Source organism: Rattus norvegicus, chromosome 14 (genome assembly GCF_036323735.1).
Source record: "Rattus norvegicus strain BN/NHsdMcwi chromosome 14, GRCr8, whole genome shotgun sequence".
NCBI lineage: Eukaryota > Metazoa > Chordata > Mammalia > Rodentia > Muridae > Rattus > Rattus norvegicus.
Window position 1 is genome coordinate 107,078,149 of NC_086032.1, and position 144,179 is coordinate 107,222,327.

Consider the following 144,179-nt stretch of genomic DNA (forward strand, 5'->3'; position numbering starts at 1 on the left):
TGTTCTAAGACTGTCTTTTAAACAGTGATCACACACACACACACACACACACACACACACACACACACATACACGGCCGGAGGGGCGATATTACTTAAAGGGCTTTCTTTAAATCTATAAAATCTATACAATTTAAGGGAGTATTTATTTTTCACTGATAAGAGCAGGAAAAAGCTGACTGAAAAACGCATTCTGGTGGTTTGACCCTCTCGCGTCTACGTAGGAAGCCTGCTAGGATTGCTTTCCCGGCAGTTTTCAGGTTCCACGGAAACGAAACCGCGTCCGGCTCCGCCCACCTGCGGGCTGGCCAATGAGGCACCGCCCGGGCGGTCCGCGCTCTGGGTGTCATGGCGGCTTGCAGGCCGTGCTGCTTGTGCCTGTGTCTCCGACCGCTGAGCTGCGGTCCCCTCGGCCGGCCAAGGCGGCATCGTGCACTCAGCTATTTGCAGGTGCGAGCGCTGTGGAGCGGCACCCGGTCCAGAGCAGTGACTGTGGACTTGGGACACAGGTGAGGAACCGTGTGAGCTCCCGGACTTTTCACGCAGTGTCCTGTTCAGGAAGCCCTGGTAGCCAAAAGTCCCCCGGGTAGGAATCCAGCAGCCTAAGTCTCTTTTAACCTCTCTTCTCCAAACCTAAGGTCGAGATTTCCTTTTCCAGATTTAAAGTCTATCTCCCTGGGCCCTCTCCCTTCCCACGCTAGCCGCTGCCCTTTGCCTCGTATCTTCCTCCTGGCCCTGCAGTGAACTTCCTGAGTCCTATTCTGCCTGTGCCCCTGACGTCCTTTCTCTGTATCTTCCGAGACCTCGAGCTCAGTTGTAAGAAACGTACCACGACCACCTCTAGGTAATGCGCTGTCAGTCCGCGACCCAGCTCCACTGATGGACAGAACCGAGACCAGTGTGAGCCGGAGTTGACCCTGTCTTTTTGTTGAATGCCATTTATAAGATGCACATAGTCCTGTTAAACCTGTAGTGTAGATACAGTTACCGTCCAACAAAAGGTCAAAAACGTAAATTTTTCAGTTATCAAAACAGGGGGTGGGAGATGAATATTTAAATAATTTTTTTAAAAAAATAAAAAGCTTTTCCCTGAAGCTCTACTTTGTGTGGCAGGCAGGCTGCTGCCTGTGTCCTTCCTTGGCATCTCTTTACTCTTACCATCACTGTTCTGCTTGCTCATTGTATCAGTCTTCTTATTTATGTTCATGGAGTATTTAGTTAGGTAGGCATTCACTCACATGGTTTGGCATATGGGAACTTCAAAACTCTTCCACTTATTTCCAAGTGCCCACTCCAAACCAGAGGCTACTATGCAGAATGGGTCATCTATGTATTTGGAGATATTTTATACATATAATGTTGAAAAGTAAATTGTTATAAGGCAAAGTGAACAGCAAAAAGAAAACTCATAAATATAATAGCTTCCTTGGAATAATCAAAATTACATGCTCCCCCCCCCACCCCAGACAAATCTGTCTGCCTTTTTGCATGCATTATCAGAATTCATTGGATAACAATAGATTCACACACTAACAATGTAATTTGCCAGGTAGTTCCATCACTAGTGGTGTTGCTAGATGTCTTTCTATGGGGTCCGGGTGAGGGTGTCATTCTCATTGCTTGGCTGTGTTTGAGGAGTTCTTCTACCCTTTTCATATATCCACGTGTTCACATTATGTTCCCAATATATTTGATAAGTTTAGAGGTCATACCTTTTTACTTTTAGAATTTAGGTATTTATATATCCGTGCCTTGTGGGTGGTTCTAGACAGGAGCTGGTGTACACTTGCAGAACACACATCTTGCCTCTGTATTTGGCCTTTACATGTCATAGCTAAAAAGACATTGTCTAGTCTGAGTTTATGAAGATTTACTTCTCTTTCCCCCCCCCCCCAAGAGTTTTATTTTATTTTATTGCTCTAAAAGGAATAGTATCTATTTTGAGTTTTTTTGTGTGGAGTATGTGACCATCTCAACATCTTTGACTGAAAAAGACTGGTTTTTCCACCATTAAATTGTCATGACAGCACTGTTGAGCATGAAAGTCTTTATTGTTGTTATTAAGTTTTTAAGCTTCAAAATGTTATTCATCAGAAGATGGTCTTTATTAATTTTAACAATTGTTTTAACAGGGAAGAAGAGAAGAGTTTGTGTATTAGGTTTATACAGATGCATTACCTTGGTTCCAATCATCTTTAAGCTCTTAAATATCTATGCTTTTGATGATCACAACTCCAACTTACTTTTTTTTCCTGATTATTGGGACCCTTTCATTCTGGTGTTTTGTTGTTCTTTTGTTTTGTTTTGTTTTCCCCTAGATTCTCCAGTTACTTTTACTAAGCAAAGCCTTGTACTGGTGTCATTTTATATTTTAAAAATTCTTTTTAAACAGAAAATTAGAAATATCCTCTGGAAAACTGGCAAGATTTGCTGATGGCTGTGCTGTGGTACAGGTAGGAAACCAGTCTTTGCTTTATTCATGGTGACTGGGTATCTTTGTAGCATCATAAGTCATCATTGTGGTACTGGGCGCTAGTTCAGACACTACTAAGAATATTTCTAGTGTCAGAACCATGCTAGGCCATCAAAGTCAGTGTTGTGTATATTAAATGACACTTAAATTCTCTTCCAAATTCTGTGGGCTATATTGTAGTCTGTTAAAATCCATTATGCTTTTTCTAGAAAAAGTGTTCTCACTATTATTTTAATTCTTAAAAATTTTTCTTTATAGTCTAAATTTCTTCTTAAAGAGTGAAAAATATGATTCAGTTTGTTGATGTGACTAAGCTGTTAGCCATTTCTTCATGTGAAAACATCAGTGAATATTCTAATACTGACCTTGGTCAGATAGAAAGGATCAAGACTGGACTAGTTGTGGTCACATGAAATGAGAGATCTTTCGTTGAGCCTGGCTTAGTAGTATAAGCATTTAAACCCAGTGCCCTGGACCTCTGTGGGTAGAAGTAGATATCTGTGAGTTTGAGGTCAGCATAGTGAATTTCAGGCCAACCAGGGCTACATAATGAGACATTATTGAGAGACAGACAGAGAAATATCTTCCATTGAGTTTATTTGGTGTGGGGATTCATTCAATTACTGTTTATACTTTAATGTCTGATTTCAAAGAAATTTACTGGTATTTTTGTATATGTTCAATCAAGTCAGGTGATACTGCAGTAATGGTCACAGCGGTCAGCAAAACAAAACCTTCACCTTCCCAATTCATGCCATTGGTGGTAAGTATTTGCTTGTTTATATGAGCCTCTAGAATGGTATATGTGTAGAATGTATAGTACCCTGTTCAAGTGTCTGAAGTTAAAATTAAACTGTACAAGAAGGGAATGCCCTTAGATGTTTGAGAGAGACTGCATGTCAGTTAAGAGACTGGAGTGATTGCTGTGAGTGAGCTTACTTGAGAACATCCAGCTTGATGAGGTCGGAGGGAGTCAGGAATACTGCACTGTGGTGTTAGGGAAGCAGTTCATTCACTGTTTTTGTAGGGCTTCTTCCAGTTTGGGTCTGCAACTGTAATTCACTCTGATTTTTGTGTCTTTCTAATATGATAAGCAGAAGGCAATTAAGTCTCACAGTCTAAACCAGAGGAAGGGGCACTATTTGACTTGGTTAAGGTAAGCTACTGCAGAAAGTAGTGAGGTTAGGCAGTCATCTGACTGTTACATGAAAGAAAGGCCTTTTTTCATGAGTTGAAGTACTCTGTATATTTTTCTTCCTGTGAGGGTTTTAAGAGAATACTAAAAGCAAATAAAATATTATGTACATGCAGTCTAGAATATGTTGTTAGTAACCTCAGGAAAATTAATACTTACATAGCTGTTCTTGGGATATACTTAAAAAGGGAATTGTGTTAACCTTAATTCTTCTTTGCTACTTCAGGTAGACTACAGACAGAAGGCTGCTGCAGCAGGTAGAATCCCCACAAACTACCTTAGAAGAGAGATTGGCTCTTCTGACAAAGAGATTCTTACAAGTCGAGTAATAGGTAAGCTCTTAGCAGAGGTGCTCACCTCACTTCTCTCTGTTCTACAGTCTGCTCAGCTATCTTGCATTGTATGACTTTTACCAGATATTACTTACTATCAGTTCCCTCACTCAGATGTATGCTTCATTAGAGGGAAAAACTTGTTTTGTCACTGCCAAATCCCAATTCCTAGTATAGCTTGGTGCAGAGGCAGTCAGTGAACACTGGCTTATGCAGTGAATCTGCAGTGTGTGAATCCATGCTCATGCCTGTTCCTGTTTAATCTTTTGTTGTTAGGTTTTGTTTTTCTGTTTTCATTTTTATGTTCAACTTAGTAACTCCTAAAAATTGTATTTCTCAGCTATTACAGTATATCTATCATCTCCTAAGGAGAAGCAGGATGAGGAGGAGGGGGAGGGAGAGGTGGTGGTGGTGAAACCCAGAGCTATTCACATGATCGGCAAACAGTGTTCTACTAGGTTATATCACCAGCCAATCTTCCAAATCTTTGACATCTGCAAATGTTGTGGGATCGTTTGTAGTTTATAGCTTTTTCTATGCAGTAATTGCTAGCTTGTATATATTTATTTGTATTCCTCAGTCACAGTAAACCAAAGAAATATGTTCTTTTCATCTGCTGTTAGTCTTGAGTCTCTTCCTTGATTTTATTTTAGGTAATGGTCTATATTAATGAAGGTACTGATGTTTATCAATGCTTTTCTTAACACTTGGTCTTTTTGTTTGTGTCTGTGACATATTCAAGAGCTATTTTATTATTTCAATAGATTTTTGTTCTAAAGTGGCTCTGCCAGGACCATTTAATATCTTTGTCTTCTTTTGACAGATCGTTCAATTCGACCTCTCTTTCCTGCTGGCTATTTTTATGATACTCAGGTAAAATCTGCTTTGTTTCTTACCAGATATTATATTTTTACAATTCTTCCTAGAGAAAGCTGTATAAAGAATTCTGAAGGTCTTATGCATTCCTTTTAAGTCATTTTAAAAGGCAGTACTTTGCAAAAGCATGTACTTGGATGCATTTTGACCTGACACCTGAATTATGAATAGGAGTAAGTGATGGGTGGGAACTCTCTAGGAAGTCTGATGAGAATCTAAACAGAAGTATGTTAAGAAATAAATGACAGTACTCAACTAGTGTGATAGTCGTGTATAGCCAGATTAGGTGTCTGGGCTTTGTAGGTCAAGTTTATAACAGCCCACTAAGACAATTAACATAACTAATAGTTTTGATTCGGTAAACAAGATCTAAATCTCTATAGCTCTGGCTGGCTTTGAATTCTGTGCCTACCCTAGGCTAGCCTCAAACTCATGGCAGTCTGTCTGCCTTTGCCTTTCAAGTGCTGAGATTACAGCAGTGAGCCATCATGACCAGCTTGTCACACTAATTTCTATACCATGTTTATTTCTAGCCCTTCTAACTTCTATGGCAATCATATGCTTTAGTTAGGCATACTTAGGTAACCATTTTACTTAACTGCACTAAGTCATCAATATACCTTTGAGAGGATATCAGAGCCTCAAGAAAATTGTTCTTTAAGAATTTTAAAAAGAAAGAAATTTAGCATAGGTACATCTTTGTGATGTAAACTGATAATACAAATACATAGCTGACATTTACAGGATTTGTATAGCATACTGCGTTTTAGTTCTCACATTACCCCTTAGGAAAATGCTGTATTTTTTTCTCTCTAAAGGTCTTCACAGAACTGGGGCTGTAGCTTGGTAGTAAAAGCCCTGGGTTCAACAATGCCTGGTAGCCACACATACCATATACCCTTTAAAAAAAAAAGGAGGAAACTCAAGTTTTAAATGCCTAGTGTCAAAGATTTAGTAAAATGATAGCCAACTCTAAGGGATTTGGATATTGAGCATATGGGTATTATATTTTAAGCTAAGTTTCAATTTAAATTATAATCTTGCAACATCAGGGGCCTTTTGTTGTTGTTGTTGTCTATATGTCTAGTTTGTCTCCTTTATTACTAGGTTCTCTGTAATCTGCTAGCAGTAGATGGCATCAATGAACCTGATATCTTAGCAATTAATGGCGGTAAGTACACCACCAACTAAAATGATCGCTGCTGATTTTTTTAAAGCAATAAAATATTGTAATTTCAGCTTTTTATTTTTCTCCTTTTTAAAGCTTCTGCAGCTCTCTCCTTATCAGATATCCCTTGGAATGGACCTGTTGGTAAGTTACAGTTTGAAATTATGAACCACTGTTCTTTCAGGAACAATGAAGATGTCATTGGTGCTGATTTATTACTTCTAAGATTTCTTGCAGGTCTTTCAGGCATTTTCATCCTTGAATTGGGTTTGTTACCAGTAATCCTATTACAATGTTAACTGATTTTATAGTTCTACATTTCTTGCTCCATTTCTGTCTTTCATTCTTTACAGTGGAGAATTACCAGAGTATATACTCTTTCAATATAAAACCAGCACGTTTGTAACTTATAAATCTTGTAAGTTGCAGCCATATAGTCTGCAAATGATTAGTATTTGTAATTAGGAAGTGTCCTTAGTGCTAGCAGTTGGGTTAAGCACAATGGGAAAAGGCTATCTGAGTACTAGCAATAGAAAGATTAGAGAGGCTCTTGCTAAAGCATGAATAAGGGAAAAAGACTAGTACTTATTTACAAACAGTAATACTGTAATGACATAGACAAGGAACTTAGAAAATGATACAGAAGGGCAGGTTGTCAAGTAGGGCTTCTCAGAGTAGTCAGTGTGTAAGTGGAACATTAGTGGGAGGGGTGTAAGCATTTGCTTCCGACAGAATAGTCTGGATATAGGGCAGAGCAAGAGCATAATCAAACATGTGTGCAAGTGGTTGACTTGCATATTCAGGGCATGCCATTACGCCCACAAAGTAGGGTGGGATAGGTTGTCTGCTGGATCTTAACCGTGGGAGAAGGAGAAATTTCATTTGTTTGTCAGAAAGACAATGGTTTGAAGCCAGTATTAGAATAATACTGTGAATGCTGCAAGTTTTAATTAAACAGTTGCCAACATATGTTTTAGGGGCAGTACGAATAGGAATGATCGATGGAGAATGTGTCGTTAACCCAACAAGGAAAGAAATGTCTTCTAGCACCTTAAATTTAGTAGTTGCTGGAGCACCTAAAAGCCAAATTGGTAAGTAATTTAAATATATTAATTCTGGATTTACCTTGCAAGTTCTACTTTCTTCTTCTGTTATTTGTGTCTTTGATTTTCATTTTTAAAATATTATATTGGTGAAAGATTCTAAAATAATAACCTTTTCCTTTCTCTAACTAGTTATGTTGGAAGCCTCTGCAGAAAACATTTTACAGCAGGACTTTTGCCATGCTATCAAAGTCGGGGTGAAGTATACGCAGCAGATAATTCAGAGCATCCAGCAGTTGGTAAAAGAAATCGGTGTTGCCAAGAGGACACCCCAGAAGATATTTACTCCTTCTGCAGAGATTGTGAAATACACGCATACGTAAGCACACCTGTGCACACGGGTGTAGTCACTGGGCTCCAGTTCCTCTAAGAAAATGCACCTGGTATTGCTTCACATGCAGCGCTTTCCTGCTTTAAGTCATTACCATAAATATCTATCTGATGCATATAGGAGAGCACAGGTCAGTTACAGCATAAACCTGGTCCAAGATAAAAGTTTAAATCTTAAATGAAGAGACATTTGTTGTTTAAAAATCAGATCCTTCATTTCTCCATATCTAGAGAAAAAAGAATAAAACATGGTATTTGAGTATCTCAGAAACTGTTGGATTTCTCAAAAAGAAATAGGTTTGAACCAACCTTACACCCAGTGCTTAGATGGTCACTAGCATTGCTTAGAACAAACAGAGGCACTGAGCAAATATGAGTGAATCTAAGTTAGAACTAAATGAGCAATGAAGAGGAAGGGGAGCACAGTGTCATGTGACTGATTTGCCAGGAAGGTGGAAAGAAAGCTGTTCTGTGTAATATTAAGCACATTAGCAGTGACATGCAACAACATTTGATCTTTGTGTAGTGCTTATTTAATTTGTAGTTCATTGCTATTTAATAATGTTTCAGTTATAAAAACTTCATAATTCAAATATTATTTTGTTAACATTTATTTTATACTTAATAGAATCGCCATGGAGAAACTCTATGCAGTTTTTACAGATTATGAACATGATAAAGTAGGTATACCTTAGGTTTTAAGATTACTTTTGTTGAACTCATAAAATTTTGCTTGTGCTATTAGTCCTATGGGGGTGGGTGGGTAGGTTGGGGGAGGAGGGATGGGGTTGGGGGAATGGAGTGGAAAACTTGGGAAGCGGGGAAAGGAAAGGGGAACAACTTTTGGAATGTAAATAAAATAATTTCATAAAGATTTAAAAAATAAAGATAAATATCACTATGAAAAACCAACAAGCAAATCTCTCTGGCCATGCCTGAGGATCTTGGTCAGCAGTAGATCAGTTGTCCAGCATTCATGAAGCCCTTTGGTAGATTGGCAGCACTGCAGTAAATAAATAAATCTCTAACAAAATGCTAAATAAGGCAGTTCTCTTTTAAGAGCTCACACCCATATTCCCATATGCATCTTGCCTTCTTTCTGATGCCTTTCTTCTTGTTAACCGTAATCTCTTACCTCCAACTGTACTTTTCTTTAGAAAGCTAAGTCAATGCCTACTTGTTTGCTATTTTTTTTGTTTATACACATTTTAAGGAAATGTGCAAATACTTATTTGAACTAGTTAAATCAGGTTTTAATCTTTCAGGAATGTTGTTTTTTATTCTTACAGTGTATTATCATGTACATACAAAACAGAAATGTGAATGTCATGTTTATACTCTAATGTCAATGCTGTTTTAGGTTTCCAGGGATGAAGCTGTTAACAAGATAAGATTAGATACAGAGGAACATCTAAAGGGTAAATCCTATTTTCATTTTTAAAGATATTAAAGATTTGTTTTTTAAATACAGATTTATTTTCAAATTTCAGTGGTAAGATCTTGAAAAACTCAGTTATTCTCATAGTTCCTCAGCTTTATCTTAAATTTATAATGCTAGATCATGAGGTGATGGTCACATTATCTTCTAGAAGTATAGTTAACACTTTGCTTGAGTAGGCACCTAGGAAAGAATTAATGTACAATGTTCCTCTCTCATTTGCATCAGAATCTTAAGGTGCTAGTCCTATAGCCTGTCATTTGAAAATCTAAAAATACTCTTTAAAATTCCTGAGTCAAAAAATGAAGCAGCAGCCAGGCCTTGTGGCACACATATTTTTAATCCCAACACCCAGGAGACAAAGGCAGGAGGTTCTCTGATTCTTCCATGTTGGCTTGGTCTACATTCCAGAATAATCAGGGTTCTGTAAGAAGACATTCCAGTGGTTGAGGGTATAGTTCAGTGGTAGAGTGTTTGCACACCATGCATGAGGTCTATGTGCAATCTCTAGTACTAGAAACAAAAAACATTTACAACAAATTCTTGAGTCTATTATCTTGATATTATAATACCAGTAATACCTGGCTCACGGAGATAAGATGAGTTAAGTCATTTAATCTGTGCCTCACACAGTCATCATTCAGGTGATGCTACTGTTGTTATTAACATTGTCTGGAAGCACTAGGGGTAGATTGTTAGAGTAACTCCACATAATCACTAAGCAGAGTATCTTACTTCATAATGTCATTCTTGTAACAACTTGAGTATGAGGAAAGCTTCTTGTTAATCTTTCCAACAGTAAAGTGCCCTCCTGTGGGAAGGTTTATCAGATTTTAAAATAAAAATCCTTGTGCTGCATTTAATGCCATCACCTGTAATTGCCTCTAAAATAGTTTAGGCTTTGTCTATCCCTCTTACTAAGAGCTTGTTGAACAAGCTTGGAATCCTGAGTTTGATATATTTAAAAACAAATAAAAACAGCAAGCCAAATTCCTACAACTGGTTTAAGAGCATTTGATTAAAATGCTTTGTTTGAGGACTAAATGTTTGACTGTCTCCATTGACAGCTGGAGTTAAATGTTGGAGAACTTATTGTCCAAAAAGATAAAGCCTTTGTTTTGATTTGCCTCTTTTCTATAGAAAAATTTCCAGAGGTTGACCAACTTGAAATAATAGAATCCTTCAACGTTGTTGCAAAGGAGGTTTTCAGAAGTATTATTTTGAATGAATACAAAAGGTAAATATATCTTCCTGTGGTCAAATTGAAGCATCTGCAAGATGCCTTGAAAGTAGCAACTTGCTTCAAGGAAGGAACTGCCTTCAGTTGAAAAGTAAGAGATAATAATTTTATAAATGAGCATCCATTGGTAAATATATGGACATGTGGCATGGCTATCTCTCATGATGTATAAATTACACACCTCCAGACATAGATTCAGTGGAACGTAGAGTAGAAACCAACTATTTATATTAGTGTTTAGGATTCTAACAAGTTACTGTAGACAGCTGGTGTTTAGGAATCAGTGGTAGAGATAACGAGATCTAATTTTTCTGTCTTCACATATGGCTTTATTGCTTTATTCCAGGTGTGATGGACGAGATCTGACTTCACTTAGGAATATAAGTTGCGAGGTAGATATGTTTAAAACACTTCATGGATCAGCATTATTTCAGAGAGGACAAACACAGGTAGTAAATGTTAGAAAGCTATTTATTTAATCATTTCTGCTATATAGATGCTGTAAATTTTTGTGTATGTTCCTGTATTTGAAATCAAGGGATCTCGTTGTTTATAGCTATATTTGCTAGTAAAGCTGGTCTGTAAGTTTCTGGTGATTCTGTTGTGCCTGCCCCCTGTCTCTCCATAGGTGCACCAGACGTATAGATGCATACCACTGTGCCCAACTTTTTTTTTTTAAAGACAGGATATCACTGATGTGTTGTATTGTGGTGGTATCATTGTGTAACCCGAGCTCTTCTGGAACTGATAAGCTGTCTGCCTTTGAGTTCTGAATGCCCAGAGTACCAGCATGCAGCACTGCAAAGCGATATTGCATTTATTAATATAATTTAAATACTGTTAAGGCATAATTTAATGCAGTAAAGTATATACTTTAACATGTATGGAATTTTTGTATGTAGTTTGTGTTGTTTTGGTTTTGGAGTTCCACTATGTAGTTCAGGCTGGCTTGGAGCTCTCTGTAGCACAGGCTGGACTCATACTTGTTCTCCTCCTCCTACCTCACTGGCTTGAATGTACTGCTTAACCTGATGCCTAAAATATATGATTTGATGTATATAAATTTGTATACCTAGAAAACATTTGCCATAATTAAAAGAAGATCATCTTGGTACAGGCCCATAGCTCAGTGCTAGGGACTTACCTAGCATATTCAGAAGCCCTGGGTTCAAGCCCCAGTACCACAGAAAGCAAACTCACAAGCATGAAAATAAGCTCCCAGTCAGTTCTGAAAGTATCCTGTGTCTTTGTAGCTCCTTCTTCCTGATCTCTCTCCAGGAAACAGCTTTTGTTTCTATAAGTTCATTTCATTTTCCAGGACTGCTGGGTATTTTAGTTTTTATTTTAATATTAAAAGCACCAAGTTAAGTTACTTATTCTCCTTGTTTTGGGGTGTATTGTCATTGTTTATCCATTCATGATCCTTGTTTGTTTTCTGCACTTACTGCAAACCTGTCATATTCCTTTTCTTTATGTAGATACATGTTCTGTGGTACAGTATCCATTTGCTCATTTATCTCTATGTATACCCACTGTTTTGTACAGGATAATGCTTTATGCCTCTTTTTCTTACATTAATCACTACTTAATTTTTCTAACCCACTAAGTACCAAGTTGTATTCTGTTGCTTTAGCTTGTATTTCCCTGCTTCCTAGTAAGAATCTTCTTATGTAATAACCAGTGACTGGGATCATTGTGTGAACTACATCTAGAAAGGGCTGTACACCCTTATTTTCATGTAGGTCATTTCACCTAGAGTTGTGTGACTTGAGGGACTACTTCAAGATAAATTTTGTCTTTCTGTCCAGTTTTCTTGATTAGCATTTGTGTTTATTTTTTCTATTCTTAACATTCCTTACTGTACTATACCTGCTATTGCAATAATTTCTTAGAAATTTTAAATATTAATCCTTTTCAGTAACAAACCCCAGTTTGTACACATGACTTCATTTTTATCTGCATTTGAACTTTATTATATTATCCTCTGAAATCTTGAGTTCTGATGTTAGTCCATCTCCACTTTATTTTTTATTGAGCATCTCTCCTTATACCAGAGCCAGAAAGTAGGCACTTATTATTTTCCTTCTATTTCTTGCTTCCTAGGATTAACTGTTAAATTTATATTATCTTAGAACATATTCCTGTATATGATGGTAGTAAAACTAATTAATCATTTTCCCACTAATTTTTGATAAATTTTGATAACAACTTATATTTATAGTTTATAGATACATGTTTACTTTTTTTTGGAGGACTATAGCACATTTTATTAATTAGTTCTTATTTAACATTAGTTCCCCACATATTTGTACTTTTTTTTTTTATTAACTTGAGTGTTTCTTATTTACATTTCGAGTGCTATTCCCTATAAATACATGTTTAAACTATACTCTCTTTAATCGTTTTGTGGATTTTTTTCTGGACCAGTATCATTTTCATTATTAAGCCCTCAGAGTCCACCATATTGCCTATAAAGTACATACATCTTCACTGTATATACACAACTATTTTAGCTTTTCATGATACATTGGTTTCTTCATTTGAATGTTAGAAGTATGTCAGTTCTTTATTGGAATTTCACCAAATTAAACATATTCATTTAAGACAGAAATGGTATTTTTACAATTTGAATTAATGTTTACAGTGAATATAATGTTTCTCACCATTGACTTAGTTCCTCTTGTGCCTTTCAGTGAAGCATTAAACATATGTCTTTAGATGTTCAGGATATTTTGTCACCTCTCCTCTCAGACTTTACCTTTCAACTGGAGTGCATGGCCAATTAATGCTTAATTTAATGACTAAATGGTGTATGTTGAAGGGGCAGTTGGTTTGGGTTTTTGTTGTTGTTTGTATGTTTGTTTTGGAGCATTTAAAGATGATGTGGTGTTTCTTTTTATTTTTTATCTACTCTAATCATTCAAGTCATTCCCTATATATTGCTTTTATGTCAGATGTTTTCGGATTTCAGCATACAATTGTGAAAACAGTGATTTTCTTGGAATATATCATACTTAGAATTTCAAACTTGAATCACAAATGTGTCTTTTCATTAAACCTGAGAATTTTCAGCCATTAGTTTTTCAACTTTTCCTCATTCTTCTTTCCTGGAATTATAAGTGTATATTCCAGCCTCTGTCATATTCTCTTATAGGACCACATGAATATGTTCCCTTCAGAGTGAGTGACTCCATTTTCCTTTTCTTTTTAAATTCCTCTTCCCTTAGTCCCATGCTTAAGATTAAGTCCAGACCATACTAGTTAAGTGCTCTGCCAATGAGCCTCTAATCTCTGGATAATTTATATTTCTGTCATTTCCTGACATGTTATTATTCAGTGTCCTCAGTTATAAATCTGTAGCTGTAAGAACTCTTTGGCTGTTAGTCTAGACTTCTGCTAAGGATCATTCTCTTCCATTCCTTGCCTTTTCTCTTGAGAATGTTGCCTAGGTTGCTGCTAATGCTAACTTTATGAATGATGCATTGTTAAATCTCTAGGCTGTGTTTTAAATCCAAAAAGATTAACTTTCTTTTAAACAGGAAAGTTTTGTTTTGTTTTGTTTTCTGAACCTGTGTAGAAGCTGCTTTTATGGAATTAGCATTGTTAACCTTCCTCCCTCCCCGCTCAGCACCACTAGTGAGATGTCCTGAGGGGCCTTTGGATTGTTGAGATTTACAGACAGCTTTATTATTTCAGAGTGAATGTGTATTTACTGTAATAACTGCCATGGCTAGCACTGTGTCGAATGTATTTATAGATTACACACCTTTTTTTAAAAAATAAATTTATCAGGTATTTTTAGTTTGGGCTGTGAGTATATCTCTGTAGTAAAGCACGTGCTTAGTATTCAAGGCCCCTTGGTTCAATCTCCAACATACACACACCAAAACAAAATTATTAAACAACAATGAAAAAAAACAATTACCAAGTGAACAGACCAACAAACTACATATGCATGTATAATATGTGTGTGTATATATATATGTATATTATATGAATATATATATTCATACATATTTTATATATTTCCTTTTGTTTTTAATCTTTATTGTTAGTATTTTAAAGCTTAAAGAATAATTTTTTCTTTTTTTTTAAAGGTACTCTGTACTGTTACATTTGATTCATTAGAATCCAGTATTAAATCAGATCAAATTATAACAGCTATAAAGTAAGTTATATTTTTATGTTTTGTTCTTTCTCTAAATAGTCTTTGTGTGTGTGTGTGTGTGTGTGTGTGTGTGTGTGTGTGTGTGTGTGTGTATCCTGGAAGTTTATTCTAGTCTCATCAGTAGCAAACTCTTAAAGGACATTGCTATTCTGTTTGTTTGTTCTTTTGAGATAAGGCCTCTCTGTGTAGCCTAGGCTAGCCTTACTTAGGTTTACAGAATGCTGGAATAACCAACTTCATTATTACTTTTACAGCCTATATAGCACACTTCATTTTTCTGTTTACACATTTAGGATTGCATAGTAAGCCATATTTTCTTCTGAATTGTTAGTTTGGAACACATTTAGAAGAAAAACATTTGTTCTATACTGTGATTACATTTAGTTTATGTTCCTAGAAACATTCTCCAGGACTAACTAAGGTAATCTTGAATAAATTGTGTATTACAAAAGGGAGAACAAATATATGAATGATGTCTAGGTGCTACAAGTAAGCCAGAGACTATTAATGAAAAACTCGTATGTCTAGTCTCAAATGATATTGTAATTTTGTGCTCAGAAACACTTGGTTTTCTCCCTCTTCCTAAAAACTCAGCAGTAAAATTCTGTTTATCTGTTTAAGATAAAGTTTTCTCTAGCCTTACTGCCTAACTGATGGTAGTAACTCCTGATGTTTCCAGGATTGCTGCCTACCCCTGGCCCCATTTTTTTATGTACATAATAAATTAACAGTTCAGGGTCTAGGATGTATGTAGCTCAGTGGATAGTGTTTGCCTAACATATAAAAGATCCTGGCTTCAGTCTCCATCACCACCCAAATCCGTCTTAGTCACCTGAAGTTAGCACTGAGGAAGTACAGGCAGGAAGATCAGTAGCCTAAGCTATCCTTAAGTACATAGCGAATTGGAGGGCATCCTAGATATAGGAAATCCTGTCTCTAAAAAGCAACAACAAAAGGCCTTTTGGGGGGCAGGGGGATTGTTTTCCTTAATCAATCTAGAATTCAATTGTAAGTCCAAGCTGTTGGAAGATATCTCTCAGCTTCTCATGGGGCTGAAGCAGGAGCATTACCTAAGTGAGGGGTTTGAGACCAACCTGGACAGTATGAAGAGACTATCTCAAAAAAAAAGGTTCCCATTCATCCTGTCTTCAAGTTTTGTATTTCCAACCAACTTATTAATACTCAATTACTTTTCTAAAATCATAGTAAGTCATTTTTAGTGTTTTATAGAAGTATGTTTATGTCCTTTTAATTATTCCTTTTTTCTTATAGTGGGGTAAAAGATAAAAATTTCATGTTGCACTATGAGGTAAGAAAAACTTTCTCCCCAACATTTTTATTGTAAAAATGTTCTAACACAGCAAAATTAAAAGAACTTGATAATGGATCTCCATGTGTCTACTCCCTCAGTCCTCCCGTTAACATTTCACTATGTATCTGTGATATATTAGCCCTAACTCCAGATCCAACACCTTCTGACTTCCATAGACACCAGCCACACATTTACATAGACATACATGCAGACAAAACACTTAGACAAATAAAAATAAATATATCTTTAAGTAAGTTTCCATAACCTTTCCTACCCTCTAATCTACTTACATAATACAAATAGCTAATTTTACTAATATGATATATACTTTGGATTTTTTCAGTCACCTACCAAATAAATACATATGTAGATAGAGTATAAACAGACGGGCAGACAGACAATTAATATACTCTTTAGAACAAAAGCAGAGTTCTATTGCACTGTAATTTGTTTTATTGTTTTGCTAATATATCTGAGGCCTTTCCATGTCACTAATGTGTGTGAATGTTTGTTTTCAAGTTTCCTCCTTATGCAACCAATGAAACTGGCAAAGTTACTGGTGTAAATAGAAGAGAACTTGGACATGGTGAGTATAGTTCTAAGCTTGTGTTGTGTCCTAGAGAAACTTAAACTTAGTGCTTTTTGCTTACTGTTTCCTATTCTGATTCAGGTGCTCTTGCTGAGAAAGCTTTGTGTCCTGTTATTCCCAAAGATTTTCCTTTTACCATAAGAGTTACATCTGAAGTTCTCGAGTCAAACGGTATGATACTGCAATATTTCTTTCCTTGTAGAAAAGACTAGATTCCCTGATTCAGTCTTAACTTTTCTAAGGTTATGTTATGTCATGTTTACTACCACAGAGTGTCAAAGCCTGCTGCAGGAAAAAATGTTAAGTTGATCTGGTCTTACCTACTAAGTTATTTTGAAAGCACTCTAAAGCAAGCATTTCTCTTTTTGCATGTCTTATAATATATCAAATTTGGGTTAGTATTTATTTTTTTCAAACAAGCAACAGAGCAAGTTAAGCTTGGAGAGAGTAGCCGCCAAAACAGATGGATGCATAATCCTCGTATCAGAGATAAATAATAAGTGGACACCAAGAGAGACACGGAGCTAATAGAGCAATGTTAAATAAAATAAATTAGTTCATGAGTCAAGACTAGGTTTTATCACTGAGGCAGAATGGGCACAGAGTTCTTCGGTGTCTAGCAGTCTTATCACATGGTCACAAATTTCAAAGCAATAGACTAAAGTTAGCTCAGAATCTAAACTGAAGACTTTTCTGTTCTCCACTAATTAGGACTGGACTTCTGGTCCAATGAGAGCTAGGACTCCTGTATTTGTACCTTCTAATTAAGGCAACAGAAATATTGCTAGGCCTTCTAGGGGTTTCTTGGGTTCAGAATCTCTGCAGCAAAACTGCACAATAAAATTATTTGTAGTAATGGGAATCCTGTACATTACTCAGTGGAGAAAACAAACTTACTTCAGAGAAAATAAACTTCTTTCATTCATTTAAGTAACCATTTGTTGGCTAGTGGTTACCATATTGTTCTCTGTAGCCTTGTTCCTTTGTAACTTGAGAAATGACTTAATGCTTTCATATCTTTATCTATTTGTTTACAAATTGGTATAGGTGTGAGTGCTGGGGTTGCAAGTGACAGACACTTGTGTGTATAGACACACAGAAGGCAGAGGAGAAATTTGTTCTACTCTATCAGTCTCTACCTTGTCCTTTGATACAAGGTCTCTCACTGACCCTGGCAGTCAGCAAGCCCCAGTGAGTCTCCTACCTCTACATCTTGTGACACTTGGGGGTCCATGGACATTTGGCCACACACCCAGCTTTTTTTTTTTTTTTAAATGGGTGCTAGCTCAAGTTCTCATACTTGTACAGCATGTACTCTTACCCACTTACACATCTCCCAGCCCATCAAGTGAGTTTACACAGAAGAAGAAAAGACTATTGACTATTTCTATTCAAGTATAATATTTATAAGGAAATAAGCAACACTAGCTTTAAAAAATTAATATATTGCAACACAAATAGTTCTTTTTTTACTTTTCCTTTCCCAATAGGGTCATCTTCTATGGCATCTGCATGTGGTGGAAGTTTGGCATTAATGGATGCAGGTAAAGAATTATGTCTCAAAACTGTTAGTACTTTACACATATATATTTCATTAGTACAGAATATAAGATTTGTCTAGATTGGCTTTAATAAAAGTCAAAATCATAGGCCAGAAACAATATAATTACATCAAAAAATATCAGCTGAAGTTGTTATTTTTAGCTAAAAGACTAGAAATTTATAATACACTGTAAATTATAAATACTTGCCTCGGTGACCCAATACACTTCCTCACCTTCCAAAAGTGGAGACTGCCAGAATCAGTGTAGGTATCTTCACGTAAATGGTGCAGAAATTTATACTAAACAATAGATAGATTATCTATGACTGGTTGAAGGATAAGCAAAGAGGGCTGTTAATATATAGGAGAGAGAGAGATCCCACAGGAGAGAGGTAGCAGGTAGAATACTTAAAGGATGCTTCATCATCAGCCCCTTCCCTTCCCATAACAACAGTGACCTCCCAGGATAAAGGGTATTGGTAAAAGGAATAGGGGAAGCTGTAATCCCAGTGGGCACTGGTGGCAAAATAGCAAACTTGGAACCAGCCAGAGCCCCACAGCAAGACTCTGTCTCAAAAAGAAAAGAATGGAAAAGGAATGGTAACTAATGTGTTAAATGGTAAAATCTATTCATTTTTGACAGGGTCTCAGAAATGTCCTACAACTTGCTATGGATCAAGCTGGCCTTGAGCTCTAGAGTCCTGGGATTAAAAGAGAATACCGCCACACTCACTAAAGTTTATTTCTCTTTAAAAAAGATGAACAAATATAAACACATGTAAAAATATTTGATTAGAATTAATATCAAGTACTGTAGAAAGGGCCAAGAGAAAGTATGCAGTTTAGTTCAAAGAGATTAGTGCTTCTAAGCCCTAAGCCAGGCCTGTACACTAGTGACACAAATGGAATCTATTTTTAAAGAAGCTTAAAGGTACAAAAATGAACATAAAATGCCAATGAATAAATTGATAAGTATGTGTATTGCACAGTAGAAAATAATAAATTAAGGATAACTGAGTTAGAGGCCATGATATTTTCCTAGTTCAAAGGTTGAATAGTTAGGTTAGGACCAAACATATTGAAAACATGGCTTAGAACTCACATGGACCGAATAGCCTGTGTAAAATGATGAAATTATAAAATAGCATGGCTATGTTTCTGAATGCATTCAAAAGAACCACTGAAGTAATAAATGAACCAGACTTGGAAGGCCACTTAAGCAGGGTAAAACAGGTTTGTTTGTATTGTTTTACTTCCTCTTTTTTTAAAGGATTTATTAATTTTTATTTGTGTGAGTACCTGTATGTATATATACTAACATAGCACGCCTGCCTGATACCCTCAAAAGTCAAAAGAAATAGTCGGATCTCCTGGAAATATATTTTCAGATAGTTATTAGCTGCCTGATGTAGATGCTGAGAACCAAACACAGATCCAGCAAAATGCTCTTAACAACTGAGCCATTTCTTCAACCCTTTGTTTATTCATTTATTTATTTGGGAAGGGTGGTTGTTTTGTTTTGTATTTTGAGACAGGGTTCCATGTAGATCAGGCTGGCCTGAAATTGAGGATATATAGCTGAGGATGACTTTAAACTCCTGATTCTCTTGTCTTCACCTCCCAAGTGCTGGGATTACAAGCATGAACCATCATGTCCACCTTAAGCAAATGTCTTTAATATGAGTTGAGTAGACTCATTATGAGCACCAAATCTCTAGGAACAGAATGTATACTGTCTATATTAGTTATTTTTCTGTTGCTGTGACAAAACACCATGACCAAAACAACTTGTGCAAACTAGAGAGTTCCCTTTTAGCCTATGATTCCAGAGAGATAAAAGAAAGACCATCATGGCAGGTAGAAGTGTGGCTGCAGGAATAGGAAGCTGAGTGATCACACATTCAATGGTAGAAGCAAAGCAGAAAGAACAAACAGGAAGTGGGGTCAGTCTGTAAACTCTAAAAGCCTGCCTCCATTGATATACTTTATCCAGCATAGTCTTATCAGCTCTCTAAACAGCAACACAAATTGAGGATGAGATATTCAAATACTGAGCATATGAGAGACATTTCTCAGTCTAACCACCTCAATGTCCAAAACATTTTAGGACCTCCAGCTTGGAGCTAGAACCTAATTTTGGTTTCAAGCACCCACTTCTGCAAATAATTTCAGCTCTGAAGGATTTGATGCCCTCTTCTGGTCCTCCAGCATAGCACACTCACACATAAAATTTAAAAATCTTTTAAAATAACCAATCTCTAGTTTGAGGGTATAGTAGTGATACAGTGCTTGCTTAGCATGCAGGATGCTCTAAGCATCCCATCACCACTACAAACACAAGTATAAAGGCAAGTTATGGAGAACATAAGGGGTTTTATATTTTATTTTTATTTACTTAACTTGATTCTGTTCTGATAAAGAACTCCAGGAAAGTTTGTCTAAGCAAATCTAGACCTTGGCCAAGAGATTCAAGTGGGAGGACTAGGCAGTCAAGATACCATTGTAGGAACTGGTGAGATAGCTCACTGGTGCTCATTCAGAGGACCTGGATTTGGTCCCAGTACCCAGATGGGATTATTACATGGGATTAGTGTGCTGTAGGTTTATTACGAATTAGAAGGGCAAGATATCAGATAATACACATAATATTTCTCACAAGTAAGAATTTAAAGATTTTTATGATTACATTTATACTTATATACAAAAATTTCCTAGAAGGCTATATTAATAGTTCTGCTATGGGGAGGTGAAAAGTTCAGGCTTATAAAATTTAACAAATACATGGCTAGAAGGAGGACCCAAAAGCAAAATAGTAGAGCATAGATAAGAATTTACTCTACTGGGTTTCAGCCAAGTATAGATAATATCTTTTGATTTACAGGTATTATGTTTTTATTTACATTATTAAAGGATCAAAATGAACTGAGATAGGACCTTTTCAACTCAATTTATGATTTTGAGAACACCATCTTATATTAAAATAATCTCAACAGAATTTCAGTGTGTTTTATACATTATATACAAACCTTTTTTTTGTTCTTGTTTTTAATTATAGGGGTCCCAATTTCATCTGCTGTTGCAGGTGTAGCAGTGGGATTGGTTACCAAAAGCAATCCAGAGAAAGGTGAAATAGAAGACTATCGTTTGCTAACAGATATTCTGGCAAGTATATTCCCAGTTTGAAATATTTAAAAGTATATCTGAAAGTACATGCTTAGACCAGGCACAGTAGCACACACCTTCATATCTGAGGTTCATAGACTGAGGCAGAAAAATGACAGTCCTAGTCTAACTTAGATTACATGGCAAATTCCAGGCACCTGGGTCATGTGGCAAGACCCTTGTTTCAAGATACATATATATGTTAATAATAATAATAAAGACATACAGAAACCTCAGCCTAGAACAGTGGTTCTCAATCTGTATGTCGCAACCCCTTTTGGGGGTTAAATATCCCTTTTATAGAGAGTCACCTAAGAAAACAGATATTTACATTATGATTCATAATAGTAGCAAAATTACAGTTATAAAGTAGCAATGAAGATAATTTTATTGTTGGGGATCCCCACAACATGAGGAACTGTATTAAAGGGTCATAGCATTTAGAAAGTTGAGAACCACTGCATTTCAGGAATAGAGCAGTGTTTATTTCCTCTTTTGCTTTGGATTTTAAAGGATATGTATTACTATATACTTATCTAGAATGGCTCCCTTAGGGATAATTCTCAGTTAATTTTTATGTATTTTAGAAACAGGCATGAGCTAAGCATAAGATGGTGTTTACAATGAGCTCTGTGAGCTCTGTGTGGTGGGGCAGCAGTCAAGCAGCAGAGGTGGCTCCTGCAGTTAATGTTAGAGGACCCAGCTTACTTCCAGAGCTAGGATTTGAAATTCTTCTACCGTGACTATGGGTGAATTTTGTTTTGTTTAAAACTTTACTATCATTTCTTAAATCATTGAAGGGAATTGAAGATTACAATGGTGACATGGATTTCAAAATAGCTGGTACAAATAAAGGAATAACTGCATTACAGGTATTTTTGAAAACCATCTTGTTTCATTTTTAAAATATTTAAATAATGGCATGGGCCAGTATTTATTTTTCGCTGTTCTATATTAGGCTGATATTAAGTTACCTGGAGTACCAGTTAAAATTATAATGGAAGCCATCCAACAAGCAACAGGTAAGCCTTGTTCCTCTCTTGTTTCTGTCTAGTCTATTAATGCCACCTACAATTCCCAGTAAGCTATTCAATATTGCTTTCAAAATTCAGTGTAGCTGACTGGCAGAATGTTTAGCTATGATATATAAGGAAGTGGATTAGCTACCCAGCACCATTAAAACTTGAAGAGTTGTGGCAATGTAACTTAACATGATCAAGTGTTAATTACTGATCACATTGACTACTCAAATGAAAGAACAGTGAATTTTAATTTTTATAAAGTGAGCAACTTTCTGGGTTAGTTTGGAGAAGTGAATGAGGAATAGAAGTGACTTTTTAAGGTAACTGGAATATGAAGAGATTTCATTAGTGAGTCTGCTCTACACCAGAGAACATATTTCAAATCGTACTTACTTGATGGAGTTACAATTTTTATTGTGTTGCTTTTTCTTCTAGTGGCAAAGAGGGAAATATTGCAGACAATGAGCAAAACGATTTCAAAACCTCGAGCATCTAGGAAAGAAAATGGACCAGTTGTAGGTAAGACATTAAAATTATTACTGATAGCTTGATATTTAAATATTTACTACTATTTTAAAGCATTTAAAAGTATTTAATTACATTATTGCTAAATATTTTCAAAGAAAAAGTTCTTTTACAATTTTTCACTTATTTGTGTATATGTGTAGGTGGAGCATGCATGTGCCACACTGTATGTGTCTGGCAGTTAGAGTCCAACTTGTGGGAATTGATTATCATCTTCCACCATATGAGTTCTGGAAATTGACTTAAGTTATTAGGCTTGGCAGCACATGCCTTTTCTGAGTCAGCTATCTTATCAGCCCTAGAAAAAAGATTTTAGATATTCTTTCCATAAAAAATGGAAAGTGAGAATAGATATATTTATACTATATATACATGTATCAAAAGTCATAATACATAAAATTTCTGTGTTCTTATATTATTTTAATATTAAATGTGTTTATATTGAAATAAAACCAAACTTAAATTTGAGAACATACTCTTGTACATTTTTCAGTAATATTAGTCAAACAAATTTCTCCTATTTCATAATGAGAGATTCATATATATGTTTAGGATCGTATATCTTGGCCTCCTTTACATATTTGTCTGCGTTGCATTTCAGAAACAGTAAAGGTTCCATTATCAAAACGAGCAAAATTCATTGGGCCTGGTGGATATCACTTAAAAAAACTCCAGGCTGAGACAGGTAAGAGTTATCTCTAGTCTGAGGGTATTATTAAGTCCAAACCATGTAAGTATGCTATTTTATCTCTACTGTATTACTCTAGGAATAGAATTTGAGAGATAAAAGAAAAACCAGAAGAAAAGTATAATGTATTTACTATGAGTTTTCTGTGGGACTGTTCTATAGCTCCTTAAGTTTTTATCCTCAACTGTATTCAAGAAGGACAAAGCAGCATGTGTTGGGATATTTGATGGCAGCATAAAGGATAAACATAGCAAGACCCTGCTTCAGATAAAAGAGAAGATAACAAAACTTCATCAGACTCCTTTCACATTTAAAATTGGAAATTCCCAAATAATTTTTAGTTTTTCACTTGACAGGGTTATTACACATTCTTATTTCTACTGCTCTGACTTAGTTTCATTCAGGATCTTTGGTTTAAAGACTTTATCTATACAGAGGTCAGGTGTGGTGGTGCACACCTTTAAACCTAGCATTCAGGAGCAGAGGTGGTGGATTTCTATGAGTTCAAGACTAGCCTGAGTTCAAAGACAGACAGCCAAGGCTATATTTATTGGAGATTTTGACTCAAAAACAAAAACAAAATACAAAACACCAACAACAAAAAAGAATGTATCCAGAAAGTTATGTTTTGTTTCTTCTAGAAGCAATGTTTAGATGGCCTAATACTTATTTTGGTCTTATAAAGGACAATAATTAGAGTTGTTTTAACCAGTGCTAAAAGTGAGAAACTGATATTCTAAAAGATGGAAATAATAAAACAGGATAATTAAAGTATTCTGGTATAATTTCTAGTCATAATTAAAGAGCAAAACGAAAGACCTAAAAATTAGTCCTGCTATGCTAGGACATGGGACATAGGACTGTTAAATCCACAGAGCCTAGTAAAATGGCAGGCACCTGGCAGCAGAGTATGCTTCATGAGTGATTCCCTTCACTAAGGAACAATCATTAAACATACAAGGAACCCTACCCAGCCCCTTTGAGGTCCCTCCCCCTATTCTCATATTTGCTTTTTAGATTAGTTACCTCTGGTAATAAGATTGTTATTTTTAATGTATTAAGTTATCTCTTTTTTGTCCCTCCCACTGCTCACCATGATGCTGGGTTTATTCTAAAGGTGTAACAATTAGTCAGGTTGATGAAGAAACATTCTCCATATTTGCACCAACACCTACTGCAATGCATGAGGCAAGAGACTTCATTACAGAAATTTGCAGAGATGATGTAAGTATACGTCTTACGTTAGTTTTTCCCTGTTTATTTTTCCTGTTATCTTTATTAGTCTTAATGGTTTGTTTTACACTTTACAGCAAGAGCAACAATTGGAATTTGGAGCAGTTTATACCGCTACAATAACTGAAATCAGGTAATTACAAGTAAACAGTGGGTTCACTTTTAAAAGACTTGTACTGCAAGCCCAGACTCACTTCATATTTAGATATATGCCAAGAGCTGTGTGTGTGTGTGTGTGTGTGTGTATGTATGTATGTATGTGTAACAGAGAGAATATAAATTTGGGTATATGACAAGTTCTCTAGCCCAGACTGTATTAATAAAGTCAGTATGTAGCTGAGAATGACTGCTTTTTTCTCTTTATTCTTGTGTGCGTGGATGTTTTGCCTGCATGTATGTTTACGCACCATGCAGTGCCTGAAGAGGGAAGAAGGTGTTGAATTCCCTGGGACTGGAGTTAGGTGGTTGTGAGCCACCAGGCAGATGCTAAGAATTTAAATATGAGTTCCCTGGAAGATGAGGAAGTGCACTTAACTACTGAACTGTGCCTGTAGCCCCACCACCTTTTTGTGTTTTGTTGTTATTATATTATTTAATATATATATACATACATATGTGTGTATATATATATAGCAAATAATATACTAAACAAATAATATACTATATATAATATACTATATATGTATAGTATATATATATAGTGTGTGTGTATATATATACATATATATATACACATATATGTGTGTGTATATATAGGTGTTTTGCTTACATGTATTTCTTGTACTCTGTGTGTGTGTGTGTGTGTTTGTGGTGTTACTTACAGAGGCCTGAAGAGGGCTTCAGAGTCCTTTGAACTAGAGTTACAGACTAATGTGAACAGCCATGTGGGTGCTGAGACTCAAACCCAGGTCCTCTAGAAAAGCAGCAATACTCTTAATTGCTGAGCCATCTCTCCAACTGACTCTGAACTTGTGATCCTTCAGCTTCTACCACTGTGACTTGTTTATGTAGTGCTGGGAATCAAACTCTTGAGTATATGAGTACTATATCAATTGAAGCTACATCCCCAGCCTCATGCAATCCTTTTTTTAAAAGCTAATTTTATTTTCTATACCACTATGTAGGTTTTCAGTAACATGGTTCTATGATAATAGATTCCTCTGCCAGAATTTTTTCATAAACCAAAGTATCTACCATATTTTATTTTCAAACCACATATTCTACCAATTTAATTTTTTCCACAAACAGACTAAAACATAGATAGTATTGCCTTTTCATCGTTATTGCTTCTACAGATAGTTTGATACTTAATTAACATGTCTTTTCAAGCCTGTTTCTACCTCAAAATATTTTTACCAGGTGAAATTACCTCAAAATACTATTTGGGGGTGGTGGGGGTAGGAAATGAGACAATTACAGGTAGAAAATAAGCAATATAGTTGGTTGTTTTTGGACTAGAGAGAACAGGAAGAGAACTTTTCCCAGCCATCTATATATAACTCCAGTTCCAGGAGATCTAATGCTTTCTTCTGACCTCTACAGGTATAGGCACACATGTGGTACACAGACATACACATACATATATATACATTTACATATATATATATGTAAAACATTCACACGTATAAAATAAATCTAAAGTAATAAAATTTCATAAATTCTGAAGAGAAATGCAGGTTTCTCTTTTTCTCTTTCTTGGTTATTTGATTCACAAATATGATTTGTAAATGTAGGGCATAATTTTCTTTTGAAAAAAAAAATAATTGGGCCTGCTATATCTTACGTTTGAGGTCTTGGGTTCAATCCCAAACACTATGAAGACAGGAAAAAGGAGGGAAAGAGACTAAAAGACAGAGGGAGAGAGGAATGAGAGAAATATATTTTTTTGCATAGTCATAGTTTTATAATCATGAGAATATATCCTAGAAGCCAGGCATGGTTGCACATGCTTTTAGTCCTAGCACTTAATGAGGCAGAGGCAGGTGGATTTGAGTTTGAGGCCAGCCTGGTGTAGAGTGATTTCAAGAACTATAGAGTGACCCTGTCACCAAAAAAAAAAAAAAAGAATTATGGTCTGGGATTAGTTTCATGCTCTTCTTCTGTTAAGACCATAGTTTCTATTTGTTAGTATACATACTTTTTGTTTTAACCAAGCTAATATCTTTTTGTAGAGACACAGGAGTAATGGTAAAACTGTATCCAAACATGACTGCAGTGCTACTTCATAATTCACAACTTGACCAACGAAAGGTAAAAGGAAAACCGTATTTGTGTATGTGGTGGATATGCACTCTGTCAGTACCTGCATGTGTGCATGGAGGTCAGAGGAAGGTATCAAGTGTCCTCCTCTGGGACTCCCTATGTTTTTTCTTCCCTTGAAACTTGGTCTCTCACAACCTGCAGTTTGCCTTTTCTTATCTAGGCTGGTGGCTAGCAAGCTCCAAAGATCTCATTTCTCCTCATTCTCCACAGCACTGGTGTCACGGGCACATGCTCAACTATCCCTAGCTTTTTATAAATGCTGGGAAAGCTGAGGTCCTCATTTTTGTGCAACAAGTGTTCTCATCTTCTCAGCTCTCTCAGCCCTGATCTGAGTATTTCTAATTGTGAAAAACAATTAATATTGAAGTCAACCTAATTATTGAAAATTGTATATTTTGCCTAATAGTTTCAGTATACAGAATACACATGTGCTTTCACTTACATTCACCAACCACTAACATTTGCATTTAGTGAATGAAAAGTGAACAGCTCTCTTCATAGGACTATAGTTGCAATATTTACTACTTTCACTTATTCATTAAAGTTGAATGAGCTGCTTCCCTAGTCCACATTTATCAATGCACACTAGGTAGACATTTGAAGGGCTAGACCCTGAAGCAGTAACAATAGTTATCTACAAAGAGTTTTGTAAGTAATTTTTGATTTTGCAAGAAAAACAAATATAGCTGTTCACTTGGGAAAAGATGGTTACTTCTGTGGTTATTAATTATGTGTAACTAACATTTTAAATTTTTTTTCAGATTAAACATCCCACTGCCCTGGGATTAGAAGTTGGCCAGGAAATTCAGGTAGCGGTATTCAATGTATAATCTTTTTTTTTTTTTTGTATTGGATATTTTTTTATTTATATATCAAATGTTATTCCCTTTCCTGGTTTCCTGAACATAAGCCCCCATCCTAACCCCCTCCCCTTCTTCTATAAGGTTGCCCCCAACCCCGACATTACCCTACACTGGTGGGAGTCCAGCCTTGGCAGGACCAAGGGCTTCTCCTTCCTTTGGTGCAGCTGGAGCCATGGGTCAGACCATGTATGGTCTTTGGGTAGTGGCTTAGTCCCTGGGAGCTCTGGTTGATTGGTATTGTTGTTCTCATGGGGTTGAAAGCCCCTTCAGCTTTTTCAATCCTTTATCTAATTCCTCCAGCTGGGATCCCGTTCTTAGTTCAATAGTCTGCTGCTAGCATTGGCCTCTGTATTTGACATGCTCTGGCTGTGCCTCTCAGGAGACAGCTATATCCGGTTCCTGTCAGCATGCACTGACATCAATCTTATCTAATTTTGGTGACTCTATATATATGAGCTGTGTACCCATGAGGGGCAGGTTCTGAATGGCCATTCTTTCAGTCTCTGCTCCAAACTTTGTCTCCATATCTCCTCCTATGAATATTTTTTGACCCCTTTTTTTTTTTTTTTATTAACTTGAGTATTTCTTATATACATTTCGAGTGTTAGTCCCTTTCCCAGTTTCCAGGCAAACATCCCCCTCCCCCCTCCCCCCTCCCCTTCTTTATGGGCGTTCCCCTCCCCATCCTCCCCCCATTGCCGCCCTCCCCCCAACAATCATGTTCACTGGGGGTTCAGTCTTAGCAGGACCCAGGGCTTCCCCTTCCACTGGTGCTCTTACTAGGATATTCACGGCTACCTATAAGGTCAGAGTCCAGGGTCAGTCCATGTATAGTCTTTAGGTAGTGGCTTAGTCCCTGGAAGCTCTGGTTGCTTGGCATTGTTGTACTTTTGGGGTCTCGAGCCCCTTCAAGCTCTTCCAGTCCTTTCTCTGATTCCTTCAACAGGGGTCCTATTCTCAGTTCAGTGGTTTGCTGCTGGCATTCGCCTCTGTGTTTGCTGTATTCTAGCTGTGTCTCTCAGGAGCGATCTACATCCGGCTCCTGTCGGCCTACACTTCTTTGCTTCATCCATCTTGTCTAATTGGGTGGCTGTATATGTATGGGCCACATGTGGGGCAGGCTCTGAATGGGTGTTCCTTCAGTCTCTGTTTTAACCTTTGCCTCTCTCTTCCCTGCCAAGGGTATTCTTGTTCCCCTTTTAAAGAAGGAGTGAAGCATTCACATTTTGATCATCTGTCTTGAGTTTCATTTGTTCTAGGCATCTAGGGTAATTCAAGCATTTGGGCTAATAGCCACTTATTAATGAGTGCATACAATGTGTGTTTTTCTGTGATGAACATAGTGTGGAGCGTTTGTCTTTCTTAAATGTTGGAGCATCTTTTGGGTATATGCCCAGGAAAGGCATAGCTGGGTCCTCAGCTAGTAGAATGTCCAATTTTCTGAGGAACCTCCACACTGATTTCCAGAGTGGTTGTACCAGTTTGCAATTCTACCAACAGTGGAGGAGTGTTTCTCTTTCTCCACATCCTCGCCAGAATCTGCTGTCACAGAGTTTTTATTATCTTAGCCAATCTGACTGGTATGAGGTGGAATCTCAGGGTTGTTCTGATTTGCATTTCCCTGATGATTAAGGATGTTGAACATTTCTTTAGGTGCTTCTCAGCCATGCGATATTCCTCAGCTGAGAATTCTTTGTTTAGCTATATACCCCATTTTAACAGGGTTATTTGGTTCTCTGGAGTCTAACATCTTGAGTTTTTGGATATTAGACCTCTATCAGATGTAGGATTGGTAAAGATCTTTTTCCAATCTGTTGCTTGCCGTTTTGTCCTAAGGACAGTGTCCTGTGTCTTACAGAAGCTTTGCAGTTTTATAAGGTCCCATTTGTCGATTCTTGATCTTAGAGCGTAAAGCCACTGATGTTTTCTTCAGGAAATTTTTCCCAGTGCCCATGTGATCAAGACTCTCCCACACTTTTTCTTCTATTAGTTTGAGTGTATCTGGTTTGATGTGGAGGTCCTTGATCCACTTGACCTCAATGTTTAATCTTTAAAGGTGTAAATTGTGCTTCAAATTCTAATTAGTCTTTTTGAAAGCGTAGAATAAACACTTTTAACTTGTATCTCTGCGTAGTGCTTTTATAACTTAGTGAGGCTTAACCAGACTTGCTAAGTAAGAATTTAAAATAAGACCCCCCTCAAGGAGATTTAAAAAAAAAACCTTTAGAACTGTGCAGACTATCATTTGGTGATAGACTTGATAACATGGTTGAAAGCTTTGTCATGTTTGAGTGGTTGACATGTTTTTGAACTTACTAAGGGACTAGAATTCTGATAATAAAACCAACCTTGTCTTGTAGTCCTCTATCAGTGAATAGAAGTTGTTCATAATCTTTAGTCTTACAGTAGCGGGACCTAGAGAGCATTAAAAGGACAGTTAACCAGAACACTCTAAATTTTTGCTGGTTAGTTGGTTGGTTTTGGGTTTTCTTTAAATAAGATCTTACTATACCCCAGTGGGCCTGAGTAGCTCAGGCTATCCTCAAATTTTAAGCAAGGTTCCTGCCTCCCAAGAACTGGGATTACAAGCATAAGAAAATATGCATGGATTCTTTTTATTTTTTTGTAAGTTACTTAACCAGACAATTACTCCCTTAATTGGACAACATAAATTTAAATATCTTTGAAATTACATGTCAACTTTAATCTGTTTCTTTAACATAGGTCAAATACTTTGGCCGTGATCCAGCTGATGGAAGAATGAGGCTTTCCCGTAAAGTACTTCAGTCTCCAGCTACAACTGTTCTCAAAACTCTAAATGATAGGAGCAGCATTGTAATGGGAGAGCCTATTTCACAGTCATCATCTAACTCTTCCCCTTGACTCCTTTTTAAAATGGTATTCAATGGTGAGATTCTGCAGAGCAAAATTTAATAGTCCCATTTATTGTGTAGATTTATATATAATTTAAATATAATTATTTGTATTAAAATGCTTATTTCATGTGCCTTTTTTATTTCAGGAGTAGCCTATATTTGCTTATTCTTATTTGGGTTATAAATCAATAAATATTTATTAAAAGCTATTTTTAATATCTTAGGAAAGATTACCTTTCTGTTCCTGTAATTATGAACTAATGAAAAATAGATCATTTATGCCTTCTTAAGAACTTTTTTTTTAATACCTTCCTTCTCTTCATATATATAGTAATGGCCAGTCCCCTTAGTTCATCTCTGCCTAACAACTGTGCTCACTTACACACTAGAATTGACATTTTGAAAGCCAGAACCCATTTCTTCAAAGCAATTACACATTTAATAGGTATTGAGGAACTAATTTGATTCAGTTTCTAATGATTAGTTGTTCAAATTGATCACAAGACCAAAAATACAGTGAAATGAATCCTATAAATGGAATTCTTGCTAGAGTAATTTAGTTTTTTTAATTACCTATGTCATATAAAGACTATGCACTCATCAGATAGAACTAGGTAATTCTTCATATGTATATAATTGGCAGTGTTTGGATATTCTTGGTGTAAGAGTAGGAGGAATCAATCAATATAAAGATTATTGATGTAATATCTAGCAATAACTGATAACTGTCAAATCCATTGGGTTTTTTTTGTTTGTTTGTTTTTTTGTTTTGTTTTTATTTAAGACAGGGTTGGTAGAACCCATTAGACCAGGTAGGCCTGGAACTGAAATCCACCTGTCTGACACATCAATCCAAGGAGTAAGCCACCATACCCAGCTCATTGCTGTAATTTAAAACATGCTAATAGTCCACAAAAAGTAAATACTACATAATTTAGACTATGTTCCTTTTATAAGTCTTACAAAAATGTGGATTTTTTTATTGGGGCTGATATAAGATATTAAATATGAACTTACACAAGCTAAAGATCTTAAAGGTATGTTTGTACTTAAATCAATAAACATTACTCTGTGTAAAACAGCATATTACATATACTAATACATTTTAATTATTTCTATAATTAATATACTGTTATTTAGTAGTAGTGACCACCATAATCCTTAATTTAAGGGAAAATAACCTTTATTGGAAGGATTTCTAAGTTTTAATTCAGTTTTCTTAAATTTGCTCTTATTTTTCAAAGGTATGCTGTTAACAATCTAGAAAAAGCAAAGCCAGTTCTTGGAACTCCAGGGGAGTGCCATAGAATTGAAAAGATCGCTCACAACACCAACAATAGAAGCACCCTCATTTCTGCTGAAGTCAGGAGCCTACCAAACATGCCAGAGCATCTGCTTATCTTTATTTAAATCGTGGTAGTTTTTCATAATTTCTAAGTTTAATCTGACACTATCATTTATAGTACTTACAAGTTGTTCCTTTATGACCTTTATTTTGACATATGTAAATTAGTGTTCCAATTTTTTTAATTTATTTATTTTGTGCACTTACAAACTTCTGTGCATGGGTAGGAATCAGGACAATTTATAGGAGTTGGTTTTCTCTTACACTATGTGGGTTCCAAAAAACAAATTCAGATCATCTAACTTACAATAAGAACCTTTACCTGTCAAGCCCTCTTCCTGGCTCAAACTATGGGTTTTATGTGACTGTTTTCCTTCCCTTCTTAAGCATCTTAAAATTTCTGGATCTAAGAAGCACGAACATCAGCAGCTATCTTGTTCAACTTAGCCAAACACTGAATTCATTCATTCAGCATGTACTATGGACTAAGCACTATGACATGTGCAGTGATGTCAGCAAACAGAGGTAAAGTTATAACACGCTTAGTAAACAAGTATGTAACATCATGTAGTGGCAGATGCTTTAAATTAGAAAGCATTTACATAAGGGGTAGGAATGATCTGTCCTAATTAGGTTTCTATGCTTAGATATAGTCCATAATGAACAAAATCACCTTTGGAAGGAAAGGATTTTCTTATAACATCCAGGATCACCTGTCCAGGGGCAGTACTAGTATTACTTCCGGTGAGCCCTTGTATATCAAGCATTAATCAATAAAATGTCCCCAAAGACTTACCTATAGGCTAATCAGATGGAAGCACTTTCTCATTTAATGATTACATAAGTTGACAAAAACAAAAAACAAACAACAAAAAAAACCCACCAGGATATATATGATAAGTTGTTTCAAATGAAATGATTCAGAGCCACTTCAATGAATAGATATTTCAAAAGAAACCTGAATGAATTAGAAGGAGCAAATGAAAAGATATTTTGAGAAATAGAATTTCAGATAGAGGTCTTCGTTTTCATTTGATATTCTATGTCCAGAAGCAAAATTAAATCATTTTAGAAACCAATTTTACATAGCTTAGTCTTTTGCTTTGATCAATATAACAAGTGGAGATAGCAGGTAACAGTTTCAAAACATTTAATCAAGCAAGCATATTCTTAGTTATTTCCACGGAAAGAGAATCATGAACAGTTTAACAGGCTTTGACAAATGCTTTCTCATGAAAATTGACAATAAGATGGCAGGCAGTAGAAATGGGAAAGAAAATATAAAAGACTCATTGTCAAGGGATAAAAAGTATAATAGTTACAGTGAAAATATATCACAGCCATGAGTTTGTTTCACAGCCAAATCCCATTCCCTATATTTAACTGACAGCAAGGCTTAGTAGTCAACAAAAAATAAAACAGTTCTTATTATCACATAGAATATAAAGTTGAAAGAGGAAACAATTACACTGTAACTTTAGCCTGAGGCTTGTAAAGATAATAGATCTGATATCAGAAAACTAGCTAAAAAAAAAAAGTGAAAGTATCAATCAACATATAGAAAGCAGTTGGAGACTTTTGCATGACTTCTTGGATCTATCCACCCCAGAGAGAGGGTATCATGAACCAAAGTATTCAATCCAGGTCAAGTTCATCAAGTGAATTTATTGGGTAGACATTAAGATACTCCAAAAGAAATTCCCACCCCAATGTGAATCTTCTGACTCTCCTTTTCAATTGGAAAATGTTAACAGGTCCTAAATTCAGACCCTGGCAAAACACAACACACACATACACACCAAACAAAAACTATAAAAAAAAAAAAGAAAACGCCTTTTATAAGCATAGTGCTATAGTATGTTATACTGTTTACTTTGGAAACTTAGTTTTATATAGTTACTAATTAAGTTGATAGGCACTCTAGCAAAGGATTCTTGTGACCATAACTTCCCTGGAGTTTACTATAAAACAGGCTAACCTAACCTTGAACCTCTGCCTCTACCTCCCAAATGCTGGAGTTGCTCATATGCATCATGACTCTGATGATTTTTAAAGCCATAGTAGGAGCTAATAAGATGGCTCAGCAGATACAAATACTTGCCACCAAGTCAAGACAGTCTTTTAAGTTCAATCCCTAGGCCTATGTAATGGAAGGAAAGAACTGATTCCCCCAAATTGTCCTCTGACCTCATACAAGTATGTATGTATGTCAAGAGAGTGCAAACCTGCTCAATAAATGTAAAAAGAAATTTAAAAATGTTCTGCCAGCAAGATGCTTCTATAGATACTATAGGTACTTTCGTCAAGACTTGAGTTTGAACCAAGAGACCCACACAGTACAAGTAGAATACTGACTCACAAAAGTCCTGACCGCCACATGTCATGACACATACATATGCATAAACACATACTAAATGAATAAACATGTATTTTTGTTATGGGTGTAATAGAATTCAATCCCCAGAACACACATTAAAAAATCCAAACATAGGGCTGGAGAGATGGCTCAGTGGTTGAGAGCACTAACTGCTCTTGTAGCGGTCCTGAATTCAAATCCAAACAATCAAATGGTGGCTCATAGCCATCTGTAATGAGATCTGATGCCCTCTTCTGGTGTGTCTGAAGGCAGCTACAAGTACTTATATATAATAAATAAATCTTTAAAAAAAAAAAATTAAAACATGGTGGTTTGCACTTGTAATCCCAATACCGGGAAGATAAAGACAGGTGGAACCTTGGGGCTCACTGGCCAAATTCCAAGCCAATGAAGAGACGCAATCTCGAAATGAATGACACATGAGATTTAACTGTGGCCTCTGCATATTCACACACAAAGTCATTTTATAGTGATAAGAGGTGATCATAGAGTCAGCACCTGCAATCCCCAAGCTCCTCGGGAGGCTAAAGCAGGAAAATCTCTTAAACCCAAATATTTGATCCTTGTATGGGTAACATAGTACAACCTAATCTTTCCAAAAAACAAGTTGGGTAGAAAAAACAGGCTATTAACTGGAAGAAAAAAAAAAAAAAGAGTGAAACTTTATATGCAATGGAATTTGAATTGCCTCTTAATAAAGAGTTTGCTAGGTAAGCCTGGCTTTAAGGAATGATGATAAATGGAGAGGCATACTGTTGAGTAGTAGTTGTTTTATAAGCAGATGAAGATAAGAGTATACAGTAAAGCAGTTTAGAATTAAGACAACTTTATTTGACATGTGCTCGAAGTACTGAAAAGTACCATGTTTCATGAAAGCTACATTAGCAGTTGCCTACTAATATTTTTAAACTGTGCCTATAAAATTACCATAATTCTCAAGAATTCATAAACTAGAAAATTATGCTAAAAACCAAAACCAGAAAATATGTAGAAAATCATAAGATATTGAAAATTATAATAAAAATATTGAGGGGAAAACGTATCACCAGTTGCCAAAGAAGTTACTTACAAGATTCAATGTATGTAATGTCCATAGTTTGGCAAACAGCAGTCAAAACTTAGAAATGGGCTGGAGAGATGGCTCAGCAGTTAGGACTGGGTTCCCAGCACCCATGTGGTGGCTTACAGTGGTAGTTTATGGCAACTACCAGTAAACTGCAGTTCCAAGGGAACCGGCAACCTCTTCTGTCCTCAGCAGGATCCTGAATACACATGATATACACATAAATAAATATTTTAAGTATTAGAATCATAACACTAAAGGTATGGCTGTCAAAGTCAGGAACAAAACAAACATCGCTATTATTCAACACTTCTGGTGGTCTTATCAATGTTATGAAATTAAAAGGGGTATCAGAAAAAAACAAAAACATTTTCAGATTACCACCTGAACCACTTCACAAAAGTAGCATTTACAGGTGAGCACATCAGAGGAAATGGCTGTCTTCTCCAGGAGGAAAAGCTGCTATGAGAGAGCTCGTTTCCACTTTTCTCAGCAAAGGCCATCACCTTTACAGGCTTTGAAGAGCTAAGCCTGCGATGATTTTGTCCTATGCCTGTAGTCTATTCTATGGTTAAATACCTGCTCCCAAAGAGTGCAAATCAATGAAGTCTCTGAAGCCTCTCATCTGAACACTATGAAAATCTAATACCAGGTGTAATCTGACTTCCCAATACCAAATTCTACCTGATTTTCACTCCTTCGGTGTGTAATCTTCCCAGCAGTCCCTACAGATTAAACCTAGTTACCATGGCTTCACAGCTAGAAGAGAAAATGTGCTTGCTTTTACAAGGATTTGTGAGCTACATCTACAAGGTCTGAAGTGCCAAAAGTATCTACAATACCAAAATCACCAAGGGACTCTAAACAATAAGGCTTTAAACTTTCCCAACAAGAGCCTTGGTTACACAACCATAACTAGGCTGAGCATTTAGATATCTTTAGATAGAGTTCCAAGACCTTCAAATTCTTTACCCTTAAAACTGTAAGAAATACATTAAGCTCAAGTCTATCCCTTGGGTCCTAGATTTAGTTTCTGAAATATCCTAAATACCTCAATTGCAGTCTCTTAATTATTTTTCTGGTGCCTTGAAATTTTGCACAGGTAACATGGTTATGGTCAGCAAAAAGAGACCACATTGTGTCAGAAACTAAGAAAAACCATCCCCCAAATCCAATCTTACTACTTGTTTTCTTGCCTTAGTATACCACCTGTGATGGCTATTCTTGGTTGTCAATTTGACTATATCTGGAATTAACCAAAACCCAAGCAACTGGATAGGTTCAAGTAGTGCTTTTAATGAAAATGGCCCCCACAGGCTTACAGGGAGTGGCACTATTTGAAAATATTAGGACTTGGGGCCTTGTTGGAATAGGTATGGCATTGGAGGAAGTGTGTCACTGGGGGTGGGCCTTGGGGTTTCAGAAGCTCAAGCTAGACCCAGTCTCTCTTCCTACTGCCTGTGGATCAAGATGAAGAACTCAGCTACCTTTCCAGCACCATGTCTACTTGTATGCTGCCATGCTTCTTGCCATGATGGTAATGAAGTGAACCTCTAAACTGTAAGCCAGACCCAACAAATGTTTTCCTTCATAAGAGTTGTCGTGGTCACAGTGTTTCTTCACAGCAAAACCCCAACTAAGACAGTATAATGGGTACACAGGGATTTTTTTTCCACTCAATGAAATCATTTGAACTGGGAAGATCACCTTTAATCTGGGCCACTTCTGTTGGCAGCCTATGTAAAGGGCATGGAAGAAGGAAGTTTGCTCTCTTTGCCTGCTTGCTCCTACTCTTGCTTTTACTGGCAAGTCCATTCCTTCAGTGAAGCTTACTTCTTGTGGATTCTGCCATATACTGAAGACCAGCTGAGACACACAGATTCACAGACTAAACTACTAGATTCTTTCTTGAATCTTCTTAGACAGCCATTATTAGACTAGTTGGACCATACCTATAAGCCTTTCAAATAACACATACATTCTCAGAGAAGTTCTGTTCCTCAGGAGAAGCAAAAGTGATTATAGTTAGCATACACGCATACATACACATACACATACACATACACATACACACACACACACACACACACACACACACACACACACACACAAATTTTACATAGATGAATTTACCAAACTCTAATGGTTTGAGGGAGGGTTTTTGGTTTTGGTTGTAGTTTTTTTGGTTTGTTTGGTTTTTTTTTCCCCCTGCAAAAAATATCTCAATGTCAAAGAGAAGAGAGATGGACCTATGGGTAAATATGCTTGCCACCAAGCCAGAACACATATGGTGAAAGAATGGTAGTGACTCTTGCAAATTGTCCTCTGACTACCACACTATGTTGGAACACAGTCCTTCCCTTCACCAAATGAATTACTGTCACTTTTTAAAAAGCCTCTATGGCACTGATGAGATGTTTCAGCAGTTAAAAAGTTCTGGCAGAGAACCCATCTGGCTGTTCACAACTATAACTCCAGTTCCAGAGCGTCCAAAATCTTCTGGTACACATACATACATACATACATACATACATACATACATACATACACGCACACATGCACACAATGAAAACTTTTTTTAAACGGTATAGCATTTGAACTGTAACGTAAGTACATAAAATAGTAATATAATCCAGAGATGATACAAATTATTCTACAGGGCATTATAAGCAAAACATATGCCATTTTAAATGAGAGTTCATCATACAGATATTGGCATTGACTTAAGTTCTAGAAACAGTCATTTAAGTCATCAAAAGACAACTACAGTATAGACACAAATTTGCAGATCATAAACTATGTCTAAAACAAGGTACAACATGAAATCTAGTGGAAAAGAAAAATATATTCAAAAATTATTTAACATTTTTAGATGGTGGTAGTAGCATTAAATCAAGTGTACAAGTATATAGGCCACACACCAAGGAACTGTCCCCAATCCAACATCACACACACAGTGAGATTAAGAGGGGTTCTAGTGAGGAGTGATAAAGTCACTGTTTTCTGTAGAAAAACTGAATAGCAGGAAGCAGGAGCTAAAGAGACTTACCTTGCATTGCAGAAGTTCTCTGTCCTTTTAATTTTTTACATATAAAGGTATTACTCGTAAAGACCAAGGACATGGGGTTGGGGCTCATTTGAACTACAAACTTTTGGAGTTGTAGTTTCCTTGTAAAAGACTCTTGGGGAAGGTGTGACTATGGCACAGGGATGTTTCCAGACTACAGCATGAGATGGAACCTGTGTTGTACATCCCTGCTCTAGCCTTCTGCCCCTAAGGCTACAAGGCCATAGGATTAATGGAGCCAAAACAGTATCTCCACAGAGAATGCTCTAGGCATCTGAAACTTCTGTCCTAAAGGCTAAGTGGGCTTCCAGGATCTGTCCAGTGCTCTAGCTAAAGTTCTTTTCTCCTTTAAGGTGGACATTGAAAAGGATGCTTAGAAATAATCCTTGGATTGTCCTCTAACATTGGACTAAAACACAGTGGAAAGCTTTCTATGACCTTTCCAAAACAAATTATATTTTCCCCAGCTCAAAGTAATTTTGTCCATATCAATCACAGAATATCAGGGATTTATGTATAGTGATTCAAGTCCTTTTATCATAGGCAGAATCCCGATACATACCATAGGCTGGCCTGGTCCTCAAAGAGATGCTCCTGTCTGTTTTTCTATGTGCAGTCTTTACAGATGAATGGCTGCAGACCAGGCTAATTTTCTTGATCCTTTATACTTTCTTGATCCTTTATACATTTTTGAAAAAGCAAAGATAGATCAAAATTTGAAATCGTTTTTAATCAAGCGACTAGGTGCATAAGACACCCCTTTAAACGTATGGTGATGAGTTCACGCCTAACTAATCTCGCCAAAACATAAACACACTTTGACAACCATAAAGATGACTACAACTCCCAAAATACACCGCGGGACCAACGTGTGTACCTTCCCCATGTTCATCTTTCAAGTGGTTGAGCTGAGGGACCAAATAAGAGAACGGAGAGGCAGCTGAACTACACTGGGAGCCACGGCCTTCGGGCGAGCGACGTTAACTGAACGCCAGGAACCCTTCGTTCTTGCGGCACACGAGGACTGTGAGGCTGCCCGCCTGCGCTTGCCTCGTCGCTGCGGCCGGTTTCTCTCCGAGCCTTTTAATGGTCCGTGCTAAGAGGCTAACGGAAGAACGCTTTGGCGGGAAATAAGAACTGTCAACGCGTTTGTGGAACATTAAGATCGCCCACTGCTCACCGTGGCCATGGAACACTTTCCCGGATGAAGTCTCGCAGATTCTATAACGGATTTTAATGGGTGAGGGGCTCGACTTCACATAAGACTCAAACACCCTCAACCCCCGCCCCCAGCCCTTTTCGGGCTGACAGAATGAGTCCCTACACTTGGCTTCGCCCTAGACCTGTCCACGCATTCGGACTTCCCAGCCTGGCTCTGGTCAGTTGACAGCAAGTCCAGAGTTGACAACCCGCCATTCAACATCCGCCCTACAAATCCGGAAAACAGTTCAGCAACAAACACCACTGCTCCATCAACCTTCTACAGACAATTTCTCGCGGAGCAGGGAGGAAAGCTCGCGAGACTTCCCCGCCCAACAGAGATTCCCGAGCCAGGAGGCGGGGCCGAAAGAGGAGGAAGTCCCTCCTAGGCCGGCTCACCTCGGCGCCGCACTCCTCGCGAGATCGCTGAGGTCTGACTCTCCGGAAGCGTGTTTGGCCGTAGGTACTATGCATTGGACTAATCGGCCGCCGTAGCCCCTGCTAGGACAGCCCGTGCGAACCTGCTGGAAGAGGAAGAGAAAGGCAGAGAGAGTCGGGTTACAAGATGGCGGATCTGTAGTAGTAACCGCGGCGGGCGGCGGCAGCGGGAGAGCGAGCGAGCTCTGGGGAGCAAAGGGAAGGGAAGGTGATTGTGCGCCGGGGTAAAGGGAGGGGTAGCGGAGACCACGAGCGGAGGGTTCTCGGTGGCTCTGGCCACCCCTTCTCGCGGCTAAACCTTTGGAGCCATGGTAAACTCAGGCCTCTCCGGAGTCGCTGCCACCACCGCCGACGCCGCTACCGCCACTACCGGGTCTCAAGAGTGAGGGGTACCGGCGAGGTGAGCGAGGAGGTGGCGGCTGGAGCAGTGGGCCAGTAGCCACTATGTCGGATACACGGCGGCGAGTGAAGGTCTATACCCTGAACGAAGACCGGCAATGGGACGACCGAGGCACCGGGCACGTCTCCTCCACTTACGTAGAGGAGCTCAAAGGGATGTCGCTGCTGGTTCGAGCAGAGTCCGACGGTAAGGTTATTGGAACGGTGGGATGGGGACCAGTGCATCGGTTGCGACACAACCTGAGGTTTAAGCTCTGGGACTCCAGTATTCTGACTAGCACCACTAGGGACAGCACATTGGTCTTGAGCCTGCCCTTCCTTACGATAAAAACAAACTACTGGGCCTGGATTTACTCTCCGTCAGACGTGGACTCGAGGTTCCCCGCCTCTCTCCCTGTTAAGGATTTGACTCCTTTCCCCTCCAATCCCCGCTCGGTTGTTGAAATTTAGAATGTGATGAGTGAGGAGTCAGTAGAAGACCACATAGTAGAAGACCAGATAGGAATCTCGCCCATGAGATCTGACACGGATCCCCGACCCGCTTTAGGTACAGTCTTGCCGGTTGAATGTGTCTACTATAAAAGGTTTAGTGAAACTTTTCTGAGTGCCTCAAAAACAGGTTTCAGTTGTTCCAATCGACAGGTGCTGGGGAAAACTAAAACGGACTTTTTCTTGAAGTTAGACTATTGCCACGAAACACACAGGCACATACATCTTTATTTTCTGATCTCTCCAAGGCTGCCATTGTAGGGAGTGAAAAAGCGGGTTCCACAATCTCAGCAAGTTAGAATACTAAAGCAGACTGTAAAGTTGTATTTGCTGATTGCAGAATTCATAGAAACCATTTTAATATTATTAAAGCTGACAGACATAATAAAGTGGCTACTACTACCTGTACTCAAGAGCTGCTCAGTTGGAGCAACTAATACATGCAGGTAATATAAGAATAACAATGTTAGATTTATTTTTGGCAAATCTTAAACTAGTGCAGAGTCCCTTTTAGTAGACAGCAAGTCCAGAGTTCTTTCTACATTATGTGGGGGGGTTGTTCATTGTCAAAGGAAAAGGATAAGTATAATTTGTATGGTAAGTCTCTCCAAGGCCCTTGTAATTTGTTTTGTTAGACAGGAAACAGCTTTTGTTAAAGTTAGTCTTGAATAAACCAAAATACATTTGTATTCAGATGTTCAGTCAAGGAGACATGGAACGTTTATTAGTTGTGTGCTGTTGAAGGTTTTATAATTTGAGTCTTTTTTTTTTTTTAACTCTTTCAGGATCTCTACTCTTGGAGTCAAAGATAAATCCAAACACTGCATATCAGAAGCAGCAGGCAAGTAGTTGTTTATCTGTAATTTGAAAGACTTCATCTGTGATCCAGGATGTATTTATATGACAAAGATGGGGATACTTTCCAGACAAGAAAAAAAGTTTGGTAACTAAAATTAGGTACCGTATGTATTTTCCTTTCAGTTTGAGAGTCTCAAGCTGAAAAGTAGTTTTTTATATTGGTGATTTAATGTTGTTTGTTAATTGAGCCATTGTTTGTATTGCAATGTGATGTATTTTGGTCTTTAAAGTAAGCCAGGTCTCTCCATATACTCTACACTAAACCTTTCGTTCTGAGTCCCATTTGTAAGAAATGACTTAAAAGAAGATTAAGAGTGTTCAGTTTCTACTATTAAGAAAAAAATTCAAAGAGATTCTTTTAAAACAAAGGAGAGCCTGTTTGTGGTGTAAAGTTGGATCCTTTGACCAAGGAGAAGGATTTTTTTTTAAGTAATGTTTAAGTTCTGCTTTTAATTATATGCATATTTTAACATAATAAATGGGTACTTTAAAATATACATATTGGTATTCATGAAACATTTCTGGTTAATATTGTCACTTTGGAAAAGAAAATCTGTTTTAGTATTTCTAATTAGTTAGCATAAATCATCCTTTCTTATCTGTGAATGTTTTCATTTTTATTATGAAATACTATCAATATTAAATAGTATAGAGGATAATATAATGGACTCCATTATAACACCATCAGATTTAACAACATTAACGTATTTTCAACCTTTTGTAATGTTTAACATGGATAGAGGTAAAATCCTTTGTATCTGTCCCATTGTGTCTATTCTCTTCTCTCCCTATGGTAACCTGATCCTGAAATTGCTGTGTATTCTGTATACATGCTTTTATACCTTTCTTGCATATGTATGTATCCATAAATAATATGTAGTCTTTTGTGTGCTTTTAAACTTTACACTATTGATACCATACTTTACATGTATTAGAAATTTGCATTTTCACACTTCTTTTAAGATTTATTTATGTTAATTAGGGAGGTTTTTAATGCTGTATTGTATTCTGATATATGATATACAACTGGGAGTCATTTGGTTTATTTTGTGTGTGGGTGTGGTGTGATATGTGTATGTAAATAAAGTCACAATGACAGGCTTTGGAAGGGAAAGACATTATTTTAGGTTTATACTTATTTATAGCATCAAGTCTACCTTTTTTCAAGGTCCATGAGAATTTGGATGCTATAAACACTTCACAGAAGAAATAAAATTACATCTTTTGTAAAGCTTATTAATAGTAAAAATATTAATGTAAATTGTTTATGCATGCAGTCCATTCTTAGTTCTTCAATATATTTTAGTATTCGACTGGTAGCTTTTTTTCTTGGACAATTTTTATGTCTCTATCTTTTTGGTGAAGAATTCAATTAAAACATTTGTCTTGAACATTTGAGTGTTTCTCTGTATCTTAGATATATTTAAGGACATTTAAATAAAGTTAATTTCTAATTCAACTAGGCAGATAGTTACTCTGTGTTTGCATTGACTTTTACAAGATAGCTACTTGGGAGTCTTTGCTTGTTTGCGAAGAAATAATATTTTGTCATTTTTTTTCTCCTACCTGTATAGATGAATATAAAATGATAATAAGGACATTTCCTTGTAAGTGTTTACTCTTAGTCATGAGCAGTTCCCTACACCTTTAGTTAAAATAACTATTCTTGATGTGTATAAGTGATCTTTTAGCTACTGTTCCTATGGAAGACCATATTGTACATAGGCTTATTTGTAAAACAATACTCCAACACTTTAAAGATATATGTGGTTCTTCAAATACTTAAAAAAGTTTGAAGCATGTTTTCATGTATGTTTTCATGTATAATGTATATATAAAATATATATGTTTATATGTATATTACTAAATGTTCAAAACATTGGAGAAAAATACATTTTAAAGATTTCCACATTCTGAAAATGTTTTCTGCAAGTAGTCACATCTAAGTTATAGTACAGGGCTACTTACCTTTATGATGTTTCCATACATACAGTACACACACATGAGAGGAATATGGAAAAGCATGCTGTGAATACAGAAATGGATACCTGAATGGAGTCATCTGTTTGATTTACTTGAAGTTTACTTAAATTGAGAGGCCCTTTCTAGTGGAAGTCAGAGCCATTTAAAGTTATGTTAAATTTAATTTCTTTATAATATATACAGTTTTTTCCTATTTTAACCAAACTCTTGCTCAATGTGCATTTTTTACTAAGTAACATAAGTTGGAATTCTTGAATATAGCATTATTATGTTTATTAGAATTATCACATTATCAACATTTGAGACTTAAAGAGATTATGCTAGAAAGTTATTTCCAAAATTAAAAGAAATATATTAACAAATGGATTTTTAATTTAAAATGTGAGTGAATGGCTTGTTTGTAGGATACTTTGCTAAATTAAAATATGTTGAATAAATTCAGAGTAACTGATACTCACTTTCAGTCCTAAAGTGACTGCTGAATTGTCTGCTCAGAATACATGGGTTTCTCTCTTCCAAAACCAAAGTATTAAATTAAATAAGTACAATTAAGTATCAAATAAGTATATCGTAGAAGGTTATCAGTAACTCACAGTACTTCCCTACCATGTCTAGTGCTAAAAAGGGGTAGATAGGAAGGATACATTCTCAGTACATTTAAGTATTTAAGGAAACACTTTGGGAATTATTCAGTACAGCATGAAACAGTGTCTGATGTATGTTTCAGATTTTTAAATAACTTAAAGTCAATCCTACCATTCTTGACTAAATCAAAAATCAAAATCATAGGGATAGAACTTAGCATATTTAAAATGGTTATGTTTTCATGGCTTTAAAAGATAAGTCCTCACCTCGGTGAAACAATAATAGAATGCTAAGGTAACTTATGAAAATGACAATAGGCCTAGATCTCCACAGAAAGCACTTCCTGTGGAGGCAGCTGAGGCACAGAAAGGTTATGAATGGGAATGCAAAGCAGGAATATTTCAACACAAAATGTTATAGACAGAAGATTTGTACTCCACAGGTGTGGGCAGTAGAAAATTAAAGACAGGAGAAAATATTAGAAACTATGATTGGTTAAAGAGTTTCATTCTTGATGGTGGTGGTTGCTGAAATAAATAATAACCAATAATATACCTGATTGAATTACAGAAAGTCTGTTTGTTTTGTTTGTTTTTTTAGTTTGAGAGTTTGGTGCACCAAACAAAAGTGTGCCATTTTGAATTCTTATTGGAGACTTAAAATAATGAAAGTGACACAGCATTTAAGGAAACCAGTATGACAGTATTATGAGTACTGGATGAGAGGAGCACGGGGAACAAAAAGCTTTGGGTGGGAACTCTCGTAATAATTGTGATAGAAGAAATGAAAGTCTAACTCTGGTATGTTTTCCAGAAGTTGCTAGAGGACATGGTGAATGATTAGACATCCAAGAAGAAACCAGAGGCTGCTGTCCTATTGATTGTTTTGTATTATTATTATTATTACTATTACTACGACTATGACTGACTGTTGCTGTTACGATCTAGTGTTTGGGGCCAAGAAAGTGATAGTTCTTTCCAGAAAGTGCATGAAATTTATCAGACTTACATTCATCTTTTGGTTTGAGGCTTGGTTATTAAAATAAAGCTTATTTCAGAGGCCAGAAGAACATGCCAGATCCCCTGGGTCTGGAGAGGGTGATTGTGAACTGCCATATATGTTTTGGGAATTGAACCCTGGTCCTTTGGAAGAACAGCCAGTGTAGCATCTCTCTAACCCCTAAAAGGATTTTTGGGTTTGGTTTTTGGTTTTTTTTTTTGGGGGGGGGGGGGGGCTTTAAAGTTTTTTTTTTATTTATTTTTTTTTTTTTGTACAAAGAATAGTGTGATCTCTTCACTGGGTAGATGGCCTTGAATAATCCATTCAAAGAAGTTCATGCATACACAGAGAAACTGCTCTAACTTTAGAAATGATGCCTGAAAGAACAGTTTTTCTAAGTGGATTTCCCCTATATTTTTAAAATAAAATTTTACTTTGTATCCGAAACAACTCTACTCATTTTATTAGATTATTATATAGTGAATTTAATATCTGATTGTGTATATGTGCTTTAATTATAATCTAAACCTTAGTTTCTAATTACAGAGTTTGACAACCTAACTTTTTTAAAGTAGGGGCAAAATTGAGGATCCTCTATGAAGAATAAACATTAGGTTATAAGACACAGTTCTAAGCCCCCCATATAGCACCAATATTCAAATGCCAGAGACTATTAAAGACTTACCACCACACTCTGCTCCCCAGCATCCAGAGTCTCTTGGCCAGGCCATAATGCAAAATGTATTTAGTCCCTAATCTTTCACAGTCTTACCACTGTTTAAAAGTTCAAAGTTTGTTCTGAAACTCAAAACAGTCTCTTAACTACAACTTCCTGTAAAATCAGAAAGCAAATTACATACTTTGAGCATCAGACGGCACGGAATATATAATGTCATTCCAAAAGGGATGAATGAGAGCATAGTTTAAAAAAAAAGAAAAATATCCTGGACCAAAGCAAACTCAGCAAGGCAGACTCAAAAGTGTCCTGTAGCTTATGTCTGGGTCAAAGGGATTTAAGTGGCTTCCTCTCCAGCTTTGCTCCCTGCCTCTCTCTTGGGCCGTTTCCATTCCGTGTGTCTGTGTGCAGCTTTCCTTGGCCGATACCCCATGGTTCTGGCATTGGCGTCTTCAACATGTGAGAGTCTAACACAACTCAGGCTTCTCTTCCACAGCTTCATGCAGTGACTTTTCTGGGTTCCATGCTAGCCCCTGGGACCATGAGCCCTGGATTAAATGCTTTCTTTTATAAATTGCCTTGTTTGTGGTGTCTCTTCACATCAATAGAAAAGTAACTAAGACAGCAGCCTTCCCTTTATTCCAGTACAGATCAAGCCTCTCCTTAAGCTCATTTGTTTGTGTGGTGGAAGTCGTGGGTATAACACATTTCCTAGTGCTCTCTTTCTTGTCAAACTCTACATTTTGTTTTTCCTTTTACTCCATTCACTTTTTCATTGTATTCCTGCGTAAGAATATTACTAATAGCCATGCCACAAAATCAGTTAGGATTAGGCTTGAAATCTCAGGAAAAGAAATTAGTGCATTATCTTTTAATTTAGCCTCAGGCACAGGACAGAAAGCAGTCTCTCTCTTACCAAATATCCCAAGATTGGTCCCAGGTGTTAATATTGTTCCCCTCTGAAATCTCTTGAACCTTGCCTCCATGGTCCATATAGCTCTCAGCATTACTCTGTCTGGTCTCTGCTATGACAGTCCATAAAGCTCTGCTTACAGTGGCAACTTTTTTTCTAGTCCATCATCCAAAATTCTTCAGTATTTTGAAAAATATAGTCACATGATCAGGTTCTTCACAGCAGTAGTCCATTCCTTTGTACCAGTGTCTGTATTACTGTCTTATTTTTGTGATTAAACACCATGACCAAAGCAACTTACAGGAAGGTTTATTAGATTTCCCAGAATGATGAGTCTGTTACACTGAGAAATCATGGCAGCAGTCATGCATGGGAAGAAGAACAGCTGAGAGCTCAAGGCTTATGCTTCGTCCAGTGAACAGAAAATAGAGAACAAACTGGGAATGATGCAGGTTTTGGAACTCTTAAAGGCCAGACTTCCTAAGCTTTCTGTACCCCACCATTAGACACCAAATATTCACGTCAGGAACCATTCAAAGTACCACCCATGTAAACATTCACACATACAATAACATACAAAAAATGAGCCTTTGTGTGTGTGTGTGTGTGTGTGTGTGTGCGCGCGCGCGCGTGTGTGCATACGCGTGCACATGCATGCAAAATAGGGTTAAACCTAGATTTGTCTGAAGGATTTATATGCTTTTTAATCAGTTGACAATGGTTAAAAAGAAAAGGAAGGAATGTAGGTCATTGATGAATGGAATGGCTGACTTTCCAGATAGCAGAAAGTAGATGGTTATAGTATCTACAATGTTGCTCAAGAGTGGTTACCTAGTGGTTACCTAGTGGTTACAATGTTGCTCAAGAGTGGTTACCAAGAGCCTGCTAACCTATTTTAGATTATTTAGAAAATTGTTCAGTGTCATCTTTAATGTCAAAGTTTTTCTTACATTGAAAGTATGTTACAAAACTTTAAAGGCACAGCAGATTATATATGTGCACTATCCGGTGAATGTACTTTAACTGCCAGTTCTCTCTTGACTTTTTGTTTATGTTTTATAGATACATTTTTTTCTGGTGTGGTAATGAGAATTATTTTTGTTTTTTTAACAGGATACATTAATTGTTTGGTCAGAAGCTGAAAACTATGATTTGGCTCTAAGTTTTCAAGAAAAAGCTGGCTGTGATGAAATTTGGGAAAAAATTTGTCAAGTAAGGTTTTTTTAATATCTTTATAACTCTGAATTATGTACATTATTTGTTTCTTTTCACTTCAGAAGGCGGTATTAAAGTATGGAAAGGTAATTTTAATACTCTAACATGGATATTTCTTAGAATCTGACCCAGGTCCTAATTCACACTAAAGAAGTGCTCTGACACTGACCTGTATCCCTAGTCTTGGACTCTATTCATTGCAGCTGATTATTTCATTTAAAATTATTAACAACATTACCATACTTTTTAGGGCTTTTTAAATGTAAACAGGGCTCTCAGTGTAACTCACTGTGGTAGAGCACACAGGAGGCCCTGTGGTCAGCCCCAGCACTGACTCAGCCTAGCTTGGTGGCAAACACCTATAATCCCAACACTCAGTGGGCAGAAAGGATTAGAAGTGGAAGATCTTCCTCAGCGTCATAGCGCATAGGAAGTTTGGTCAACCTAAGCAGTGAGACCTTACCTCAGGAGGGAAATGGGGCATGAGAAATGTGCTGATAGTGTAGAGTTCCTATGTAACTCCCTCCCAGACAGTGCCTACACTCGCTGCACCTCACATTAATGTGGAACATTGCTTGCAGTTGATACAGTGATAGTCAATAGGACTAACCCACGCTTTTCCCTAATTTCTCTTCTCATGATACCACATTGCACCACTCCTTGTCTTCTTAGATGTTTTTTTGGCTGTGATACTTGGTAGTTGGAATTTTACATTTTTTTTAATGATAAATCAGTTTCAATGACTAGTACAAGTCTCTATTTCTAATGGGTTAATTTTATTGTTGTTTGACTGTCAGCATTTTCACTTGAGCTTTTCTCTGTGATTCTGTTTGTGATCAAATTTCACTGCACCGTCAGATTGGCTTCAAATTCCCTGTGATCCTCATCCTTATCCTCCCAAGGACTGGGGTGACGTGAACTTCTACACCTAGGCTCCTCTAGTGATTCTTGACTGAAATCTTGTTAAATGGTTTTATAAGCCTGACCATAATAATTTTTGTTTGGCTGTTTTTAATTTGTGCCACATACTTCAAGAAACTGTAGCCAGGGATACTGATGAAAACCAGAGGATCAAGAGTTTTCAGTTATCCCGGTGTGTGTGTGTCTCTGTGTGTATGTGTGTGTGTGTGTGTGTCAGAGAGAGAGAGAGAGAGAGAGAGAGATAATATGAATATGAATTTGAGACCACCCTAGACTACATGAGGAGCTTCTCAAAAAAGAAAAAGAAAAAAGAAAAATTCAGAGTGAATGCTTTTATTATCCCCAGCAATGTGTAGCTCTGGGTCAGTGAATCAGTAAATTTTTAGCAGGATGGTTTCTTTTACAGATTCTTACTAGATATTGTTACTGAGCATTATTAATATATATTATTAAATAACAGACCTCTGTTATATAAAAATTCAATATAGTGTTTCATGTATTTATGCAAAATGTACATGAATAGAATTGAAACTGTTATTTGTCTTTAAACCTGTGAATAATTTTTGTTTCTTTCATGTGTTCCTCTAAAAAGCAGCTGTATTTTTATATATGAAATTCTCTATAAATTACAATTTCAGACCTAAAAAATGATCTAAATTGTTTGCCTGTAATGTATTTTCAGCAAACATTTGGTATCTAATCTTAGTTAGATTTTTTTTTTTTTTTTCGGAGCTGAGGACTGAACCCAGGGCCTTGTGCTTGCTAGACAAGCACTCTGCCACTGAGCTAAATCCTCAACCCCTTAGTTTACATTTTAATCCATGAAGTGACATTTCTCTCTGTAAAAATACACTCGAAATGTAGAACTATTAAAATCACTAAATTAATAAAAACAAGGGAATACTTTTGTTTGGAATATAGATGATAACATATAAATGTAATTTTTTAAACAATAAACTTCAAATATTAATAAGGTATATATACCTTATTTAGAATTGCAGTGTTGGCTTATCTGTATGCTACAACAGAGATGTACATGGTAGATGATATTATTTTAGTAATCAGCATATTAGATTATACTCAGCCCTTACTATTTAATATATGGCTTAGAAAATATATGTGTGTGTATTATATTTTCTTATTTCAGTGTATTATATGTATTATATAGGCACATGTGTGCCACAGAACATGTATATGTGTGTGTATTACATTTTTTTATTTCAGTGTATTATATGTATTATATAGGCACATACATGCCACAGAACATGTATATGTGTGTGTATTACATTTTTTTATTTCAGTGTATTATATGTATTATATAGGCACATGTGTGCCACAGAACATGTATGGGGGTTAGAATACAACTTGGCAGGGGTCTGTTCTCTCCTATGGGTATCAGAGATTAAACTCATGTCATCAGACTTGGAAGCAAGTACCTTTCCCTGCTAAACTATTTTGCTGTCCCTGTCATAGAAGTTTTTACTAAAATTGTCTTTTACTGTTTTTACTCAGTTCTGAAGACCACTTTAAGGTAGAGTAGTTGATTGAAAAGATTCCAAAAAAAAAAAAAAAAAAAAAAAAAAAACACCTCAGCTCTTAGAGTAACTTTTAGTCACCTGATATAATTGTTGTCTCTGATGATTACTGCCTCAGTCTGCTAACCTAGGCCTAGTCCTGGAAGCATCTAGCCTTCATATAATCTTATCTGAGCCTACAATGTTTTCAGGCTCTAACACTTACCACTGAATAAGCTCAGCTCACCCTTTCTTTTGCTTTCTGAACTCTGGCTGGTCAACTCTGCTGTTTTCTCTCCAAGCTGACAGATTTATTCTGGCTTCTCCCTTGGCCTCTGACTTTTTGCTCTACTTGGCCTCAAACTAGCTCTATCAATCTACCCTAATCTTCTAGTTCTTCCTTCTCCAGCTCGTTCTGTCTTGTCCTGTGTCTAGCTTGTTGTCTCTCTGCATCTGTCTTTTTAAAACTCTCCCTGTAAAACTGCCTCCTTTCTCTTTTCTCTCTTTTCCTCTCTTTTCTGTGGTGCTCTCTTAAGTAGCCTTTTTTTCTTGTCTCTTCTTGTGAGAATTAAGTATATCCTATTCTGTCAAATCTTTTTCTAATTCGTCACTTTGTCTGCAACTCAATCAGACATCACTTTCAAACATAGGTGCACGCTGTATTCCAGCCAGAGGGGTTAAAGCTGTGTGCTGGGCTGGGTCTACCACAACTAGAAACAGGTTTGGAACGTTTGGTGGATGCAGGGTTCAGTAAATATACATAGTCTTGGGGTTCGTGGAGTGATCAAATACCCTGCAACACTTAGTAAAACTATTTTGTTTCAAATTACAGTTTACTACTATAATAGCACTTAGAGATTTAAATCATCAAATGGTAAGAAGCACATGGGGCAAAAGATCCAGGAGAGTTCCATACTTGAGTTTCCAAGTTTCTCTTTTGGATGCCATACAGACAGCACTTAGATCTCTCAGTCCCAGTATACAGCAACACAGTGAGCGTTGTCAACCAGAGCAGTTTACTCAAGCATCTATGTCCAGGATTGTCACTGGAGATCAGTCACATAAGGTTGGTTGACCTTAGGCTCCAGCTCCTTCAAGATAACATAAACTACATTGTTAGCATAGAGTAATGCATAATCCTAAGTCTCCAAGTCACGTCTTTAAGATAGGATATTGCAAGTACAGGAACTAGGCAGTAGCCAAACTTTCCTTTGGGTAACATTATTGACCAGAGTGCTCTCCCGCCTAAGTGATCACAGGCGAGGGCTGTGAGGTGTCTCAGAAGGTTAAAGGTGCTTGCCACCAAGTCGGACAACCTTAGTTTCACCCACCCCTCTCTCCCCACCCCAGCCTCCCGAATACATGTAGAAGCTTGCAAAAGTTATCCTCTGACCTGCACAGTATATCTCCACAGGGAAAAAGTCAAACAATTTTTTTTTTTTTTATGATTTGTATTTGCTGGGGTCCAGCCTCAACATGGGATCAGAGTTCTCAACTGGAAGCAGGGATATCTGGAAGGTGCATAATAAATATACACAGACTACTTTTTGGGCACAAACTGACAGGCAAATTTCAAGGCTTAAAGATTCTGTGTGTGTGTGTCTGTCTGTCTCTGTCTCTCTCTCTCTCTCTCTCTCTCTCTCTCTCTCTCTCTCTCTCTCTCTCGCCTGAAGGTTGAGTCTGCACGCAATCTGCATTCTCTCCTGCGCACTCTGCTTTTCATCTTTGTGCTTTTCTTGAACTCCCACATTCATGCACATCTCTGTTCATTACCCTTTCATTCTCATACACACTCTTCATACACACCTCACACATACCTCACACACACAATCTTCATACACACGTCACATTCTCTCTTCACATGCTCTTCTCATGTGTGCTCTCTCTCCTTTCTCTCTCTCACACACACATACACACAACCTCACTCTTTCTCCACTCTCCACTTGTTTTACATGCTCACACATGCTCTCTCACTCGATCTCTCTTGCTCACACACTCACTCCCTCATTCTCTCTCTAGCCTTTCTCTTGCCCTAGTCTTTTATTGATAATCCAAAAGCAGGTAGAAAAAAGACATTGTATAAACATTGCCAAATCAAAAGGATAACCACATCCCACAAAAATTAAGAATTACAATTGTTCCCCAAAGTTTCAAGAGTCCCCTATTCCCCTATTATTTTGTGGCCAAAATAATAATAATAATAATTAAAACTTATTTAAACTTTAATTTTTGACTTATATTTCAGAGCTCAGAGCTCCGAGGTCAGCTACCTGCATTTTCCTGTGAAACTCTCATGATAAATGACATGGACAAAGCTGCTAGGCAGTGGCCAGAAAGAATCAAGTTAACCCTGCTAGCTTTCTGTTCTGTTTACATTGCACACAATGACTCTCGTAAGAGTCCCAGTATTTTGACTTAGTTTTACTAGTTTATAATTTTATGTATTCTATACTTCCTTATCCAGGAACCACTCAAAAATGTTATGCAAAACTTATTTCCTAACTTCAATAACTTTTTCCTTTTGGAGGGTCCCAGTGTTGGCTCTAATTCATTTTCTAATAATTCAAACTTTCTTTGCAAGTCAAGCATTAATCAGGAACTATTATTGTGCGGTTATTACATTGTTTCCAAGATGAGAACACACAGCATGTACCTGGGCCATTAGGGCTGTGCTGTGCCCCCTATGCCTCAATTTCCAATTGTTTTAGAATCATTATATTAAAGAACATCTAGTTTCACAGAATTTACGAGAGCAGAGGGAGAAAGAAGTAGGAAAGTCAGATATAATAGAATAATTATACACACCAAGGCCAACTGAAAAGCAGTCACATACAAATGAAATCTATACAGTCGTTGTCCAGGGATAAGGTTAGGAGAAATGGGGACAACATTTTTTTACAAAGAGCTGCTGTGAGCTGCTGAGATGTCTCCATCCAGCCCATTGCTGGCAGTTGCTGTCATAATATGTGTCCCAGGCATATGTGCATCAGTGTTTTTCCTACTTGTATGACTGTGCACTATGGACCTTCAGTGCCTAAGAAGGGCAGAAAGTGTTGGATCCCTTTACCTGGAGTTGGAGATGGTTGTGAGAAATTATGTGGATGGGAATGAAACCATGGTCCTCTGAAAGAGCATTCAGTGCTCTTAACCACTGACTTATCTCTCTAGCCCTGTAAAGCAAATTTTAAATGGATATATTAACTAAGCATCTACATTTAGAAACAGTAGAAGCAGTATGAATATACCAGACATTTGAAGGAGCCAAGTAGAGTGGACATATTAAAACATGGGCCAATGAGATGGCATTTATTTGCAAGCCTGATCACCAGTGGAAACGGAATCACTTTGGCCTCTCACAGACACCCCATGGCACTGGGGTGCCCACTCCCCACTTAATTATTCATGTATAAACTTTTAAAAAATTCCACTGCTATTTTCCCTTTAACTTACTGCAATTTGTACCTTAGAGTACCTGTTCAGAACTATTCCCATGGCCTACTTGTTTTCAGTTCCACATAGTGGAAGAATAGAATTGACTCCTTCACATTGTCATCTGAACTGCTTATGTGCATTGTAAAATAGACACACACAAAATGATTTTTTAAAGTCAGTACTGTTTAACTTAAAAATTACCCAAGGTAGATTTGGTGGTGCATACTTTTAATCCCAGGACTTGGAGCAGAGACAGGTGGATCTCTGAGTTCAAGGTCAGCTTGGTCTACAAGGTGGATTACAGGACAGCCAGAGCTATCTGCAGTGAAACTCTGTCTTAGGAAAGGAAAGGATAAAAATGCTTTAAAAAAAGGTCAGAAATCATAGCGCAAATATTTACTTAGTGTTGGCGAGACAGAGGCAACTGGATCTCTGAATTCAAGGCTACCCTGGTCTACACTGAAGTTCTAGACCAGCCAGGACTACAAAGAGAGGCTCTGTCTCAAAAATGAAAGAGGTTAAGCCAGTGCCTGACAAATCTGTGTCTTTCCCAGGTCAGTCATTTTCTTTTAGCATTACATCCTCAGAAAACTTTAGTTTAAATTTCTAATTTCTAATATATCTGATTATCAGTATCACAGAATTTATGTACACAAATATTGAGTCAAGAATGTCAGTGTTGTACAATAGTATTATATAGTAAGGTGGTAAATGCACCTAAAATGTGTAAGAGTCAGTAGATTTATTCCAGTTCATCGTTGCTTTGTATGGTGAGATATCTCAGAGCAGTGTCCCTCAGAGTTTACAAGGCTTTTTTTGCCAGGTCCTAGAAGCAGAAATAGCCTTGATAATAAGGTTTTGTCCCTTCGGGCATCTGGTATAATTGAACCAGTGTTATTTCTTGCTCTTAGCCTTAGAGATGTGGCATAGAGTTTCTTACTACATTGTCATCTAACCATTCCTTTGCCCTCTGTTGTTATTTCTCCTCTGTATTTGTCTTCTCACCCACAGTGGGATTACAAACATAGACCCACTGCTGTGTCCTGAATTGTTGGTTCCTGGGGCTCCAGTTGAGTTAAGGTCTTCAGGCTTGCTTGGCAAAGGTTTTACCAACTGAGTCATTACCCCAGCCCTGAGAATATCATTTTCTTAACTAGACTGGCCTTGAATTCCTGATTCTACTGCCTCAGCCTCTCAAGCACTGAGATTAGAGATGAACCACTGTGCTCAGTTTTCGAGGTATTTTTACTTAAATTCAGTGGTCAGTGATTTGTGGTTTGATTTCCAATGTTAATTTACTTTGTATTTTAAGATAACCAGCTTTACTTGGGTGTTTTTAGGTTCAAGGTAAGGACCCATCAGTAGAAGTCACACAGGACCTCATTGATGAATCAGAAGAAGAACGATTTGAAGAAATGCCAGAAACTAGTCATCTAATTGACCTGCCCACATGTGAACTCAGTAAACTTGAAGAGATTGCTGACTTAGTTACCTCAGTTCTCTCCTCACCTATCCGTAGGGAAAAGCTGGCTCTGGCCTTGGAAAATGAAGGCTATATCAAAAAACTGCTGCAGCTGTTCCAGGCTTGTGAGAACCTAGAAAACACTGAAGGCTTACACCAGCTGTATGAGATTATTAGAGGAATCTTATTCCTAAATAAGGCAACTCTTTTTGAGGTAATGTTTTCTGATGAGTGTATCATGGATGTCGTGGGATGCCTTGAATATGATCCTGCTTTGGCCCAGCCAAAAAGACATAGAGAATTCTTGACTAAAACTGCAAAGTTTAAGGAAGTTATACCAATAACAGACTCGGAACTAAGGCAAAAAATACATCAGACTTACAGGGTACAATACATTCAGGACATCATTTTACCTACACCATCTGTTTTTGAAGAGAATTTCCTTTCTACTCTTACATCTTTTATTTTCTTCAACAAAGTTGAAATAGTCAGCATGCTGCAGGTAAGTAAATTATTTTTCACAACTATTTTCAAGTGTTTTCTTTCTAACAATTTAGTCAGGTGATAAAGATTTATTGTATTTAAATGTTCTACCAAATGTAGAAAGCATGACTGACATCATATATAATATAATATAATGTATTAGTATAAGGTACTTTTCTATTTCTTAACTACATTTATTATGTATGTGCGTGTATACTATACTTGGTGGATGGGCCTGTCAGGACAGCTTTTAGTAGTTGGTTCTATCCTTCCAACATGTGGCTCCCAAGGATTGAACTTAGGTTATTAGGCTTAGCAGCAAGTGCCTTTACCCACTGAGCCATCTCACTGGTCCTGGGTCTCCTGAAACCCAGGCTAACCTTGAACTCATAATGTAGCTAAGAATAACCCCTAGTTTCTGAGATTGCACACATGTACCACCACTCTTGGGCCCTACGTATCACTTTTTCATTATTCTTAAGTGATAGGTGTAAGGAAAGTTAAACACATATATTAGGTTTTTTTACGGTAAATGGAATCTGGTATTTTTGTGGCTTCTCTGTGTTGTTTGGCTGGCCTTAAACTCTCTCATTTTCCTCTCTGAGCTTCTTGAGCACCATGATTTCAGTCATGTGACCTACTGCACATTTCAGGATGCTATTTTACTTACAGACAAAAAAAAAAATCAAGCTCAGGAAATTGGAAATAAACTCATACTGTGGAGTATGATAAAGGACATCAGACTCTCAGAGGTTTCAGTTGATTGCCTGACTTAAGGGTTTCCAGATCCACAGCAGTAAATCACAACTTTTTTAAAAGGTCTAGAGATGTAGCTGAATGGTAGTGAGATCTTGCCTATCATGTGTAAGGCTCTGATTCAGTCCCCACTGCTGCCAAAAATACTTTAAATAAGTTATGTAAACTAACCTATAAATATTTATAAAATTTTGTCACTTTACATATTTAAAATTATATGTAAATCTGTGATATAAAGCAAAGCATAAAAGAAATTTATTTTTAATAAATTTTATCATTTAATTTTGGTTTGGTTTTTTGTTTGTTTGTTTGTTTGTTTGTTTATTGTTGAGTTGAATGGGTCTCACTAGTACGTTTGGCCGGCCTGAAATTCACTATGTAGACTTGAATTCTTAGTGATCCACCTGCCTCTGCCTTCTGAGTGCTGGGATTAAAGGCTTGTGCTACCATACCTAGCCAAGAAATTTTATTTATGATCCATGAAATGTTAGTAATAATAAACTACCTGATGTTTTTCTAGGATATACCACTTAATTATCTTTTACATGCCTACAGTGACACTTAAAATTTAGTTCCAATAGTGTAGGAGGAAGAAAAAATTAAGACTGTAGCCAGTTGTCTTTGAAAGCTCTTTTTCCCCTCTAAAATTGATTTCTATTATTTTTAATTGTACCTGTGTACCCACATGCATATCATGCATGTATGAATGTGCTGGCACATGTGAGTGCTGAACGCTTATTTTCTAAAGCCCACTTCCAAGGCTTCTATGAAGGAATGTTTAGATACTAGAGGTTTCCAAATATCATTACAGCTATGTTGTTTGTATACCTGTATCTTTTTTTTAAGTGGGTTTTAATATGTTGTATGAGTTAAGCAAGGTGAGATTGAATACATTGTATCTCATTGAACCAAAATGAGGTAAAACAAAAGTACATATAAAGAATAGTTAGTTATCTGAAAAGTAGTTTAAGTAAGTTATGTAAACATATATACATTGTATATGTATATATATAATATATATGTACACACATATCCATATATGTGTATTAATATTATATGTGTGTGTATATGAAATGAAAATGCATACAAAGCTGCTACAGGATAAAATCACTTTCAAAACAAGAAGGTTAATTACGTTTCTCTTTCTCCCAGGAAGACAATCTTAACTGTTCCATATATACATATATGAATGCACTAGTGCAGTAGTCTTGTCTCGACCTCCCTCTAAGACCCTCTAAGACTGTTCTCATGTTAGAGTGACCCTCAATTCAACATTATTTTTGTTGCCACTTCATAACTGTACTTTTGCTACTGTTGTGAATCATATATTAAATATCTGATATGCAGCATATCTGATATGTGACCTGTATAAAAAAGTCATTGACAACCTCCCTGCCCCCAGGCTTGAGACCCATAGGTTGAGAACCATTGCACTAGCATGGTTATGAGTTCCTGATATGTATTGTAGTACTCAGCTCATAATAGGAATATAAGAACTTTCTGTTTTCTTTTTCAGTTTTTCAAGACAGGGTTTCTCTATGTAGCCCTGGCTATCCTGAAACTCACTCTGTAGACCAGGCTAACCTTGAACTTAGAGATCTGCCTATCTCTGCCTCTATTTAAGTGCTGAGATTGAAAACATATGCCGCGACTGCCCAGCGGATAAGAATTTTCTTAATGTGAAATTTTGGGCTACAAATAAAAACCCCTGGGCCCACATTTGAAAAATATACTTCAAACATATTTTGTAAATTAAATTACTAACGTCCAGTAAAATAAGGTTATTTTGTACAAAGCAGCTACAAAGTAAGAATACTTCAAAACGGGAGGTTTAAATTTCTCTTTCTCCCAGAAATGATAGAGGACAACAGTCTCAAATGTGACATATCAAATGTCACATAGATTCCTAAGGTTCACAGGTAAGAGTTGAACTTAGTGCCAACCCATCAGAATCTCTGGCCTGCACCTCATAGTTTATAGAAAATGAGGTTTTAGCCCTGAGAAATTCCTACTTTTGATTTTGCTTTCTAGTTGAATATATAAGGTTTTTTTCAAGTGTCTTTTAAAACACTGACGTTGGGTTTCGTCCTTGCATCCAAGGAATGCGTTAGACCCATTTCCTTATGATTTGCTCCTTCCCAGATTGACTGGTCCCACTTCTCCTCAGCTCTTATGCTTAATGTAAGAACATGCACGAGGAACTTTTTAAGATGTTATTGTCTCTGTGTGTGTGTGTGTGTGTGTGTGTGTGTGTGTGTGTGTGTGTGTGTGTGTGTATGTCTATATAGAGGTTTGTGCACATGAGTGTAGTGCTCATAGAGGCCAGAGTAGGCTGTAGGAATTCCTAGAATAAGTCTTTGTGAGTCACTGAGGAGGATGGGAGTTAAAGTCCTGTTCAGTGCAGTTGCACTGTGTGCCCTCCCACCAGTTCCAGAAGTAACTTTAAAAGCCATTTTCAAGATACCTAACTCCATTTCTGCCACTCACTAGCTTCAAATAACCTATCTCCTGGAATCTAAAATTGGACTTGGCAGCTTCAAAATAGTGTTGTAAAAACTGGCCATCCTTTGTTTGCTCTACCTACTTTTACATTACAATAAAGAAAAGAATTTGATTTAGACTTCTGTTTTGTTCATAGTTTTGTTTGTGGTGCTAAGGATCAAACACTCCAAGCTATATCCCTGCCCTGATTTAGAACTGCTTCTCCACAGGTTTTGTTATCTAGAAAAGTACCCACAATACTGTGTCACTTATATCTTATAAAGACAAAAACTTTTAAGACTTACAGAAAACTAAGTGATCTAAAGTGATAATGTTAATGACTTAGAGAAGGAAGGAATTAAGAAAAAGCATTCCAGCTACAAACCGTGTCAGTTATATGCTCTCTAATAACGTACCCTGGGACATAATGCTCTGTAGCTTAATGAGTCAGAAAATGATGCTATAAACTGGAAAGATAGACCAGGACTCATCACTCTCCTAGGGAGTATATTCCAGATTGTGTTTATGGATAGTTCTTGCACTTTTGGTGGTCACCTCATAAGTGGAGTTGTGTCAGAGAATTTAGGGAAAATATTGCATTTATTAAGGCATTGGAACTTTTCTCCTTTGAAAATGTTCTGAAAAGGTAAAAAACATCCCTAAGAGGAAAGAATGAAAATTTAGGAGAAACATGAGAAGAAAACAAATTATAGAGGATATGAATGGGAGAATACAAACTTAACAGATACTACAATTATATTTTTAGAACAAGCCACTTGAAATAATAGAAATTATATTTCATAGAAGTGGGTTTAAATTATGCTTTTTCTCTAAACGTATCAAGCCATAATACATGTTTAAAAGGATTCGATGAATATATAAAGAAGTACCATTGTGAATCAGACTGAAAACCCTATTTATCTCCTTATACTTTGTCTTTGAGTACTTCCCACTGATGCTTTCTGTGGTACTTTCAACCTTTCTGACTTTGTCCTTAAATATGTCTAAATATTATCTTTAATATAAATATGTGGTAAATTAATATGGATGCTGTATTTCTTTATCCTAGCAGGTTCCCAATAACAACATATAGACCAAGACTTACTTTCAGACTTCACCTTAATACCTGAGCAGTTAAATGTCCACAGCCAAAATGTCCACAGTATTTGCATGTAGTTCAGTTCTCGAACTGATGCGCTTATAGCTGGAATGCTTTTTCCTAATTCCTTCCTTCTCTAAGTCATTAACATTATCACTTTACTGTAGTAATTTTTTTTTTCTTTTCTTTTGGAGCTGGGGACCGAACCCAGGGCCTCGTGCTTGCTAGGCAAGCGCTCTACCACTGAGCTAAATCCCCAACCCCACATTATCACTTTAGATCACGTAGTTTTCTGTGAGTCTTAAAAGTTTTTGTCTTTATAAGATAAAAGTGACACAGTTGAACTCTCATGAACTCCCTTCCTCCTCCTGATCAATCTGGATCTCCCTCTTCCCCCTCCCCGTCTTTCTCTCTCACCTTCTCCCAGCAGGCAGATGTACAGCCCTGTTCTTTTTTCTGCCCAGCCATTGGGTGAACAGTTAATATTGACAAGGCAGAGACTAAATGATTAACTTGCGATTCATGACATAAGCATTACAATGCCTTGTCCAATTGAAAAAAAGATACAAGGGCAGAGAAATCAGTATGTGAACAGATACTTCCTTACCTTACTTCAGAGGCAGTTTAAGACCCCTAGTTAATGAGCCCGTGTTTTAAAGGACCGGTTCTTGAAATACATCTTTTTTATCTGGTGATTTGATTTTACTATCTATCAGAAATATTACTATTAGAAGTATTTTAGAACATGTTAATTAACTTAAATTAATAGAAATTACATTTCACAGGGAAGGGTTTTGAGAATATAATGAAAAGCACTATAATTTCAATAGTTGTTTTTTAGCAAATATCTAAAGTGAATTTCAACATTATATAATCTTACTTCATATTTTTTATTATGAAAAATATAGGTAAACTGAAGAAAATCACCTGTCTAACTAAAACAAACATAGTTATAAATATCACTCCTATATTTTAGACATACAAATTTATATTAAAAATCATCAGAATTCATTTTATGATGAAAATAAAAAGTAAAAAAAATACACACACACACACACACACACACACACACACACACACACACACACATACCTACTAGGTCTGGAGCTGTAGGTCAGTGGTAGATTACTTGCCTAGCATGCACAAGGCTGTGGGTTTGCCCGTATGCTCTCTATATTCTTTTAATGAGCACTTAGAGAAATTAACACCTGTCATGAAAAGACAGAGATGGATAGATCAAGTCATTGCAGTGCAGTGGCCGCAGTGATTTGTCACTAGGTTAGCCTTGTCCGTAGACTGAAGTGCTCTGTGAGTTCTCCCATGTTGAAGACTTGGTACCTGCTGCCAGAGTCCTGCTCTCATCACTGCTATGCGTGTGCCCCGTCCTGCTCTTCCCTCTGTTCTGGTACTGTACGAACTGACAGTGAGATCCTCAGATTTGAGTTGTGTTCACATTAATAGTAAATAAAAATTGAGTTAGAAAAGTTCTCCAAATAAAAAGTAAATGGCTTCACTGTCTACCTCTGGAGCTCCTGCTTGTCCGGCCTAGTCCTGTGGTGGTATTTCTAGTTAAGTGTGTGTTAACAGTATGTATTAAGTATGTGTTAACAGGTGACTGAAGCAGCAGTTCTAGTCCTGTGGTGGTATTTCTAGTTAAGTATGTGTTAACCACCTAGTCCTGTGGTGGTATTTCTAGTTAAGTGTGTGTTAACAGGTAACTGAAGGTAACTGAAGCAGCAGTTACCTGTTCTCACACGTCAGGTTTCATACAGAAAACGCTTTTCAATTTTGGTCTCTGCCATACTTTGTATAGGGCATATGCATAATAAAACTATACTTCTGATGATATTTCATAGCACTATTTCTTCTCATGCAGGAAGATGAGAAATTTTTGTCTGAAGTTTTTGCACAATTAACAGATGAGGCTACAGATGATGATAAACGGCGCGAACTGGTAAGTTCCTTGTTTCTAAAACTTGTTTTTACGTTTCAGAAACCTCTCTGAGATAGTATGTGATTCATTGTCCCTCAGGGAAATTTGAATGCTTTATATATTGGTAAGTATTTACATAATAGAGAAGGAAAATACTTGTTCAATAAATGAATGGTAAATCATTTGGTTCCTTAGAAGTGTTTAGACTTTTGAAGAGGTCTTAGGAGTCATCAAGTTGGCTTGGCTTTGCTTTTAGAGGGGAAAGTAACAGTTATTGTTAACCAGATGTTGCCTTCTTTGAAATGTAATCAAATTGTGGATTTTACAAAATAGTACAAGATAATTAAAATTGGTGTTGGCTGGGCATGATGGTGCACACCTTAAATCCCAGCACTTCAGAGGCAGGTACAGTCAAATCTCTGAGTTTAAGACCAGCATGGTCTACAGAGTGAGTTCCAGGACACGGCTATACAGAAAAGCACTCGTCTTGTAAAACCAAAAATAAATTAAAAATTTTTTTAAATTATCTTTGGTAGTTATTAAGTGGACAACTAAGTTTTCTGGTTGTAAAATTAGTATTTTGAAGTAGAGAATCATTTGTTCTTGTCAGTATTTAAAACTCTGCTGTGCTTAACCCAGACAGTGTTTTTTGTAAGATGGTTTTTTATGCAAATGCCTTTATATGACATTCTTATATTATGTTTAGAACAGATTAATGTTTGAGAAATAAAGCTAAGTTTACTTTTAATGTGATACTAGAGTTTTGTTGTTTTGTAGATGTGTGTATTCACACATGCATATATGTGTGTATATACATGTGTGTGCATATATATATATATATATTACACATACTTATATTTTTACAGTTGGAGGAGTGGTGTGCACATGCATGAGTGGAACTCAGGGGACAACTTGTGAGAGTTGACCTCTATCATGTAGGTTCTAGGAATTAATAGCAAGTGACCACCCTCTGAGCCATCTGGTCTACCCTGTGCTTTGTTTTTAAAGAGACACAGTTTCTCAACTGTTGTCCAGGTCGGTCTCAAATTACTGATGCTTCCCCCTCAATCCTCAGTGCTGGGAATGTATATAGTATAAGACAATTATGCTCAGATTAGCTTCTAATATATTTTTTAAATGTAGATTTTGAGGAACTAGGATATGTGGAAAGTTAAGAGCCTTCAGAATGATGAATTCTGTAGCTAATCTTACAGTGTGCTTGGTATGTTCCCGTTTACTGACTTCTCACTTTATTCTGCTTTTCAGGTTAATTTCTTCAAAGAATTTTGTGCATTTTCTCAGACATTGCAACCTCAGAACAGGGATGCTTTTTTCAAAACCTTGGCAAAATTGGGAATTCTTCCAGCTCTTGAAATTGTAATGGTAATTATTGTTTCTTTTGTACTTTTGAAGCTGTAAATTTGTCATGTATTCATATTTTGGAAGGTAAAATGCTTACATAATGTTAGCTTAGCATTTAGTCATTGATCTGATACTGAGTCACCACAAGAATGATTTCAGTTACCAGAATTATACCATCAGTATTTGTGTCGGTTTTTCAAAGACTATTGTCTTTGCTTGAGTGACACTGTTTCTTAGAATTGGGTGAGTCAGTTGTCCTCGCTTTCCAGTCCACTTAGTAGAGTGAGAAAGTACTGAACCAAGGGCCAAAGCTTCAATATGAGAGTAGGCTATAGTTCTCTGATTTCAGTTACATGGATTTAATTCATAGATGTTCATATGAAAATTTAAATAATAACCTTATGTATTCATTTTAAACTAAGTGTTTTGTTTCTTCATATATGTATATTTATGTGAGCATATGCTGCGTGTGTACCTGTGCCAGTGGATTACAGGTGTACACCACTATTCAGCTCCGCGCTGACTCTTATGTATAAACTATTTCTTTTGGATGGCAAAACTCATTAAAATTAGTACTGAGCTGCTCCCAAATGATAACTTTTATAGAAAGAAAGGAAGAAAAAGTTATTTTGATTCAGTTTGGTAATCCAAAAATTGGTAAGTAATAAATCTGTTTAGAGAAGGGAAATGAATTATAAATTGAAGTTCTTTTTTTTTTTTTTTAAGATTTATTTAATATATATAAGTACACTGTAGCTGTCTTCAGACCCAACAGAAGAGGGCATCAGATCTCATTACAGATGAGCCACCATGTAGTTGCTGAGAATTGAACTCAGGACCTCTAGGAAGAGCAGTCAGTGCTCTTAACCACTGAGCGAGCCATCTCTCGAGCCCTTGAAGTTCTTTTTTAATCTAGGAATCTGAGAGGTTATTCATGGGTTTGAGAGAGGAGAGGGAATGCAGGGATAACCTTTGTTATCAGTCTCTAACCTGGTTTTCCTGTTACCAGGGCATGGATGATTTGCAAGTCAGATCAGCTGCTACAGATATATTTTCTTATCTGGTAGAATTTAGTCCATCTATGGTACGAGAATTTGTGATGCAAGAAGCCCAGCAGAGTGATGATGTGAGTAACGACGCTGCATGAAGAAGTGCTTACAGTTACAAAAAAAATTACCAGAATCTTATTTTTTTTAATATAGGACATTTTAATCTCTAAGGAAATGTGCAAACCTTATATTGTTTTTACTTACTCATTTCCTATTTGTAAATAGACTTAAAGTTGAATAATAAATTTATCTTCCCACTATAAAAATATTTTAAAATCTGCTCTTAAATCTAGCCAGAACAAAGTAAACATTTAGCTGAAGGTATAGATCAGCCTGCCTCTGCCTCCAGAGTGCTGGGATTAAAGGCATGTATACAGTGACCAGCTAGGTGTGTTTGTTGCTTTTTGATACTTGTTTAAAGTTTGTCTATATGTGTCAAGTAGTGTACCACTGTGGGACCAAGAGAAATCATTAGATCCTTTGAATCTACAATTACAAGCAATTGTCAGCCACTCAACCTTAGTTCTGGGAAGCAAAAAGTAATATTTTGGGCATTGTGTCTCATACCTCAACATTTCTTGGGATTGAAATAGAAGGGTTGCCACAAGTTCAAGGCCAACCTACAATTTCTAACATAGTTTGTAGAGTAAGACCCATGGGAACCCACCTCAAAAAAACTTTTTAGAAGTATGTTAATGTAACCATACTACTAAAGTATGTAATGTAATGTTTTTTGTTTTGTTTGGGATATTTGTTTTTTGGAGGGTTCTATCCCCAGAAACCATATAAAGGTGGAAAACAGACATTATCCATTGACCCCCATGATTTACACACACACACACACATACACACACACACACACACACACACATACACACACACACACACACACACAAAGGCTTTCATTCACACATACGCTAAGAATACAAACTTGCATAACAAACTTAGTATTAAGTCACTTTATGACACTGTCCTCAGATCTTGTGGAAAGTTGCTTGTTAAGTTACTGCTAGTCCTTTTTCTAGGAAGAGGTTTCTGTTTAAAGATTAAAATGAAAGGCTTTAGGGTCACATATTCTGTGGTCAAATGTTTGATCAACCTCTTGATTTATACTGGAGCTAAAACCTAGAATGCTAACAGTGAACAGCCTGCCTGGACCCCACCGCCACCCCCCTCTGTCTCTCTCTGTGTTTGTGTGTGTGTGTTCACTCTAAATATTTTCAGAACTTTGGAAAAACAGAAAAACTTCTAAAAAGCCATTCTATGCTCTGCTTTTATTTTCTTTCAGGATATACTTCTCATTAACGTGGTGATTGAACAAATGATTTGTGATACTGACCCTGAGCTAGGAGGTGCTGTTCAACTAATGGGGCTTCTTCGTACTCTAATTGATCCAGAGAACATGTTGGCTACAACTAATGTAAGAACTCATACTGAGATTAAAAATGTTTTAGCCTAAGACTGAACCCCCAGTGAACTAGACTATGGGGGGAGGGCGGCAATGGGGGGAGGGTTGGGAGGGGAACACCCATAAGGAAGGGAAGCGGGGAGGGGAATGTTTGCCCGGAAACCGGGAAAGGGAATAACACTTGAAATGTATATAAGAAATACTCAAGTTAATTAAAAAAAAAAAAAAAAAATGTTTTAGCCTAATCAGTCTTAAATGGTTTTAAAATAAAATAATATTTTTAGAAACATCACATACTTTGTTAGGTAAGTATTTGTATTTAAAAAATCAGTGTTATCTTTATAACAATTAATATTTAGTAAGTACAACATTGTTATCTGTTTAATTTCTTTTTTCTTGTTACCTTTCCCTTTGTTTACTGGGGATAGAGGGTATGCCATGAGGTATACATGCTGGTCCAAGGATAACTTGCAGGCATGGGCTCTGCACTTCTCCCAAACTCAGGTTTGATCATGCCTGACAACAAGTGCTAGGTTTTTTTCCTGCTGAGCCACCTTACTGGCTCAGAAATATTAATTAGATTGGAAATTTATGTGTTGTTCCTTGGCTTCTGTATGCTAACTAGTTTTAAAAACTTGTGTGTAGCAGTGTAAACATACTAATACTGAATCGTATTTTAACACAGCAGATAGAGTGGCAGATTTGTGTTTTTATCACAATAAAAAGCAAGAAAATGGATGTAAACTGAAGGTTGTTTATTATGTAAATCATGAAAGGTTCAAGGATTTCAGAATATTGGTAATGTTATTTCAATATAGAAGACCATTTTTCTCTAGTAAAATTTCCTCAATTGTTACACATTAAGAGGCCCAGTTATTTAATAAAACAGTGATAGAAATTAGGAATTATTTTCTAAATGACAACTTTTAGTCTTTAAGGAACAGATTTGAATTTCATCTTTTCAAAGATGATAAATTGCTTCAGTAGATTTTCTGAAAACTCCTCTTCCCCACCTAATACACACATACACACAGACAACACGCTCAGACACTTTTGGGGAATGAACCCTCAAGACCTTGCACATTGTAGTCAAGTGCTTAAGCACCAAAGTACATTCACCAGTTGTCATGCTCCAATTTTTAATAACCTAAAATATTTAAAAATCATATTTCCCAGTTCAGAAAGGTGACTGCAGATTTGAGCATTTGGTACTCTTGAAGAAAAGGAGTATGGTTCACCTCCCTCCACCCATGTTAGGCAGTTTACAACCACCAGAGAACCAGTCCCCCTTCGGACCTTTATAGGCATCCCCATACATGTGTAAACACAGAACAACAACCTGAAGGAAAGTCAGATTGTAAAATCGTGACCCGCACACCTTCCAAGTCCCCAGTGCATTGCTTTTAGTGGTGATCACCATACTGTTCAGAGGTTGGTCTCTTCCTTACTCTTCGGATCTCCAGCAGCTTTGAAAAAAAGTTGTTCTCAATTTCCTTGGAAAAACTTTCTACTGTTTGGGGTTTGATATATTTTCCACTTAATTAGATATTAGTGTCTTATCTAATTTGAGTTATTAGACTCAAATTAGACTCATATAGACTCATTTTAGTTATTAGACTCCTATCTGTGGAATTCAGGTTGATGTCTGCGTTTCTGAGTCTGCTCCTTTTACTAGGGAGTTTGTGGTTCTTTCACATTATCCTAAAGTACTGTTAGAATATGGCCTTCACTGCTAACTCTTGAAGATGTCTTTTAAATGCAAAGATAATTTAGTATTCTTTTAAACATTTTATTTCAGAAAACTGAAAAGAGTGAGTTCTTAAATTTCTTCTACAATCATTGTATGCATGTTCTCACAGCTCCACTCTTGACCAATACATCAGAAGACAAATGTGAGAAAGGTAAGTTCTCCTGTTTATTTCCTTATGATGACCACAAAGTATTACTTGGTGCTTTATATTTTAGGCACTGAATTTATATTACAGTACATTATGAAGTCATGGTTTTTCTTATTTGTGGGTGTCTTTGCACTATCGGTGCATAATATGTGGGACAGAGTTTTCTTATGTGTTTTTTGTTGCTTCTCCATATTCTTTGCATAAGTTATACTCATAACTTACAAATGCCAATTTCTAGTTATGAATCAAAGTGGAATGGAGACAAAGATAGTTTTGAAATAATCTGAATGCAGAACTCTTCAGACAGTTGTAGCTATATGAATCTAATTAGGAAGCAATTATTAGTTTATAAGAATAAACAGTGAAGCAAGCCATGGCCAGACATGGTAGCCAGACATGCAAAGGCCTATAGTCTCAGTATTGACAGGTGGAGGCAGGATCAGGGATTCTGCCATCTGAACTGCCTCGTGACTAACTGAGGCCAGTTTGGGCCATGAGTCCTGTCTTAAAACTGGTGAGGGGAGTCAGTCAAGACAATGTTCAAGAAATTAGTAAAAATTATAACGTAGGCACAACTTATTTGGTAACTCTCATTGTACTCTGATTATATTGCCTAAGGAGTATTTTTTTCATTTTCATGCTTAGTTCAGGACTGTTACTGTTATTACTATGATAGCAAAATGAACATAGTGTATTTGATGGAAAACTGAAATTAAAATAATTAAAATGAAGTTTGACATAGTAGCTTAATTATTAAAAACCGTAAAATTACGTAAGAAAAGGCATATGCATATACCAGAAGATTTTTGTTGTAGTAAGTTAAAATAATGCATTTTAATGTTCATTTTAACAGTTCTGTCGTATACAAAATATAGCTAATTCTATTAGTAGGAATGCATATACAGCCTTTATCAAAACTAACTTAACATACTACTTCTCTGATTTAGATAAAAATAACTGTAGAGTTGGAGTTTCCTATTTGCCCCTTCAACTTCTCAGACCCACTGCAGCAGTCTGGAGTTTCTAAGGATATACCCAAGAGTTTTGCCTCTTGTGTTGGTATATGTTCTTGTGGCGTGTGCACTGTATTGTTTTCAGTTTCAATTTTGATTTACCTTTATTTCTATTGTAGGTATTACTCTATTTTTAAGATGTATTCATAGCAATGTCTAGGATTCATAGGTGCTTTGACTCTTGCCTAGTAGTCTATGCATATTAGTATTCTTCTTACTGTGTACATTCGTTTAAGCTTCTCTCCAGCTGTAAATAGTGCTGCTGTATACCTTCCTGCGCTTCCCTGTGCCACTGAGCTTCTAGGGCTCTAAGACCTATATTTTTAAGCATAAACATGTTAATGATGTGTTGGTCTGAAGTTTTAAACTTCAAGTATTTTATGGTTTTTTTATTTTGTGATGCAGAAACATATCCTGATTGTTAAATGTTGAGTAAAAGGAAGCAAAATAATGTATCTGCATTACCTGTTCTTTTTAATAATTTTATTTTTCTTGGATATTTTATGTATTTACATTTCAAATGTTATCGCCTCCCCTCCTCATCCTATATCCTCTCCCCCTACTTCTGTGAAGATGCCCATCCTGTGAAGGAAAGGCCATCCAGAGACTGCCCAACCTGGGGATCCAGCCTATATACATCCACCAAACCCAGACAATATTCGTGATGCCAAGAAGTGCAAGCTGACAGGAGCCAGATATGGGTGTCTCCTAAGAGGCAATGCCAGAGCCCTACTGATACAGATAAGGGTACTTGCAGCTAACCATTGGACTGAACAAGGAGTCCCCAATGGACTGTCCCACCTACACTGTCCAACCTCAACACTCTGGCATTACCCTACATTAGGGAGACAAGCCTTCACAGGACCAAGGGCTTTTCCTCCTATTGATACTGGACAATGTCATCCTCTGCCACATATGTGGCTGGAGTCATAGACCCCTCCTTGTGTGCTCATTGGTTGGTAGTTTAGTCCCTGGGAGCTCTGGTGGGGGTCTGGTTGGTTGATATTGTTGTTCTTCCTATGGTGTTGCAAACCCCTTCAGCTCCTTCAGTCTTTTCTCTAACTCTTCCATTGGGGACTCCTTGTTCAGTCCAATGGTTAGCTGCAAGTACCCTTATCTGTATCAGTAGGGCTCTGGCATTGCCTCTTAGGAGACACCCATATCTGGCTCCTGTCAGCTTGCACTTCTTGGCATCACGAATATTGTCTGGGTTTGGTGGATGTATATAGGCTGGATCCCCAGGTTGGGCAGTCTCTGGATGGCCTTTCCTTCAGTCTCTGTTCCATTCTTTGTCCCTGTATTTCCTCCCGTGATTATTCCTTCTAAGAAGGACTGAAGCATCCACATTTTGGTCTTCCTTCTTGAGCTTCATATGATCTGTGAACTTTTTCTTAAGTATTCCAAGCTTTTGGGCTAATAGTCACTTATCAGTGAGTGCATACCATGTGTGTTCTTTTGTGATTGGGTTACATTGATTTTTTTTCTAGTTCCATCTATTTGCCTATGAATTTCATGAAGTCATTGTTTTTGATAGCTACTCCATTGTGTCGATGTACCACATTTTTTTAATCCATTCCTCTGTTGAAGGGCATCTGGGTTCTTTCCAGCTTCTGGCTATTATAAATAAGACTGCTATGAACATAGTGAAGCATGTGTCCTTGTGATATGTTGTACCATGTTTTGGGTACATGTCCAGGAGAGGTGTAGCTGGGTCCTTGGGTAATACTATGTCCAATTGTTTGAGGAACCGCCAGACTGATTTCCAGAGTGGTTGTACCAGCTTGCAATCCCACCAACATTGGAGAAGTGTTCCTCTTTCTCCACATGCGTTACCTGGTTTTTATAACACTTTTTTGTCAGAGTACTTTGAGATTTTACTTTTTCACTTTTTTCCTGGTATTTATGAGACAGTGTTTCTCTATGTGCGCCTGGCTGTCCTGGAACTCGCTGTGTAGACCAGGCTGGCCTCAAACACACAGAGACCTGACTGCATCTGTAACCAAGAGATGGGATTAAATGTGTGCACCACTGTGCCATGCTCACTGTTACTTTATTTTAATAATTTACCTCTGTACCTAATGCTATAAAAGGTGTATAATATTTGACCAAACAAACTACTCAATAGTTATTAAGAAATCCTGATTGAAAATGTTTATATTCTGTAAAACATTAGGTAAATGTAAGATACCATTAACCAAAGTAGTTGATTTTATTTTTTTTTTTTTTAAAGATAATATGCTTGGATCTAACAAAACCAACACAATTTGTCCTGGTAAGTATAAATCCGTAATTTAAGAGTATAATGAGGATTTTTTTTTCTTAGTATATATTTATGTGGAGACAAAACATTTCTAACATAAAAATAAAATACAGGCACAGATTTGCTTTATTATTTTATTACTGCTTTATTATTGTAAAAAAAAGGTTCTAACTTTCTAATGCTAAAAGATGAGAAACATTATTTTCTCTGTAAATTTGTTATTTTTGACATTGAGAAATCATTATCTGTAGTTATTGTATGCTAGATGATTATGTTTTTGAGTATGATCAGTTAGAATCCACACTTATACTTGTTTATGAGCCTACATCTTTACCACCTGCTTCTCCATAGAATATGCATTCAATATATGGGCCTGATAATATTGAAGTTATTCTTTACCATTACGTTCTCTCTACTGAGCTTATCAAAGGAAACAACAGAATCCTCTGGGTGAGCTTCCACAGAAGAATGCTCAGAGTTTTAATTAAAGTGGTAGACTGTGTTAAAATGTCTTTTATCCTCGGCTGCACAGAAGGCTTAGCACATGAAGATGTTTGCCGTATCCCCAGAACCCACTGAAAGGTGGAAAGGAGACGCTCTCCTTCGACACCCCCCCCCCCCAACGTAACTTACACATGCACACACACACACAAACACCTTTGAAAACTTTTTGTAGAGCTGGAGAGATGGCTCAGCAGTTAAGATCACGTTCTGCTCTTGCAGAAGATCTGAGTTCACTTTCCAACATTCATTGCAGCTAGCTCAAACTTCTGTAACTTCATCTCCAAATTATGAGACACCCTCTTCTGACCTTCAGAGGTACCTGCATCCATATGCATAAAGGACACATATATCCATATACTTAAAAATAAAATGAATCTTACATAAATTTGAAAAATATGAGAAACTCTAATGGTTTCTAGTTCTAGGACCTGGAGAGAAGGCTCAGCAATTAACAGCACTGGCTGCTCTTTTAGGGGACCTGACTAGCACCCCCATGGCAACTCATCACTGTCCGTAACTTCAGCCCCATCTCAAACAAATACACATGCAGGCAAAATATCAATGCACATAAATTTTTTTTAAAAACAAATTTTTTTAAAGACCAGTTCTAATTTTGGTTCTGTTATATTGGCTATTACAGAACTTAGAACAACTAAGACTTTTTTCTTCCACTTCATGTAAGTCAATATTTGAAGTACTAGTTTTATTTTTGTGTGAAGGCCATTTTGTTAATAAAAGAACACTGCATGATTTCCAGTACCATCCGTGAGCCATTTAAGCATGGACTAGAGAGGCTTTTCTCCGCCAGAGAAACAGCTTAGTTCCTAGCGCCCACATTGGACCGTTTACAGCTGCCTGTACACTAGTCCAGGGGGCCCAATGTTTCTATCTGGCCTTCATGGGCACCTGCACACATGAGACATGAATACACACAGATTGAGCAGGGGTGTATTTTAATGTTCCTGTTCAAGTAAAATAGTTGTACTAGATGGTGTTGACTGTTAATGTAATTTCCTCTCAGGGTGGGTTTTTTTTTAAACATACCTATATTGTGTCCTTGATGGACATTAGAATTTGATATACAAATTAAAGCCATTTCATGATGCAGAACATCTAGAAGACTAACCAAAAAATAGTTTCAGCTATCCAAATGTCAAGAGTTGGTATATTCAACTAATTGTTACTAATAAAATCTCAATGAAATGTTTTTGCTTGGTACTTGAAAAGCAAAAATTATTTTCTTAAGTATGGATATTTTAAAACGTTAATTCACATTGGGGGCTTCTAGGCAGGCTCAGTTGGTAGAGTAGCTTACATGTAGGTCAGTGTTCTGGTCCCCAGATCCCATTGGGTGGTGGGAGAGAACCCACTCCCAAATACTGTTTTCTGCAACCTTGTTTGGTCTCATATGCACATGCAGAAACAAGTGTAAAAGTAATTCGTATTGAGCCACTTCAGGCAAGAGCTTCGAGGCTTGTCCTCTCTGTTGTGCTATTTCATGGATTGGCTCATATTTGCAGTGATAGCACTAATTAAGGGTGAAGTGCTAGGATACGTCAATGTGACAAAGGCTTTATCACATTCATAGATTGCTTTATTATTAAAATTTTACACAAGAACCTTAAAACATAATATTTTGAGAGTCTACATATATAAAAGTAATATATTTACTTATATGCCCTTTTTAAATGATAAAATGTATAGAATGTATTGTATTTTGATGTATATTTATTTTCACAAGATACCTTTCTTTTGTAGATAATTATCAAACAGCACAGCTACTTGCCTTAATTTTAGAATTACTCACATTTTGTGTGGAACATCACACATACCATATAAAAAACTACATCATGAACAAGGATTTGCTAAGAAGAGTCTTGGTGTTGATGAATTCAAAGCATACTTTTCTGGCCTTGTGTAAGTATCACTTTAAATGGGCAGTTTTATAAAAATGGTTTAAGAAATATTTTTAGTAGAGGTAAAAGCTTTACCCATAGGAAGTCATCTGTTTATTAGCAACATGTTATGTTAATAAGATGGCTGAGAAACACAAGTACTTGAGCTTCATATTCTGTTATTTAAAGGCAAGAGCACGTGAAGTGGAAGCAGTGGATTCCCATATGCATATTGTTTACATTTAGAGTGAGTTGAATTAACCTAGGATTTATTGGAATACAACACCATGTGTAATGACAGCATTGCGTCATAGAACCGTTCTGGTCTATTGAGCTTCATCAGACTATCATGTTTTGCTTATGCATGCATGTGTGTGCTGGGCTCAAACCCATTATGTAGCCAAGTGTGGCCCTGACTTTTCAATCTTCCTTCATTCCTGGGACATGAGCTCTTATCTCAAAAGAACAAAACAAGCAAAAACGTAAACAATGTTAACAGCCTGTGTTCTTAATGTTTACTTTGTTTCTGTCCCTGCACAAATGTACATAAGCACATTCATATGCACAGACAGGGTTTTACTTTTGTCTTTATGAAAATTAGTGCATACTCATACATTTCTCTGCCCTTCAGCTACTGTAGATTATTTGATCTTATTTTTTTCTTCTTACGGTTAGGTAAATAACATTTCACAGTATGATTTCCATAGATGTTTTACCATTCTCTAAAACAGATTACTGAGTTATTTTTTCACTACTACAATCTACACTGTCTAGTAGAAGAATGTTTTATATGCTACTGTATTTCTTTAAGATTCATAATAGAATTGGTAGACAGAACGTTTGCCTTTTTTATATATTCTTTTTAAATTTTAACATCTACCTACCTACCAGATTAACTTTCTCAAAAGCTTAAGCACTTGGCATTTTCCCAGCACCCTGTAATACCACACTAATAAACAAATAAATGGAAAAAACCAGAACTTCACTGTGAAGTCCCAAGCTAGCTCAGTATACATGACATAGCTCAGGCTTATGTGAACCCCCTCTGCCTCAGCCTGTGCTGAGATTATAGTCAATCCACTACACCCAGCTATAGTGCTAGTTTTTAAAATTGTTGTCCAGTGATAAAAAATATGTTGTAGTTTTATTCTTTTTTCCCCTGATAGGATATTTTTATATATTTGCCTTTTTATTAATTTTTTGAGACAGAAAATAGTGTAACCCATTAGACCTCAGATTTGCTATGTAGTTCTGGATGATCCTTATACCTCTGCCTCCACCCTCAAAATGATGGGATTTGGGTCTGAGTCATCATGTTCATCCTAATTTTCATTTTTATCTGATGTGAACTACAGTTATCTTTTTCATAGAATCCTTGTGTACCAAATTTATCTTTTAGAAGATGTCCCAGTCTTCCCTCCATTTGTAATGTTTTCCATGTAACTTTAAAAAAAAAACTTTATTGGAGCTGGAGAATGTCCCAGTTGAGATTTTTAAGAACGAAGACCTGAATTGATCTCTAGAACCTATGTGCAGGGCTGTGGTGTACACATTTATGGTGAACCTCCAGGGAGGAAAAGAGAGGCAGGAGGATCTCTGAGGCTTGTTGGCTGGCCAATCCGTCCTAACTTGTCTCAAAGAATGTGGAGGACACCTGAGATTGTTCTCCAGATGCTCTGTGAACAGCCAACACACACAGCTTAACACACGTACACTGGCACATACACATTTTAAAATGCTTCATGGATTTTTATAAATTCAGTTTTCCTTTTGTTTATCTTTGTAGTTGGAATATTTCTGTGTTCTAAAATTATAAAAATATTCTCAATATTTTCTAGTATTTTATTATTTCTGCTTTATGTTTAATATGTAATATATGCAAAACATATTTTAGGTTGTAGTTATAACATGATATTCTAGGTAGCTAGCCGCCTATACTAACACCTTCATTAAATACTTTACCATAGGATGAAAATGCTTATTTTGCTATGCAGTAATCTAACACTTTTGCCTTGTTTCTTTAATGTCTATTACTTAATCTCATCAGATGAAATAGTAACTTTTTTTTTAATTATGTATTTCTGTAAAAGATTTAAATGCCTGCCATTTGAGTTTACCCCTAATTTTCATAATTTCCTTGGTTATTTATAGCCATTCTTTAAGGATAACATAAAAGCTATATTCAGTTCATCTCGTTTGGAATTACATTTCTATAATAATAATTTGGAAGGATTTGTGTGCTTGTGATAGGTTTTTCATAAATAATCCTAAATGATTGTAGATTATACTCATTAATCTCAATATATATAAAATTAGATAATAAGCCTTGGTATTGTTTGAAGCTCTCCGTCATTACAATAAAGCTTAGGTTCATTCAGCAGTAACAGCATATGAGGCTTTATACTCAGACCTTCCCCAGTGGGTGCCCACGAGTGTGTGTGTGTGTGTGTGTGTGTGTGTGTGTGTGTGTGTGTGTGTGTGTGTTAGTTTTAGAGTTTTATACTAGGCACAGTTTCTTCATTTATGGAATTATATCCTTAACAATTAAAATGAGAGATACATAAAATTTGGAAGCCTGGCTAATGATATCTATAAAAGAAATTAAACTAAGGGGGAAGTCATGTTAAAATATCAACACATAAAAATAAAGGATTAAAGTTGCAGTGTTTGGTGTTCTGTAACCATTTTAGCAATAATACTGCTAATTTTTTTTTAAACAGTAAAAGCTAGTTAAAGAAGGGAATGCCTTTTTTTAATATTTTAAAATATCAAATGCCATGTTCAGTGCTTAGCTCTTATTCTTGTTTTTTTGTTAGCAAATGCAATGTGATCTGCTGTGGTTCATACATAATTGATAATCAAAGAATAATGTCATGATGTGAAGGTAGTATTGATTCAGAACTGGCATTTCCAAAGCAAGAACAGAGGAATAGTAGGACATCTATGGCCTCCACTGAAGCCATTGAAAAGGTTAGGTCTATTAAGTACTGAGAGCTCTTTTGATTGTATTTCAGGAAAGCTAAACACAAACGTCTGCCTCCGTAGATTCCTTCGTACCCTAGAAATAGCCCCCAATTCTAAGCTTCCCCTACGCAGCACTAACTTTGCTATAAGTATTACTAGCAGGAGAGTGTAAAGATACTGATTGTTTTCTAGTTATTTTTAATTATTGTTTTGTGTGTGCATGATGTTACAGACTAACTGTGCGATGTTGGCTCTTTCCTTCCACCTTCGTGAGCTTCTGGGTATTTGGTTACCAAGTCCTTATCCACTGAGCCAAGACAGTTGTCATTCCAAATCTTTTTTTTTTAAGAGTCCTCTTCTTTTTCTTAATGTACCATTTTACTTTTTATTTTAGAAAGATTTAAACATTGCTTTATGTCAAAAAGTATCTATAAAATAATTTTAGTAGATTCATTAACCTCATTTTTTTAATTAGGTGCTCTTCGTTTTATGAGGCGAATAATTGGCCTTAAGGATGAGTTTTATAATCGTTACATCACCAAAGGAAATCTTTTTGAACCAGTTATAAATGCCCTTTTGGATAATGGAACTCGGTACAATCTATTAAATTCAGCTGTTATTGAATTGTTTGAATTTATAAGAGTGGTAAGTTTATGATCTGCTAAGATCTCTTAGTAATCATACGTAAACAAGTGATTTTAAATAAAATAGTTGTATGTAATCAAATTGATTTATTATTTTCCTGAAGTTTATTCTGTGTGTCTTAGAATCTGTGTTTCTTATAATCTATTTCTAATAAACTGGAATTTTAAAAATCACTTTTTTATTCTTACTTATACGTGGTTGATGGTTGAATGGTAGTAGTTTCTTTTGTTTGTGGGAGGGATCACTTTTGGGGATCATATGGATCCGTCTATGCGGTAGGTAAACTGTACCAAGTCAGCCCCAAGCCACTATTAAAAACTGTGAAGATTAATAAAAAATAAATACTAAAATTAAAATGTTTCTTCCCTAGAATTTGATACAAGATGGCTAAGTAGTAGGATAGAATTTTAAATTTTTAAGTATGAGAGAACTGTGAAGTTAAAAGTAGGCCAACTGCCTTTCATTACAGACAGGGGAACTAAGACAACAGAAATGATTGAGTCACGTGTTAAAGCATCAACAGTTAGCAGCACCCTCAGCACTTGCAGCCTAACCCTAGCACTTTCACACAAGTTTTTCTCATAAGGGCTGGAGAGAGCAAGCACAAGTAATAAGAGAGGTGATTGCCATCGTCAACAGAACAGTTACCTCTTGTGCATACCAGGAAATGGCCATGTGAAAAGAATATGAAAGAAGACTAAAGACTCATTCTCTTGTTTGTTTCTTACCAGTCAGATTTCTGAGGGTCGCCACCTGCCAAGATGAATAGATGAAGAGGGTAGACACGGAGTTCTAGCTTAGAAACAAGCAGCAGCGCTGGTTACCTCGGCTGCTATCTGTTCTGATGACTCAGCCTTTCACAGGCTTTCTTATGGACTTAGATGTCTTTTCCTTTAACATTTTCACAGGCTTTCTTATGGACTTAGATGTCTTTCCCTTTAACATTTTGGTAAGATGAATTGGGTTCACACTTCTATCCCAACTCCTTTGATAGAGTTTTCATTTTTTGAAAATTAATAGGCTTAATATACTAAATCTTCAACCGTAACATGTCTTTGTTCCATGTACAACAGTCTACTGCCAAAGTACAAAATACAGGCTTCCAGTTAGTTTATCCAGTTTCTACATACAATATAATTAAAGGACTCTCTGCTTATGATGTATTTAGCCAAGACTGTTTTGACAGCCATTAAATAGGAAATCATTAACATTTACTGAATATTATATGGGCTTAATACTGTTCAATAATAAGCTTTCAAGGCCTAAAATTTGTGTTTTTGTAAAATGGTAAAATATTCATATGATTATGATAATTATATATAAAATTATAAAAGTTTTCTTTAAATTATGAAGTACTGTATAAAGCACTAAGACATAAACTAAATCCATTGCTTTTCAAATGTTCCTTATAGCCCCCTAAAGGGCTCCAGTGAATTGCCTCTCCTTGTTCCAAGTTTTCTGTGGAGTCCTGTCCTGGCTCATGTATAAGGAATCTAGGACATTTATTTTTAGAAGGTGATTTTGAAAAACCTTTTTTGATCAATTTTGGAACTATACAAGTTTTTGTTTTTGTTTTTCTCAACAAGTTTTATATTGTTTTATAAATATGAATTTTGTGCCTATACAGGAAGATATCAAGTCTCTCACTGCACATATAGTTGAAAACTTTTATAAAGCACTTGAATCGATTGAATATGTTCAGACATTCAAAGGATTGAAGACTAAATATGAACAAGAAAAAGACAGACAAAATCAGAAACTGAACAGGTATTGTTTAAGTGTATTACATTTGGAGCAAGCAAAATTAAGTACAAAATTGTACACAGTTTAGGTCTTACCCTGTGAAATTTTCTGTATTAGCATAGCATAGGGTAAACTGTCTTTCTACCAGATCAATTATATGATTACTTGATACTGTATATAGTAACTTCAATGGAGTCTTAATTTACAATAAACAAAAACACTTGAAGATTTCTCTAGCTACATCTTACGTGATGGCTGAGATTACTTTGATATGCTGGACATCTTTAGTTAAACTACATGAGTTCATCTTGGTTAGTCATCCTCACCAAAGTTTTATCTGGTCATGACCTTGTAGTCATCACTCTGCATCTGACATATTTCTTACAGTGTGCCATCTATATTGCGTAGTAACCGATTTCGCAGAGATGCAAAAGCCTTGGAAGAGGATGAAGAAATGTGGTTTAATGAAGATGATGATGAAGAAGGAAAGTCAGTTGTAACACCAGTTGAAAAAACTAAGACTGAAGATGATTTTCCAGATAGTTACGAAAAATTTATGGAGACTAAAAAAGGTACTAATATTCATAATTTTCATATATTACCACCTCTCACTTAGTAAAACAATTATACAGCCTGAGTTTGATCCTCAACACCATACACACACACAAACGGACATAAATCATAATAATATTTTACTTGTTTCAGAAAATTAGGCCAAGGTTTATAAAACAAGCACAAGAATTTTATGCTGAATCATACCCTTTTAAAGTTATTTTTGATACTCATTTAAAATGCTTTCCTTGAAACTTGGTGTTGTTTATGCTATTTTAAGTTTAGAAATTTTACAATATTTAAAACAAGTTCTCAATATGTGACCTTATTCTGGCCTAGAACTCAGTCACCCAACCTCAGCTTCTCAAATGCTGTGGATACAGTGTGTGCCACCACCCCTGACCACTGTTTAGAAATTTGTTGTAGACTACAACTTCTGAACAAATCCAGCCTGACTTTGTTTCTTTAGTAAAATTTCATTGAGGATTTCTATTATAATTAAATTTTTTCAGAGTTTCTATAATTAATTAACTGGACTATAATTATATAAGCTTAGAACACTCTACCTCTCATATTTACAGCCTGAGCAAAATAAACTCAAAGAAGTAATTTTCCTCTTTGAAACTTCAGCTATTTCTTAAAGTTGCGTAAAGATAGAACCGGGGAGTGTTGGCAGCACCTGTAATCCCAGCATTCTTGCATGAGGCAGTAGAAGCACTATGAGCTTGAGGTTAGGCCATGCTACATAGGAAGACCCTGTCTCCATAAAAGGCAAAACAAACCCAGGCATGGTGGTGCCTTCTCGTGACCCACAGCTTAAAAGGTGATCCCCAGCTACAGACAAAGTTTGGGACCAGTCTGAGATATATTAGACATTGCTTCAAAGGGGGTAGGAATAAGTATTCCTACTTATGTAGGACTAAGATAATAGCTAGTATCTTTCAAGAGATAGCACTGTAATTTTATGCCTAAAGAATACTGGCCTGTGGGGTTGGGAATTTAGCTCAGTAGGCCCTGGGTTCGGTCCTCAGCTCCAGAAAAACAAACAAAAATAGAATACTGGCCTGTAAATACTATTTGAATATTTAATAGAAATGTATATGTTGGAAGGCAAAATTATCTCTTGGATCTGACTTATTATTCTTCAGGCCTTTTTCTTAGAAATTCATTCAGGTGACTTAATACATTTTCTTTCAGCCATTCTCTACTAACTCATTTCCTATTCATTAATTCCATGAGTACCACTCAAGGCTAACAAAGAGCATAGTGGTATCCTAAGGAACATTATTTACTTTTTATTTGTATAAATGCTACCTCTTTGAACCCAGGGCCTTCAGAATGCCTGGCTAGCACTCTACCACTGCGCTATCCGTCCCCATCCCAGAATAGGTGCTGTTTAATAGACAAGTTCTTTTTTTTCTTCGGTCAGTAGAGATGTTGCCTTCAGTATTATTGTCAAAAGAAACAAAGGCCATGCTTAAGTATTGCATCCACTAATGTATACATGTTGTATACATGCTGTTAGAAAATGTCAAAATAAAATTAACCAGACTTTAAAGGAGTTTGAACACTTAAGCTATAAACTAATCAAGTAAAGGAACTTGGGAGTTTTTTGGGAGTAAATGACTAGGATACTTAAGAGTTGTCTTTAGGTATTTGTAATGGTGACTTGTGAAGGAAGAGTTTTCAAAGGGAGTCAGTGAGTGGAAGACAGTAACAAAAATCAGACTGCTAAGAGCTTCTTTCCAAGCAAACACTGGAAACCGTCTACTGTAGGATGGTTGGTTCTGTTCATTGAGGCACTGGAGTCTGACCAGAGAGAACATGTACTTCTCTCACAACTTTTAGAAAACAAAGGCAAAGTTTTATGTTGTCAAAAGCTTCTGACAAAAGCTTTGATTTAGCAATAATTTAATGTGGCTCATTTTACTTTTGCTTCAGCAAAAGAAAGTGAAGACAAGGAAAACCTTCCCAAAAGGACATCTTCTGGTGGCTTCAAATTTACTTTCTCCCATTCCCCCAGTGCTGCTAATGGAACAAACAGTACAAACAGTAAGTCTGTAGTGGCTCAGACAACACCAGCAAGTTCTAATGGGTCCTCTTCCAAAACTACAAACTTGGCTACATCAGTGACAGCCACTAAGGTATGTGAAATAAGAACGCCACACAAACTCTCCCTTTTTTATCTTTAAAACTACTCTGTGTGTGCTGAAGATAATTTAGATAAAAGTTTCAAAGACTGAAAAGGTTGTATTGTTACCAGAACCTGACTCCCAACATTGCATTCAAACACTTGAGGTTTACCTTGCATATTATGGAAATTTTAAGATAAACATTTTTTCTTTTGTTAGGACTTTCATTAAAGCACTGTTGGCCATTTTATTTAGCTATATGTGAGTCAATTATTGAAATTCACAATCTGTTGCAGTTCTAAGTATCACAGCAAAATGAATACACATACATCATTTCAGAGATATGTGTAAGTCCATGTAGAATGTGCATTTATTACCCTATTCCAAAAGCAAATGCTCAGTAAAATAGGAGCAAATGGATAACTTCTTAACATGCTACCTGTCTAACACCAAAAGTTAGTTTTTTATTTAAGAAATATTAGGAATATGTCTAACACCAAAAGTTAGTTTTATATTTAAAAAATATTAGGATTATTCACACCTAATCATGAACAAGACAAAATGTTGCTGTTATTTAACCATGATTGTAAGATACTGCTTAACACATTTAGTGAAACAACCAAAATTACTAATCTCCTATTAGAGAGTCTTTGCGTGCTTAAAACTACACTTGGTTATAATGTAGTCTTGCAGAAAGGAAATAAAAAGTCCTCTTATAAAGTTAATTTAGTCATTTGTTTTGATCCTTTACTTTTTATGGTGATCATTGAATTTTCATTCATATTTTTAAAAATGAACCTAGCCAGGCATGGGTTATATATGCCTATAATCCCAGCAGTTGAGAGTCTGTGCTGCATAGTAATTTGTCATCTTGTTTCAAAACAAGAAAATATACCACAAAAGCTGGGTGTGATTACCTGCTTTCTGCAGTTCATGCTGTTCAGGAGGCGGCAAGTGTCATAAGAATCATGAGTATCATGAGTCCTAAAGTTTTCACAAATTTCCGAAGTTGAGAAGGGAGGGTTGCAAATTAAAAAAAAAAAAAAACAGTATGAGATATTTCAATAACAAATTCTTCTCAGAGATAGAGAGAGGGATAGCTCTGGCTAAGAGCACTGGCTGCTCTTCCACAAGACCCACGTTCGATTCCTAGCACCCACACAGCAGCTCACAACTGACTAATTCCTATTCCAGAGTATCTGACACCCTCACACAGCCAAACAATGTAGTTTACCTGTGTACATAAAATAACTGGTTAAAAATTTTTAAAAAGATTGTATTCAACAAATACATATTGGATAACCACACGTAAGAGAGATGCTGGACTCATTTGATATAGAACTTCTAAAGACCTAAACATGGATATAAAGCTCTTAGAAAACAGGAATAAATATGTATGACCTTGAATTGGGTGGCTATAACACCTAAGGCATAAATGACAAAAGGAAAAAAACAAGATAGCATGATGATAAGAAATATTAGTATAAAATTAAAAATAAATAAACTACCACATAGGGTCCTGCGTTGCAAACCCTAACAAGTGGAGTCCAGAGCATATCAAGGAGTACTACCCCAAGGACACAGATAGACATTTCTCCAAAGAAACTAAATATTATTAATAGCCTAAATAAGCACATGGTAAATGATTGACACCATTACTTAGACAAACACAAATCAAAATCACAGTAAAGAGCTGAGGAGATGGTTCTGTGGATGAAGCATTTGCTGTTTAAGTGTGAAGACCTGTGTTCAGAACCCCAGGAACCCACATAAGGGCTTGTGTCTATTACCCAAGCCCTTGTACACAAGATGGAGGAGCCATGGAGTCTCTGACTTAGAACAAACTAGGATGCAGGACCAACTCTCCTCACCAGACACTGCACATGACCCATGCTGGACACAACAAGAACAATTCATAGCCACTAGAGTGAGTGGCTATAATTTTTTTAATGGACAAATGTTGTCTAGGATATGGAGAAATTGCAATCCTGTTAGTCATTGCTCGTAGGGAATTAATATGAAATAGTATTTTTGGAATACAGCCTATTAGACCCAGTTCCTACTCCCTCCCAAGGCTAACCACATTAACTATAGGACCCATCGAGCAGTTTTCATTCCTATGTCTACACTAATGAAAATTGAAACAAGCTATACATCGCCAGCATTCTGAAGGCTAAGATCAAATTGTGAGTTCAAGACCAGCATGGCTTACACATCAATCCTGTCTCAGAGAAACATTGAAACATATATTGACTTGAAAAAGTACTATGTGATTGATGATAGCATTATTCATAATGGCAGAAACGTGGGACCACACAAATGTCTGCAAACTCATGAGTTGTGCAAACAGTGCTAGTAGGCAGGAAAGGAGGGAGGAAGTCATCAGTGTTAGGACGTATATTAGCAAACCACAGTGTGTGTTACATAAACTGCCAAAGAGAAACAGTTCCTTCAGCAGCCGCAGGGAGTGGACAGCAAGTAGATCAGTGCTTGCCTGTACTCTAGAAAGAGGGAGTTATGGGGAAAGGCAGTTAATCGATTAGGGACTTTTCTGGGGAGAAAGATAATGTTACAGAATTAGGAGATAGAGTATATAACAATGTACACTAGGAATACTGAAGTGTGCACTGCAGGGGCTGACTTAATTGTGCACTTAAAGCAGTGACTTGCTTAGACAGAGCAGTCTGTGCTTCATTCCTTCCCACTCATCTTCAGGACCACCTACTCCCAGCAGCATCCGCCCTTGGCCTCACTGTGGTGTTACTAGTATAACTAGTCTGTTACGTCTGGGAAGTACTGTGTTCTGAGGGGAGGTTTGCGGTTATAGGAGAACAGTATCTGTTAAGTTTCAACTCTTACTCTTTGTCTTAAGTGCCAGCCTTTTTCTCTTTTGCAATTCATATCATTCATCATTTCATGATGACAGAGGAATGAGGATTTCCTGGCAATGGAGAGTCTTGTTTTCCTCTTTTCCTCAGTATTTTGATGTCTTCACTACCTGCTGTGTTCTGGTTTGCATTTCTTTATCCACTAGAATGTATTTTCCATTCTTGATCTCTTCCAATCGTGAGTTGCCTTGCTAAATGATTTGGCAGTTTTCACCTTCTATTTTTCTTCTCATTTCCCTTATAGATCTGTACCTTTTTAATTTACTTTCATTTTAGATAATTTAAGGAGACAGTAAAATAAATGTATTATCAGACTTCAAACTGCTTCAATCACTGCAGATTCTTCCATACAGAACATAATCACTTTGAAACTGAAATCAGACAATGGACTCAGTATGTCCTAACACTTAAACCTAATGCTGATTTCACCTTAACATGCATGATTTAGCAAACAAGAATTAGGAATTTTCCAAATATATCCCTTCTTTAGTTCACAGACTGATAACTGCTTCTAGATGTTCAGTCCCTGTCTGACAGATGATGTTACTCCAGGTATTTGTTTACATATGGAACCACTGGGTAGAAAGAACAAGTTACTGAGATTGTATTCGTTTAGCTTCTTGAGATACAAGAGGTTTAAAATAAACCTTTAACGTGTAGGGCATGCATAAGCTTTGCTTCAAAATGAGTCAATCCTGAGGATACCTGCCATTTTCTTCAGAGTTCACAAAGCTTTCCTAGGATTTCAAAGGGGAAGGAGTGTGTTACTCATAAAAGGCCAGGCCCTGAATTACCTCATCCTTATTTAAATACTGGCTTTTAGAAACCATTTTTATTATCTGTCTTCAGGCACTTGAATTATTCTTTAGAGACAGAATGAAGAAAATAGTGTATACTTTATAATGAAATAAATTCATGTTTAAAAAAAATTAGTCATGGTGGCCATCTTCCAGCTGGTGTTGGTCCTACTGTTTGAAGTTGAGGGGGAAAGACATTTTGTTAAATTGAATTCTGAAGTTTCTTTTGTTTTTAACCAAGAAACAACAGAAGAGCTGAGGGTGAGACTGTCCTGAGTAAATGGTTCATAATTTAAGCAAATCCTTTCTGAAATTCAGTATCCTGTCTTAATGTCAGATATGCTACCTAGAAACATGGCTTCTAATTAATGTCTTACTGATGATATTTGTACCATGCTGTTTTCAGGTTCATCTGTTTGTTTGTTTGTTTGTTTGTTTCCCCTTTTTGTGTGTTAAAATGTTTTTCATTCTTCAATAGGGAAGTTTGGTTGGCTTAGTGGACTATCCAGATGATGAAGAGGAAGATGAGGAAGAAGAATCATCCCCCAGAAAAAGACCTCGCCTTGGCTCATAGAACACTTGCTGAGGGATTCCCAACACATGGTCTTACTGAAACGCTGCAGCTGCTCACCGAGCTCCAGTCTGAATGGGAAAGCTTTCTTATGGAACTTAACACACAGAGTAGCAGAGACTCTCAGTTGCCAGGTAGGAAAGTGTAGTTGTGTAAGAACCAGGCTTCCCAAGAACTTAATTCCTCGTAATTAAAAGTTTTGCCTTTTAGGCTGTCCAAAAAACAAGAATGATAATTAGAACCTGAGTGAAAGCTTCCCAGCAAGGAAAGTCTCAGGTTTGGGTGAAGAAGGGTTGATTTAATGCAGTGTTATTCCCGGGATCCAACCTAGAGAAAACTGTGGGACTTCAGTACCCAATAACATTGCTTGTATAATGGTGCTGGCCATGCTGTTTTAATCAGTTGCCTCTTTTTTTAAAGACATTTTTATGTAAAACAAATTGAACTATCATCAGAAATGAAGTTACGTTGTTGGGACCATTTCTTTAAAGATTTCATAGAAGTTAGCTTTGGTATTTGACAGGACATACACCCTAAGCACATACCAATTTCTGTACACCAAGAACTTCTAATGCATTGAAAAAAAAAGAAAGGGGGCGGGGAGCTGGGTTCCAAATGGATAGTATTCTTATAGAACTTTAAAGTCAGCATTTTTAAAGGTAACAGCAGCCAAGAAGTGCGGTCACACTATTCTGAATTGGTCTTCTTCACCAACTTGGGAGTAGCTAGAACAGGGGGGTTTCCAGTATAGTCATTTTCTGCTCTCAGTAAAGTTAGATCTGGGTCTTCTCAGAGCTGCTGATAAATACAAAAAGACCAACAAAGAATGATAGTAAGTGGCACTTACTATCTACAACTCATTTGAGCCCAGAAGTTACTTAAGTATCAGTCACATGCAGCCCAGGGAGCTTTTCCACAGACAAGGGGGTAATGTGAAAGCTGCTTTTTTAAGAGATTTAAAAAGCACATTCCATGTACGTAAATGAACTTAAAATAATTGAGGCAAACTATTAGGAGCTTTTATTTTTAGAACAAGAAGTTAATTGTAAATATTTTAATGTTAGTTCGCTCATCTGTGATCTAAGATCATTGCTAAGATGAGAAAAATGACCCCAAACTACAATTTAATGAATTGAGAAAAAAAGAATCTAAAAATAGTAATTCCAGCTCCAGTCTTTAGATCAACTCTATATTGTTATGGGTCCATTTTTCCTGGAATAGCTTAAAAGCAGTTTCCTGTGTTGGAGATTTTGGAGTTAATTTTAATTTTGGCTATTGTTTGGAAAAGATGGGCTGTCTGTGTAGATATGAAGTATAGTTTTTCCATAAAACAGATGTTTATTTTGTATTAAAAATACCACTGTACTTGTTTTACACCATTTGTATACATGTGGTGATATTACTGCTAAACTGTAAAATTCAGGAATTAAAATGTGACCCTATAATTCCATGATTGAGGCTTCTGTTTGTTTTGTGTAAAATAAGTGAACTATTTTTGAGATATGTCCAGTTTACATTGTCTTTTAAAGACTTATAAAATCCATAAAGATTTGTTATAAGCCACTAGATCAGAAAGTCTTAAATGTAAGGCAACCATACTTTAAATATCACCTACAAGAGGTAAACCTTAAGCAAACCTAACAGCATAAAGCCATTCTCACCTCTGAACACATACAAGGTGCACATACAAGCCTTCATCTTGTATCACAAGTGAACTGGGATACGTTCAACCAACATCAATACGCTACTGTGTGAGTAGGCATTCTTTCAAGCCAGTTTTATCAAGCCTCTACCATCTTCGTGCTTAGAATCTAAGCAGTCCTGACCTATAAACTGTTCTGTTAACTCTTTTATCATATAACTAAAGTACTGTACCATATAAAGACTTCCTTTTAATTTTCCTTTCTGAGGAACTTCAGACTCTTAAGTCATTATTATGGGAAGTGTTTCTTACAGCAGAAATATTCTTAAAGTCCAAGGGCAACAGTTGTGTAATGCTTATGCTCACCCACATGATGAAAGGATCCTTGGAAGGCACAACTAGGAAGATTCCACAGTAGCTGCTGTCCTCAGTGACGACCCTCATGCAGGCTGGGGTGCTTACAGCATTATCTCCACTCAGCTAGTTCAAGCCAGATCACACATTTGTATGCCTTAGGTCCTAAAAATATCTGTAAACATGTACCTAATAAAAAACTATTTTTAATAAAAAGTTATGTGAAACAGATTCACGTGTTTTAATCACTGGTTTTTCTGCAGGTGAAAGGTTGGAACTTAAAACGTATAATTTTGCATTCAAACAGGTAAGATGAAATTTTAGAAAAAAATCCCAAGTTGAGGCCAGCAAGATCACTAAGTGGGTGCAGGAGCTTGCTGCTAAGCCTGACTTGATTTTTTTTATAAAGACCAGCACTCTACGGTAGGTAGCATTTTCCTCAGCAGGTTCAGTCAACAGATCCCTTTGTATGTTTTTATAACAACTTTTGGAGAAAAGATAGTTTCCTCCATTTCTCACATTTATTTTCCAAATCCTGCTTCAAATATAAAACTCTCACCATGTCCAAGATGCCACGTTTGGATTGTTTCATACCTGATAAACCCAAAACTACACCAATACAGCTGTCTGCCTTGCCACCACACCTTTAAAAATGAAAGTAAGTTTCCACATTTCCTATAAGGCTCTACATTACCCAAATCCACTATCACGTTTCCTATGACTAACCCTCCTAGTCACACATGTTCTAGTTCAGCTTTGCTTCCTAAACTGTACAACCCCTCTTGTTCATGCAGCCACCTCATCAGCTTATAACTTACTTGCTCAAGGCATTGTAGTTACAAGTGCCATGTTACCGCTGCACTTTTCCCTTCTAACACTGCTCTTCAGGCCATCAGTAGCCCCGTGAAAGCAGGGACCCTGTCAAGCTTTTTATAAACAGTGTCTACATAAAAATGAATGAAAGCATGCACTATCAACTAATTTCTTTCTGTAGCCCCTTTTAAAGAGAAAACATCCAAAATTTTGTTTTATTTTTAAATTTATTTATTTTGGTTATTTGAGACAGATTCATGTAACCTAGGCTGGCCTCCAATTTGCTCTGACACTGGAAAGGACCAAGAGCTCCTGATCCTCCTCCTTCAGCATCCTAGCGTGGGTGCTAGGATTATAGGCATGCACCACCATACCTCTTGCCCTTTACCTGTTTAATAATAGTTCACAGTTGCATTTAGAAAACCAAGTATTTGCTTGAAACTAATAGTCTTTAAGGATTAAATAATTTATTTTTAAGAAAATTTGGGTTTCTGTTTTGCTAGTTTTTCACATTACTTATTAATAACTTCTTCTTTAAGTTTCTCTGCAAGCAATCTCCTCTTTAGTAAAGTTTGTTTCTCCTCTGCTGTCATTTCTGGCTTCTCTGTCATTTCCTTGAAGACAAAAAAGAAATGGCTACAATTAGCTTTTATATGTCTAAAATTCTCAACATACTTCAAAACAACAAAGATTAAAGGCATTTTTAGTAAAACTAAAAGTTAACAGCCAAGTTTCTTCAAGTTTCTTGAATCTCTTGGAGAAGCATCGGGAAGGTGTGGATGGGGTATGGACAGACCATTGCAAACATTTCAGATGGCTGAAGACACAAAAATACCCTAAGAGCTCAACAAGGGAAGTCAACAAAAATGTATAATGAAATGATTATTTTCTACATCACAAAATTTTCATCTAAACTCCCGAGAGAAGACTTAGTTGTTAGACTAGCTCATAGTTAATTTGAGTACATCAAACAATTCATTGGAGGCTTTCTTGCACAAACAACCTCTTCCCATGGTCTGCATAGTCACTATACTAAAACTAGCCGTACCTCCGCCTCCCTGGTAGGCTTTCCTTTTTGCTCAGTATTCTGGATCTGCTTTGCCCTCATATCCTTTCTCATGGACATCAGCTTATCTCTCTTCTGCTTGAGATAGTGCTCTCGTTGACGTAACTCTTCTGTTCCAAGTGCTGACAAATTCTGGTTCAGATAAGAGAAAGGATTGTCTATATTCAACTCCACAACACACATGACCAAGACATCTAAGTTCCAAGATCATAACAAAGACAAGTGTGTGACCTTGCATGGTTCCAGGTGCCTTGCTCAAAGTAAATCAGCTTTCACTTACTGCTATTGGTCCTTCCATGCTTGCATGCTCTAAGCCAGGGATCTTCAGACCTTTCTGTGTGAGTGAGGAAGTTTCAGGCAACAACTCCATCTTTCTTGCCAAGGGTTGTACTGACTGATTAGTAAAATGCACTTTAACTTCTAGTGGTAAACAATGAGACCAATTAAGATCTTATAACTTATTAATTCTTATAAATATATAAGAACCACCATTTAGGCAATACATAAGTACTTCATAATTCAAACAGCACACTGATCCCTTACAAATAACATCTTTGGTTTCCAAACTTGCTTCTAAGTATGTGACTGTACATTTCAAGAACAACTTTAAAGCAGATTTTTTTTTAATTAGGTGTCAACAGAAACAGCTTGGTTGTGATAACATACTGAAAGTAACTACCAATGTACAGAAAAAAAAAAGTAAACATTTCTAAAGCAGAAACTTCAAAGCATTTGCAATATAAGCATTGTGTACTGTGAGATCTATTCCAAAAGGTATGATTAACAGTTGAGTTGTTTCTGTAGTCTGTTTTCTATTAGAAAATTAGATGATTAAATAAGACTGGCAAGAGGACACAGAGTTAAGTTTCTGGCCACTCAGCATGATGAGATATATAGATATATAAGTTTGATCTCAGGATCTTCAGGAAAAAAGGATAGAACCAACTCCTGCAACTTGTTCTTTGCCCACATGCACACGTGGACAGTGGCATTCTCTCACACACACAAGTAAATCCTTTTTAAGGGCCTGGGGCTTAGGAGATGTTTCAGTGAGAAAAGTTCTTGTTGTGGGATCCACCACACATTTAAAAAGCTAAGCTTAGCTGAGGACATCAACCACCAAGACAAATGGATCTTGGGAGCTTGCTGGTCTTGCCCGCCTCGCCAGTCCAGGTTTAATGAAAGGCCCTGCCTTAAACAACGTGATAAGCAACAGAGGAAGACACTTGATCTCAACCTCTGCCTTCTACATGTGCAGGCATGAATAAGCACTCACATGGCACACAGATTGCATAAGTCACACGTGCACACCAAAAATTAAAATATAAAAACATTTTTAATTTACATGGTCTGCAAAAGGAAACAGTGAGACAAGGAAAGACTTAAAATGATACAAATAAGTAAAATCATGAGGGAAGACCATGGTACACACCTCACAGGATTAACAATCCTTCCAGGTGTGTAAAACCAGAAAAGAAATTTGACAAGGACCACTGCTGCAGCCCAAAGAGAGCAGATTGGCTACACTGCAAGAAGACTGAAGAAAACTGTTGGAAAGTAGAGAAAGTCTCCATGAAAAGGTGAGTTGGAGCTGGCACTTCCATACAATCTAGGCAAGGACCAAAGAACCTAATGAGTTAAAATAAATTGTTGCTCACATTCAGATTCAGTTAAAATGGCCACTCATGGAACCACAGAACTGGAGAAGGTAGGTGCTCATGAATGTGAACATGTCTACTCAATTCATGGACTCACACACTCCAGGCTTTGAATGTATTAGATGTGGACATACATGCTCTGAAGCCTGGTTTTTAAAGAGTGGATCAGAAAGTCTAATGAAATAATCAACCCATCTCTGGCAACTCCATCAAAGAACAAATCTAATTATTAATTTTAGTAGTAACCAAGGGAAGACATAAACAATGGGAAAAAAAATTGCAAGTCCAACAATTCTTTTCAAATTAGGACTTCTCACTAGGGTACCATCACCTTACATGAAGTGATCCACAGAACATCAGATATGCCAGTTTTACAAAGTAAATGTAAAAAGCCAGGTGTGGTGGTGGCCTGTGTCTTTAATCCCAGCACCTAACCGGGCTAAAGCAAGTAGATCTGAGTTCAAGGCCAGCCAGTAGAGAAGAAATAGCATTTAGGATCAGAAGTCATAATTTTACCACTTAAGAGCTCAGAAATCTTGTTAAGTCACGTTCTTAAATTTCTAATTTAGAAAAAAGGAAAAAGTAATGCGCAAAACCTCTACCTCACATTTGTTATCTTTTCAGTTGAGAAAATATTTAAAACCATGGAAACCCATGACACAATGAAATGAACTCATGATCATGACTCAATTCTATTGCAGTTCTCCTATACAATATTCAAATCAAACTCTTTAAAGCAGATATGTACATATCAACAAGTTCATCTAGCATTTTCTTTACATACATAATTTCTAATTAAACATCTAGAAAAATGGCTGCCTCTTATTATGTAGTTCTCCCTTAGAGTAATTTTTTATAAAGTAATTCTTAATATTATCCTACCAAGTTGTGCTTCCAGCACACAGTATAAATGTTGTTATATGCTATTGACGTTGTATAAAAGCTCCCTCAAAGAGCTGTTTACTACTGTCTAGACTGCAGGCTTCACTTAGAAATGTGGAAATGGTACTTACTTCAGGCTATTATTTCCTACCTACAAACAGACTAAACGTGGGGAACTTTGAGTACAAACACATTCTGAAGCATGGCATTCTCAGTGTTAAACTTCAGTACACCTCAAGCTTACCTGAGGACGGCTGTACAAAGTGCTCACCATCCCCTTGGGAGTTAGTCAGTTTTGCAGTTTCGCTAGTGTATATGGGCGGTTCTTCCATTTTACCCTCTGATGACTTCCGATTCCACAACATAATTTTAAAAGGAAAAAAAATTGATGTTAGCCAATTCAGTAGATGTTATTTAAAAACATTACTGTCACTGAACAGGAGATTCTATTTTCCAATTTTAAAGAAAATACATTTAACATCGTATAGCTCCTTTAATTTTTTTTTTAGATTTTTATGTGTATTTTGTCTACGTGTGTGTGTGTGAATATATATATATATATATATATATATATATCCACTAATTTACAATTTCCAAATAAAATATACCGTGAACTTTGTGGCTGATAAAGCCACAAGTTCATTTATTTCATTACCAAAATGCAAGTATTAAATGAAGTATTAATTTCATCTTGGAAATAATTTTAATTAGTTTTATTTTAATTCTTTTTCATTAAAAATATAAGAAAACAAAATCATTTTTAGCTCTTTAGATGACTCACAGATCTCTAAATCTTAGTCCCCTGGTTACTGTGTAACAGATAATTGGGGTTCATTATGTCAGCATATGTACTTTCATGCTTTTAAATTTCATAATAAAGTTCTCATATGAAAATAAATGTATACCCCTAGAGTGTGATATTCAAGAAACAATATTTACATATAAAATGGAAGTTAAAATTGTCTTCTCATAATTTTACACTCATTTCCCTCATATAATTTTACATTTAAAAAATAATTAATATTCCAGGAATTTTCTTCATCTATTTACTAAAAATGTACTCAAAAATATAAAAATCTAACACCCGAAAGCATCCCTTCTCTCTACATTGGGTAAAATGGAGTAAGGCAAGTTTTTGTAAGACAGTGTGGGATACAAGGATGTATTGTAGCTTTAGAAGGACAGAGAAAAGGAAATGACTTTTTAGTGGTTTGTGTTAGGTCTCCTTTTCCCTTCAGAGATACTGGAGAGAATATGAGAGGCAGAGAGCCAGAAAGCAGGCAGCACAGGGTGAGCCTCATCTTCTACCTGTTAACCTATCCATAGTCATAGGTTCATATTTAACATATCCTTGGACAAAATGGGAATCACAGAACTGACTCTTAATAGAAGCATATAAACCATTGGCTGTGACCCTGCTTCATTCATGATGAAGCCTGGAGGTAGCCAGTGCTGAAAGCCATGCCTGCTATTTCAGTAGAATAAAGGGTCAAGATAACAGGGAAAGTAAAATTCTCTTAATTTTCTTTGCATACAGGAAACTACGGGATTTACTTTTCTTTGGTAGAGTGAACATAGATAAATCAGAACTCTAAAGAGTAGGAGGGGCTTGTGGTAGTTTAAATAATAATGGACCCCATAGTCTCTTACGTTTGAATGCTGGGTTCCCATTTGGTGGCTTTACTGGAGGAGATGTCACTTAGGGTAGGCTTTGGGGTTTTGAAAGCCCATACCAGGCCCAGTCTTGTTCCCTGCCTGCTGCCTAAGTTCAGCTACTGCTTGGGCACTATGCCAATCTGCCTGCCTGCTGCCATGCCCCCCACCATGATGGTCACAGACCCACCCTGAGATTGTAAACAAAGCCCCAATTAAATGCTTTCTTTTATAAGTTGCCTTAGTCATGGCTGTCTCTTCACAGCAAAAGAATAGCAATGAAGACAAGCTCTAGTGGAGGGCTACAATGAACTTTATAAAGAATTCTCTAGTATATGAATGATACTATCATTTTTGATATGATACTCTGGGCCTTTACCATGAAATGTAACCAATAGGTTGCTCAACTACTATAAAGTGAACAAATTTAAACTAATAGAATTCTGAATTTGGATGTGGGGAAAAGACTAGAGATTGACCTCATTGACCTTAGGACACATAGATTAGGTATAATCTCTGTCACTGAGCTACATCCCTAGCATCAGTATTACTTTATAAAAATGTATGAAGTATGCCCTTGAAAGAAAGTATGTATTGAGCCAGGCATGCTAGTAAACACCTTTAATCCCAGCACTTGGGAGGCAGGGGTATGCAGATCTGCAAGTTAAGTGCCATCTAGGGCTACATAGTAAGACCCTGTCTCAAAAGCAAAAATAAACAAAACATAAGGTATTATTTTCTTACCCAGATGTGATCTCTGAAAGCTGCAATACTGACCTACCAGTCAGGATAAGCACTCTGGTAAAACAGAGGAGGGAATTCATGCCTGGTACAATAAATCTCATCAAAAGCCCATAGCTGGGGAGGTCCTGGGCTGGGGAACCTACTAGTGTCTTCCTGCTAAATGGACAAATTGTCAAATACAGCACAGGTAAATGCTGCTCTCAGTCTCACAAGTGTTTTGTTTTTTGTTTTGTTTTTTAAGAATTTATCTTGATTTTACGTGTGTATTTTGCCTGTAAGTATATGTGTATGTGTGTGTGTGTGTGTGTATGTATGTATGTATGTATGTATGTATGTATGTATGTATGTATGTATGTATACTGCGTGCACTCCTGTTATCCATGGAGGTCAGAAGAGGATGCCAGAAGAGATTCCCTAAAACTGAGGTCACCAATATAAGCCACAAATGGTTCTAGGAACTGAACTGGAAGTCTGTCAGAGGAACCACTGAGCCATCTCTCATGCCCTGGTTCTTTCTGCAAATACAGTACTTGATATAGAAGCACATGACCAGTCCAAGTACTGAGAATAAGTGACTGTCAAGTGTTCAACCTGAAACAGGATACCTATATCATACTGCCAACCCCATCTCAAGGCTCAAAATGTAAGAAATGGAGAACGGGAGGAGTGTTGGGAAACTGTCTTCTGGATATAACATGGCTGCTGCATGCAGGAACTCAAGTCTTGCACAAGAACAATTCAATATCCCAGCATGCAAAAGGCAAAGGCTCATGAGGACTGGCCCTAAGTGAAGAACTACTGGCAGTTAATGACTGCCAGGTGTCCTTTCCCCCATTGGTGTAGGAGCCCTTGATGAAGAAAGTAACCTCACACCAACGATCATGTAAGCAGTCCTAATTAATTACCCTCAGGCAAGTAAGGGGGCTTGTTAGGAAGAAGGGGTTTAGAGGGAAAGGGTCAAAGAAGATAAGGAAGTGAATATGACCAAAGTGCATTATATACATGGGTGAAATTGTCAAACAAGTCAACTCTTTTTAAAAAAGGACTGGGAAAGACTGCCCAGTGAGTAGTTATTGCCACACAACATGAGGACCAGAACTCTCATCCCCCAAACAACACTTATAAGTCACACAGGCACGGCAGCTAACCTTTAATCCCTCAATAGAAGATGGAGGAGGTATTCCCCCAGCAAATGGGATCTGGCCTCAGCAAGAGACCCTGCCTGAAGATAATGTAGAGAGAGTTTGAAGAGGCCATCTGACATCAGCACATAAACACACACACACACACACACACACACACACACACACACACACACACACACGCACGCACGCAGAGTTACAAGCATGTGTGCTCACACATGTAAACATTCATACATCCACACAAGACACACACAGAACCTGCACAGACCAAAAGTTAAAAGGATAAAAGTTTAAACTCTGACTTTCCAAGGAAATCTGACTACTCTGAGGTGTTCTATAGAAGCTTAAATGTTCACAGTAGAAGACAAATGTAAACTTAGTGAGAGGCAAATGGCAGTGAGATACAGTTCTGCTGCATTTACATCCCATAAGCACCTGCTTTTTTCGTTTCCTTTCCTCCTCCTGGTCATATTCTTCTTTTGATTTTCTGAAATATAAAAAAAGTTAAAAAGTAAATTTGTTTTGTTTTGTTGAAACAGGGTCTCCCTATGGCCCTGACTGTACTAGAACTCCCGATGTAGATCAGCCTGGCCTTGAACTCACATTGATCCACCTGCACCTGCCACCCAAGTGCTGGAATTACTGGTATGCACCCCACTAACTGGCTAAAAAGTAAGTCTTCTTCTTCATCACAGAACAAATATGCAGCATGTTAACCTGGCATTATAGTATAGGCAAGGAGATTTACCACAAAGATAGGGACGAGCCATCTGTACAACCCTGCTGTACAGTCAGCTGCAACAGACAGCAAAATATCAATACACTGTACAGTTTACCTTTTGAATTCTAGCTGAACAACAACCAACAAATTTGAAATCCTGAACCCTCTTTCTTACGTTAGCATACAAATGAATGGTCTAAAACCACATTTCAATGACAAACTCCATCAGGAAAGATTCATTCTAGCCAGAAGTAGTAGGGACATGCCTATAAATCCCAATACTTGGAAGGCAGAAACAGAAGGTTCCAGAATTTAAGGTCATCCTCGGTTATAGTGAGTTCAAGGTCAGCCTGTTCTATAGGCAGTCAATGCAACCAGTCAAAACACAGTGACTACAGGCATCCTCTTCTTCTAAGCCAAACACATTCTCACAGATTTAAAGATTGCATGCTACTATGACACTTCCCTTCCAAAATCCCACAAAGGGAAATTAAGCTTACTAGCCTTTCTTGGTTAAAGGGTGACACACCCCATACCAAGCATCTGCTTGAAATGAAGAAGTGATTGGCGAGTACTTATCTGAGCTCAACCCTTGTACTCACTCCTCAGCTGCAGTTGAAACAGATAGGTCAGATGCCCAGCCTCCTGCTTGGCAACACCAGCATGAGTGGCCTCTAATATTGAGATACAGCAGACAGGGAGAGCTCTGCTCAACTTAGTTCAGGTCAATATCAATATCTAGTACTCTTCCCCATCAATCATGGCCGCTATTAGAGTTTTTTTTTCCATTGGTGGCTAGTCCCTTAATCCTATGATAAAGGATATGTGGGGGTGAAGATAGGGAAATCCTCTCCATTGGACTGATCTAGGATAAGTGAGATGAAAATATTTTTCTCTCAATTAAATATAATACAAATTGGACATCAAACATAAAGATCTAAAATGCTCTAAAATAAGAAAACATTGGCACATCAGCAGAATGTTCAAAAGATTTCAGATTTTCTGGCTAGGGTTGCTTATCTGTGAGCTGTGCAAGTATTCCAAAATCTGAAACATTCAGTCCTAAACATTTGAATAAGGGCCACTCAAGCTGTGTATACATAGCTTTTAAGAAATCATTTTGTTGGTCTTGCTGGTTGGTAGTATTTTCTAGGGAAAAGTTCATATACATTCTGATCATATACAACAATATTAACAGTTCATTTGAAAACACATACCTGAGGACCTCTCTTAGAATTTTCATCTCTTCTTGTTCAAGATCACTGACCACATCTGCCCCGTCAGTTAAGCAGTCAGGTAACACACCTATTCAAAGCAAAATACCATGTGGAAGACCATCAACTTAACTGAAAACACTCTTTTCACTGTTATGGTCCATGGGGTACAAATTGGTATAGAATGTATCATTTTTTAAAAAACTGCAAGCCTTATCTTTTTCATTATCTTCTGTTTAACTTTCTCAAATTTTGGGGGCTAAGCCCAACGAAAACCAGTCTTGATTTTAGCTAGAACTATCTCTCAGTAATAACTTGTGTTTATTATCTAAAATTGCAATGACTGAAACCAATATATTGCTCAGTGGCTGAGCCCTTAAAAAGCACTCATGGCCCATGGGCTCAATTCCCAGGACCAAAACAAAAAACAAACAAACAAAAAGCTGGAGTGATCGAGCCATAGCTGAGCAGGTAAAGACCCTTGCACCAAGCCTAACGACCTGAGCTTGAGTCTCTAACAGTTTTCTTTGATCACCACATCATGGAGGCACTCATGTTTTCTCTATCTAGCAACCAATCTATTTCTATTTCTCACACACACAATTAATTTTAAAAAGTTTTTTAACTTGAGAAAACTGTATGGCAATACAATAAAAATAATAAATAATAGACATTATGGTCTTCCACTGTCACACTGCATCTGAGGATATCCTACTGATACCACTTAGCCAGAGTTAACAGCATGCTTTAAAGGTGAGCCTTAAGTGAGAAGAGTGCTTCATTAAAGGGTGATTGATGTTCTCCATTTGAACTACGACGATAGTGAAAAGTCCCTACTTACTATGTGCAATGACAGCATGTGCTAAACTTGTGCTCAACATAAAGATCAATGATACTATCTCTGCTCTTGAAGCATGTTCAGTATTGACAATTGCTTTCAGTCACAAATGTGCCAACCTCCACCCCACACTCCCCTCACCCCTGAAAACACAAATTCACAGGAAGTAATTTTAACTGCTTTAACTGATTTGTACCTCCCTGTTTAGGCAGGCTGGTTACGAGTGTTCTCCATGTTCTACAGCACTAGCAGAGTGCACCTTCTTTTACCCTCCATTTCTTCATGCAAATGCATATGCAATGGGAATCTGGATTAGCTCTAAAGTAGTTTTATCATTGTAATTTCCTTGATGTTCACGTGCATTTTGGACTAAACATTGTACTAAGAGCAGTCATTTGTAAAGAAGCAGCAGAAAAATACATGTACACTTCACCTGGAAACCACAGCACAGCATCACACCAGAAAAGTCACACCTGTAAACTCATCACTCTGAACCATTACTTTGCTCAGCCAAATCATTTTCCTCCTAGCAACCTTTCTATGGAGAATTAAAAGCAGCAAGGAACAACACAACTGTATGAAATTCTTTAAACCATCAAAATTGCATTTTCTCCAAATCATTTGAGAACAAAAATCCAGAAAGCCTTTGAATTTTTCTTACAAGACATAAAATTTCCAAATCTCTGGATGCAAATGTTAGTTTAAATTTAGACATAGGGCAAACTGTCCCATACTGTGGGTTGACAGCAGTAATTATCCCACATCATCCACCCCTTTTCCAGTAAAGGCAGACTCCATGCAGTCATCAGGCAGCCATCACTGAGAGAAGACTGGTCCCTGATTAGGTCCAGCTATCACAATGTTCTCCTCCCTTCCAGTTTAAGGCAAGTGACCCAGCCTGAGCAATAGGGCCTGAGCAAAGGCTCTTAGAGAGTTTGCATGAGATGTTACCTTTTTTACAAAAAGAATGCACACAGGAAACATTCCTTTCCTCACAAAACACTGAGTTTGCATTGGAAGCAGAAGAAAAGAGGCTGGGGATATCAGAGTATAAATATGTCAAGTGTCAGAGGCCTTGAAAACATCACTGAGCACTAGAGCGATCAGTTCTGGACTTGTCTTCCTCATTTGGACTTCTTCATGTGAGAGACTCTGCTAGATATTTTATAACAACCTGACACAGGCTAGAGCTGACTAAGAGGAAGGAGCTTCAATTGAGAAAATGCGTCCATAAGACCTGGCTGTAGGGCACTTTCTTAATGGGTGCCATCCATGGGCTGGTGTTCTATAAGAAAGCAGGCTGAGTAATCAGCACCTCCACGGCCTCTATCACTCCTGCCCCCAGGTCCCTGACTTCCCTTGATGATGAACAGAGTTCTGGAAGCACAGGCTGAATGAACCCTTTCCTCCTCAACTTGCTTGTTCACATGTTTCATCACAGCAATCGTAACCCTGATTAACAAGACAGAGGCTGATGTCTAACTGCTTGACCATTTTCACTGGAGTGCACTATTCTTGGCAATTTGAAGCATGCAGTGAAATACAAACTGCAGAAGTATTTGTTCTTTTTATAAAAATCAAGTTTCCTTAAATGACAAACTGGAAAACTACAGTCCACTGGTCAGGTTCACTGTTTCTTTTATAAGCCTTATCTTCTCAAAACAAGCCTTACAAATGTAAAGCAGTTATCTCACAGAGCAAATTAAAGCATAGTTTCAGGGAGTACTGAGAAGAGAGGACTTCACAAAACAAAGAATGGAAGAACAACAAAAAAAAGACACTCCTCCAAATGTATTTACTTCGAAGTAACCACATTGTATCATACTCTTCGGGGTCAAGGTAGTCTCTTAATAATAGACTCTAGCTCTATGACTTCCTACAGTGAAAAGGAGTTTAACTTTAAAGCACAGCTATGGTAGTGGCTGGCTCCAAACGGTAAGGCTCTACTCACATGGCCAAAAATCTACAACATTTTTATATTTGTCTCATACCCACAGAATCCCTATTTGTTGGGCTGGTGAGATGGCTCAGGGACCTAAGTTTTATTCCTAGGACACATTGCTGGAAGCTGTCCTCTGAGCAACATATGTGCAACACAGCACAAGTGTTCCTTCCCCCAAAATAAAAGCACACCCTAGTTATTGCACATTCTACACCCTTAAGATTAAAACCGCACTAAAGCTATTAAATAGCTCCCATACCTTCAGGAAACCATTAAAGAAGGAAACAAGCTTGCTGCCAGACTAGTAAAGTGCTGGCCCCTACTGTGGACAGGATCAACAGGTCCAGCAACACCTGGAAACCTGTTTAAGACACAGATGACTATGTCCCACCCCAGACCCATGATGGCTGACCCAATGCTTACTGACACCAGAGAACCATTTCCTACTAAGGTCTTAATAGTGACAAGCAGAAGAGTAGTCACCGTCACCTGCTCATAACAGTAACAACAGACACAACACTTAACTAGCACAACGGCTGAGCAGGAGAGTAAGCTCTCACAAGACTACAGTGTCAGTAAGTCAAACTGTCTTCTTTGTTTGAGATGCCATATGCTAAATTAGGAAATTTATATTCTTAAATCTTTTACAAACACTTTCACATTTGAAATAAATGCATAAAAGGTAGCCAACTATTTTAAGACTGTTAGAAAAAAAATCAAACTTCAGAAACAAATTCAGTTAGTACTTAGATTCCTAACTTCAGTATTTTACCATTTCTCTCCTGGATTATTCGGATGGCTTGAAGCTGCATTTCAATGTTCTTCTGGACCATCATTGCTTTAAAGATAGTAAAATCTTCTGCTGCCAACACAGGCTGCAAAATGGCCTGTGGGAGGAAGTCTGGAGGTTAAATGATTTAAGTTTGGAAACTGTTTAACCCACATTCAAATTATTTCCACTGAAAAGCAGCATATTAATTCATGGATGTTACATCATTATGATGGTTAGGTGACTCAAATAGACAATCTTAAGATTGAAATACACAACAAAGGGTTTCATTATGTAGCCTCAAACTCCTAATTCTCCTGCCTTGGCCTCCTAAGTGTTGGGATTACAGGGTGCATAGCTATACCCTGCTATGATTTTATTTTTAAGCCTTTAAAATAAGGTTCTCAGGAGCTACCTCACTCAACCTGCAAGTCTCCAGGAGTGAGACAGGTAGGCTCCTTCTCCAAACCAGGTAGTGTTAAATGGAAAACATGACCATCTGGTTTGAGTTTTAAAGCCCAATTATATCCTATCTCCTGAAATTTACTTTGGGTTTGATTCAGGAAATAAACAAAAATTAGGGTCTTATAAGAAAAAAAAATATATGTCAGAGATTATATTAGATTAGGAATTATAAAACGTATAGTAAGTGAAGAATAAAAGTGAGGCTGGAGTGATGGCTGGATAACAAAGATCGCTGCCCTTGCAGAGCATCAGGTTCAATCCCTAGCACCCAAACGGTGGTGGCTCACAGCATCTGTAACTCAATCTGAGGGCATCAGGTATACATGTGGTACACAGACATACATACAGACAAAACACCCTTACACATAAAATAAAAATAAATCTTTAAAAAAATAATAAAAGTATCTATCAATAGATTACATATATAAATATTTCCTTAACTATTAGTAACGTTACACATTGCCAAGAACAAGCCAATTCCTAAGCTAATTAATGAGCAGAATAAGAGTGAAGTGCATGGAAATACCCAAAGGAAGCACCCAGGTCTTATCTTGTCTTATCAGAATTTAATTGTCAGCTCTACCTGAGATGAATGGAAAAGCTGACCACACAAAATCATGCAGAAGTAACCAAGAAGGTACTGTGTCCTAGAAGGCAAAGGCGATGTTCTTACAAAGAACACCGACAAGACAGCTCATCAAAGAATTCCCCTTGAAACAGATGAGCCCTTCCTCTAGCAGCCAAACCAGTTCAACACATTCTAGATGTGCAGTATAACAAGGGTAAAGGCAAGAGTGGTTCTCAGAGGCACCTTCAAGGAGTACACTATGAAGAAAAATATAAAATACTTCCTTAACTTCTGCTGAGGTTTTCAGGAATCTCAAGGCAGGGGATGGCAAACTTGAACTGAGAGTGCTAAAACCAATATGGGCAGCTTCTGTCTGAATCCCCTTTTGGGGGTTGGGCATCCTGGCCTAATACTAACAACAAGTACTTTATCTAACTTTTAAAATGGCATTGCTATTCTATCGAACTTTTGGCCATTTGAAACAGGGTCTCACTTTGTAGCCTAGGTTGGCCTCAAACTCAATTATAATTTGCCTCCTGAGACAAAGTATTGGGATTACAGGTCTGAGCCACCACACTCAACTATGGGCACTGCTGTTGATAGCAATATGTCGCACAAATTTTCTTAAAGATTGAATTTGTACTTGTGACCTTTGACCCTACTTAATAAATCCAAGAAAAATGATTGTTAATAAAGCATTTTCCTGAGCCCTGTTTTAGACATTAAAAACTATATAAGCTTTACAGGATGTATGCCCACATATCTCCACAGAGTAACTCTTAAAGCATTAAAGTTTAAGAAACATTGGCATATCATGGAAGGAAAAGAAGCTTGATATCAAAAGCCTACATCTGATTTAACTATAGGCACTAGTGGATCTGTGACCCTGGATATCATTTAATCCTTAGCATCAATAAAAATAACACAGAATTTATGTAGTGTTTCATGGACTCTAGGATTCTGAAAAGTAATAAAATAGGACATTGCTTTATATATCACTTAGAAAAACTACCAGTTAAATAACACTATTAATTATGCAAAACAATCTCATTTTAAATATATTATGATATAAAAATGTGTCTCTGGGGCCTAGAGAGATGGCTCCACAAGTAAGAGTACCCAGGTTCAATTCCAACCATCCATATTATAGTTAACACCATCTGTGAGTCCAGTTCCAGTGCATCCAATGCCCTCCTCTAGCCTCAGCAGGCACTATATACACAGTACACATAAAATCTTTTTTAAAACATTTGCTTCTGAATAAAACAAATATAATAATAACTAATTCACAAATATTAAATGAATTAAGTAACATTTTATAATCTGAACAGTAAGCATAAAAGGAATTGTTCTGGTCTTTTTAAAGTGTTATTTTCATTATTTGTAACTCTGTGAATGTGAGAGCCCCTGGAGCTGGAATCATAGTTGTTGTAAGCCACCTAATGTGAATGCTGGGAACAGAATTCAGGTCCTCGAAAAGAGCTCTCTGCTGAGCCAGTGTTCTGGTTCTTTAAATGCTTGTTGAAATTGATGGACTGTTGACCCAGCTAAGAAAAAGGCAATCTGGGCTACATAGTGACTTTGAGGCCAGCCTAGACTACTCCAGACCCTATCTCAAGAAAACAAAAGGAAAACAAAAACCACAGCTAACACCATACTTTAAAATTCACAGTATGATCAGATATATAAAAAAAAAATGTAAGAAGAACTATCACTGTTCAACTACAAACATTCAAAGAATGAAGAAATAGGTAACAACTTTGTGGCCAAACTTGATGACCACAGTTGGCCAAGACTCACAGTATGATGACAAGATGATATAAATAGATAAATCATGACTACTTAAAAGATTAATCAGTCAGACAATAGTGACACACACATGCCTCTAATCCCAGCACCCAGAAGGCAGAGGCAAAAGAATCTCTGTGAGTTCAAGGTCAGCCTTGAGTAAGTTTATGGAATAAGTTCCAGAACAGCCAGGACTCTACAGAGAAAAACCAAAATGAAGAAAAAGAAAAAGAAAAGAGGAGGGAAAAGAGAAGAAGGAGGAGGAAGAGAGACAAAAGAAAAATAATTAGTAACTATATAAAACAGAAAAGTCAAGATGAGTTCAAAACCAAATCCCACCTAACATATGAGCGAGAGATTATACTACTGCTCAACAATCTCTTATAGAATACTGAGGCAGAGAGAATACATAGTAACTCATCTCCTGAGGCCAATACTACCCTAATCCCAAAATCAGATAAAGACTTTACAAGAAAGGAAAAACTAAAAGTCAGAGATGAAAATATGCCCAAAAGAATTTTAGCAAACTGATTTCAACAATGTATAAAAAGAATTATATAACATAACAACCTGGGATTTTTTTCTAATTATTCAAAGTAGATCAACATTTGAAAATAACTCACTATATCAGAGATTAACAGACTGGAGACTGCCACTGACCCTGTCAATAAACATAGAAAAGAGCTTCTGCAGTTCATGAGATGGTTCAGTGGTTAAGAACACTGGCTACTCCTCCAGAGGTCCTGAGTTCAATTCCCAGCAACCACATGGTGGCTCAAGGCCATCTACAAAAGGATCTGATGTCCTCTTCTGGCAAGTAGGTATACATGCAGACACAGCACTCCTACATAAAATTTGACAACCATTTGTGTATTTAAAAATAGCAAAATCTTCTCAGCAAAGTTCCTCACCCTTATAAAGATAACCTATTTTCAAGATTTATTTAAAAAAAAAAAGTGTGTGTACACACCTGTGTAAGTTCGTTCATGAGCATTATATCCATACAGATGCCTGTGGAGGCCAGAAAAGTGTGGCTCATATCCCCTAGAACTAGAGTTACAGACAGCTATGAGCCACTTTAACTGAATGATGGGGACCAAATCTGAGGCCGTTGCAATAGCAGTAAATTCTCTGAACAGCTGAGCCATCTCTTCAGGACCTAAGACATCTAAACACAGTTTGGTAGTGAATGCCTGTAATCCCAACTCTTGGCATGTACAGGCAAGACCATAAGGAGTTCAAGACCAGTCTGGGCTACATAGTGGGGCTAAGGTCAATCTCGGCTACTCAAGACCCTACCTCAAGAGGGGAAAAAGACAGAGATCTTTCCCACAAAGATCAGAAATAAGGCAAAGATGACTTACTCACAATTCCCATTCATGGCTAACGAAATAAGTTTGGTTTTTGGTTTTGGTTTTGGTTTTAACCAGTTGGAAAGGAAGAAGTAACACTCATTTTGTTTGGGGCTGGAGAGATGATTCTGCGGTTAAGAGCGATTGCTGCTCTTCCAGAGGACCCACGTTCAATTCCCAGCACCTATCTATAACTGTAAACGTGTATAATCCCAGCTCTAGGAGCTCCAACACCTCAGCCTCTGAGACAGTTGGACTTGGTGTACAGACACACATAGTTAAAGGTAATTAATAAAAAAAATTAAACCCAAATCAAACCAAACATTTACTGTTAGTAAAACATTAAAAAATTACTTTAAAACAATTCTTTGACTGGGGATAGCTCAGTTGGTAGGGTACTTATTTAGCATGTAAAAACCCACAGGTGACAGTCTCCAATCTCAGCACTTGGGAGGTGGAAGCAAAGGGATCAAGTTCAAGGTCATTTCCAGCTACACTGTGAACTGGAGACCAGCCTGTGATACATGAGAGTTTACTTGCAACGATGGAAAACACTCAGGCCTAGAGAGAAAACTCAATGAGTAAGAGCACTGTTAGATTCAGACTGGGTTCCCAGAACACACACAGCACCTCTGAACTTACCACTCCAGTCCTAGGAATCTGATGCCCTCCTCTCGACTCCATGGACACAAGCCATGCACATGGTGCACACATATACATGCAAGCAAAACAGTCACACAAGAACAGAAATTCAAAAGCAGAAAAGTCATGTACCATGCATATAACTTTTCGTTTGTTAAGTACAAGAGCAGGTTTGCATATTAATAGGATGGGTGTGCTTATTTTACAAAAAAGAACCAATTACTGCTTAATGTTTGATACCAGAGGACATACAACTTCAGGTTTTTTTCAGAATTGATGAAAATTCTGATTTTATAATCATCAATGCTCAGAATACCACTCCACATAAGTAAGTAGTACAAATGGTGAAAGCACCATTAGGCCCTATTTCAGAAGTTATTGGAAAATCTGACCTAATTTCAAGCCAAAATTCATTCAACAACATTTTGTTGAAATTTAAAACTGCGGGGGCTGGAGAGATGGCTCAGTGGTTAAGAGCACTGACTGCTCTTCCAGAGGTCCTGAGTTCAATTCCCAGCAACCACATGGTGGCTCACAGCCATCTGTAATGGGATCTGATGCCCTTTTCTGGTGTGTCTGAAGACAGCTACAGTGTACTCACATACATAAAATAAATAAATAAATAAATAAATAAATAAATAAATAAATATTTTAAAAAAAAACTGCAACTCTAATAGCAATTTTTAAAATCAAACATTCTAAAACAATAAACTCTGAAGATACACTAATTTGATATTTGCTGAGAAATGACAATAAGAAAATAGTATCTTTTCTCTATGAAGTATTCTGCTTCTCTAAGCACACTGAGCTTCTACTGACAGTAAAGACATCACAGTCCATAACATACAATAGTCTTCAGCTTGGCCAAGGTGTTTGAAGCAGTCAGTGTCTGTGATGACGCACAGCCTCACACAGTACAAAGTTAGCATTTTCATGTTTAGAACCCTGGTTGCAGTAAAGCCTTCTTCTATAGCACAGGTCCACACAGCCATAAACACTTCAGTTTAGAGACCTTTAATACTGACATTTCGACACCCTCCACAACCAGCTACATAGGTCTTAACCCACTGCTGGGAAGCAGTGTGGCAGTTTCTTCTATGGCCAAACAGAACGCAAGCCTTGAATACATACATAACGAACGTAAACGCCTCTAATAGTTACAGACCACATGCTATGGCTTCCAGTTTAGTGTTTTTAGGGGACGCCACAGTGTGTGAACAAGTGGATCTCTGATTCTTGTACCAATTCTTGGGCTCTTTTCCTTCTGTTGAATTTTCTTGTCCAACTTGGATGTGATAGTTTCTGTTTTCTTATTATATTTTATTTTCTTATATTTCTTTAAGAAGGAAAGAAGGGAAGGAAGGAAGGAGGCAGGGGGGAGGGAGGGAGGGAGGGAGGGAGGAAGGAAGGAAGGAAGGACGGACGGACGGACGGACGGACGGACCCAGCCACTAGGGTGAATGTGAACTGGAGAGGGAACATCAGTTTCCCCCTGAAGATCAGCTAACACTGGATCAACCATGCCAGGACAGGTCTCACTCAAGTTCAGGAGTAGCTGACAACAACACATAATGAACTCCACAGGTTTTCTGTGTGTGCTTTCATTTGATTAGAGGTCTGGGGATGGGGGGGGGGGGGTTGGTTTGTTGTCCTTCTTGGTGTAGTTTTATTTTGTTTTCTTGGTTTTGGGGGTTTGTTGTTTTGAGGGGCTTTTGTTTTTTTGAGAAAGAACTTAAATTGGGTAGATAGGAAGGGAGAGGAACTGGAAGGACTTGGGAGAGGGGGAAAAATAGGATCAAAATATATTTAAATTTAAAATTGCCTTAAATAATAAAAAAATTAATTTTAAAATGCTATGAAATAGTTTTAAAAAGAAAAGAAAAGTTATTGTCAAGAGACAGGGACTAGGCCAGGAGGGAAAATATTCGGAGTCAGACACTTTATATTCTATGATAATGTGATGGTGGACATATGAACGGTATATGGCAAAACTACAGTTACAGAACACAAAGTGTGAAATAATGTATCAATCTTGGTTCCATAGTATGTCAAACATATTATACTAATATAAGATCTTAAGAACTGAAACATCCATTCAATTTTCTATAAACCTAAAATTGATCTAAAAATGGTCTACTTTTTATATTAATTAGCACTCATATATAATATATATAACAGTGTTTGTTATGTATGCTTTTGGAAATTAAGTGATAATATTATATATAATGTATATATTATATATTCTTAATAATGTCAATTATTAAAATTAAGCATAACCTTCCCAAATAATATTGAAATGCTTTTGCAAGTATTAGTTTCCATCTGACAAAAGTAAATCAACTTAAACATCAAAACAAACTTCTATTCTTTGCTATGTAGAAGTTCCTGGTTTTTGCTATAGTAAGCTTGTTTATAGTCTTTTTATGCATGCACACACACACACACACACACAAACACATAGACACACACACACACACACACACATACACACACACTCACAAAATCACTAGTTTTTACAAGTTCCACATAACAGAAAAGCAAGCTGTTAAAGGTGAGCTGGATAAAGCACTCTTGCAGTCTGATGACCTAAGTTCAATCTCTGGGCCAGCGTGGTCGGAGAACTGACTCCACCAAGTCCTTCTACGACCTCCACTTACACGTGAGCATATACTTGCCTCTGCCTCCAGAGTGCCAGGATTAAAGGTGTGGGCCACCACCTCCTGGCTGTTTGGGTTTTTTGGTGGGGGAGGAAGGAGAGTGTTGTGTACCTGTGCATGCAGGCTTCTGTTTTTGTTACTGTACCACCTCACCTGGTACAATGCTTGCTATTCTTGCTGCTTTAATACATAAGCATGCCAGGACCATGTGCCAGGCCTAATCATGTTGAAATGAACCAAAAGCATTCTTCTGCAAGTCCCCCTTAGCAGTGCAATTCAACGAAAATTTAGAAAATTAATACCAGATCAACCAAAACAAAAAATACTTCCTAAGCTACTCATGTTCCTTGAGTGGATTTTAGGCACCCAGATTGACACACTAGAACTCACTCTGATTTCCTGTGTGACTGGGAAGCACTCATCACAGTGCTCCTCCAAGATGCATTTCAGGAGGACTGACAGCTCAGTGCTGAGTCATCAGGAGGACTGACAGCTCAGTGCTGAGTCATCAGGAGGACTGACAGCTCAATGCTGAGTCACTGCTGCCAGTCAGCAGCAGGTGAGTCTGTTCTGCAGAGAATAATGCTGACTAGTCCACAGAGGATTGATGAACCCATGACCCTGGCCTGTCAGCACACTGCTAATCAACCACCAAAATAGCCACAGCTAATTAAGAAGTGCTTCAATTTACTCAGAGACCGCTTAACACCCAACAGGCATTATACTAAAAGTTTGACATACATCATCTCTTAAGGTTCACAAAAATCCTTCAAAGGAAATATTACTGCAAATGTTGTATCCCGGATCTTTCAGTACTGGCTGGAAGATAATGGGCAAAGAAGTTTTGCATTTATACTTTTTTAATTCCTTTGGGCTAAGAAGAGAATAGTAGAGCACTGGGAGGGGGCAGTACATTTAAATTAAGGGGTGGCATGGTGGTTTGAATATGCTTGGTCCAGGGAGTGGCACTATTGTCAAGAAGTGTGTCACCGTGGGGATGACCTTAGAGAGCTTCCTCCTAGCCGCCTGAGGATGCCAGTCTCTTCCTCATTACGTTCAGATCAAGGCTCCTCCAGCAGCATGTCTGTCATGCTGCCTTGCTTCCTGCCATGATGATAATGGGTTCAACTTCTGAAAGTGTAAACCAGCCCCAATTACATGTTGTCCTTTACTTATACATGACCAGTTGCCTTGGCCATGGTGTCTCTTCACAGCAATGGAAACCCTGAGTAAAACAGTATAAGCAGGGCTGGAGAGATGGCTCAGTGGTTAAGAGCACTGACTGCTCTTCCAGAGGTCCTGAGTTCAAATCCCAGCAACCACATGGTGGCTCACAACCATCTGTAATGAGATCTGATGCCCTCTTCTGGTATGTCTAAAGACAGCTACAGTGTACTTACACATAATAGATAGATAAATCTTTAAAAAGAAATAGTATAAGCAAAGGCTTATACGTGCTTATGAGGGGCCTGAATGGATGACAGTACATGACATATTGAAGAATTATAAAAGGGCGAAGCTGAAAATAGAGCCTAGGGTAGCAACCCTCATTGACTATTTTGCTAAACAAATATAGTCTATTTCTTAGAAGACAGGAAGCAAAGCAAGCTAGGGCATAGAGGTAGACTGCCTAGGATGTACACTCCTACAGCAGTGCCTACTTCCTACTTCTCTACTTTACTTTCTTCATTGATAGGCTGAAGCTAAATAGTGCCAAGAAGATAAAGTGAGATAACATCAACAAGGTGTCTAAAGTGTCAACTGGAGAAGTGAGCAAGGTGATTGATCCTTGTAATCTCAAACCTGCAAGGGTAAAACAGGAAAAGTATGAGTTCAGGACCAGCCCAAGCTAGACAATGGGTTTGAAGCTGACCTGGGTTACAGGGCAAGTCCCTGTCTCAAAATAAACAAACAAACAAATATGTTTAAAAAGCCTATCAATTCACAAGAATGCTCAATAAGCATTTTTTTTAATAACGTACCTACTAGCCACTCACCCCAGTTTTATGACGAGGTGGAGAGATGGTTCAGGAGTTAAGAGCACTTGCTGCTCCTGTAGAAGTCCCAGGTTCAGTCCCAGTATCCAAATGACAGCTCACAGCTAGCCCTAACTCCACTTCCAGAGAGTCCAAAGCCCCCTTCTGGCCTTCACAGACACCAGGCATGCACACAGTGTGCATACATACATGGAGGTAAAACACCAATTCACATAAAAAATAAACAAAAGTAGTTCCACAAGGAGGCCCCAGAACTAGAGACTGCACATTTGCTACAAATAGAGAAAAGGCAACGACAGAATTATCAGGGTCCTACAGGAATGAAACCGCACATGGATAAACTGTGTGATCTCCCAACTCTGGAATCAGAAAGCTTATTTTTAATTCCATATTATTTCTTAAAGTGGTTATGGATGAACATGGCAGGTGACTGTCTCCACCTCACACAATGTCTAATAGCTCTTATAGCTCCACAATCAAACATATTTAATTTGAAGAAAGCCGTGGGATTTTTGTTACGTCTCAATATTAACAGAGTAACACAAAAGCTAACACCTGTGATGTGCGCGTCTTTGCCAGAGGGGAAGTGCATGCTTCTTGAAACTGATCTTCATTAATTCCAATTTCTTTGAGGTAACTTTCTAACAGCTTTTCAACCTAAAAGGAAAAGAATTAACCTTTATAATGTACAAAGGAAAATTCTAAATGTCATTCTGCCTGTTTAAAATGCTCTTTGGACTAGCATTATACAAGCCACAGAACTAATAATGTCTTTCAAGAATAAATTAACAACGAGAAGCTTTTTATTTTCTTGCCAAGAATCACATGAAGCTTAATTACCTCTACTAGAGGACAGCCAGAATTATGAAGGTGAACATGGTATGACTCCATGAGAAGACCATTGCCTTTTTAAAAAATATTCAGAGGCTCTTAAGTAAGGGAGTACAAGCACTGGCCTAGAGGCCCCAGCTAAATAAAAATTTAAAAGTGAAACACCCCCATAGCTACAATAAATCATTACTTACAGTCTAAAACAGAAGAGACAGAAAATCATCTGGGAAGATGCTCAGGGAAATGACAAGTTTGAGGAAAGAAACTGTTAGTACTGCTGGGACAGGAAGAACTCCTAGATTGAAGGCTGCAGGGGTGGGGTGGCACATAAGAACGTCTGTCCAGGTCCAGAAGACCCAAGTTCAATTCTCAGCACTCACATGGAAGGGGGTTCCAAGGAACCCAAAGCCCTCTTTTGACTACTGTGAGCACAGGCACATACATAGTACATATACATGCAGGCAGCAAACACCTATACACATAAAATAAATAAACCTCAAATACAATTTCAAAGAATTTTAATTTAAAAAAACAATTTTTTTACAATCTCCAAATCAATGAGGAGCCAGTGTAGTGGCACACACCACACTGTCCCAGCACTGGGGAGGTAGAGACACATAGGTCTCTGTGTGATCTAGGCCAGCCTGGTCTGCACAGTGAGTTCCAGGCCAGCCATGACAGCCGGCCCTCTCAAACAACAAAAGTCAGGGGAATACTCACCAGCTCTTTGTACTCTTGATGGATTTCTGTATAGGTCAACTTGCTTTCTTCTTCATCATCAAAAACTACATTTATCAGAAAATGATAGAATGGTGTAAAAGAACAAATCATTTAAATACAGATATAAAATATAAATATAAAAATATTACAAATGGCCTGCTCTCCCCTTCCACCATGCGGGCAGTGGGTTGACTCAAGTCATCATGTTTGCCAACAAACACTCTTGCCCCAGTGCCTTTATTTTTAAAAGTTATGTACTTGATAATGTACTGTTTACATGTGTGCCTTCTATGGTAGGCTGTAGAGTTTCCAAGGATAGCATTTCTATCCCTAGGGTCGGGTCTAAGGTAACTCAGTGAATACTGAAATGTTGCTATCACAGAGCTGTCTAACCTGACCTTTGAATATCCTGAGGCAGCCCCACATCAGTGAAGGATGAAGTCTTTACTTTGCATTTGTCCTCTGTGACACTCCACATGCATTCAATACAAATGCTCACTAAACTCTTTTCAGTTCTAAAACCACAACATTGTGGTGCATTTTCTAAGCCCTAGCTTTGCTTCTCTGTGAAAATGCACAGAGTTGTTATTACCAGGATGTAGCCACTCTTGACACTGTGGATAGAAGCCAAACCATTTCTATGCCCCACACGATTTCCCCACAGGATTTAGTCTCAATGATAGATGAAAATCAGTGGGTGACACAATCCCTCCTTCAGGAGGTCAGGCTTTTCCCATGTTTCATCAACCTTTTAACAGCACTCTAAATTCTACAGAGGAACACATGTTAATTGCTTTGCTTTCCAAATCTTCTTAAAAGTTGCCTGCCAAAACACTTAACTGTTTGAATTTTAATAGTTAGAATAAAATAAAAGATTCACTGATCAAAAAAAGTTCTTTCTTTACTAGATCCATAGAATCTTGGGTTCAAGAGAAGCCTTGCAAGACAATTCAGGATAAGAGTCCTTTGTTAGCTGAATCTCAGACAAACTGCATTGCAGTACAATCTCTGTCAGATATATTCAGATACTTCGAAAGGCTGGAAACCCATCACCTTTCAAGCAGGCCAACTCATCCTGCAAAACTGTATACAAGATTTCCTTCCCTTTGAAGCTTGCATTCACTCACCCAACTCTATCGCACTGATCTTTACAAACAAGTCTAGTCCCTCTAACTTGAGAGACAAGTTCCGATGATGGATATTGCTAACCTCCAAGTATTGCCTAGGCAAATAACCACGAGAAAGGTTGGATAGGACATTGTCTGTGATTGAGATGAACTCAGATACGAACAGTATATGAACCGATCACAAAGCATTGATGCCGATCCTGCAAAAGAATTCCACATTTGTATATCTCGTTTGTTTAGAAAAGTCTTCCTCCCAATCGCCTGCTTTGGTCCTGCCGGGGTAATCAAATGTCCTTCTTTGCAGATAAAACGGCCAGAGTGAATTTGTTTTCATTTCATAGACTGAGTCCACAGGGAGACATCTCATGGCTCAGAAGCAACTCGAAGCAAAACAACGCTTCTCCCAAATAACTGGGGAAGATGCTGGTTACCCAAACGGTCCTCTTGAGAGGGATAGAAAGATGCAGGGTGAAGTGACAAGCTGAACAAGGGATTAAACTCTACTGTGTTCAGGACCAGCGCTCAGGGCAAGGTGAGTGAGAGGTCTTGGTGCGCACTTTCGTGTCTGCAAACGAACGCCCTACTAGGGAAGGGGTGTATGCAATTCCTTCTACAAAACTGTCCTAGGCCCCGCAGGCAGACAGTAATATTCGGCTTGTTCGGGATCTAGTTCTTACCTTCGCATTTCTGCTCCACAAAGTCTAAGATAGGTATAGACCAATCCGGGCCCCTCAGGAACCCAGCGATGCTCTCCACCACCCATTCCACTTCGTCCTCTTCTTCCGCAGCCATCCCGCTCGCACCGGGCGACGCGGACGCCTAGGCCGGATTCCCCCGGCCCAGTCTGGCCTTTCGGCCGCAGGAAGCGACGGGGAATGCGGGCAACACGGTCCCCGCAATCGCCTGGCCCCGGGGTTAGACACTACAAACCAGTTAACGTAAAATGGTCGCTATGACAACATACCTAGCGGTCCGGAAGTGAGGCCCGAGTCCTGAGCTCCTAGAGAGGGGCGGGGGCATAGGAACGTTTCCTATTGGCTGGAAGAGAAGGGGGTGCAAACGATAGCCCTCCGCTCATTGGTCTGGAGTTGCTAGGCTGAAAGCAGAAGTGCAGGTATTGGCTACCGCGCCTGGAGACCGCGTTCGCGCTCCCGTGTGCGCGCGCGGCCTGTCTTAAAATGGCGTGCCGAGGGCGTGGCTACCATGAGGCCCTCTCCCACCTCACCCCTAAGGGTTTTCAGAGCCCCTGGCCCTGTAGCTGAAGTATAGTTTGAAAACAAAACTAAGCAAACTAAGCTCTGTGAGGTTTACTAATTGGTTCTGCATTCGCTTGCTTGCTGTCTAAGGATGGGTCTTTAACCCTAAGCACAGTTAACAATAGCTAAAATTAGGACAATTACAAATTCAGTTAATCTTCATTTAAATAGGCTTTCATAGACAGTTTTTTAAAAGTATCCAGGTTGCTCTCTTCCTACTTAAGGGCCAGAGGACTCCCAAGAATCACACAAAAATCTTATAACTAGATATGGCGGCTTACTCCTTTTAATTCTAATACTCTTGATTGGCAGGGGCAGACAGACCCGTGAGTCCCAGGCCCACCAAGACTATATAATGAGAACTTATTTTAAATAAACCTTGACATCAAACTCACAGTCAAAACCAAGGACGGTGAACCTTAGAAAGCGCCCTCACCCACTTTAAGGTCTAGAGGAACAGTTTCCAGTCTAGCAGTGAGAAGTCTCTGCCCTCAGAATACCACGCTGAGAGTGGTGAGGAGCTGAAGGAGCAGAGAATACAACTTCAGTTTCATGAAAGTGGAAGTGAAGGAGGACTCAGAACCAGAGGTGGCTGTGTGGTGGGAGGACAGCGGATTACCAGGTCAGGCTGGGGGCAGGAGCTGCAGCAACTGTTGATAGAAAACCCAGGAGGAACCAAGTGGGTATTAGAGGCAGAAGACCCCGAGGATCCCAACGTTTCAGTGGTTTGCCACCTTCCTCATGCTGCAGCCCTTTAATACACTTTCTCATCTTGTGGTGACCCCCAACCATAAAATTATTGCATTGCTACACCATAACTGTAACTTTGCCACTGTTATAAAACTAATGTGCAGGATTTCTGATATGAGACCCACTGGTTGAGAAGTACTGCGAAATATACTAAAATGTTGATAGAGGGAGGACCCAACTCTCAAGTTAGCAATTAGTATGTTAACCAGCTCATTCTATCTTCTGTCCAAGAATTTCGTTATGGACCAAAAGGTCATTTCTGTGGGGATTTTTCTTATTGCCCTGGTTCCGCAGTAAAATGTCCCACAGGAGCTGTCCAAAATGATAGCTTCTGTCAAAAAAACGGTGGCACCACATCTCATCAGCCTACAGATAGAAGCTGGAGGAGCTGTCCACAGTGGTGCACTGCTTTCCCACCTCAGCTGGAGCTGCTCCTCAGGAGCTGTCCACAATGATGACACCTTTTGTGCCTCGGCCTACAGCTTTTAAGAAACACCACTGCAGGAACTGTCCCACAAGAACTGTCCACAGTGGCAGTACCTACTCTCTAGCCTCTCTCCACACAAAAACACCCCAGCAGCCCCACAGAGACAGTGCCTCAGCAAAAGCCAGCTAAATCCAGAAAGAACTTCTCACCCTAACCTCATGGGCCTGATGCAAGAAAAATGGGGTGGGGAAAAAAGCCACCAATCACTGAGCAGGAAAACCCACCAATTCCTGAGCCACCTCAAGCTTAGGACTTGAAATCCCACCAATCCTAACACTGGAAATCTCTGCCCTGAGAAGTTCTGCCCTTCAGAAATCCTATACAAGCCCTGACCCTTTGTCCAGGGCTCCTGGAAGCAGAGGGCGGGCATCCCTGGATTTGTCCCTCTACACTATGAACCCTCCAATAAATCTCTTTCATAATATTTCCTGTCTGGTATGACTCACCAGTATGAAGAAGCCAAGAAGAAAGGAACAAATTAAGAGAAGATTTGAAGAAAAGGAGCAGGACTGAGGCTCCTGAACTCCTCAGCTGGGATACCCTCCCTTGGGAGCTACAATGTCTCTGATGAGGCTTCCTCTCAGAGGTTTAAGGTTCCTGGGCCCCCGTGTATCAGGATGCCCTTTCACTGGGACACTGTCCCACCTCAGAGCTGTATGTTTCCTGGGCTTCCGAGTCCAAGAATATCCTTCCATCCAAGTAGAAACACTTACAATAATGCATCACAATTTCACTGCATCATGGAGATGTGGGGGATAGAGAGAGATTTATCTGAACCAGGCATAAGTTGGAAACAAGGTCACCACCTAGCCCCAGTATTCATGGAGGGTTGGGGGGGGGACTATCTTCAGATACTAATCAGGAGTGAGCACTGAGAGCCCCACGTGATGGGGGAACCATGCAACAGAACCAAGGCAAGGGTTCCAGAAGTCACTTACTGTGGTCTTATGAATGAGACCGTTCTCCATAAAGTCCCCAGTTCATGGCACAATTTAAGAGGATTAGAAGTCATGGCTTTGTTGGAGGGAGTATGTTACCAGAGGTGGGCTTTGAGAGTTTAAAGAGCCATTTCAAGGCAGCACTGTTTCCTGCTTACAAGCCCTCAGTTTCTGCTTCAGCTATCGAGTCTGCTGCTCACTCCCATGCTTCCCTAGCACTGCGGACAATTATCCCTCTGGAATTAACTGTAAGCCAAATATACCCTCCCTTCTATAAGCCGCATTGACCATGTTGTCTCATCACAGCAATAGAAAACAGCTGACCCACCTACATGTGCGTTACGCTCACTTTCTGGCAGAAAGTCCACATCACAAAAGAGCTGGTAGTTCCACTCTTCATTGCTAATGGCAGGCACTTCAACACTCAGCAGCGTCGGCCTGTTAAATGTCCTGTTTCCAGCCTGGTAGATGCCGTGGATGCTCAGTGTAAGCCCTTGGTGCTGAAGGAGGAGGTACAGCAGGCTTAGACAGTGTTCCTGTCCAGAATGGAAGAACAGCAATGCAATGGCTTCATGCCTGCCCCGCCTGGTTCCACCTGGCATTCAGCTGCACAGTCTACGCTAGTGATGCAGACACAGGGCTTTGCCATGAAAGGGAATTGTAATAATATTGGTCCCTTATCTCAGACAAGCAGCTCATTGAGCCTTTGGAAGTTCCAAAATGATAGATGCACTATGATGGCCGAATGGACACTGACAAGAAGGGCCAACCAACATGCAGTGGCTTTCAAGCAGCCTCGACTTAAAGTCTAAGGCTGGAGGAGGGAAGGTCTAAGTTCAAGCTATCCTTCTTTCCAGATCTGGGAGGTGTTTAGGGGTTCCAGAGAGCAGAGATGTTAGTGGTATATAAAATTGGAAATATCACAGAAGAGAGAAGATTCCAGGATTGCTTCCAGCATATGCACAGTGAGTCTAGAGACCAGCTAGAATAGATGTGGTCAAGGTGAACCAATTACCTGGTCTGTTTCCCGTCATCACCATCACCTGACAGCCAGGGAGGCATTCCATAACCAAGTTTTATGTCAAGTAATCCCACTCAACTTTTGGATCAGAGTTCATTATGCAATGGGTCTCCATCTTCAAAGATCACTCATTGTCAAGGTACCTGAAGCTGTAGAGTACCCTCAAGCACAGTTATGCACATTTACATTAATTGGGTGAGGTAACCCAATCATAGAAAAACACACATGGCATGCACTCATGATAAGTGGCTATTAGCCCAAATGCTTGAATTACCCTAAATGCACAGAACACGTGAAACTCAAGAAGGATGACCAAAATGCAGATGCTTTACTCCTTCTTTAAAAGGGGAACAAGAATACCCTTGGGAGGGAATAGGGAAGCAAAGTTTAGAACAGAGGCAGAAGGAACACCCATTCAGAGCCTGCCCCACATGTGGCCCATACATATACAGCTACCAAACTAGATAAGATGGATGAAGCAAAGAAGTGCAGGCTCACAGGAACCGGATGTAGATTTCTCCTGAGAGACACAGCCAGAATACAGCAAATACGAATGCCAGCAGCAAACCACGGAACTGAGAACGGGACCCCCGTTGAAGGATTCAGAGAAAGGACTGAAAGAGCTTGAAGGGGCTCGAGATCCCATATGAACAACAATGCTAACCAACCAGAGTTTCCAGGGACTAAGCCACTACCCAAAGACTATACATGGACTGACCCTGGGCTCTAACTGCATAGGTAGAAATGAATAGCCCAGTAGGGGCACCAGTGGAAAGGGAAGCCCTTGGTCCTGCCAAGGCTGAACCCCCAGTGAACAGGATTGTTGGGGGGAGGGTGTTAATGGGGGGAGGATAGGGAGGGAAACACCCATATAGAAGGGGAGGGAGAGGGGTTAGGGGGATGTTGGCCTGGAAACTGGGAAAGGGAATAACAATTGAAATGTAAATAAAAAATACCCAATTTAATAAAAATGGAGAAAAAAAGGAAAAAACAAAGAATTCAGAAATGGGACCTCATAAAACTGCAAAACTCTGTAAGGCAAAGGACAGTCATTAGGACAAAACAGCAGCCAACAGATTTGGAAAAGATCTTTACCAATCCTACATCTGATACAGGGCTAATATCCAATATATACAAAGAACTCAAGAAGTTAGACCCCAGAGAGTCAAAGAACCGTATTAAAAGATGGAGTGCAGAACTAAACAACAAATTCTCAGCTGAGGAATATCGAATGGCTGAGAAGCACATAAAGAAATGTTCAACATCTTTAGTCATCAGGGAAATGCAAATCAAAACAACCCTGAGATTCCACCTCACACCAGTGAGAATGGCTAAGATCAAAAACTCAGGTGACAGCAGATGCTGGCGAGGATGCGGAGAAAGAGGAACACTCCTCCATTGTTGGTGGGATTGCAGCTGATACAACCATTCTGGAAATCAGTGTGGAGATTCCTCAGATAATTGGATATAGTACAACCTGAGGACCCAGCTATACCTCTCCTGGGCATATACCCAAAAGATGCTCCAACATACAACAAAGACACGTGCTCTACTATGTTCATAGTAGCCTTATGAACAGAAGCTGGAAAGAACCCAGATGCCCTTCAACAGAGGAATGGACACAGAAAATGTATCTACATAATGGAGTACTACTCACCTATCAAAAACAATGAATTCATGAAATTCATAGGGAAATGGATGGAGCTAGAAAATATCATCCTGAGTGAGGTAACCCAATCACAAAAATTACACACATGGTAGCCCAAAATACACTTAGACAAGATAAAATCCACAGACTACATGAAGCTCAAGAAGAAGGACGACCAAAGTGCTGATGCTTCAGTCCTTCTTAAAAGGGAAAAAACATATTCACAGTAGGAGATATGGAGACAAAGTTTGAGCAGAGACTGAAGGAATGGCAATTCAGAGCCTGCCCCACATGGGTACACAGCCCATATATACATATACATGTATATATGCGCACTAAAACTAGAGAATATTGATGAAGCTAACAAGTGCAGGCTGACAGAAGCCCGATATAGTTGTCTCCTGAGAGGCTCAGCCATAGCGTGACCAATACAGAGGCAAATGCTAGTAGGAAACCATGAACTGAGAACGGGATCCTCATTGGAGGAGTTAGAGAAAGGATTGAAGGAGCTGAAGGGGCTTACAACCCCATAAGAACAATATCAACCAACCAGAGCACCCAGGGACTAAAGCACTGTCCAAAGACTACACATGGGCAGATCCATGACACCAGCTGGGAGGAGAAGGCCTTGGACCTGCCAAGGCTAGAGCCCCCAGTGTAGGTGAAGGTCAGGGCAGGGAGGTGGGAAGGGGGACGATTGCGGATGCGGAACACCCTTATAGAAGAAGAGGGAGAGGGGATGGGATAGGGGGGTTATGGCCGGCAAACCGGGAAAGGGAGTAATACTTGAAATGTAAATAAAAAATATCCAATTTAAAAAAAAAAAAAAAAAAAAAAAGATTCCTTTGATTCAACGCTAGTGTGGCTCTGGGTCAGTGAACCAGGCAGCCGCTAGATGGAGCGCTAGGACTTTTTGAGATGGCATGGAACTAAGCAAGGGTCCTGGCCTTTTCTCTTTCTGAACTGTCCTCGTCTCTTTCCTTCTCAGCAGTTTAGCTACTCTGGCTCCTGAGGTTTCATCCCAGTTTTTAAGGCCCTCAAGGCCATGTCTAATAAAGTAGTGAAAGGACCCTGGGATTGGGGGGAGCACTTTATTTCATCTTTGAAGTTTTTGCTTGCTAGCTGGAGGCTTATCTTTAAACACGTACTGCTAGGATATCCCAAACTCTCACAGTCTGGAATATATGTGCAGCCAGCCTAGACTGAGAGAGTTCTGTTTCCAGAAGCTCACTGTGTCTCTCCCATTACACTAGCCCTTTCATCGTTTTGGTGAGTCTTTCTCTTACTATTTTTGTCAGTGAGCTGAACAGGAGTCTGAGTAAGGCATGGGACAGAGCCTGGCCAGGCCATAATAGGTGTTAGCCTCATTAACCCAAGCTAATGATCTATATACAACACGGAGCAGGGGATAAGGATGGCACTCCTAATAGTGCCTGATAGGTCAAATGCCAAAATGAGTTCTTATGATTCTTTAATGAAGGTAGAAGGATGCTGGCTAAGTGACCTTCATGTGGATTATATTATGGGCAAGTTAGACATGGAATCGCTTCTCGGCCTTTTGGCTAAGATCAAGTGTAGACATGGAGAAGGGGGTGTGTATTCAGATCATATCCCTGTCTTAGTTAAGGTTTTATTCCTGTGAACAGACACCATGACCAAGGCAACTCTTATAAGAACAACATTTAGTTGGGGCTGGCTTACAGGTCCAGAGAGGTTCAGTCAATTATCATCAAGGCAGGAGCATGGCAGTGTCCTGGCAGGGATGCTGCAGTAGAAGCTGAGAGCCCTACATCTTCATCTGCAGGCCTCTAAGAGAAGACCGACTTCCAGGCAGCTAGGACTAGGGTATTGAAGGTTGTGCCCACAGTGACACAGCTACTCCAACAAGACCACGCCCCCTAATAGTGCCACTCCCTGGCACAAACATATATAAACCATCATGTTTGCAACAGAGTCTGAAGGTACCTGGAAGAGAATGGGGGACAAGAGACACGAAGAAGGACGCCAAGACAAGAGTCTGATCAAGGCGAAAATTTTATTTTTCCCCAAGGCTGAATTTATACCATAACAGGGGTAACAGAAGGAGGGGGGAAGTAAGAAACATTTATGCAGGCCAAGGACACAATATTCGTGTGGTCGGGGAATCGGCTGATGTTGACAGGATGTCAGAAAAGTCACAGGTTTGTCATATCTATTAGTCAGCAGGATGTTGGTTTTTCAGAAAGGTTACAGGTCATCACATTGAGTATCTTGACGTATATTATTATTCATTTTGACCACCAGATTCGTATTAGTCTCCTGCAGCTGGCTGAGGATTTTCCATGAACCCAGTCATACTTAATTCTAACCATAATAATAACATCAACAATGAAGGGCTTCAAGGGCATCGCTCCTAACACCATCACAGTCCCTATCCTCAGTTCCCACCTTGCAAAGGGGAAGGATGTTTTCTGAGGGAAAAGGGATAGCTTGTTTGCGAATGAATATGTGAGGAAGAGTGCATACCCATGTGCTGAGGGAATGTTGGGAAGGAAGAGGAAGAAAAAAAACCAATCAGGGAGAGGCCAGACCACAGGTGTTAAATACAGGAAGCTAAACCAGAGGCTAAGCAGAGATAGACCGGGTCAGGCACATCAACAATAGGGCATCTCAAGCTTTATAAAGAGAAGGGCGCACGTGTACTATCCCTTTCATACCTGGGGTGACCAAGTCCTGTGAAAGGGCAGGAAGCTTTGGTATAAGGAGTCTGAGTCCTTTCCTAAATTATGGCAAAGAGGTCTAATTGTAGGATGATGTGGCACGAACTAGCAAGCAATATTGGTCTGGGATGGGTTTAAGAACAAACTCTGTGGGCTGGAGAGATGGCTCAGTGGTTAAGAGCACTGACTGCTCTTCCAGAGGTCCTGAGTTCAATTCCCAGCAACCACATGGTGGCTCACAACCACCTGTAATGAGATCTGATGCCCTCTTGTGTCTGAAGACAGTGACAACTACTTGTGCAACTGCTCATATAACTAAAATAAATAAATCTTAAAAAAAAAAAAAAAGAACAAACTCTGTTACAAACAAAGAAAATGAGCCTTTTCCTTTTGAGAATCTAAGCATCAGATTTAAAGTCCTAAAAGTGTATTCCAGGAGTCGGAGGAGATAGAGAGCATGAAACCATCATGCAAATTATGCCTGAGGTTCAGTATTCCACCCAAAGGTGGTCTCTGCTATTACTGACGAGATTTCGTCTTCCCTGCCTTATGTGCACCTTAGTCTGGGAGCCTTCTTGGCTGGTAAAGGTGAACTCAGCTTCATTTCAGACCCAATCCCACCTACTTGGTCAGGCCAGACTAACCTGGAAGGAAAACCTGTCAAATAAAAATTGACATAAGGAGGGGGAGAGGACCTCATTGTTCTAGAGAAAGCAAAACCTGGCTATGCAGAGATCTATGGGATTAGACAGTGTATCTGCAGGGGAATTCCAGATATAAACACCATTTCTTGTGTTTTGCTTGCTCTCACTTTGGAAAGTTAAGGGAAGTCACTTGGTGTGATCTCGTGTGCTCACTTGTATAGGGTCATCTGTATAAACAGTGGGCATTTCCCTATCTTATTAAGTTACACATTCAACCGCACGTCTTACTTGAGGCTGGCTGTTGGGATGGTGACTCCTAGGAGTTAGGCTTTCCGCTGGTAGATGATATCACAAAACCCTGGTCAGGCTTCAAACAGTCAGAGTCTGAATGTTACAGGGGGATTTCTTTTCTTAAATTTTGACTTCTTTATTTCTATAGTTTTGACTATAAACAAGGTTCCTAATTTTGCTTGTTTCTCAGAAAGTTATGTGTTTATAGCTTCAAAAGAAGTAAAGTTAAGCTCTAAGGTTATCACAGTTAGGGCCTAAAGCATGCTTTACTAATCTTGTAATATTCTTACTTAAATGTCTCTACTGAAAAAGAGACTGTATTATTCAGGATTCTCTAGAGTAACAACTTATAGAATGAATCTCTATGTGTATATAAAAAAGGGATTTATTAGAATTACTTAAAGGCTATGGGTCATTCATAAGCAATGGTTGCTTTGAGTAGAAGGCCCAAAAATCTAATAGTTGTTCAGTTCATAAAGCTGGATGTCTCAGCTCGTCTTCAGAATATGCTTGAATCCCAAAGGAGTAGGCTGTAATGCCAGTGAAAAAATGCTAGTAGAGTAAAAGCAAGCCAGCAGATAGTGTTGCTTCCTTCTCCTATGTCCTTATATAGGCTTAGAGCAGAAGGAGTGGTCCAGATTAGAGATCTTCACACCTTAAAAGATCTGGATTAGAAGTGGATCTTCCCACCTCAAATTAAAAAGAAATTCTGACAGGCGTAACCTCCATTTTTGTGTTTTACTTAATTCCAGTGTCTTGGAGTTGACAAACAAGAACGACATCACAAAGGCTGATGAGGCTGTTCAACACTGAAGCCTGAGGGCCTGTGATACAACCTTCCTTGTAGCCCACCACCTGTCCCGCGCTACGTCTCGCCAGCAGGAATGACGCGGCACACACAGGATCCTACTACAGAAAAGCTTTAATGCGTCTTGAGAGGGAGAGCATAAGCTTACAATGCGGAGACGGAGAGTGAGGAATAACCGTCCCTTATATAGGAAACTATCCTCGCCTAGGACGTGTCACTCTCTGACTGGTCGCTGCCAATTATGCCAGATGACGTACCAAAACGTACGTGTCCCTTTGAGTAGGGAAGTTACCAGGCGCCTGCGTATTGCCCTTTTTACTAGGTGCGTTCTGCCGGATGCCGGTGCCATCTTGTAATGGAGTTTGTGAGGACAGCTCCTCACATATGTGAGGACAGCTCCTCGGACAGCTCCTCACATCTCTGTGAGGACAGCTCCTCAGACAGCTCCTCACATCTCCCCCTTTTCTGTTTTTATTTTTTTTAAGCAAACAGGACACCCAGATATAGGAGGGTGAAGACAGAGGTCATATCCTCGTACAAAGTTGGCGAACCTGTACAAGAGAGATACCCTTAGGCTGTTGTTGGGACCCAGGGCACTCCCGACGCGTCGCACTGCCATTTTTCGAGGGAGGGAAAACTGGGGCAGAAACCCTCATGTAATATGACATGCCTTCCAGGGAGCATATTTGGTAGAACTTCCCTGTGCGATGCTAAGCTCGTCACCCCTCATGGGCTGCTCAAGCCGGACACTCTAATCCTGTGCAATGAACCGAGGTTCTAGGAGTGCAAGAGCTGTCCAGCCGGCGACCTGTTGCTTGAGCATGGTCAACCAGATATCGGCTGACGCTCCTTGTTCAAGGGCTACAAGCGCCTGGGCGATCACTACTTTGTCCTTTCTTGTTTGAGATCTCAATTTGCAAAGCAACCAGAGGAGTAACACTAATCCACAGCAGAGGATCACTCCAAAAAGTCCCACTCCCACCCATTCCTTGAAATAAGAGACTGCTGAGGTGATCCAGGACGACAATCCCTCCGTCAAAGACAGGTCCAGTCGGGTAGAATTTACTTGAATGATGGTCGCTCTCAGCTCCTGAAGTGTCTGTTCAAACTCCGAGGTCCAATTCTGTAACAGATGCTGTGAAAGACTCTTAGACAGATTAGCAGCTCAGGTAAATTTGTCATATTATATGGAGGTGACACAAAGGCCTGGGAGTTTTTGCTCACAGCCAAGCTGGGCCAGTTGCCATAGAATGTCTAATTGCTCTCGGACCAGATCTATACATTGGTTGACAAGCATAAGGCCTCCCTATATCTGAGTATTGGCCGAGGCCTGTCTGTCCCGAGCCACAGAGATGGTGGCCGATAAATCATTGATAGTTTGGGTTGTCTGTACTGAATTTGACAAGGCCAATGCCGAGGCAGTAACCGAGGCAGCGACTGCTGTCGTAGCAATAATGCCCGCAATAATTGCAGAAGTACCAAAATCTCTTTTTCCTCTAAATAAGGTCATGGTCCCCGGGGCATCAACAGGGATCGGGATAAAGCGAGGCATGCGGGTAACTACTGCGATATTTTTTATGAGTAGCTGTCCAGACAGAGGCAGCAGGTTTGATGTTCCCCGTCCAGGAAAATGGCAACCGTCCCTTTTCGCCCTTTCCTCCAAGTAGCATCGCCATGGGCGTAAGATCAGTGCAGCTACCATTAACGCAATGTAAGGCCACCACCATAGAGAACTGTGGCGTTAGCCACAATGTCCTCCTCACCAGTTCCCCATGTGGCCTCCCTTAACCAAGCAGAAGATTGATTATATAACATAATGCAAGGGAGATCAAAAGATGTTTTGTTGAATATGCCAAAACAAAGGCTGCCCTTAAGGGGAATAGTCCTATTTTCTTTTAGTCGTTCAACCTGTGGATCCTTAGGTAAATAGGCCAACCCTAAATCCCTGTTAGTGGTACATCACCGGCATCGGGAGTGGAAAGGTTGACATTATTCCCCATCGTAGCTCGCCCTGCACCGTTGCTGGCATCCATGGAAGAAGAGTGAGGAGGTGCAGGAGTCCCAGTCCCTTCTTGATCACTTGCTGTGATGCTCCTAGTAAGTCGTCCTGGGATCCATATGGGATTTTCATTGTCCTGTGGAAAAACACAGACAGCTCCCCTGGATCTTATTAAAACAGGATCCGGGCCTTTCCATTCATTTGTTAACACATCCTTCCATTTGACTAATTCTTTTGTCCTCTTGGGCTCTGAGCAATGTCGCTCAGCCGCTGTTTGTCCAGCTTCATCAAGATTTAAAAAATTTAAGGTAAAAAGGGCCAGAGCAGTGGCCACTCGGGGTGTTGGGGGGAGTTCTATCATAATTCCCCCTCTTTGTTTTATTAAATATGATTTGAGCGTCCGATGAGCACGCTCTATGATTCCCTGTCCTTGAGGGTTGTAGGGCAGGCCCGTCAGGTGGGTAACCTGCATCTGAGCACAAAACTGACGGAATTTTTGAGATGTGTAGGCGGGGCCATTGTCAGTTTTTACACATTTTGGCTTTCCCCAAGCACTCCATGCTTCAAGGCAGTGCTGAATGACATGTGTTGTTTTTTCTCCTGTAAGTGGGGTGGCATGTAGAATGCCAGAACATGTGTCTATAGATACATGCACATACTGTAATTTTCCAAAAGTAGAATTATGAGTAACATCCATTTGCCAGATTTGCAATGGCTGTATTCCTCTCGGGTTGACCCCGATGTGAGGAACTGGGAGGAACTGGCAGCACTGTTGGCATTGGGTGACTATATCACGTGCCTCTTTTCTAGTTATAGAGAAGCGGCGGCGTAAAGTTTCTGAGGTGACATGGAAATTGCCATGAAAGGCTTTAGCGGCCTCTAAAGGAGAGGCCAGGGCCACAGCTATCATTTTTGTGGCTTTGTCAGCCAAATCATTCTCTGAACTCATTGGGCCAGGGAGTCCAGAATGGGCCCGTATATGAGTAATGTATATAGGGAATCTTCTATTTAATAGGATAATTTGGATTTTTCGGAAAACATCTGCCACCTTACTAGTGGTTTTAATTATACCGGCGGTTTCAAGAATACTAACAGCACTAGCTCGGCCTCCTCCTCTGAGTCTAAGGTTTTATTTTCAGAGCTTTCAGAACTGTCGAGATTCAGTGCTTCTAGCTCTTTCACAGGGTATAGGCTGGCTCCCCCTCCTGGTTTATGTGTAGAGGAGGAAGTGCTGGAATCTGAAAATTTCAACGCTCCCTTTCTGTGGACTTACCGGGAGGGCACTTTTTCTTTCTTAGGACGTCTTTTTTCTTGCGCGCGCCCAACCTCTCACTACGTTCGGTTTCTGACAGACTTTCCCGGACTACCTCGAGAGTGGCCTGTCCTTCTACTACTGCTGCCTTACACGTTTCATCCTTTAAACAATTCTTAACCAGCTTCCATATAGCTTTGGTCCCTAGGCGCAGATCCTCTTCCGCCAATTTTCTGTCAAGGTCTTTTCCAAGTTTGTTCCATGAGGCAATCATAAACGAGCCTGAACAGGCAAACCAAGGCGCCACCCTCTCCACCTCCTTCACAAAGTTTTTAAGTGTTCCTCCTCCAATTTTGATGTTCCTCTGCTTTAACACTGTTTCCAAGGCCGTGACCACAGACTGTGAGGATCCCATGATGGGCCAGGAACGCCGGCGGCTTATCTACGTCCGTCTGACAAGGCGTGAGGTGAAAGGGTAGAGACGGACACGCTGCTCTCTTATGTACGGGAGTCTTACACGCACCTCCCCGGACGGTGCCGCTTATCTACGTCGGCCTTATCGCGTCCTTGTTCCTCAACAGTCAAAATCGAAGGTAAAAGGGAGCTGCGCGAAGCTCACTTATATACGAGAGACTGAGACGCGCCTTCAGCTGCTGTGATCGTCCTTTTAACAGCGAAAACGGTGAAAACAGAACATAAAGAGTAGGGTGGCTCCCAGGACAAATACTATAGCCTCAACAAATCCTTCCCAAGGCGGTGACAACCCCAGACCAAAGTCCAAGAGAGGGCTGCCTCTCCGAATGTATCTACCTGCAGTTCTGAATCCTCCTTGTCGCCAAGGGATCTCCGAAGGTGCTGACGATGGTGAGGTCTTTCCCGGGTTTTCGGCACCAGATGTCCCGCGATACGTCTCGCCAGCAACCCTAACCCTCACGTATGTGAGGACAGCTCCTCGGACAGCTCCTCACATCTCTGTGAGGACAGCTCCTCAGACAGCTCCTCACAACCACCCAACAGAGGTAGTGGAAAGAGAGGATATGGAGAAAATGGACCTGTTTAGAAATGATTCTTTGGAGTGCCTTCTGTCTGTGTTGTCTGGAAATCAGCAGTTCAGTTCACAGGTATGTAAGGGGCAGCTTGATCCACTCAAACACACACACACACACACACACACACACACACACACATACACACACACATATATATATAACACACACATATACACACATACACACATATATAACACACACACATATATATAACACACACACATATATATAACAGACACATATATATAACACACACACATATATACACACATACACACACATACACATATATATATTACACACACACATATATAACACACACACACACACACACACACGTCAGCAGTACAATGCAGCAGAGTCAGCTCAGCTGACATCACTCTGCCAATCGGCCCAAGTCCACAGAAGTGGCAAAAAAGTTTTTTTGGTGCATGTCTTTCACCTGGGTCTGTCTCAGCCAAATGTTCCTTCTTGATTCCGTCTGAGCCTTTCCCCTGTGTTCGATTTAAGAAAACACTCTTTCATCTTTCATGTGTTTGCCCCAACAAAACACCATCCAACACAACTGACTTTCCAAAGAACCCTTAAGTTTCCACTCCATGAAGTAATTTTTATATTCTAATTAAACCTCATGTCAGCCCTATGGTAAAAAGAACTGGAGCTGAGTGAATATGTATGTTCTTAGTTGTATGTATCTTTTTTGATCTCTTTGTTATATGTATCTTTAATGTGAAATTGTGTCCCTATGTAGTAGAAAGAGTATAACAGTTGCTAAACTGAGCCGCGACACTTTAAGAGATGACTGCTTGGCATTGCTGTTGAAACACTGAAAATGCTAAAACATACCATGACATGTTCCTACTCCTACCCCCATAGCATTCCCAAGTAAGTGTACATCTATAGGATGATGTCATTATGCAGGTGAAGGCAGGTACAAGATAGAATGAGGTACGTCATTGAACAAGAAAGAAGGACGGCAGAAAATGTGGTACATCTACACAGTGGAATATTACTCAGCTATCAAAAACAACGACTTTATGAGTTTCATAGGCAAATGGTTGGAACTGGAAAATATCATCATCCTGAGTGAGGTAACCCAATCACAGAAAAACACACATGGTATGCACTCATTGATAAGTGGCTATTAGCCCAAATGCTTGAATTACCCTAGATGCCTAGAACAAATGAAACTCAAGACGGATGATCAAAATGTGAATGCTTCACTCCTTCTTTAAAAGGGGAACAAGAATACCCTTGGCAGGGAAGAGAGAGGCAAAGATTAAAACAGAGACTGAAGGAACACCCATTCAGAGCCTGCCCCACATGTGGCCCATACATATAGAGCCATCCAATTAGACAAGATGGATGAAGCAAAGAAGTGCAGACCGACAGGAGCCGGATGTAGATTGCTCCTGAGAGACACAGTCAGAATACAGCAAATACAGAGGCGAATGCCAGCAGCAAACCACTGAACTGAGAATAGGACCCCCGTTGAAGGAATCAGAGAAAGAACTGGAAGAGCTTGAAGGGGCTCGAGACCCCTTATGAACAACAATGCCAAGCAACCAGAGCTTCCAGGGACTAAGCCACTACCTAAAGACTATACATGGACTGACCCTGAACTCTGACCTCATAGGTAGCAATGACTATCCTAGTAAGAGCACCAGTGGAAGCGGAAGCTCTGGGTCCTGCTAAGACTGAACCCCCAGTGAACTAGATTGTTTGGGGGAGGGCGGCAATGGGGGGAGGATGGGGAGGGGAACACCGATAAGAAAGGGGAGGGGGATGTTTGCCCGGAAACCGGGAAAGGGAATAACACTCGAAATGTATATAAGAAATACTCAAGTTAATAAAAAAAAAAAAAAAGACTGTTGGAATTGTGTCAGAGCTAAGTGTAGTGGTACGTGCCTCAAATCCCAGCAGTCTGGAGGTAGAAGTAAGGAGATCTCAGAGTTTGGGGCCATTATAGTCCGCATAGTGAGTTACAGGACAGCCAGACCTACATAGCAAGACCCTGTTTCAAAAACAACAGCAATGAAGTATTTGGATCACACAATGAATTATTTGATATAACAAACTTGAAGAAAGATAGTCTCTGAGGTTTCAGTCATCTCTGTGAAGGCAGAGCTTCATGGTGGTAGGATGATGTGACAGATTAATCACCTCATGACAGGAAAAGGAAAGGAAATCCTCCCAGGGACAGGCTGCAGTGACTCACTTCTTCCAACTAAGCCCCACTGCCTGGTTTATACCTCAGCAAAGCATTGTTAGTTGTGATCCGATCAAGGGGTTGAGCCTCTGATATCTCAGGCCCCCAGAATTCCACCATATTCCAAAGGCCTGTGATATGGACCTAAGTCTCCACAGGAACCTTTTCCAGACATCTCATATTCAAACTATAAAAGACTCTGTGAACATTTGATGAATAAATTAACGATGACCTAGTAAACAGTGCCTCACATTTGCCTAAAAATAAAGCATTGCTCCTTTCTGACCCGAAGAAAACAGTAGAGGTGTGAGTCTGACAGAATAGGACTTGTTTTTAATTCAGGAAAAAGAAGCTTGAATTCTAGGTCAAATGCCTTAAATTTATTATTAGCAATAGATTTTAAAATACCAGTGAAATAGAAGTGTTATTTTAAAATATAATTTATTGTCCATAAGAGTGTCACTAATTAACTACTTAATTGCTTCTCCAAATGATATCAATTCTGCTTTCAAATAGAGGGGCAAGGTCCATGTTATGATGCTGTAAGTTGCTTTTATTGAAGCTGTACGAAGATTTTATTTTCAAGTTTTAAATTATAGGTTCTTTGTAAAATATTCTTAGTCTGCTATTTTGTTACATAACAGCAAAAAGCTGGAGGAGGCTTCCACAGATTGGCAAATAAATAATTACCTGACATCTTAAGATTCTCCCAATGAGTCCTACATTTTAGCATTTGCGAATACACTATATCATAATTGCCATTCTTTTTTTTCTATTTTTTGTGTTATTTTCCTCAAAAATCTATAAAATATTTTGCAACTCAGTTTAAAATAGAGGCAAGGAAATAGAAAGAACTCATTGACTTTCTGAATCCCACCACAGTACATTCATTTGGCATGAAATGCTATGACAACCCTGTCTTTACTTCTCGAGTGCACACTATACTGGATTCTAGCTCCAACTGTATGGCAAATTGCTTATTTTCAGAATAGGACATTTGCTACTGTTGTTTTGATATTTTTAGAGCCTTGTGTAGCCCAATTAGCCTCAAACTTGTTGCATAACCAATGTCCTGGAACTCCTACTCCTTCTCCCTCACCTCCCATGCCTTGAGAATTGAGGGGACACGGAAAAGAGGTCTTATTCACTTTCCATTTTATGTGCTGGGGTGAGATCTCTCACTTTAAGCCAGAGCCAGCTCGTTCTGCGGATCTCCTGGGATTACAGATGGATCATTGTGTCTACCCAGCATTTGCATGAAAAGTATGGGTTAGAAGTCTGGTGCTCACACTTTCATGACAACTGTTTTAGTCACTAAGCCATTTCTCTAGCCAAGATGTTTATAGTTTGTGGAATCAAAATTGTGTATTTAATTTATATTTTAATCTTTAACATGAAAGTTTGCAAATATGTGCAAAAGAAGCACTGTTTCAGCACTTTTCAGCATTATTTTGCCACTGAGATACCATAATGACATGTATGGGATCGAAGGGAGTTTCTAGGCCACGTTAAAGGCAAACTTGCCTCATGGCTACAAGAAAGAACTGTAAACTAAAGGCGCCAACAGCTCATTCTAGGCACTTCGTGGTAAAATAAATGTTACTGAGGGTGTCAACCAGACAGCAGACCAGTGAAAAGCAAAAAGTTGAGATGCTGTGATGGTTTCTATATGTATGGCCCAGGGAGTGGCACTATTAGGAGGTGTGGCCTTGTTCGAGAAGGTGTGTCACTATGGGCATGGGCTTAAAACCCTCACCCTAGATGCCTTTCACTAGCAGCCTTCAGATAAAGATGTAGAACTCTCAGCTCCTCCTGCACCATGCCTGCCTGAATGCTGCCATGTTCCTACCTTGGTGATAATGGACTGAACCTCTGAACCTGTAAGCCAGGCTTAATTAAATGTTGTCCAAACAAGAATACCCTTGGCAGGGAATAGAGAGGCAAAGATTAAAACAGACACAGAAGGAACACCCATTCAGAGCCTGCCCCACATGTGGCCCATACATATACACCCAATTAGACAAGATGGATGAAGCAAAGAAGTGCAGGCTGACAGGAGCCGGATGTAGATCTCTCCTGAGAGACACAGCCAGAATACAGCAAATACAGAGGCGAATGCCAGCAGCAAACCACTGAACTGAGAATTGGACCCCTGATGAAGGAATCAGAGAAAGGACTGGAAGAGCTTGAAGGGGCTCGAGACCCCATATGAACAACAATGCCAAGCAACCAGAGCTTCCAGGGACTAAGCCACTACCTAAAGACTATACATGGACTGACCCTGGACTCTGACCTCATAGGTAGCAATGAATATCCTAGTAAGATCACCAGTGGAAGGGGAAGCCCTTGGTCCTGCTAAGACTGAACCCCAGTGAACGTGATTGTTGGGGGGAGGGCGGTAAATGGGGGGAGGATGGGGAGGGGAACACCTATATAGAAGGGGAGGGGAGGGGGTTAGGGGGATGCTGGCCCGGAAACTGGGAAAGGGAATAACAATCGAAATGTAAATAAGAAATACTCAAAAAAAATTGAAATAAACCAATTTTTTAGAGTTTAAAAAAATAAGAAATACTCAAGTTAATAAAGAAAAAAAAAGTGAGGTAAGAATAAAAAAAAAAAAAGAGTTATCTTGGTCATGATGTCTGTTCACAGCAGTAAAATCCTAACTAAGACAGACACCAGACCCAGCTTCCGCATGGTCTAGCCATTGTTAGGAAACTTACCTTCTCATTAGTATTGGAGAGAGGGGAGAGACATTGTTTTAAAACATAGTCATATATTTAGTTATCTAATAGTATTTTATTATGAGACAGATTACCTTTTATGTTTTTCTTCTTTGATCTTTAAAACTATCTTATTCTTTTAAGATCTCCAAAGTAATATTTTGATAATGTGTCAATGTATAAGATAATTAATTTGAGGGAAAATTGAGATCTCAATATGCTCATTTTTCCAGTTGAACAGCATGATGCTGGAGCTGAGTATGCAGCTTAGTTGCCAGAGTGCTCCCTGGGGGATATCCCTGGGACCACATAAAATTAGTGCCCTCACACCCAAGACATAGGGGTAGGAAGATCAGAATTGTGGGGTCTTTCTCCGATACAGGGTGAGTTCAAGGCTAGCCTTGTTTTTTCCACTCACTTAAGTCTTTGAGTCTCTCTTTAAAAATTCTTATATCTATTTTATTTTATGTGTGTTTTGCCTTCATATACACATACATATACATGTACACATATACATCATATATATGTATACATCATTTACATATGCACACATGTACACACACATATGATAGAAGACGGTATCGGAAGTGAAAGTTTTTGGATACATCAGGTGATGCAGAATCACAAGTTGTTTTGCTGAGGAGAGATCTGTGGGAGAATGTAATATTTGGAGAGAGTATACATAGGACTCAATGGACAGTGGCAGCAAGCTTTGCAATGTTTTGCTGGCCTCGAATCTTTATCTTTGCTGATCTTCACTTTACTGAGAGAGGCATGTCAGAGAACTCCTGGAATCCTGGCTTGACCTAGTCAATCAGGCTGGTTTGTGACAATTCGATGGAGGCCTGGCTGTTTCTGCTGGATTATGCCACTGCTGCTGATTCCCATTTGGTATCCTGATACTACTGAACTGGACTGCTGATAGCTTGACAAACAGAGATTGGAATCACCTCAAGGAACTACTTCTAAACATCCCCTTGTCCTGTTTACCCATATTTTCTCTCCTACCTTTGGAGAGTAGGCTAGAAGGGCGGGGGGCAGAGCAACTGAGAACCCTTGTTAAAAGTAAGTTTTTAAAAATTCTAAGCCTACAAGTATCCCTCGAATTGGAGTTACTGACGGTTGTAAGCCACCATGTGAGATGAACTCTGTAAGAAAAACATGTACTCTTAACTGCTGAGCCAGCTCTGCAGCCCCTCGGTTTTGTCTCGTACATCCTGATGCAATTTACTTTTAGACAGACAAACACCATTCATTAAACATTTTATGTACAGGGGCTGGAGTGATGACCTAGAGGTAAAGTGTACTTCATGACCTTGCATAGGACCCATGTTCCATTCCCAGCACTTATAAAAGACCTGGTTGTCTGTAATTGCAGATCCAGGGTATCCAGTGCCCTCTCTGGCCTCCAAGAGCATTAAACTTGAACTTGTTACAATTATATATGCGCAGGCAAACATTTATACCATGACACAGCTTTTTATATAGAGATGACTTTATAATATAATTATTCTAAGTACATTTTAATAATTTTAAAGAAATGTGTTGATTTTTGTAGAAAGATCTTTAAGCTCCACTTTTCTAAATTCTGCTATTATTTCTTCATTTATTTTAGGCGTTTGAGACAGGCCCTCACATAACTGAGGTTAATGTCAAACTGATATGCAGCTAAGGCTTGTTTGGAACTTTTTGTCCCCCAATTGTTCAGATTAAGGTATGTACCATGATGCTTGGCTTCTAATTCAATACTGATTTTATAGGCATATACTGGGCTTCGTAGTTAGCATTTACTTGCTGTGTTTAATTAATTCTGATGTTAGGAGTTGATCCTTTTGCCCCACCTCCCAAGGGCTGACTTAACAAGCTTGTGCTGGCATGCCTAGTTTATGTGATGCTAGGATTGAATCCAGGGCTTTGTGCATGCTTGGCAAGCACTCCTACTCACTGAGCTGTATCCTCAGCCTCCTAACTAGTTCTTATTCATTTCCTTGCAGGGCAAACATATAAAATATAAAACATAACCTTTTTGTTTTGCCTTTATAATTTTTACTTTTTTTCATGTTATCACATAAACTAAAATCGTTAGGCAATATAAAATATTTAAAATGATAAGTAATACATTTTACTAGGTTCTGACTTTTTCTTTGTAATCCTCTGTTTAACTTTATGTAATAATGCATTTTTATTGAGAATATAAAAGATTTCATTAGGTGACTTTTCAACATTTCTTAAAAGATCATGGACTTTTTTGATAAGTTAATAAAAAATAAAAATCTTTAAAAAGTTTGAATGGAATATGATTTTGGATAAAGCTGCTACCAGAATTCCCGTGTTATTAAATGAAATTCCATTGCTATGGTGGGATAATTTCCTATGAAAATAGTATTTCTTCTTCAACACATTAATGTGGTTATTTTTACTAATGTCTCTTCATAATTCTAATTTTTCAATATAGAATAATTTTCTGGGATCTCTAGATTAGAGTTCTAATATATTACTGAGCTATTTTTGTGAGTATCATGTTTTTAAACTTACAAGTTTCATCCTCCTTTTTGTAGTCTTTGCTGTTCTACATCGTTTTAGTCTATCAGACTTATGTCTAGGAAATGTCATTATTTCTGTGTTTTGTGTTCCAGAATAATGGTTTTATGTTATTATAAATGTTCCTGAGAGACTTCCCAAAAGAATTTTATATCTTAAATGTGAAAAAGAAAATGTTCATATTACAGTAGAGTGTAACTTAAAACCTTAAAGGACTTTTAAATACAAGGGTTTTTTTTTTCACCCTAATGTGTTATAGAAATGCCTTCTAAAGCTAATGCAAAAAAAAAATTATTTCCTAAGTGTGTTTAAGATTTTTCTGTGGACAGATCAGCATGCCTGACTCTTTGAACCCCATGGCCCTTCTGTCTCCCAGGAGGTCTGCCCTAATCAGGAACAGGGGTGAGACCCCCACCTCAATACCTATACCAGCTGAAATGCCCAGAGAGCCCAGAAGACATGGGATCTATCCACTCTGCCTGAGCCCCATCACACTTCCAGTATGCACCTCCACCTTCACCAGTAGCAGATCATCATTTCTTCCCCCGAAGCCCTTATCCACAGGCTGCCTATATCCCAGGAGGCCTGATCTAATCCAGGTCACACAGCTCCACCTACCTCCAAGGAGGCCAGCTGCTGTCAGAGACACACAGGCCAATTAACAGCAGAGATAACCAGATGGCAAAAAGGCAAGAACAAGAACATAAGTAACAGAAGCCAAGGTAATTTGACACTATCAGAACCCAGTTCCCCTATTACAGCAATCCATGGATACACTAACATCTGAAGAGCAAGATTCTGACCTAAAATCCCATCTCATGAAGATGATAGAGGCCTTTAAGGAAGATAAAAATAACTCCCTCAAAGAAATATAGGAAAACACAGGTAAATAGATAGAAGCTCTTAAAGAGCAAAGAAATAAATCACTTAAGTAAAGGAAAATGCAAACAGGTGAAGGAATTAAACAAATTGGTCCAAGAAAAAAAAATGGAAAGAGAAACAATAAAGAAATCACAAATGTAGGCAATCCTAGAGATGGAAAACATAGAAAGGGATCAAGAACTACAGGTGCAAGCATCATCAACAGAATATAAGAGATGGAAGAGAGAATCTTGGACATAGAAGATACCACAAGATACTGATACATCTGTCAAAGAAAATAGCAAAGTACAAAAAGCTCCTAACCCAAAATATCCAGGAAATTCAGGACACAATGAACAGAACAAACCTAGGAATAATAGGAATAGAAGAGAGTGAAAATTACCAGTTCAAAGGGCCAGAAAACATCTTCAACAAAATCATAGAAGAAAACTTCCCTAACCTTAAGAAAGAGATGGCCATAAATGTATAAGTAGCATACAAAACACTGAATAGATTGAACCAGAAAGGAAAATTCTACCGCCACATACTAATCAAAACACTAAATTTACAGAACAAAGAAAGAATACTAAAAACTGTAAGGGAAAAGGCCAAGTATGGGTTATGGGACTGCTTCAGACTGTCCACAGCAGCTGACTATAATTTGCCTTGTACTCTAGCAGGGGTTTCATTTTTCCAGCAGCAGACAATTTTTGCAATTGTGAGACACTTGAAATTCTGGGGCCTTTTCAGAGGGGATATAAATGCTAGGGCCCCAAGAGGTGGGGTAGATCGTTGGTTGTTGGTTGGTTGCTATTGGTCATGTATTTTTAAGTAGTGATGTAAAAAGAAGAAATTAGATATCCTGATGATGATCAAACTTTCCCCAAGGAAATTAAAAGCCCTAATCAGCAGGAAGTATTCCAACAGTGTCACCCCCTTTCCCCTTTATCATTTTTTCTCTCCTCTCTAGTGTTAAGGGGTTAAAGAGTGGGAAACAGGTAGAGAGGGTAGAAGAAAGAAGAAACCACAAAGTAGTAGAAGTCCAGCTACAACTCACTGTCACTATTCTAACAGAGTTAACCACTACTCTGCTCAACAAAAGTACTTATGCTTGGAGCCTTTCCCCTTTTTTTCAGATTTGATTTTATTTCATGAATGTTTTACCTGCATGTGTGTATGGGCACAACTTGTGTGCAGTGTCCACAGAAGCCGGAAGGTATGTGGACACTTCTAGAACTGGAGTTACAGATAGCTGTTAGCTGCTGTGTGGGTGCTGGAACCCACACCTGGGACCTCTGCTCTTAGCTGCTGTAACATCTTTCCAGCTCCAGATATGTTTGATTTTGAAAACTTGACTTAGATTTGGGGGAATGGCTCAGCAGTTGTCCTCTTACCTCTCTCTACATGTATGTATACACACATACACACACACACAGAGAGAGAGAGAGAGAGAGAGAGAGACAGAAAGAGAGAGAGACAGAGAGAGAGAGACAGAGAGAGAGACAGAGACAAGAAGAAGAAAAAGAAGAAGAAGGAGAAGAAGGAGAAGAAGAAGGAGAAGAAGAAGAAGAAGAAGGAGAAGAAGAAGAAGAAGAAGAAGAAGAAGAAGAAGAAGAAGAAGAAGAAGAAGAAGAAGAAGAAGAAGAAGAAGGAAGAAGAAGAAGAAAGAAGAAGAAGTTATAGTAGCAGTAGCAGTAGCAGTAGCAGTAGCAGTAGCAGTAGCAGTAGCAGTAGCAGTAGCAGTAGCAGTAGCAGTAGCAGTAGTAGTAGTAGTAGTAGTAGTAGTAGCAGTAGTAGTAATAATAGTAACAATAATAAAAGTGAGCCCTTGGTTTACTACTCCCTCTCTCTGAGCCTGTCCCTTCATTGTGAGGGAGCTCATTTCCTTCACTGATATTAGCTGATTCTGTTCCCTTTGTTCACAAGCTTTCACTTCCTTCTGTCTTTGTAATTTTAAATTCCAGACATGAAGATCTTCCCAAATATGATATGAATAATTTTGTCAATAAAATTGCATACGTGAAAGTGATTGAGAAGAGATGGTGAAAAAATTTAATGAGAAGGACAAGAGTAGAACCAGGACTTTAACATGGAAATCGCAGCATATCGTGGGACTGCTTTTCAAAGAGGAATCTGTCTCACTGAGTCTGTTGCTGTAATTATACTTTAAGCTTGCTAACAATCTGCACTCCAATATACAGACGCTTTATTTGTAGAAGCACATCTTCTACATCTTCTCAAATGAGAAGGCTAGGCTGACTCCATGATAGGCTTCAAATTGGCAGTTTAAGGGACTAGGACTAAGCACTGGGCGAGTCCAGGCAAGTTCAGGCAAGTCAGTTACTTGAGAAAAGTCCAGGCTTCAGGCAGCTAGTCAGAAACTGCCCTGCCATCAGAAGGCCCTGACACCTGGCCTGAGGCGAGAACAATGGGTCAGCAGCAGTTTCCAGACTTCCTCAGCAACAGTTTCCACCCCTGGTAATGGTTCTGGAATGTCTGTAGAGATGCACCCAACAGATTAAGATAGGGGTCACCTAGCATGGAACTCCAATGTGCTTTAAGTCTGCTGGCCTGCGAGCTCACTTGGTTGTCTCTCTATCTTGGTAATGGGAGACCGCAGTATGCTGTGCACTCTTTGCATTACAGGCTATTTGAGCCTGGGGTATCATTCTTCGGATAATCAAGGGCCCTTACACATGCAGACCCTTTGTTATTAAAATGTTAAGGTTTGTTTCATATGTGTTGAGGCAGTCATCTTGAATACTCTGCTCCTGTCCTCAGTGGGAGCAATGTGGATGCATATATTAAAAACAGAGTATTTCAAATGACCTAACAAGTCAAGGAATGACTTCAGTGAATTACTTCTCTTTGGGTTAATGGAAACCAGAGTACTATATTTAGAGACTGGAACAGCCATTCATCTGAAGCTAAATCATCTTTAAAATTCATATTTTAAGACATAATTGTCAGTAGTTAGGACTAATGGTAGTTGCCTAACTACAGAAAGCCAAAAACTAATTTTAAATGACATTGTCTATGACCAAAATGTAGATGGTGAAAGTTTTAAAATATAGGGCTAGTTGAATACTTAAAAATTCAATTTCAAGTTCTAAAATATATTTTTTTCTATCATGGAAAAATTACCCACACAGACGCCAAGTCTGGTGGTGGAAGCCACTGCAGACAGGGCTGACTGTCCAGGAAGGGCAGAGAGCTTTTCACCTTATACTGGAATTGAGCCGCTTGGGCTGGTATCGTAATAAAATATAATGTTATTGTAATAGTACTCACAAATTAGAATTAAACTGTGTTTTTTCTCAAGAATCATTTGGCTAAAAAGTAGCAATGTGAACACATAGTAAAGAATATGCCCTGGGCCTATTGAGATGGCTTGGCAGGTAAAGTTGCTCACCATGAAGCTTGCTTGAGTTCCATCCCTGGAACCCTCCTGGTGGAAGGAGAGAACCGATACCCTTACATTGCCCTTTGACCTCTACATGCTCAGTGTGGTCATGTGTGTGCATGCACATACAATAAATAAATGGTGTGATGAAAATTTAAAATAATGTGGTATTTAGAGAGTATATCATATTTTTTATCTATTTAATTTATTTACATTTCAAATGTTATCCCAGTTTCCCCTCTGCAAACCTCCTATCCCATCCCCTTCCCTGTTTCTATGAGCACATCCACTCTAGCCTCACTGTCCTAGCATTGCCCTAGGTTGGGGTACCTAGCCCTCACAGGACCAAGGGCCTCTCCTCCCATTGATGCCAGATAAGACCATCCTCTACTACATATCCAGCTGGAGCCATGGGTCCCTCCATGTGTACTCTTTGGTTGGTGGTTTAGTCCCTAGGAGTTTTGGGGTGGGGTGGGTGTCTCATTGGTTTATATTGTTCTTATGGAGTTCAAACCCTTCAACTCCTCCTTCCATCCTTCCCCTAACTCCTACACTGTGATCTTTATGCCCAGTCCAATGGATAGCTGCAAGTATCCTCATGTGTATTAGTCAGGCTCTGGGACAGCCTCTCAGGAGACAGCTGTATCAGACTCCTGTCAGCAAGCACTTCTTGGCATCAGCAATAGTGTCTGGGTTTGGTGTCTTTATATGGGATGGATCCCCAGGTAGGGCAGTCTCTAGATGGCTTTTCCTTCAGTCTCTGCTCCACTCTTTGTCCCTGTATTTTCTTTAGATAGGAACAATTCTGAGTTAAATTTTTTGAGATGGGTAGGTGGCCCCATTGCTCAATCGCGGGGCCATGCCTAACCTCTAGATACGGTCTCTACAGGTTCTCTCTCCCCTTCGTTGGCTAATATCCCCATTGGGTCCTGAGTGGCCTCTTACTTTCCTGACATCTGGAACTTTCTGGTGGCTATCCCCAGTTCCCCATCCCCTACTGGTACACACACTGCACACACAGTGTCTTCTCCCACAACTGGTCCTGTCCCCCTTTTTCCCTCCCATTCCTCTCTCCCTTCTAAGTCCCTCCCTCCCTCTACCTCCTGTGATTATTTTGTTCACCCTTCTTCTTTTTTTTTTTTTTGTTCTTTTTTTTTTTTTTTTTTCGGAGCTGGGGACTGAACCCAGGCCCTTGTGCTTCCTAGGCAAGCGCTCTAACCACTGAGCTAAATCCCCAACCCCTTGTTCACCCTTCTAAGTAGGACTGAAGCATCACACTTTGGTTTTACTTCTTCTTGAGCTTCATATGGTCTGTGAGTTGTATCGTGGGTGAGTTTTTTTCCCTAATATCCACTTATGAGTGTATACATACCATGTGTGTTCCTTTGTGACTGGGTTCCCTCACTCAGGATGATATTCCTATTCAATCCATTTGCCTAAGAATTTCATGAAGTCATTGTTTTTAGTAGCTGAGTTGTAAATGTACCACATTTTCTGCATCCATTCCTCAGTTGAGGGACATCTGGGTTCTTTCCAGCTTCTGGCTATTATAAATAAGGCTGTTGTGAACATAGTGGAGCATGTGTCCTTGTGTTATATGTTGGAGCATCTTTTAGGTATATGCCCAGGAGAGGTATAGCTGGGTCTCCAAGTAGGTCTATTTCCAATTTTCTGAGGAACATCCAGACTGATTTCAAAAGTGATTGTACCAGCTTACAATCCCACCAACAATGGAGGAGTGTTTCTCTTTCTCTACATCCACGCCAGCCTCTGCTGTCACCTGAGTTTTTATCTTAGCCATTCTGACTGGTGTGAGGTGGAATCTAGGGTTGTTTTGATTTGCATTTCCCTGATGACTAAGGATGTTGAACATTTCTTTAGGTGCTCCGTGGCCATTTGATTTCCTCAATTGAAAATTCTTTGTTTAGCTCTGTACCCCATTTTTTAAAATAGGGTTATTTGATTCTCTGGGATCTAACTTCTTGAGTTCTTTGCATGTATTGGATATTAGCCCTCTATCATATGTAGGATTGGTAAAGATCTTCCCCCGGTCTATAGGTTGCCATTTTGTTCTGATGGCAGTGTCCTTCCTTTCTTTTTTCTTTTTTTTAAATTTGAGCCTTTCCCACATGGATGCACCAATTTCCTGCATGAGTGTATTGTATTTCCATCCTTTCCATTTCCCCTCCCCTGCTCTAAGTCCTCTATTTCTCCCCATCAAGCACTAAATTCATATCCTCTTCTATATTTTATATATATAATATATATACATGTATATAACACACACTATTGTACATTTATTTTTGTTGTGCACACACCCCTCTTACATATTTATTTTTGCTACACACACACTCGTATGTTTAATTTTGATTCACACACACTCTTGAATATTTATTTTGTTACAACACACACACACACACACACACTCTAAATCCAATTAGTGTTGCCCTTATTTGCATATTTTTTCAGCTGACCACTTAGAATTGGGATTTCATCCCATAAACAAACAAACTTCAAAACTAGTTTCCCTCACCCTCAGCAGCCACTGAATGTATAGAGGTATTCATCTGGGGATGGCACTTAGGAAATTTTCCTCTATCTTTGTTGACTGGTGTGAGCTTTGCAGCTCTTGTACAGCCATATCATTGAGAGTTTATAAGAGCAACATTGAAGGGGAAGGGGGGATATAGCTCTTAGCTTTGAGTATAGTGTGGGCTGCAATCACTATCATCAGCCCAGTCAACAAAGCAAAACATTCTTCATAATTCAAACAGAAAAACAAGCTTCATTTTTTCTGCTTTGTGTTGCGTTGCTTTGTATCTGATTTGAGCTGGAGTCTCTCTGGACCCTCCTGAGTGCCTTTGATTATGGGCACACATAACTACATTTGGCTTAGAAGGATTTTAATTCTGGAAAATGTTTGCAACGATGTTGGGAGAACTGGAAGACAAGCACTGGTAGGAAGGCACCTACTACCAAGCAAACATTTGCTTCTAGTACCTTCTGTGTAGCCAGTTCAGGAGCTCCACATTTACAGAAAAGCACTTTATAACCTGTATGATTCTGCTGCTGAGACACCGCTGCCACCGTGGCACTCCAGAGTATTCTCTAACGTAATGGAAACTAGTTGGCAGAAGTTTCTGGAAAAGGAGTGTACAGGCTTCTAGCCATTGCTTTATGGTATAAACTATAGCACCAGAGAAGGGAGAGTTGAAATATTAAAAAGTAATTGGTATAAAAATAGTATCATTTAATTAGGTGGACATTAAATTGTTAAATAAGTTACATTTGATAGAAAACTACTTCTGAAAGGTTTGGGTAATTGCACTAAACAACTTCTTTCTAGCTAGTCATTTTTTTTTCAATTTCTGCTGTGGAAACTAATTAGGATGTCAGCCAGCAGACTAGCCAGGGAGATAGAGAGACCTGAGAAAAGGAAAAGTGGCCTGTGCAGGACTAGTCTAGGACTAGTCCAGGGTAGACACAAAGCAGATAACTTGAAGATTAGTACGGATTTTGAAAAATAATTTACCCTTCCAACTAGAAAACATTGAAAATAGGTGTGGGAAATGGGTACCACAATAAAAGGAAAGCCCTTTATGTTAAGAAACAAGTCTGAGGGCTGGAGAGATAGCTAAGTGGTTAAGAGCACTGACTGCTCTTCCAGAGGTCCTGAGTTCAAATCTCAGCAGCCACACGGTGGCTCACAATCATCTGTAATGAGATCTGATGCCCTCTTCTTGTGTGTCTGAAGACAGTTACAGTGTACTTATATATAATAAATAAATCTTTTTTAAAAAGGAAACAATTCTGAGATTTATACAAGAGAAATGTCTATAGCTACTAACTATATGTAAAGTCTCCTTTATCATGGGAGGAGAATTAATCCACCCAAAATGCAAAAGTTGCATAAAAGACACCTTCTTTTGGTAGTAAACAATGTGATGAACACTGAACAACACTTTGGTTTTTCCCTTGTGCCAAACGGAAGAGTGTTTCCATAAATACTTTTCTTAAGTTTGTACACAATTTTCTCCCAGTTCTTGGTGTAAAGGAATAAGCTCACTTCATAGTAAGACCTCAAAAACTACTGGTGGGGTGACAGCAAAAGAAGGAACATGGATTATAGCTCAACCACTTGCAGGTCATATAAACATCCAAAGCACAACTCTGGAATACCACATGGACTCTTGAGTTTCGCTTCACAGAAGCAGTCTTCAGGGAATTTGCAAACAACATCCTCCAAAGG

At 38.4% G+C, this 144,179-nt stretch overlaps 3 protein-coding genes and 1 long non-coding RNA gene across 8 annotated transcripts; 2 read left to right on the forward strand and 2 right to left on the reverse strand.

Annotated features, from left to right (window-relative positions):
- Positions 1–337: 337 nt before the first annotated feature.
- Pnpt1 (polyribonucleotide nucleotidyltransferase 1) lies at positions 338–31,480 on the forward strand. Of its 2 annotated transcripts, NM_001142371.1 has the most exons (28): positions 338–508; positions 2,392–2,452; positions 3,161–3,235; positions 3,894–3,999; positions 4,823–4,872; positions 5,983–6,046; positions 6,140–6,187; positions 7,021–7,134; positions 7,279–7,465; positions 8,105–8,156; positions 8,837–8,894; positions 10,055–10,151; positions 10,501–10,603; positions 14,252–14,322; positions 15,595–15,631; positions 16,154–16,220; positions 16,305–16,394; positions 17,714–17,767; positions 20,822–20,928; positions 21,729–21,800; positions 21,887–21,950; positions 22,386–22,469; positions 23,077–23,160; positions 24,281–24,387; positions 24,474–24,529; positions 26,568–26,646; positions 27,420–27,467; positions 30,246–31,480. In NM_001142371.1, exons 1-28 carry the CDS (start codon positions 348–350, stop codon positions 30,402–30,404), a joined length of 2,355 nt encoding a protein of 784 aa, NP_001135843.1. In that variant the 5' UTR covers positions 338–347; the 3' UTR covers positions 30,405–31,480. The 2 variants fall into 2 exon arrangements, with proteins under 2 accessions (NP_001135843.1, XP_038948164.1); XM_039092236.2 differs by lacking the exons at positions 338–508; positions 2,392–2,452; positions 3,161–3,235; positions 3,894–3,999 and having other exon boundaries at positions 4,821–4,872; positions 6,115–6,187; positions 30,246–30,525.
- An 8,487-nt stretch (positions 31,481–39,967) lies between these two features.
- On the forward strand, positions 39,968–87,973 carry Ppp4r3b (protein phosphatase 4, regulatory subunit 3B). Of its 2 annotated transcripts, NM_001108367.1 has the most exons (16): positions 39,985–40,473; positions 41,561–41,616; positions 47,903–48,001; positions 55,212–55,835; positions 62,029–62,106; positions 63,352–63,468; positions 64,457–64,573; positions 65,785–65,916; positions 67,703–67,805; positions 71,046–71,087; positions 73,338–73,496; positions 76,914–77,083; positions 78,711–78,850; positions 79,214–79,398; positions 81,320–81,522; positions 85,674–87,973. In NM_001108367.1, the coding sequence occupies exons 1-16, from the start codon at positions 40,332–40,334 to the stop codon at positions 85,767–85,769; spliced, it is 2,463 nt and encodes an 820-aa protein (NP_001101837.1). In that variant the 5' UTR covers positions 39,985–40,331; the 3' UTR covers positions 85,770–87,973. The 2 variants fall into 2 exon arrangements, 1 of the variants encoding a protein (NP_001101837.1); XR_005492993.2 differs by lacking the exons at positions 79,214–79,398; positions 81,320–81,522; positions 85,674–87,973 and adding an exon at positions 78,496–78,598 and having other exon boundaries at positions 39,968–40,473; positions 78,711–78,816.
- LOC134481880 (uncharacterized) lies at positions 70,474–73,343 on the reverse strand. Its single transcript, XR_010057761.1, has 2 exons — positions 71,733–73,343; positions 70,474–70,808 (listed from the first exon to the last, which is right to left on the reverse strand). It is a non-coding gene; the product is annotated as an uncharacterized LOC134481880 (long non-coding RNA).
- Positions 87,974–88,783: 810 nt separating the features above from the next.
- On the reverse strand, positions 88,784–114,383 carry Cfap36 (cilia and flagella associated protein 36). 3 transcript variants are annotated; one of them, XM_039091776.2, is made up of 10 exons: positions 114,316–114,383; positions 112,225–112,289; positions 111,229–111,330; positions 101,208–101,322; positions 97,659–97,746; positions 96,156–96,207; positions 92,426–92,528; positions 89,922–90,061; positions 89,624–89,773; positions 88,784–89,189 (listed from the first exon to the last, which is right to left on the reverse strand). In XM_039091776.2, the coding sequence occupies exons 4-10, from the start codon at positions 101,269–101,271 to the stop codon at positions 89,088–89,090; spliced, it is 699 nt and encodes a 232-aa protein (XP_038947704.1). In that variant the 5' UTR covers positions 101,272–101,322; positions 111,229–111,330; positions 112,225–112,289; positions 114,316–114,383; the 3' UTR covers positions 88,784–89,087. The 3 variants fall into 3 exon arrangements, with proteins under 3 accessions (XP_038947704.1, XP_006251660.1, NP_001020037.1); NM_001024866.2 differs by lacking the exon at positions 114,316–114,383 and adding an exon at positions 114,029–114,258 and having other exon boundaries at positions 88,789–89,189; XM_006251598.4 differs by lacking the exon at positions 111,229–111,330 and having other exon boundaries at positions 114,029–114,366.
- Positions 114,384–144,179: the final 29,796 nt, after the last annotated feature.

Excerpts from the sequence above, each read along its gene's own strand:
- Ppp4r3b (NM_001108367.1), top strand. The coding sequence starts at position 40,332 with ATGTCGGATACACGGCGGCGAGTGAAGGTCTATACCCTGAACGAAGAC. Across the intron at positions 62,107-63,351 it reads ATGATAAACGGCGCGAACTG|GTTAATTTCTTCAAAGAATT; the intron begins GTAAGTTCCTTG and ends TCTGCTTTTCAG. Across the intron at positions 71,088-73,337 it reads AACCAACACAATTTGTCCTG|ATAATTATCAAACAGCACAG; the intron begins GTAAGTATAAAT and ends TTTCTTTTGTAG.
- Pnpt1 (NM_001142371.1), top strand. The coding sequence starts at position 348 with ATGGCGGCTTGCAGGCCGTGCTGCTTGTGCCTGTGTCTCCGACCGCTG. Across the intron at positions 16,395-17,713 it reads TGAAGTTCTCGAGTCAAACG|GGTCATCTTCTATGGCATCT; the intron begins GTATGATACTGC and ends CTTTCCCAATAG. Across the intron at positions 17,768-20,821 it reads TTTGGCATTAATGGATGCAG|GGGTCCCAATTTCATCTGCT; the intron begins GTAAAGAATTAT and ends TTTTAATTATAG.
- Cfap36 (NM_001024866.2), bottom strand. The coding sequence starts at position 114,143 with ATGGCTGCGGAAGAAGAGGACGAAGTGGAATGGGTGGTGGAGAGCATC. Across the intron at positions 112,290-114,028 it reads TGTGGAGCAGAAATGCGAAG|TTTTTGATGATGAAGAAGAA; the intron begins GTAAGAACTAGA and ends TGATAAATGTAG. Across the intron at positions 92,529-96,155 it reads AAAGGAAACGAAAAAAGCAG|TCATCAGAGGGTAAAATGGA; the intron begins GTGCTTATGGGA and ends TGGAATCGGAAG.